General features: G+C 39.4%; 9 protein-coding genes across 10 annotated transcripts; 3 read left to right on the top strand and 6 right to left on the bottom strand.

Moving 5' to 3' along the window:
• Window positions 1-11,874: 11,874 nt before the first annotated feature.
• LOC130846042 (olfactory receptor 1N1-like) lies at window positions 11,875-12,809 on the bottom strand. Its single transcript, XM_057724003.1, is given in 2 exon segments — window positions 11,875-11,909; window positions 11,912-12,809. Coding segments are annotated over 2 exon segments (933 nt in total).
• Window positions 12,810-29,825: 17,016 nt separating this feature from the next.
• Window positions 29,826-68,904, bottom strand: LOC130846038 (olfactory receptor 1J4-like). The gene is made up of 2 exons (XM_057724000.1): window positions 68,416-68,904; window positions 29,826-30,776 (listed from the first exon to the last, which is right to left on the bottom strand). The coding sequence occupies exons 1-2, from the start codon at window positions 68,902-68,904 to the stop codon at window positions 29,826-29,828; spliced, it is 1,440 nt and encodes a 479-aa protein (XP_057579983.1).
• On the top strand, window positions 52,169-53,159 carry LOC130846040 (olfactory receptor 1N2). The gene has a single exon (XM_057724001.1). It carries the CDS (start codon window positions 52,209-52,211, stop codon window positions 53,157-53,159), a length of 951 nt encoding a protein of 316 aa, XP_057579984.1. The 5' UTR covers window positions 52,169-52,208.
• A 6,890-nt stretch (window positions 68,905-75,794) lies between the features above and the next one.
• On the bottom strand, window positions 75,795-93,673 carry LOC130845802 (olfactory receptor 1J2-like). Its single transcript, XM_057723553.1, is given in 2 exon segments — window positions 75,795-76,744; window positions 93,169-93,673. Coding segments are annotated over 2 exon segments (1,455 nt in total).
• LOC130845803 (olfactory receptor 1J1-like) lies at window positions 81,721-85,177 on the top strand. 2 transcript variants are annotated; one of them, XM_057723554.1, is made up of 2 exons: window positions 81,721-81,732; window positions 84,248-85,177. In XM_057723554.1, the coding sequence occupies exons 1-2, from the start codon at window positions 81,721-81,723 to the stop codon at window positions 85,175-85,177; spliced, it is 942 nt and encodes a 313-aa protein (XP_057579537.1). The 2 variants fall into 2 exon arrangements, with proteins under 2 accessions (XP_057579537.1, XP_057579538.1); XM_057723555.1 differs by lacking the exon at window positions 81,721-81,732 and having other exon boundaries at window positions 84,245-85,177.
• A 7,371-nt stretch (window positions 93,674-101,044) lies between the features above and the next one.
• On the bottom strand, window positions 101,045-101,986 carry LOC130844276 (olfactory receptor 1J2-like). Its single transcript, XM_057720597.1, has one exon. It carries the CDS (start codon window positions 101,984-101,986, stop codon window positions 101,045-101,047), a length of 942 nt encoding a protein of 313 aa, XP_057576580.1.
• A 12,842-nt stretch (window positions 101,987-114,828) lies between these two features.
• Window positions 114,829-115,770, bottom strand: LOC130845804 (olfactory receptor 1J2-like). The gene has a single exon (XM_057723556.1). It carries the CDS (start codon window positions 115,768-115,770, stop codon window positions 114,829-114,831), a length of 942 nt encoding a protein of 313 aa, XP_057579539.1.
• Window positions 115,771-126,536: 10,766 nt separating this feature from the next.
• On the top strand, window positions 126,537-130,283 carry LOC130844275 (olfactory receptor 1Q1-like). Its single transcript, XM_057720596.1, has 2 exons — window positions 126,537-126,572; window positions 129,339-130,283. The coding sequence occupies exons 1-2, from the start codon at window positions 126,537-126,539 to the stop codon at window positions 130,281-130,283; spliced, it is 981 nt and encodes a 326-aa protein (XP_057576579.1).
• A 6,927-nt stretch (window positions 130,284-137,210) lies between these two features.
• Window positions 137,211-138,194, bottom strand: LOC130844274 (olfactory receptor 1361-like). The gene has a single exon (XM_057720595.1). It carries the CDS (start codon window positions 138,192-138,194, stop codon window positions 137,211-137,213), a length of 984 nt encoding a protein of 327 aa, XP_057576578.1.
• Between the last annotated feature and the right edge of the window lie 5,985 nt (window positions 138,195-144,179).

Here is a 144,179-nt window from a genome sequence, read left to right as displayed (position 1 = left end):
CATTTAGGTTGCTTCCATGTCCTGGCTATTGTAAATAGTGCTGCAATAAACATTATGGTACAAGTTTCTTTTGGGATTATGGTTTTCTTTGGGTATATGCCCAGGAGTGGGATGACTGGATCATATGGTAGTTCTATTTGTAGTTTTTTAAGGAACCTCCAAATTGTTTTCCATAGTGGCTGTACCAACTTACAGTCCCACCAACAGTGCAGGAGAGTTCCCTTTTCTCCACACCCTCTCCAACATTTGTGGTTTCCAGATTTTGTGATGATGGCCATTCTGATCGGAGTGAGGTGATACCTCATTGTGGCTTTGACTTGCATTTCTCTGATGATGAGTGATGTTGAGCATCTTTTCATGTGTTTGTTGGCCATCTGTATGTCTTCTTTGGAGAAATGTCTATTTAGGTCTGCCCATTTGTGGATTGGGTTATTGGCTTTTTTGGTATGAAGCTTCATGAGCTGCTTGTATATTTTGGAGGTTAATCCTTTGTCCATTGTTTCATAGGCAATTATTTTTTCCCATTCTGAGGGTTGCCTTTTAGTCTTGTTTATGGTTTATTTGTTGTGCAAAAGCTTTTAAGTTTCATGAGGTCCCATTTGTTGATTCTTGATTTGATTTTCCTGATTCTAGGAGGTGGGTCAAAAAGGATCTTGCTTTGATGTATGTCATCGAGTGTTCTGCTTTGGTTTTCCTCTAGGAGTTTTATAGTGTCTGGCCTCACATGTAGGTCTTTAATCCATTTGGAGTTTCTTTTTGTGTATGGTGTTAGGACGTGTTCTAATTTCATTCTTTTACATGTAACTGTCCAATTTTCCCAGCACCACTTATTGAAGAGGCTGTCTTTTTTTCCATTGTATACTCGTGCCTCCTTTGTGAAAGATAAGGTGCCCATATGTGTTTGGGCTTACTTCTGAGTTCTCTATTCTATTCCATTGATCTTCCTTTCTATTTTTGTGCCAGTACCATACTGTCTTGATCACTATGGCCTTGTAGTATAGTTTGAAGTCAGGAAGCCTGATTCCACCAACTCCATTGTTCCTTCTCAAGATTGCCTTGGCTATTTGGGGTCTTTTGTGTTTCCATACAAATCATAAGATTTCTTGCTCTAGTTCTGTGAAAAATGCCATTGGTAATTTGATCGGGATTGCATTGAATCTGTAAATTGCTTTGGGTAGTACAGTCATTTTCACGATGTGGATTCTTCCAATCCAGGAACATGGTATGTCCCTCCATCTGTTTGTGTCGTCTTTGATTTCTTTCAGCAGTGTCTTAAAGTTTTCTGCATACAGGTCTTTTGCCTCCTTAGGCAGGTTTATTCCTAGGTATTTTATTCTTTTGGTTGCAATGGTGAATGGGAGAGTTTCCTTCATTTCTCTTTCTGCTCTTGCATTGTTAGTGTATAGGAATGTAAGAGATTTCTGTGCATTAATTTTGTATCCTGCTACTTTACTAAACTCATCAATTAGTGCTAGCAGTTTTCTGGTAGAGTCTGTAGGGTTTTCTATATATAATATCATGTCATCTGCAAAGAGTGACAATTTTACTTCTTTTCCAATTTGTATTCCTTTGATTTCTTTTTCTTCTCTGATTGCTGTGGCTAAAACTTCCAAAACTATGTTGAATAATAGTGGCGAGAGTGGACACCCTTGTCTTGTTCCTGTTCTTAGAGGGAATTCTTCCCGTTTTTCCCCATTGAGAACGATGTTGGCTTTTGGTTTTTCATATATGGCTTTTATTATGTTGAGGCAATTTCCTTCTATGCCCATTTTCTGGAGAGCTTTTATCATAAATGGATGTTGAACTTTGTCAAAAGCTTTTTCTGCATCTATTGAGATGATCATATGGTTTTTATCCTTCAATTTGTTGATATGATGTATCACGTTGATTGATTTGTGTATATTGAAGAATCCTTGCATCCCAGGGAGAAACCCCACTTGATCATGGTGTATGATTTTTTTAATGTGCTGTTGGAGTCTATTAGCTAGTATTTTGTTGAGGATTTTTGCATCTATATTCATCAGTGATATTGGTCTGTAGTTTTCTTTTTTTGTGACATCTTTGCCTGATTTTGGTATCAGGGTGATGGTAGCCTCGTAGAATGAGTTTGGGAGTGTGCCGCATTCTGCAATATTTTGGAAGAGTTTGAGAAGGATAGGTGTTAGCTCTTCTCAAAATGTTTGAAAGAATTCATCCGTGAAGCCATCTGGTCCTGGGCTTTTGTTTGTTGGGAGATTTTTAATGACTGCCTCAATTTCCGTACTTGTGATTGGTCTGTTCATGGTTTCTGTTTCTTCCTGGTTCAGTCTTGGAAGATTGTATTTTTCTAAGAATTTATCCATTTCTTCCAGGTTATCCAATGTATTGGCATATAGTTGCTTGTAGGAGTCTCTCATGATCTTTTGTATTTCTGAGGTGTCCGTTGTGACTTCTCCTTTTTCATTTCTAATTCTGTTGATTTGCATCTTCTCCCTTTTTCTCTTGATGATTCTGGCTAATGGTTTATCAATTTTGTTAATCTTCTCAAAGAACCAGCTTTTAGTTTTTTTTTTAATTTTTGCTGTGGTTTCCTTCCTTTCTCTTTCATTTATTTCAGCTCTGATTTTTATGATTTCTTTCCTTCTGCTCACTTTGGGGTTTCTTTGTTCTTCTTTCTCTAGTTGTTTTAGGTGTAAGGTTAGGTTGTTTATTCGATAATTTTCTTGTTTCTTAAGGTAGGACTGTATTGCTATAAACTTCCCTCTTAGAACTGCTTTTACTGCATCCCATAGGAATTGGGTTGTTGTGTTTTCATTGTCATTTGTTTTTAGATATTTTTTGATTTCCTCTTTGATTTCTGTAGTGATTCCTTGGTTGTTTAATAGTGAATTGTTTAGCCTCCATGTGTTTGTATTTTTTGCAGTTTTTTCCCTGTAATTGATATCTAGTCTCATGGCGTTGTGGTCTGAGAAGATGCTTGTTATGATTTCAATTTTCTTGAATTTGCTGAGGTTTGATTTGTGACCCAAGATGTGATCTATCCTGGAAAATGTTCTGTGTGCACTTGAGAAGAAAGTGTAGTCTGTCGTTTTTGGATGGAATGTCCTATAAATATCAATTAAGTGGAGATGGTCTAATGTGTCATTTAAAGCTTGTGTGTCTTTATTTATTTTCTGTTTGGATGATCTGTCCATTGATGTAAGTGGGGTGTTCAAGTCTCCCACTATTATTGTGTTCCTGTCGATGTCCCCTTTTATAGCTGTTAGCATTTGCCTTATGTATTGAGGTGCTCCTATATTGGGGGCATAGGTATTTACCATTGTGATATGTTCTTCTTGAATGGATCCCTTGATCATTATGTCGTGTCCTTCCTTGTCTCTTGTAATAGTCTTTACTTTCAAGTCTAATTTGTCAGATATGAGTATTGCTACTCCAGCTTTCTTTTGACTTCCATTTGCATCGAATATCTTTTTCCATCCCTTTACTTTCAGTCACTATGTATCCCTTGGTCTGAAGTGGGTTTCTTGTAGGCAGCATATAGAAGGGTCTTGTTTTTGTATCCATTCAGGCAGTCTGTGTCTTTTGGTTGGAGCATTTAATCCATTTACATTTAAAGTGATTATTGCCATGTGTGTTCCAATGACCATTTTCTGAATTGTTTTGGGTTTGTATTTGTAGGTGTTTTCCTTTTCTTGTGTTTCCTACTTAGAGAAGTTCCTTTCGCACTTGTTGTAAGGCTGGTTTGGTGGTGCTGAATTCTCTTAACTTTTGCTTGTCTGGAAAGCTCTTGATTTCTCTGTTGAATCTGAATGAGATTCTTGCTGGGTAGAGTATTCTTGGCTGTAGGTTTCTCTCTTTCAGGACTTTCAGTATATCCTGCCATTCCCTTATGGCCTGCAGAGTTTCTGTAGAAAGGTCAGCTGTTATCCTTATGGGTTTTCCCTTATATGTTGTTTGTTGCTTTTCTCTTGCTGCTTTTAATATTTTTTCTTTGTGTTTAACTGTCGTTAGTTTGATTAATATGTGTCTTGGTGTATTTCTCCTTGGGTTTATTCTGTATGGGACTCTCTGTGCTTCTTGGACTTGGTTCATTATTTCCTTTCCCATGTTGGGGAAGTTTTCCACTATAACCTCTTCAAATATTTTCTCAGACCCTTTCTTGTTTTCTTCTTCTTCTGGGATGCCTATAGTTCGAATGTTGGTACACTTAATGTTATCACTGAGGTCTCTGAGACTGTCTTCTATTCTTTTTATTCTTTTTCCTATTCCTGCTCTGTGCCATTTATTTCCCCCATTCTATCTTCCAACTTATTCATTCTTCTGCCTCAGTCATTCTGCTGATTATAGCATCTAGAGTATTTTTAATTTCAGTTATTTTGTTATCCATTGCTGTTTGTTTTTCTGAGTTCTTATGAACTGTTTCTTGTACTTTCTCTATTTTGTTATCGAGATTTTCTATCATTTTTACTATCATGACTCTAAATTCTTTTTCAGGCATTTTTCCTCTTTCTTCCTCATTTATTTGGTCTTGTGGGTTTTTTTCCTGCTCCTTTGCCTGCATGGTGTTTCTTTGTTTCCTCATGGTTGTCCAAACTTTTGGGGTTGCTTGTCCTGGTGATAGAGGTGTTTATAGAAGACTGTCCAAACCTCAGACTAATGTCCAAGTATTGGATTAAATGGATATTAAGTCTAGGAAGCACATACATGTATAAGACACACAATTCCTGAATCCATTAGGACATAAGGCTCTGGAAAGACCTGACAGAACCCCAGTGTGCTATCAGATATTCAAAGAGAAACCCAACAGAAATTGACAACTGAAACAGAACAAATCAGAGACAAAAGCAAAAGCAAACAAACAAACAAAGAACACCTTACACATACAAACATTAATCCAGGGAGTCTTTGTAAGCTAGGATCAAATATAGAAAAGAGCCAGAGTACCACCAGAGAGAATGGAGATTCTCAGAATGTAATTAGACAACTGTACTAAGAACTAAGATAAAGACAAAAGCCTAATATTAAATACCAAGGCAGTGCATCATCCGGAGAATAGAGCAAGGAGTCTGAGCAGACCGATAGTGTTGCTTATAAGTATGTTAAGATAAAATAAACTTAAAATGGCTGGAAGAAAGGGGAACTGAAGAGCGTAGTGTGGTTGGAAATATGGAAATAAAAAGAAAGGAATAGAAATGTATAAAAGATAGGGATGAAAGGAAAGTATGAGAGATATATTGTCCATACTACCAAAAACTTAGCTAGATATAGAAGTATATAAAAGGCAAAAAAAAAAGAAAGAATAAAAAGTATCATTAAAAACTTATGTTATAAAAGTTGTAGATCCCTTTGGGCTAAGATCGTATTTAATAAAGAAAAAAAAGAATCCAGAACTGATCCCAGAATGGACCAGTTCAATAGGAATTGATACTAATATTTCTGTTTCCTTAGAGTCTCAGCTGTAAGTGTCCTTCTCCTTGCCTTGGGTTTTTTTTTGCATTATTCTGTGACCAGCAGAGGTTCCTTTATTGCTCATTTGTAAGCCTAGGTGTGTGGGGAGGGAGAGAGTACAATAGTGGCTCTTTCTCCTGGGAGTGAGTGAGCAGTGGTGCACTGTTGTTTTAGTCAGGCTTGGAGGTGCCTGTTGCAGAGGGACACCGGTGGCTCAGGCGTAAACAGAAAGTCTTAGAGTTGGGCCTCTCTCGGGTTTTTTTTTCGTTGTTGCTGTTATTTTTTTTTTTCTCTTGGCAGCCTCCCTGCTGCTGGCGTTGCAAGGGGTTTTAATCTAGCCCTGCCCGAGTGCCTGAGGGTGCTTGTTATCCCTGAGCGCCTTAGGTGGCCCACGGGCATCTCTCCACTGCCTGTTGCAGAAGCACCGAAAAAAAGAGAGAAGCTACGCATGCGGGGCTCATCCCCTGTGCCCGTGAGCCTGCAGCCTCCAGCTGCCATCATGGCCGGGCAGCTCTCAGGGACGGGGACTCCTCTCCGCGGACCTCCTCCCTCCTGTCCTCTCCGTCCATCACCCTACCCGCAACAATGTTTCTCAACCTGAACCAGCTTTCCAGTTCCCACGCTTCTGCTCCCGGACCCTCTGTTCAGCCGCGGATCGATGTCTCGGTCCGGGAACGCTGAGCTGCGCTGTGGACCCTCCGTATGTTTCTCCCTGCCTCCCGTCTGCCACAGCTCCACCGCTTCACCCTCTTTGAGCCTTCGTAGATGCCTCCCTACCGGCTATGTCGGGCTCCCCGCAGTCCTTTCTGGTGTCCGAGGCCATCTGCTGCTGTTCAGCTGCTTCTCTGTGGGAATTACTGCATCCTTCCGCGCATTCCCAATGCATCTGTGGAGAGGGATGCACTCCACCTCCCTCTACTATGCCGCCATCTTTTTTCTCCTACATATATTATTTTATAAAATATAATTTATGTATATATAATTTCGCCTCTAACATATGTAAATTTTAAAAGTAAAAAAGTTCTATTTTGTCAGAGAAGGAAAGGGAAGAGTAGATCTACTAAAGAATTAGAATCACTTAGCTTTTGAGAATGTATCTTCATATGTATAACTGAATCACTTTGCTGTACACCAGAAATTAAGACAACATTGTAATTCAACAATATTTCAATTACAAATTTTAAAAAATAGAATCATTTAGCCTTTGAAGGAAAAAACCCACAAATATGGGTTGATTATTATTTTTGAATCCAATAAGATTTTTTTGAGGAAGAAGCTATCAAGGAAACCAAAACAGGACTCAAGTATACATAAAATTTCATTTATTTTTCATGAAGGATAAAAAGTTAGAATTAATTTTGGAAAAATAGTGATGCTGTCTTTATCCTATAGATTCTGCCATTCAATAGCCTTTTAGCAAATTACCTCCTCTATGACAGGCAGTGTACCTAGCCCTGGTCATACAGAGCTAAAGAAGGAAACATTCCAGTAGTGTAGAGACAGGTGAACTAAAAAGGATATGTATGGATATTAAAAGTGCTTTAATATAGTAATACTACTAATAGTGCTTATTATGTGTGATTACTGTGTGTCAGGCACTGTATTAAAAGCTTTACATGTATTAACTCTTTTAATCCTCATAATAATTCTATGAAGCCTATACTGTTGTTATCTGTATTTTTTAGTTGAGGAAACTGAGGCTTAGAGACAATGACATAAGTACTATAAATGGTAAGAGCATAAAGGAGGGTATAGTTGATGCTGCCTGGATATCAGTAAGAACTTTACAAGGGTAGTAGTTCTGCAGCTGGGTGCTGAAAGATGTTCAGGATTATAATACATATTGGGAGCAATGGCAGTCTAGGCAGAGGGAACAGAGTGAACCAGGGCATTGAAACAGCACAGTAAGTTCAGGGAAATGTTAAAAAAAAAAAAAAAAGCAAAACAAAACAAAACAATACAAAAACGGTGTTGCCAAAACCCTATGAGTGTATGAGTCAGGTGAGAATCAAGAGATGAGACTGGACCTGCAGACAAGGACTATATGGTGAAGGGCCTAGGATGCCCCGTTAGGGAGTTTACACATTGTCTTGCAAGTGTTAGGATGCCATTGGCTGCGGATGGGTAGGGAGTAAGGATTAAATCTGGGGTAAGTTATGTTTGTATTTTATAAAGATAACTCAGGTAACCAATGGGCGAGGTGGTTTGGAAATGGATCGGAGAGGCTGGAGACAGGGAGCTCACTCAGAAGGTCATTGCACATCCGGGTAACATGATGTGTGCCTGAAGGGAGATAGGGTAAAGGAAGGAAGGTAGACTAGTCAGGACTTGGTTATTGATGGGAAGCAGGTGGTAGAATAAGGATAGCTCTTGATGTCTGGCTCTGTGAACTGATATTTAAGAGCAGAATGGAAGGCTAAGCACTTTGGACAATTCTGAATAGGTGTAACTGTCAAGTAAGAGAGAGAACAAGTTTCTGACCACCTGCTTTTTACAAAAGGGTTCCACAGTGGCAGGGCAAGAATAAAGATGCAGATGTAGAAGGATTAATCTCCAAAATATACAAGCAGCTCATGTAGCTTAATACCAAAAAAGCAGATAACCCAGTCCACAAATGGGTGGAAGACCTAAATAGACATTTCTCTAAAGACATGCAGATGGCTAACAAACACATGAAAAGATGCTCAACATCACTCATCATTAGAGAAATGCAAGTCAAAGCCACAATGAGGTATCACCTCACACCAGTCAGAATGGCCATCATCAAAAAATCTGGAAACAATAAATGCTGTAGAGGGTGTGTAGACAAGGGAACCCTCCTGCACTGCTGGTGGGAATGTAAATTGCTACATCCACTATGGAAAATAGTATGGAGGTTCCTCAAAAAACTAAAAATAGAACTACCATATGACCCAGCAATCCCACTCCTGGGCATATACCCAGAGAAAACCATAATCCATAAAGAAATATGTACCACAATGTTCACTGCAGCACTATTTACAATAGCCAGGACATGGAAACAACTTAAAGGCCATCAGCAGATGAATGGATAAAGAAGATGTGGCACATATATACAATGGAATATTACTCAGCCATAAGAATTAACGAAATTGAGTTATTTCTAGTAAGGTGGATAGACCTAGAGTCTGTCATACAGAGCGAAGTAAGCCAGAAAGAGAAAAAGAAATACTGTATGCTAACTCATATATATGGAATCTAAAAAAAATGGTACTGATGAATCCAGTGACACAGCAAAAATAAAGATGCAGATGTAGAGAACAGACTTGAGGACACAGGGTGCAGGAGCGAAGGGGAAGCTGGGATGAAGTGAGAGAGTAGCATTGACGTGTATACACTACCAAATGTAAAATAGATAGCTAGTGGGAAGCTGCTGCATAACAGGGAGATCAACTCGATGATGGGTGATGACTTAGAGGGCTGGGATAGGGAAGGTGGGAAGGAATTGCGGGAGGGAGGGGATATGGAGATATATGTATAAATACAGCTGATTCACTTTGTTGTACAGCAAAAACTGGCACAACAGTGTAAGGCAGTTATACTCCAATAAAGTGCTTAACTAAATAAATAAAATAAAATAAAGAAGTATACCACTTGACCTAGCAATTCCACATCTAGAACCTATTTTGTACAATATTAGCAAGAATGAATAAAAACTGTATACAGGATATTCACTGCAGCATTATTTGTAGTGACAAATTAAAGAGCTTGCTAGAAAATTTCAAAAAAAAAAAGAGGCAGATGTAAAGAATGAACTTGAGGACACGAGGGGGTGGGGATGGGAAAGGAAGCTGGGCCAAAGTGAGAGAGTAGCACTGACATATATACACTACCAAATGTAAAACAGATGGCTAGTGGGAAGCTGCTGCATAACACATGGAGATCAACTTGATGACTGGTGATGACCTAGAAGGGTAGGATAGGGAGGGAGGTAGGCTCAAGAGGAAGGGGATATCAGGATATATGTATAAGTACAGCTGATTCACTTTGTTGTACAGCAGAAACTGGCACAACAGTTAAAGCAATTATACTCCAATAAAGTGCTGAAAAAAAAATAAAAAAGGGTTCCAAGCAAGAGGAAGGCAAGTACCCTGAATTGTTAAGAGGCACGAGGAAACTCTTCATCACCCCACCTCTGCACAGATCCCAATTAAAATCACATCTTACTCACATCACACTACCAAAGCACAAAGAGTTAGAAATAATTTGTAATTCAGTGCAAATTATCTTAATGTCAACATCATATTAGCCTTATTTGAAATGGGAGACCTAAAATTATTGGTTTGAACTTAGGGATTGGGGGTGGGTATGATGGGATTTGTCAAGTGATGAATAAATTTACAACTTTGAATACAGTTCAACCAATATTCTAGTTGGGTGGGAACCCATCTCACCTACTAGTCTACTTGGGACCTGTAGGAAGAACTTAAATCCAGCCCTGAATAGGGTTCAAACATATACTGTGCTGTCAGTGGATTAAGATATCCTGAGGGTCAGAATGAGTAAAGAAGGTGAGCTGATTAGGCCAGGATATCAGAGGGTTCATGGATGGCAGGGATTGTGGGATGCTGCATACAGTAATCTCACATCTCAGCCTCCCTAGCGTCCCTGTACTCTGTCATCAGGAGCCTTCGAGCTCTGCCACAGATGCCTTTCCTGAAAGAGTTCATCGAAAGCAGTAGAGGAGGGCTTCCTTGGTGGTGCAGTGGTTAAGAATCCACCTGCCAATGCAGGGGACATGAGTTCCATCCTAGGCCCGGCAAGATCCCACATGCCACAGAGCAACTAAGACCGTGCACCACAACTACTGAGCCCACATGCCACAGCTACTGAAGCCTGCACACCTAGAAGAGAAGCGACCACAATGAGAGGCCCACGCACCACAAGGAAGAGTAGCCTCACTTGCCACAACTAGAGAAAGCTCACATGCAGCAATGAAGACCCAACACAGCCAAAAATAAGACAAATAAATAAATTTATTGAAAAAGAAAAGGAGCAGAGGATGTTTTCTTTCCAATCCAAAGGACAGAAAGAGAGCTAGAGGTTAATGGCTCAGTGAGACAGTCAGTTCCCCATAGTCTGTACGACAATAGACCCCTAGAAAGAAAGGAGAGTTGCAGACAAGGAAATGGGAACAGAACGACTCCAGCTCTGATTATATGAGAAAGCCCTGCTCACCTAGTCAAGGATCCCTAGAGAGACAATCCAGAAAGGAGATCTAGAGAGAAAAGAAGTCCCATTCCCGATCATCAAACAAATAGCATCGTCAAGTACTAAGCTGAGGCGTGCTGCTTGAAATGATGCACATGTGTACTTTCCACTGCTGAAGGCTGGAAGAGTTTGATTCCATGAAGGATGCTCAATAATTAAAATTCATTAAAAGTGTAGGAATTATGAAACATTTTAAGACAGGTTGAGACCAAGAAACAAACTACTGTGGGGAGGGGTTTTTGTTAGCCAGTGGACTCTTGGTCACAACAGAGTGATGTGAGCAGTCAAAATTACTTGGTCTTTATTTTTCAACAATAATATTTTTTAACGTTTTTAAGATTCTTAGAGGCAGAAGAAAACTTAGATGTCTATAAACAGGGTTTTTTTCTATCTATGCAATTAATTTAAGCTGCTGGTGCCCCTTCTATATCTGAAGGCAAACCTGAAGGAAAATAAAGAAAGAGGTTGCAGTGTTCACACCTACAGGTCACACAAAGGATGCTGGCACAGAACATTTCCCTCAAGCAGGGAGAAGAGGCAGCCCATGGAGCTCAGCCATCCTTCTTGGTGAAATTTTAACAAACCATGGGACACAGAGAAACCAGAATGGAAATCTAATCACTGGATTTCAATCTTCTGGTGGTGAACTCTTTATGTATTTTCCATCTCCTGGGATGTAACTTCTATCCTTTATTTCTTTTGTCTTAAGCTCCACTTAGTGCTATAAACAAGAGAGGTGACCTCTTCTTTTTTATGATTGACAAATTAACAATCTGGAATGAAAATATCATGAAAGCAGGGTCTATGTCTTGTTCAGTGTTCTATCCCTAGCACTTATTACAGCTCCCACTGCGTAGTAGGTGTCTGGTGTATATTTGCTTAATGAGTGAATCTCAAAGAAAAGATTTCTATACTTTTTGAGTAAAAGAGGGATGAAGATTGAGAATTATATTAATAACGACAGCTACCGTTTATTGAAAACCTACTATCATGAGCCAGTATACTACATGCATTTCATAGATGATCTCAGTTGATCATCCAAGTCACATTATTAGATGGAGATTATATGCTCCATTTTATAGATGAGAAGGCTAAGGCTCAGAGAGGTTAGGTAACGCAATTACATTCTATGACTAGCATGTGGCAGACCCATAACTGAAGCCAAGTTTGTTTGACTCCAAGTCCATGTCTTTTCATTGAAAGTTATTCTCACCATATCTAAGAGGAAAGAATTCTCCTAGGACTGAGGAGCCACTTAAGGCCCCCTTCATGTCCTTGTTCTTTAGGCTGTAGATAAAGGGGTTCAGCATGGGGGTCACCACAGTGTACATTACAGCTGCTGCAATGTCCTTCCCTTCAAAGGCAACAGATGGAGGGCAGAGATAGGCACTGAAGAGGGTCCCATAGAACACACAGACAACACAGAGATGGGAACTGCAGGTGGAAAAGGCCTTGCCACCCCCACCAGGAGTTCGGACCCTGAGGACGGCAGCTGCAATGTGAATGTAGGAGATGACAACGCAAATAAAGGGCACGATGAGCATGGTGCCTCCTAAGGCCAAAACCATCAACTCGTTGATGTGGGTGTCAGAACACGACAGCTTCAGGACAGGAATTATGTCACAGAAGAAGTGAGCTATTTCCCCCACAACACAGAAGGACAGCTGAGCCATGAGGAGGGTGTGAGTCAGGGCAACCATGTGAGTGAGGACCCAGCACAATGCAAGCAGCATGGCACAGACTCGTGGACTCGTGACTGTGGGGTAGCGGGGAGGGTGGCAAATGGCCACGTAGTGGTCATATGCCATCACAGCCAGGAAGAAGCTGTCCAGGTCCCCGAACATCAGAAAGAAGTACATCTGTGTGAGGCAACCAACATAGGAGATGGTATGATGCTGAGTCTGTATGTTTACCAGCATCTTGGTTACTGTGGAGGATGTTAAACCCATGTCAACAAAAGACAGATTGGCCAAAAAGAAGTACATGGGGGTGTGGAGGTGGGGGTCAGAGCCGATGGCCAGGATGATGAGCACATTCCCTGTCAAGGTGACAAGATACAGACACAGGAAAATTCCAAAGAATAATTGCTGTTGCTCTGGTGACTCAGATATTCCTCGGAGGTAAAATTCAGAGGTGCTGGATTGGTTTTCCATGCCACTGTAGCAGCTGGAAGGTAGGAAGGACAGTTAGAATGCTAGATTTCTTCTCGCACTCTGCATGTACTGTCTCCCAAAACTTCAACTCCCAAGTTTCCGTTTTAATACGTTTCATCCCCAATCCTGACTTCACCTTCAATCTGACCCTTCTTGCTTCCTTTCTCTTTTTCTTATGAATATCATAGTTTTCCCCTTTTCTCTCTCTTCCCTCTGGGCAACCTTTTATACAGAGGGGACTCTTTCAAGGTGTCTCTGGGCATGTTCAGCTCCAGAATTACCAAGTCTTGATCTAGGTCTATAGCCCCACATCTGTCTCATCATTTCAGTACCATGGATACATAAGCAGATGGAGGTGAGCTAAATCTTACATCCTCTTGGTAGCCCCCACATTCCATACAAAATTCTTTTAAAACCCTCAATATCTCATTTTAGAGTGAAGGGTGTCATTTCCTTATCTTTTTTTCTAAGATAGGAAACACAGAGTTTTTCCCCCTGCCTTTGAATTTTTGTCATTGGTGTCATGATCATCCTGTAGCTAACATTTACTGGCCTCTGGTTATATGTCAGGCACTCAACTAAGCACTTCACACAGATTGTCTCCTTTAATCCTTAAACAAAACTAGGAAGTAGAGATTATTATGCTTAAGACTGTATAGAGAAGAAAACTGAGGCTAAGGATATTTGACTCATTTGCACCCACAGCTTGTAAATATTTGAGATAGAATTAAAATCCATAGCATTGGAAGCCAGAGATTACATCACCAATCAGTATAGATAGAAAATGTTTACCTACCACCACATTTATATTTAATCCCTCAATATTCCTATTTTAGCATCTTTAACCTCTCTTGCCCTTCCTATCTTGTATTCTTGTCTTTTATAGAAGAACAATGAAGTTTAAGAACTAGATAGAACCTGCAAGATCATATGGTCTAGAGATCCCCAAACCTTGGTCATAGACATAACTGAGTGAGATGCTTGTTAAAAGTGGGACTCCTCACACTTAGATTTACTGAGTTAAATTTTCTATGATACAATCTGGGTACCCAGTTTAAATACTAGGCATTATTTAAAAACTAAAAGTAAATCCTCAAGTATTTTAATGCTCATAGAGACTAAGACTAACTAACTAACTAAATTTAGTTTAGCTCTTCCATTTGATTCACAGATGAATAAGCTAAGGTTCAGAAGTGAAGTGATTGAAGTAATTTACACTGTGCTTTAGAGGAAGATACAGTACGAGAACCAGGGTATCTAGGCTCTCTGACTAGTGCCCTTTCTGTTAAGTCAGTTACCTTTTTTTATTATTTTTTTGTTATCAATATCTTGTGGATCATTTAGGTGTTCTTATTCTTGATTTCTATTCAAACTCCATACCTGAAGAAAAGCTTACCTACAGATGGATAGAAGGTTTACTGAAACATCGTTCATATTTTGAAGTTAATACTTCAACTGTTAACATGAGGACTATCTGAGTGCCATTACATATTTATCTACCCCAGAACCCTACACTAATTGAGGAACATACCTCAGAACTATATAACTTCTTCCAAGAGATGAGAAAATCACAAACTAAATTATTTGCCCCTACTCCTGCTGTCCATGGAGACTGTGAAGCTTCACAAAAATTAGACTCCTCTGACTGGGCACATTCTAATAACCACGTCCTGGAGGGTGACAAACTCTTAAGACACAAATGATTGTGTAGCTCATCAAGAGGAGGGCAATACAGATTGGCAGATGATTTTGTGCTTTCCTGACTCCAAATCCTGCCTTCAGCGAGAAAGTCCACTCATTCCAGTTGAGCCTCTCAAGGGGACTGTAAGTTATATTAGGACAGATTTGCATCTCTTTCATTATCTCTGTCATCATGGAATGCATTGATCAGACTATTCCTACAGTGGTCTCTTCATCTACAGCTGACCAATTAGACATTAGGAAATTTCCCCAAACCTGAAAAGGGGTCTAAAACTCTCCATGTAAATCCTGCTTTTTATCTTTTGTCCTTTTTTTCTCTCTACTCTAAGGCATTGTAGTGTTATCTCTTGCCCTATCCTTTGGTTCTTCTTTCCCTAAAAGAGTTTGTCATCCTTCCTCCTGATTATAGCCTTAAAAAACTCTGTATATCCTTAGAGACAATAATGAGCTGTGCCAGAGCTTTGGGCCAACCTCTGGCTCTGTCATCCCAGGGTGATGAGGTCCCTTTACTTACTTCCACTACTTCTTCACCTACTGTATCTGCCAACAGGTAAGAGCTGGCTTGGACATGACAGAGAGATGTTTCCAAAGGCAGGACCTGCTAGCCTGCAACTGTTTGTCTCGAGTTTCTCTTCTTACCATTACCCCAGTTACTGGGAAGAAGGCACTTTGGATATCCTTAATTTGGGAGGAAGGAGGGAAGAGCTCAGATTCTTCATGACAACCTTTGTGATGGGATTACATGGAATCAGGATTCAGGGTTCAGAATAATAAATACAGACAGCAAATATCTAGAAGCATAAATCAGATTGCTAAACTGATGTTAAAAACAAGTTTAGGGTGGGGAAGGGAGAGAGAGAAAGGGAGACTAGGGTTCCCGACGAGGAGCCCAAGAGATCAGCAAAGGATTGCAAAGCCAAGTCATGGCTAGGTCTGAAGGGGACATGGAAGTAATCATAGTTACCTTTATCACTGGAACAGAGAAGACCAGAAAGAAGAGTATTTAAGACCATCTGGGGCACATGGTACTCTGACCCCATTCAACCCAGGTCTTCGGGAATTTTGGAGTATTTTATATTTGTATTTTGAAATCTGAACAAGAGACTCAGAAACAGGACAGAGGTTCACCAGGCTAATGCCAGGAGGAGGCTGAACAGGGCTCTACTTTGGCCACATACAGACAGGGAGTCATGGGAAAGAGTTCCCTTGAGTCTTGTTAGAGCTAGCAGTCATAACTGCCCAATTTCTCCTCTGTATCTCATGTAACAGACCAAGTTACCACAGTGTTGCCCTCATTAAAATAATTTGGAAGCTTTACTTCTTTCTCTTGTTAAATGGCAGCATTAAGGATTTATGCTATTTGTATTGATTTATAACCACAGTCCATGACAAAAATGTACTTTCTATGTTGATAAATCTCCTTGCTACCCCCTTGCAACAAGATTCCTGTCCCTAAGCTCCTCCTTTAAAGAAATCCAGAAACTGCCAATATTCACATGTACAGTATAGTGGCACATGACATACTTTTCTTGAAGAATTCTTGAACTTCTGGTTAAAGATATTATGTTATAGTCACGCATCCAACTTTACTGTCACCCAAAACTTACTAAAAGTAAAGTGATGTTTTAAAAACATAAAACCCACCAGGGCAGAGAAGAGTGGAAAGCAAACAATAGTAAAATTTTGGAAGTCCATCAGATGGATGAGCAAGTGGTGTCCAGATCCTCTTACTTCCCACAACTTGACTAAATGTTAGACTATAGGCTGCAGACCTCCCTTTTTTTCCAGAACATCTACTTTAGAAAAATTGCATTTTGAAAGTCTTGCTTTGCCCTCTTAGGATATAAACTTTCTCCCAGTCTCTTGTCAGTTAAAGCCCAACCCTTACAACCTAAGAATGTCTTTCTCAAGGACCTGGGAGCCACCTCTTTGAAATGTAATCATCAAGAAAAGTAGCACACCTGTCTCCCAGTCTCTGTGAATGGGTAGGAACCTAACTTCAATAGATGTCATTTAGCAAACGTAGATTGCCCATCCCATTGACCTACCTTCTTTATAACATCCTCCAGTATTTTTTCACTAGCTAATCTCAGCTCTTAGAAATCCCCATGCCTTTCATTTCAGCAGAGTTGACTTCAGTCTCTCTTCTCTATTACAATAGTCTTGAATAAAGTCTTCCTTGCTTCTTTAATTTCATGTGGTATAATTTATCTTTGGCAGTGGTAAGTAGGTTAACAGACATGGAGAAGCTGAATGCCAAACTGGCAGTAGATAAAATAAAACAATCAATTTTGTCAATATTGATGTATCCACTAAAGGCCCAGAAACAGGGAGCTCTGGGATACCTCTGGATCTAAGAGTGAATGGAAAATAAACTAAGAAGTGATAGCTATTTCAGAAGTTGAATCTCTAGATTCTAGTTTTCACTCCTCACTACTGGAATACTGTTCTTCTATCCCAGCAGAAGTTGAAAGTTTTACTTTCTGGAGAATTTGGGACCAGGGATTGCCCCATAAATTTCAGAGTAGTGAATCATATATAAAACAGGGGAATCACGTGACTATATATAACACTAAATGCTGAATCCTGAAACCCACAGCCCTTAATCTGAATTTTGCTCCCAGACCTCTATCATGAATACAGAATAGTATAAGACTATTTTTGGAGTCCAAGTAGCTGAACTGGAAAGAACTAAGGATACTGGCATTGGCCTTCCCCCAGAAAGATTTCCCAGCCAGATCATCCTATGGTGAAACTCAAAGTCAACAGCTCCTTGTATAAGCACAGGGCTTCCAGACAGTTTCCAAAAAGTTTATTGGTTTATGGCTTATACCAATAAAACATATAAATCTGAAGTGCTCAGTAAAATGAATTTTCCATATGTACACATCAGTGTAACCACCTCACAAATCAAGATACAGAACATTTCCATGAAGCCAGAAGCACACACTTTCTTTTCCTTCTGAGACATCTTCCTTTTAGAGAATCACTGTTGTGATTCATATCAACTATGTCAACATAAGGTTAGTTTTGCATGTTCTTAAAGTTCATTTGAAAGAGATCATACAGTAGAGCTCTTGTACCTGGCTTCTTTACTCAACCTTACACCTGTCAGAGTCACCATGTTTTATATTGCAGAAGTTTGCTCTTTTTATTGCTGTATAATATTTCATTATAAATACAACTCATACTTTATTCATTTTTCTGTTGATAGACATATGGATTGCTTCCAAGTTTTGGCTGAGTAAGCTGATGGGAATATCATTAAACATGCCTTTTGTGATCCTTATGTATTTATTTCTCTCAGATATACACCTAGAAGTGATATTTCTGGGCAGTAAGATTAGCAATATTTGGTTTTCATATATGCAGACAAACTATTGGTTGGCCAAATGGTTCATTCGTTTTTTTTTTCTGTAAGATGGCTCCACTAGTATTTAGTTGTCTTCAACTCCATTCAAAACAATTTTGTTAGATTGTATGTGACAGCCATCATATCAGCATGCATTAAAAAAAACTTATCGAAATTGGTGGATTTTTGTGTAGCCATTTTAATGCTGAAGATGGAAGAAAAAAGCAACATTTTGGCATTATGATTTATTATTTCAAGAAATGTGAAAAAGCAACAGAAATGCAAAAGATTTGTGCAGTGTATGGAGAAGGTGCTGTGACTGACTGAATGTGTCAAAAGTGGTTTGTGAAGTTTTGTGCTGGAGATTTCTCACTGGACAATCTCCAGAGTCAGGCAGACCAATTGAAGTTGGTAGTGATCAAATCGAAACATTAATTGGGAACCATCAACAGTATACCACGTAGGAGACAGCCAACATACTCAAAATATCCAAATCAAGCACTGAAGTTCATGTGCACCAGCTTGGTTATGTGAATCGTTTTGGTGTTTGGATTCCACATTAGTGAAAAAAAGTTCTTTACCGTATTTCTGCATGTGATTCTCTACTTAAATGTAGTGAAAATGTTCAATTTTTAAAACAAATTGTGATGGGCAATGAAAAGCAGATACTGTACAATAATGTTGAATGGAAGAGACTGTGGGGCAAGCGAAATGAACCACCACCAACCACACCAAAGTGTGATATTGTGTATGTGGTAGGATTGGAAGGTAGTCCTCTATTATGAGCTCCTTCTGGAAAAGCAAACGATGAATTCCAACAAGTACTGCTCCCAATTAGACCAACTGAAAGCAGCACTTGAAGAAAAGCATCCAGAATTAGTCAACAGAAAACCCATAATCTTCCATTAGGATAATGCAAGACCACATGTTTCTTGATGACCCGGCAAAAAATGTTGCAGCTTGGCTGGGAAGTTCTTATTCACCTGCTGTATTCACCAGACATTGCACCTTCAGATTTCTATTTATTTCAATCTTTACAAAATTCTCTTAATGGAAAAGATTTCGACTCCCTGGAAGACTATGAAAAGCACTTGGAGGGGAGAAAAGATGGCAGCGAAGTAGAGAGACGTGGAGTGCATCCCTCTCCACAGATGCATTGGGAATGCATAGAAGGACGCAGTAATTCCCACAGAGAACCAGCTGAACACCAGCAGACGGCCTCGGACACCAGAAAGGACTGCAGGGAGCCTGACATAGCCGGTAGGGAGGCATCTACGAAGGCTCAAAGAGTGTGAAGTGGTGGAGCTGTGGCAGACAGGAGGGAGAGAGAAACATATGGAGGGTCCGCAGCGCAGCTTAGCGTTCCCGGACGGAGACATCGATCCGCGGCTGAGCGCAGGGTCCGGGAGCGGGAGCCTGGGAACCGGAGAGCTGGTTCAGGCTGAGAAACATTTTGTGGGTAGGGTGATGGACTGAGAGGACAGGAGGGAGGAGGTCCACGGAGAGGAGTGCCCATCCCTGAGAGCTGCCCGGCCATGATGGCAGCTGGAGGCTGCAGGCTCACGGTGGGGGGGGGGGGGCAGCCGCATGCATAGACTCTCTCTCTCTTTTGGCGCCTTTGCAACAGGCAGTGGAGAGACGCCCCTGGGCCACCTAAGGCACTCATGGATAACAAGCACCCTCAGGCGCTTGGGCGGGGCTAGATTAAAACTCCTTGCAATGCCAGCAGCAGGGAGGCTGCCAAGAGAAAAAAAGAAAAAAAAAAAACAACAGCAACAACAACAAAAAACCCGAGAGAGGCCCAACTCTAAGACTTTCTGTTTACGCCTGAGCCACCAGCGACCCTCTGCATCAGGCACGTCCAAGTCTGACTGAAACAACAGTGTGCCACTGCTCACTCACTCCCAGGAGGAGCCACTATTGTACCCTCTCCCTCCCCACACACCGACGCTTACAGACGAACAATAAAGGAACCTCTGCTGGTCACAGAATAATGCAAAAAAACCCAAGGCAAGGAGAAGGACACTTACAGCTGACACGCTAAGGAAACAGAAATAGTAGTCTCAATACCTATTGAACTGGTCCATTCTGGGATCAGTTCTGGATTCTTTATTTTTCTCTTTTTCTCTCTCACTCTCCTTTTTTTTTTTCTTAATTAAATACGATCTTAGCCCTAAGGGATCCACAAGTTTTATAACATAAGTTTTTAATGATATTTTTTCTTCTTTTATTTTTTTTTTTTTTACCTTTTTATATACTTCTACATCTAGCTAAGTTTTTGGTAGTATGGACAATATATCTCTCATACTTTCCTTTCATCCCTATCTTTTATACATTTCTATTCCTTTCTTTTTATTTCCATATTTCCAACCACACTACGCTCTTCAGTTCCCCTTTCTTCCAGCCATTTTAAGTTTATTTTATCTTAACATACTTATAAGCAACACTATCGGTCTGCTCAGACTCCTTGCTCTATTCTCCGGATGATGCACTGCCTTGGTATTTAATATTAGGCTTTTGTCTTTATCTTAGTTCTTAGTACAGTTGTCTAATTACATTCTGAGAATCTCCATTCTCTCTGGTGGTACTCTGGCTCTTTTCTATATTTGATCCTAGCTTACAAAGACTCCCTGGATTAATGTTTGTATGTGTAAGGTGTTCTTTGTTTGTTTGTTTGCTTTTGCTTTTGTCTCTGATTTGTTCTGTTTCAGTTGTCAATTTCTGTTGGGTTTCTCTTTGAATATCTGATAGCACACTGGGGTTCTGTCAGGTCTTTCCAGAGCCTTATGTCCTAATGGATTCAGGAATTGTGTGTCTTATACATGTATGTGCTTCCTAGACTTAATATCCATTTAATCCAATACTTGGACATTAGTCTGAGGTTTGGACAGTCTTCTATAAACACCTCTATCACCAGGACAAGCAACCCCAAAAGTTTGGACAACCATGAGGAAACAAAGAAACACCATGCAGGCAAAGGAGCAGGAAAAAAACCCACAAGACCAAATAAATGAGGAAGAAAGAGGAAAAATGCCTGAAAAAGAATTTAGAGTCATGATAGTAAAAATGATAGAAAATCTCGATAACAAAATAGAGAAAGTACAAGAAACAGTTCATAAGAACTCAGAAAAACAAACAGCAATGGATAACAAAATAACTGAAATTAAAAATACTCTAGATGCTATAATCAGCAGAATGACTGAGGCAGAAGAATGAATAAGTTGGAAGATAGAATGGGGGAAATAAATGGCACAGAGCAGGAATAGGAAAAAGAATAAAAAGAATAGAAGACAGTCTCAGAGACCTCAGTGATAACATTAAGTGTACCAACATTCGAACTATAGGCATCCCAGAAGAAGAAGAAAACAAGAAAGGGTCTGAGAAAATATTTGAAGAGGTTATAGTGGAAAACTTCCCCAACATGGGAAAGGAAATAATGAACCAAGTCCAAGAAGCACAGAGAGTCCCATACAGAATAAACCCAAGGAGAAATACACCAAGACACATATTAATCAAACTAACGACAGTTAAACACAAAGAAAAAATATTAAAAGCAGCAAGAGAAAAGCAACAAACAACATATAAGGGAAAACCCATAAGGATAACAGCTGACCTTTCTACAGAAACTCTGCAGGCCATAAGGGAATGGCAGGATATACTGAAAGTCCTGAAAGAGAGAAACCTACAGCCAAGAATACTCTACCCAGCAAGAATCTCATTCAGATTCAACAGAGAAATCAAGAGCTTTCCAGACAAGCAAAAGTTAAGAGAATTCAGCACCACCAAACCAGCCTTACAACAAGTGCGAAAGGAACTTCTCTAAGTAGGAAACACAAGAAAAGGAAAACACCTACAAATACAAACCCAAAACAATTCAGAAAATGGTCATTGGAACACACATGGCAATAATCACTTTAAATGTAAATGGATTAAATGCTCCAACCAAAAGACACAGACTGCCTGAATGGATACAAAACGAAGACCCTTCTATATGCTGCCTACAAGAAACCCACTTCAGACCAAGGGATACATAGAGACTGAAAGTAAAGGGATGGAAAAAGATATTCCACGCAAATGGAAGTCAAAAGAAAGCTGGAGTAGCTATACTCATATCTGACAAATTAGACTTGAAAGTAAAGACTATTACAAGAGACAAGGAAGGACATGACATAATGATCAAGGGATCCATTCAAGAAGAACATATCACAATGGTAAATACCTATGCCCCCAATATAGGAGCACCTCAATACATAAGGCAAATGCTAACAGCTATAAAAGGGGACATCGACAGGAACACAATAATAGTGGGAGACTTGAACACCCCACTTACATCAATGGACAGATCATCCAAACAGAAAATAAATAAAGACACACAAGCTTTAAATGACACATTAGACCATCTCCACTTAATTGATATTTATAGGACATTCCATCCAAAAACGACAGACTACACTTTCTTCTCAAGTGCACACAGAACATTTTCCAGGATAGATCACATCTTGGGTCACAAATCAAACCTCAGCAAATTCAAGAAAATTGAAATCATATCAAGCATCTTCTCAGACCACAACGCCATGAGACTAGATATCAATTACAGGAAAACAACTGCAAAAAAATACAAACACATGGAGGCTAAACAATTCACTCCTAAACAACCAAGGAATCACTAAAGAAATCAAAGAGGAAATCAAAAAATATCTAAAAACAAATGACAATGAAAACACAACAACCCAATTCCTATGGGATGCAGCAAAAGCAGTTCTAAGAGGGAAGTTTATAGCAATACAGTCCTACCTTAAGAAACAAGAAAATTATCAAATAAAAAACCTAACCTTAAACCTAAAACAACTAGAGAAAGAAGAACAAAGAAACCCCAAAGTGAGCAGAAGGAAAGAAATCATAAAGATCAGAGCTGAAATAAATGAAAGAGAAAGGAAGGAAGCCACAGCAAAAATTAATAAAACTAAAATCTGGTTCTTTGAGGAGATTAACAAAATTGATAAACTATTAGCCAGAATCATCAAGAAAAAAAGGGAGAAGACGCAAATCAACACAATTAGAAATGAAAAAGGAGAAGTAACAATGGACACCACAGAAATACAAAAGGTCATGAGACACTACTACAAGCAACTATATGCCAATACATTGGATAACCTGGAAGAAATGGATAAATTCTTAGAAAAATACAATCTTCCAAGACTGAACCAGGAAGAAATAGAAACCATGAAAAGACCAATCACAAGTACGGAAATTGAGGCAGTCATTAAAAATCTCCCAACACACAAAAGTCCAGGACCAGATGGGTTCACTGGTGAATTCTATCAAACATTTAGAGAAGAGCTAACACCTATCCTTCTCAAACTCTTCCAAAATATTGCAGAATGCGGCACACTCCCAAACTCATTCTATGAGGCCACCATCACCCTGATACCAAAATCAGGCAAAGATGTCACAAAAAAAGAAAACTACAGATCAATATCACTGATGAATATAGATGCAAAAATCCTCAACAAAATACTAGCTAACAGACTCCAACAGCACACTAAAAAAATCATACGGCATGATCAAGTGGGGTTTCTCCCTGGGATGCAAGGATTCTTCAATATACACAAATCAATCAACGTGATACATCATATCAACAAATTGAAGGATAAAAACCATATGATCATCTCAATAGATGCAGAAAAAGCTTTTGACAAAGTTCAACATCCATTTATGATAAAAGCTCTCCAGAAAATGGGCATAGAAGGAAATTACCTCAACATAATAAAAGCCATATATGAAAAACCAAAAGCCAACATCATTCTCAATGGCGAAAAACTGGAAGAATTCCCTCTAAGAACAGGAACAAGACAAGGGTGTCCACTCTCACCACTATTATTCAACATAGTTTTGGAAGTTTTAGCCACAGCAATCAGAGAAGAAAAAGAAATCAAAGGAATCCAAATTGGAAAAGAAGAAGTAAAATTGTCACTCTTTGCAGATGACATGATATTATATATAGAAAACCCTACAGACTCTCTCAGAAAACTGCTAGCACTAATTGATGAGTTTAGTAAAGTAGCAGGATACAAAATTAATGCTCAGAAATCTCTTGCATTCCTATACACTAACAACAGAAGAGCAGAAAGAGAAATGAAGGAAACTCTCCCATTCACCATTGCAACCAAAAGAATAAAATACCTAGGAATAAACCTGCCTAAGGAGGCAAAAGATTTGTATGCAGAAAACTTTAAGACACTGATGAAAGAAATCAAAGACGACAGAAACAGATGGAGGTGCATACCATATTCCTGGATTGCAAGAATCAACATCGTGAAAATGACTGTACTACCCAAAGCAATTTACAGATTCAATGCAATCCTGATCAAATTACCAATGGCATTTTTCACAGAACTAGAGCAAGAAATCTTATGATTTGTATGGAAACACAAAAGACCCCGAATAGCCAAAGCAATCTTGAGAAGGAACAATGGAGTTGGTGGAATCAGGCTTCCTGACTTCAAACTATACTACAAGGCCACAGTGATCAAGACAGTATGATCCTGGCAGAAAAACAGAAATATAGATCAATGGAATAGAATAGAGAACTCAGAAGTAAGCCCAAACACATATGGGCACCTTATCTTTCACAAAGGAGGCACGAATATACAATGGAAAAAAGACAGCCTCTTCAATAAGTGGTGCTGGGAAAATTGGACAGCAACATGTAAAAGAATGAAATTACAACACTTCCTAACACCATACACAAAAAGAAACTCCAAATGGATTAAAGACCTACATGTGAGGCCAGACACTTTAAAACTCCTAGAGGAAAACATAGGCAGAACACTCCATGACATACATCAAAGCAACATCCTTTTTGACCCACCTCCAAAATCATGGAAATAAAATCAAGAATAAACAAATGGGACCTCATGAAACTTAAAAGCTTTTGCACAGTGAAAGAAACCATAAACAAGACTAAAAGGCAACCCTCAGAATGGGAAAAAATAATTGCCTATGAAACAACGGACAAAGGATTAACCTCCAAAATATACAAGCAGCTCATGAAGCTTCATACCAAAAAAGCTAATAACCCAATCCACAAATGGGCAGAAGACCTAAATAGACATTTCTCCAAAGAAGACATACAGATGGCCAACAAACACATGAAAAGTCGCTCAACATCACTACTCATCAGAGAAATGCAAGTCAAAGCCACAATGAGGTATCACCTCACTCCGATCAGAATGGCCATCATCACAAAATCTGGAAACCACAAATGTTGGAGAGGGTGTGGAGAAAAGGGAACTCTCCTGCACTGTTGGTGGGACTGTAAGTTGGTACAGCCACTATGGAAAACAATTTGGAAGTTCCTTAAAAAACTACACATAGAACTACCATATGATCCAGTCATCCCACTCCTGGGCATATACCCAAAGAAAACCATAATCCCAAAAGAAACTTGTACCATAATGTTTATTGCAGCACTATTTACAATAGCCAGGACATGGAAGCAACCTAAATGCCCATCAACAAATGAATAGATAAAGAAGATGTGGCATATATACACAATGGAATATTACTCAGCTATAAAAAGGGATGAGATGGAGCTATATGTAATGAGGTGGATAGAACTACAATCTGTCATACAGAGTGAAGTAAGTCAGAAAGAGAAGGACAAATATTGTATGCTAACGCACATATACGGAATCTAAAAATGGTACTGATGAACTCAGTGACAAGAACAAGGACGCAGATACAGAGAATGGATTGGAGAACTCGAGGTTTAGGAGGGGGCGGGGGGTGAAGGGGAAACTGAGATGAAGCGAGAGAGTAGCACAGACTTATATATACTACCAATTGTAAAATAGATAGTCAGTGGGAAGTTGTTGTATAACAAAGGGAGTCCAACTCGAGGATGGAAGATGCCTTAGAGGACTGGGGCGGGGAGGGTGGGGGGCACTCGAGGAGGAGGGGAGTCAAGGAAGGGAGGGAATACGGGGATATGTGTATAAAAACAGATGATTGAACTTGGTGTACCCCAAAAAATTGTAAATAAATTAAGAAAATAATAATAATATACGTAAATAATATATATTATACACATTATATGTGAAAATAGTATTTTTACTCAAAATTAGCATATGTCAAAGTTGAAATTATACATATAATTATAGTTTATATAATAATGTAATACATATTACATATAATTATATTATTATATAATAATGTAATGTATAGATAACATATACCATATATATCAAAATATTATACATAATGTCCAAAGCTAAATTGTAATCATTGTAGCTCCTGATTCTAGGATGTTCTGATCCTTCTCCTCTGAGAAAGTTCTGTGTATTGTTATACTTTGAAAGAATTAATGTTAACTTTAACTTTTGAGAAGGATATAAACTAGTCAATCAAAGTGTCAATAATGACTGTGTTCCAGAAGTATTTATAAACTGGTGATCATATCACACATTCATGATTTTCAAAAATGTATGAAACTTTGTGTTGAAACCAATGAGATGCTTTACTGTGGAAGATCCTGAGGCAGCCCTGACATGGGGGAGGGGAAATGCTCCAAATAAAGTTCATACTTCCAGAGAGATTTCCAGAAGTTTTATATACATATCCAAATCAATATGGCACTTACCAGTTTGCTTTGGGTTGTCCACAACTAAGGAAAGCCAATCTAGTACAACAGGTGGTTATGAAATACTTCCCAACAAACAAGCGGGTTTGACATTTCTTGAGAAAAATCCATTCCGAGTAGTGTCGTGAGCCCATGACAAAAAATGTAAAGAACAGTGTTGACCTCTTATGGGATGGGCCTGGTAGGACCAGGCAGATGGTCAGGGATTCAAAAACAGAACTCCAGTGCCAGCGGGGAAACTGAGCCAGGCACTCACAGGTGTGGCCCAGCAAAACACGGCATCCTTTTTCTAGACCAGCAAGAAAGCTTCAGCTCTGTTCAGGTTTGGGCTCTGTAACTGGATGAAACTGAGCCTACGGACACAGTGACTCCACCTCTGCAGCTTAATTGAACAGGGGTGGGGGTGGGGGACACCTTTGTCCTTCCACAGAGAAGACTCGGATGTTAAACAGCAGCTGCATCAGCACCAGGTCAAGGGTCACTCTTTGAGTGAATGTTAAACAAGTAGAGAGTAAGATACTCTTCTGATCTCTTTCCTCATCTGCTCACCCGCCAACTTACTCATCCATTGTTCCTTAGTCATTTGGTTCTAACTCAATCAGTTAAGATGTGTTGCTGTATCCTAGGACAGTGGATTACCTTTGAATTGGGAATGTACTCTATTTGCCGTGATCCCATGGTCACCATAATTCAGGAGTGTCAAGTTCTGCTCCAAAATTCATCTCTGATGAACAAGTAGGGAAAGTCAATATTCATTATTCTTGGTCAGTTGTAATGCTAAAATTTAGTATTTCATTTAGTTCAAATCAAAAATATATTAGATGTTTTATAATTTTTTGATTTACACAAGAGAAGAAATTGATATTAGAGGAGTTAAGTGAATTGTCTGAGGCCACACACTTGGACAGTGACAGCTTGCCCCGAAATCTGTCTTTGCCAAATACTCTTCTCTTACAGCTACATGGTACTGAGCCTCAGAAGCCGTTTTGATCATGTTCATCCTTAACTAAGTACAGCCTGAAGAAAAACAACTATGTGGTCCTTCATTGGATGCAAAAGAAAATAGATTACTTCGCTCATAATGTAAACCTTGGGTCACTAAACTGAGTAGAAGTAATTTTCGGGGAGACAGATAATGAAAACATTGAATGAGACAGGTGCCAAATTCAGTGGGGGCAACAGAAGACTCCAGACCACAGATGCTTTCTTTGTCTTTCTCATTCCCAATCTGGACTGTGCAGGTGTCTTCTTGAAACTCACACATGCAGTGAGAAAACTCCATTAACAACTACACTAAGTCTCCTACATACAAATGAGTTCCGTTCTGAGAGCACATTAGTATGTCCAATTTGTTCGTAAGTTCAAGTTAGCCTAGGTACCCAACTAACACAATTGGCTATATAGTTCTGTACTGTAATAGGTGTATAATACTTTTCACACAAATAATATGTAAAAAACAAGCACAAAAAATAAAGGTTTTTAATCTTAAAGTACAGTACCTTGAAAAGCACAGTAGTAGAATACAACAGCTGGTATACAGGGGCTGGCATCGAGTGAACAGGCAAGAAGACTTACTGATGAGGAGGGAGAGGAGGTGGGAGATGGTAGAGCTAAAGGATTATCAGCAATAGGAGACGGAGGGCAGGGTGCAATTTCACTCACGCCTGACGTTGATGGCAGAGGTTCGTTCGGGTTCCTTGCTGGATTCAATTCTATCTACCCTCTTGAAAAAATGATCTAGTGATGTCTGGATAGTAGCCCATTTTTTTTCTCATCATAGATGATAGTGTAGCACTTGATTGTGCTCTGAACAGTTGTTGCAATTTTTGTGTACCATTCTACACTTGGGTCCTATGCCTCAAAAACTAACATTTCCTCCTCAAGTAACGAAAATCCGCTTGCCATTTCCTGCGTCATGAATCTCTTTGTTTCTTCAATTACTTCTTCTTCCTCTTGTCTCTTTCCATCCTTTCTCTGGGCTGCTGCTTTTTTACTCATACCATTGTTTTTACGCTTGCCTCTGGACATCCTGGGCTTGAAATAAAGATACTGTACTTCTGCAGTCTATACAGTACTGTACAGTAAAGTACACAAAAGCACAACCAAACCCCCCCCCCCGCAAAAAAAAAGCACAACCACTTCTAGAGGATGCACGCACGTGACAATGTATGCCAGACACATGAACTAACTTACATGATTGAACACTCCAACACATTTGAATCTCTAAAAGTTCGCAACTTGAAGGTTGGTATGTAGGGGACTTACTGTAGTCTGAGGATGAACTGCTGAATGAAATGCACTGTAGTTTCTTAGAGTGATCAGTAGTTCCAAAATCAAGAAGAAGCTTTGGGTCCTAAAGTGGAGGAGTGGAACTCACATCCTTGGATTGTTTCTTGGAGCAATAAACGTACTATGGAGTTTCTTCTCCTGACCCACCATCATCACCACCAATAACAAAAACTATGAAAAGAACAGTGGATGGGAAGCGAAGAAAGGAAATGAAAGGAATGGAAAGCAAGGGAAAGGAAAGAGAACGAAAGAAAATACTTTACAAATTCCCAGTTCCGCCAGCTTTCTACACCAACGGAGCATTGTTAGCCAATATATTCCAACAGTTCATAAGAACACCCCATTTCCTTCTCCCCTGCCCCTAGTAACCACCATTCTATTCTCTGCTTCCACGAATTTGACCATTTTAGATTCCACATCCTGTAGTATTGGTCTTCTTTGAGTTTGACTTATTTCACTTGGGACAATGTACAAAGGTCTAGTTATGCAAGACAAATAAGTTCTGGGGAGGTTGAACACAGGACATGACTAGAATTAACCATACTGTAGTGTATGCTTGATATTTATGCGTAGAGTGGATGTTAGATTACATCTTCTCAACACCCACACAAATAAATTAAAATGGTAATTGAGCTGATGAATACATTAACATGGCTTTAGTGGTTATTTCACAATGTACACATATCAAAGCATCAAGTTGTACACTTTAAACATATACAATATTTATATGTCATTTTTACCTCAAAAAAGATATTTGAAGGAGAACTAATGAATTCTCAGGAAATAAGATGAGAGACATAAGTATGACCAGCTATGTAATTTCTCAATCTAATAGACGAGATCAATAATCAAGCATATCAACTCAGAGTTCACAGTTTATACTAATGAATTATAAGGAAATAAGAGAGTAACTGTAATGGAATGCAAGTTACCAAATATTTACTGAGTGTTTATTCCATGCTGGGCTCAAGATTAGAGGTGTAGGATCCGGGGTTTTGTGAATACCTGTGTCTGCTATAAAGATGAGCATATGTCATAAAGACAAGAGTTTTGTCCTGTGGAAGAGATTCTCCAGGGACCCCTTCATGTCCCTGTTCCTTAGGCTATAAATAAAAGGGTTCAGCAGTGGTGTGACCACTGTGTACATCATAGAGGCAATTACATTCTGGTCACTTGAGGTGCTGGATGAGGGGAAAAAATACAGTCCAATAATTGTTCCATAATACAGACATACCACAGAGAGGTGGGAGCCACATGTGGACAAGGCTTTGCAGATCCCCTTGGTGGATGGAACCTTCAGGATGGTGACCCCAATGCAGCCATACGAGATCAGGATGCACATTAGTGGGAGAGCAATAACTGCAACTCCTGCTGTGAAAATGGCCAGCTCATTGAGGGAAGTGTCTGAGCAGGAGAGCTTGAGCAGGGCACCAAGGTCACAGAAGAAATGGGGGATGGTGTTGTCAGCACAAAAGGACAGCTGGGTCAGGAGCAGGGTGTGACACAGGGCATTGGCACAGGAGAGAATCCAAGATACAGTTACTAGTAAGTTACACCGTCCCTGTCTCATGAAGGTGGTGTAGTGGAGAGGGTGACAGATGGCCACATACCGATCATAGGCCATTGAGGTGAGCAGGAAATTGTCCAGACCAGCAAAAAATATGAAAAAATACATCTGTGTTACACACCCTGCATGGGGGATGGATTGGTCCTGGGTCTGCATGCTCATCAGCATCTTTGGGACGGTGACAGATGAGAAGGAGACGTCAGTGAGGGCCAGGTGGCTGAGGAAGAAGTACATGGGGGTGTGGAGGCGAGAGTCCAGCCTGATGAGCAGGAGGATGAGCAGGTTGCCCAGCACCGTGGTCAGGTACATGCCCAGGAACAGGGCAAAAAACATGCCCTGCTGCTCTGGCGGGATGGGGAGCCCCAGGAGGAGGAAGTGGGACACGCTGCTCTGGTTCTCCCTCCTCATGTTTCTCTCCTGTCTGCTGGGATGAAAGGACAGTGAAAGAAGCAGAAACCAACATTTTGATTTACAGCAGCAGATAAAAAAAAGTCCTTTCTGCTGATGAACATGCCAATGTCTGACTGCACTGGCCTGTTCCTGCAAAAATCCTTTAAAGTGTATGCTATTATCATGAAAAATGAGAGAATGTGCCAAAAGAGAGTTTGATATAGAAGACAAACTGGCTCAGTGGCATTTTTCTATCATCTAGTGAAGAAGCAATCTCTGAGTGAAAATTTGTAGCTGTGTCTTATCAGAAAAGGGAAAGTGTCACACTGTCTGAGCAGAGGGATATTAAGGCAAAATCTCCCTAATTTCTTTTCTGTTTCTGTACATTTAAGAGAAATCATAAGATTTGATCTTCAGGTTGTGACATATTGAACTTTTGAAATCTGACTTTAAAATCCTTTAATAAGTAAAGTATAGGGAGGAAGTTTCAACAACAAATACTAAAGGAAAGTGAATGCAAAATAAATGGTCAAAATTTCCATTATGTATAAAGGTTGAAGAAAAATGAAACACATCTGTTGAGGGACAGAGTGTCTTAGAGCTCAGTCTTGCAGTATCATGGCTTTACAAAGTAAAAATATGACTGGCAGTTATATATTTTTACTAGTACTCATATGTATCATTCTCCAATCTCCTCATGATTCAACAAGTTCTCATAACCCTTGAAAGTCCTCAATCCACAATACAAAGAGCTGTTTCAAGAGATGTCAAAGAGAGAAGCCGGAGAGGTCCCTTCTCCCACCTTTAGGAACTACTACTGAGAAGTGATTTAAGCAAGAACACAGAGAAGTGTTGAGCAGCTGTGTACACACACACACACACACACACACACACCTGCTGTTGGTGAAGGATACCCAGTTCTGCTCTGACTTTATGCTCAAATGACCTAGCTGCCAAGAGTATGGACTGGTTTCTCAGTTTCTCTGTGGGACATCTGGAGACAAGATTTAGCCCACAACTTCTATGGTACTGAACCTCTCATCAGCATCAGAGAGAAAAGCCAGGAATGAACCTGGAGCTTACTCCTCAATTCACCAGCTTCAGATATGGAGACATGAAGACTGTACTCCACCCACCACGGAGGGGACCCAAGGGGTCAGAACACCAAGCTCTTGGTTAGAGATGGGCATTAAACATGTAATAATTGCTCAGTTGTCTTCTTACGCTCTCCAGGACAGATGCCCTTGGGCAGTGGTCCCTAAACTTTGATGGTCCCCAGAATCACCTGGGGAGCTTGTTAAAGATGCAGATCCCAGCTCCACCTCCAGGGATGCTCATTCATGAGGTCTGGGGTCAGGTAATTCTAAGGCAGATGGTTCTAAGGGCAGAGTTTGAGGAAACAGTGTGCTTAGGAAGAACACCAGGGTGATGCCGTGTGTGTGTGAGCCCAAAAGGAGATGTGGAAAGACCTCCTTACTGACCCTTCCTACCAGATTAATGTTTCCCTGAGTTAAGTCATAGCTTAACATGTGAAGAGGGATTTTTCTCCCAAGTGGAAATTCCTTTTTGATTTGCTGCTTTTAAAATTAATTCTGCTTCCTGATGGAAATTCAAATAACATAGATATAAAAGCAAAGGATTAAGTCACCCTTCCATTATTCATTTTTATCCCTCTAAAATGGTTTTTATTCATAAAGTTGTATGTTTACATAAATGTATTTTATATGGTATTTTATAGCTTTCATTTTTGTAATTTATTGTTATTATGTTATAATATCTGCATTTCTACTTCTATACATATCAATACATAGAAGGACACAACATCAATACATAATCTACTTAAAATTTTTTTACTGCAGTTACTCTCTTGTTGAATTAACACAAAGGTTCACTGTGAAACTTTATTAAAGATTATACTATGCCTTCAAATCTTCTCTTGTGTCAGTTGTCTGATCAAGGTCACTTTAATATCTTCAAAGCATCAATATCAATGGGCTCAATTGTCTTAGTTCCCCAGTGTCTGAGGTTTGCTCCTTTGAAACAAAAGAAGACCCTAACTTTGAATATCCAGGAAAATACATGAAGAATGGACATCCAGGATAAACCCCATGGAAAGAGAGGCAACAAAACCAGATTGTCTGCATTCACCTAAGGGATAGCCTAAGTCAGAGCTGATGGAATGAAATTAATGAACAATAAAGGAAAGTTGCTATCATAATATTCTACACATGTATCAAATATCAAACTGCTTCAAAATATTTTAATTTGATCATCACACCCCAAACAGACTAGAGTTGGGGATGTCACCACAGCCTTAAATGTCACTCCAGATGCTGGTTACATACTATTCAGTTTTATATTTGTGTATAAAGTTGGAAAAAAAACATTGCATTTGCATAGGGCAGACACACACACACACACACACAAAGACACGATGAAAAGACTGGGGTAAAAACCTGATGCTCAAAAAAAGACATAAGGCAATAATAAGACAATAATAGAGACAAAATATCTCTATTAATAAGACAATAATAGAGGTAAAGTGAGTAATACAACTAAATTAATCCAAAAGAAGGCAGAAAAAGAGGGGAAAGAAAAAAAAATCTCTCCTCAAATCTATTTGAACTTAGTTTTGCAAGGTAGCAGTATTACAAAGTTAATGAACAAAAACCAAAAATCAATGTTACTTTATATCATAGCAGTGAGCGTTGAGAATTGAAAATTTTAACAGATTGTTTATAACAGTATAAAAACTAAAAAATACACATGGATGAATTTACTAAAGTATTTGCAATATCAGTACATTAAAAATCATAAAACATTCAAAGGTTAAATTAAAGAGGACACAAATAAATAGAGATATACCTAGCACATAAATTAGATAACTCAATACTATTAAAAAGCCAGTTCTCCCCCAATTGATCTATACAATCAATACAATCAAAGTCAAAATATCAGCAGCCTACTTTTAGAAGCTAATTCTTAATTTTACATAGAAGTGAAAGGGAAACAAGATAGCCAAAACAACTTATAAAAAACAAACTGCCAGACTTACTTTACCTAATTTTAAAACTTTTTATAGGTCCATAGCAATGAAGATAACAATTGCATGAGGATAGGAATATAAATGAATAGAACCAAACAAATAATTTTGAAATAGATCAATACATATAAGGTCAATTAATATTTTACAAATGCACCAAGACAATTTAATGTGGCAAGGATATTGTTTCAATAAATGGTGCCACTATCACCCACCAGGGAGCAGAAATCAGAAGGAAGAAAACTATGATCCAGCAGCCTATAGTCTGCCATCAGGCCAGACACTACCCTGAGGCCACAGGCCCCTGGCACTTGGGTGGCAAGAGAGAAGTGCACTGCTGGGACACACAGGACATCTGCTGGAGAGGGTTACTTCTCCAAAGTCGAGAAATGTAATTAACCCATCACATACATAAAAATACATACGAGAGAGATGGTTGAAGATGGTGGAGTAGAAAGATGTGCTCTCACTCCCTCTTGCAAGAGCAACAGATTCACAACTAACTGCTGAAAAGTCACTGACAGAAAGACACTGGAACTCACCAAAAAAGACACCCCACATCCAGAGACAAAGGAAAAGCTGCAATAAGATGGTAGGAGGGGTGCAATCACCATGAAATAAAATCCCATAACTGCTGGGTGGGTGACTCACAAACTGGAGAACAGTTATATCACACGAGTCCACCTAATGAAGTGAGGATTCTGAACCCCACATCAGGCTTCTCAAACTGGGGGTCTGGCAAAGGGAGGAGGAATCCCCAGAGAATCAGACTTTGAAAGCCAGCAGGATTTGATTGCAGGACCTCCACAGGACTGGGGGAAACAGAGACTCCACTCTTGCAGGGCACACAAAAAAGTAGTGTGCACACCAGGACCCAAGGGGAAGGAGCAGTGACCCCATAGGAGACAGAACAAGACCTACCTACTGGTGTTGGAGTGTTGCCTGAAGAGGTGGGGGCAGCTGTGGCTCATGGCAGGGACAAGGACAATGGCAGCAGGGGTTCTAGGAAGTGCTCATTGGCATCATCCCTCCTGGAGTCTGCAATTAGCCCCACCAAAGAGCCTTTAAGCTCCAGCACTGGGTCGCCTCAGGCCAAACAACCAACAGGGTGGGAGTGCAGCTCCACCCATTGACAGAGAAGTGGATTAAAGTTTTACTGAGCTCTGCCCACCAAAGCAACACCCAGCCCTACCCACCACCAATCCCTCCCATCAGCAAATAGGCACAAGAGGGCAGACAGCAGTATTCCGTTCTGTGGAGCTGAAAACCAAGGCACAGAAAGATAGAGAAAATGAAAAGGCAGAGGACTTTGTACCAGATAAAGGGACAAGATAAAACCCCATAAAAACAACTAAATGAAGTGGACATAGGCAACCTTCCAGAAAAAGAATTGAGAATAATGATGATGAAGATGATCCAGGACTTTGAAAAAAGACTGGATGCAAAGATTGAAAAGATGCAAGGATTTGAAAGACAGAAATAGAGACACAGATGTAGAGAACAAATATATGGACACCAATTGGGATAAGCAGGGCAGATTGGGGGGGGAATGAATTAGTAGATTGGGATTGCCATATATACATTACTAATAAGAAAAAAATTTTACCAAATTGTACACTCTAAATATATGCAGTTTATTGTATGTTAACTGTATCTCAATAAAAGTTCTTAAAAAAAGAAAAGAAAAGAAAAGCTGCAAGAAAAGTTTAACAAAGATGTAGAAGAATTAAAGAACAAACAAACAGAGATAAGGAATGCAATAACTGGAATGAAAAATACACTAGAAGGAACAAATAGCTGATGAACTGAGGCAGAAGAAAGAATAAGTGACCTGGAAGACAGAATGGTGAAAGTCACTGATGTGTCACAGAATAAACAAAAAAGAATGTAAAGAAATCAAGACAGCCTAAGAGACTTCTGGGACAATGTTAAACACAACAACATTTGCATTATAGGAGTCCCAGAAGGAGAAGAGAGAGAGAAAGGACCCAAGAAAATATTGGAAGAGATTATAGTTGAAAACATCCCTAACATGGGAAAGGAAATAGCTACCCAAGTGCAGGAAGTGCAGAGCGTCCCTGGCAGGATAAACCCAAGGAGAAACACACCAAGACATATAGTAGTCAAACTGACAAAAATGAAAGACAAAGAAAAGTTATTAAAAGCAACAAGGGAAAAACAACAAATAACATATAAGGGAACTTCCATTAGATTAACAACTGATTTCTCAGCAGAAATTCTGCAAGCCCAGAAGAGAGTGGCACAATATATTTAAAGTGAGGAAACGGAAGAACCTCCAACCAAGAATACTCTACCCAGCAAGGTCTCCTTCAGATTTGATGGAGAAATCAAAAGCTTTACAGACAAGCAACAGCTAAGAGAATACAACACAACCAAACCAGCCCTACAAAAAATGCCAAAGGAATTTCTCTAAGTGGGAAACACAAGAGGAGAAAAGGACCTACAAAAACAAAAACAAAACAATTAAGAAAATGGTAGTAGGAATATACATATCAATAATTACCTAGAATGTAAATGGACTAAATGCTCTAACCAAAAGACACAGACTAGCTGAATGGATAAGAAAGCAAGACCCTTATATATGATGGCTACAGGAGACCCACTTCAGACCTAGGGACACATACAGACTGAAAGTGAGGGGATGGAAAAAGATATTCCACACAAATGGAAATCAAAAGAAAGCTGGAGTAGTGATACTCATATCAGATAAAATAGATTTTAAAATAAAAAAGGTTGCAAGACATAAGAAAGGACACTACATAATGATCAAGGGATCAATCCAAGAAGAAGAGATAACAATTATAAATATCTATGCACCCAATATAGGAGCACCTCAATACATAAGGCAAATGCTAACAACTATAAAAGAAGAAATCGACAGTAACACAATAATAGTTGGGGACTTTAACTCCCACTTATACCAATGGACAGATCATCCAGACAGAAAATCAATAAGGAAACACAAGCTTTAAAAGATCAGCTAGATTTAATAGATATCTATAGGACATTACATCCTAAAACAACACGTTACACTTTCTTCTCAACTGCACATGGAACATACTCCAGGATAGATCACATCTTGGGTTGCAAATCAAGCCATGGTAAATTTAAGAAAAGTGAAATCATATCAAGTATCTTTTCTGACCACAATGCTATGAGATTAGAAATCAATTACAGGAAAACAACTGTAAAAAACAGAAACACATGTAGGCTAAACAATATGCCACTAAATAACCAAGAGATCACTGAAGAAGTCAAAGAGGAAACCAAAAAATACCTAGAGACAAATGGCAATGAAAACACAACAATCCAGGACTTCCCTGGTCATGCAGTGGTTAGTGATGCACCTGCCAATGCAGGGTATATGGGTTCGAGCCCTAATCTGGGAAGATCCCACATACCGTGGAGCAACTAAGCCTGTGTGCCACAACTACTGACCCCATGCTCTGCAACTACTGAAGGCTGCATGCCTAGATCCCATGCTCCACAGCCTGTGCACCACAACAAAGAATAGCCTCTGCTCTTCACAACTACATAAAGCCTGCATGCAACAACAAAGACCCAACACAGCCAAAAAATAAAAATAAACGAATTAAAAAACACACACACATAACAATTCAAAACCTATGGGATGCGGCAAAAGTAGTTCCAAGAGGGAAGTTTAAAGCAATACAATCCTACCTCAAGAAACAAGAAAAACCACAAATAAACAATCTAACCTTATGCCTAAAGAAACTAGAGAAAGAAGAGCAAACAAAACACAAAGTTAGAAGAAGGAGAGAAATCATAAAGATCAGAGAAGATTCCACATGTAAGTGATAACATACCATAGTTGTTTTCTCTGTATGGCTAAAAAATAAAAAATTGAGTACAACAACAAACAGACTCACAGATATAAACAAACTAGTGGTTACCAGTGGGAAGAGATAAGGGTGGAGGAGCAAGATAGTGGTAGCGGATTTTGAGGTGCAATCCACTATGTATAAAACAAATGTTGCAATGATGTGTTGTATAGCATGGGGAATATAGCCACTATTTCATAATGGCTATAAAAGGAGGATAATATATAAATTTTTAATCACTATGCTGTACCTCTGAAACTGATATAATAATGTAAATTAACTATACATCAATAAATATAAAATAAAAAAATAAAGTGGAGCCAGGTTATTAGCTAGAAAACAATAAACAGAAGTTTTGGAAATCAAGGAATTAAAAAAGAACATATAAGAAATAATACTGGCAATTAATGCGCACGATCCATTTAAGAGAAATCATTTGGGACGTCCCTGGTGTCTCAGTGGTTAAGAATCTGCCTGCCAATGCAGGGTACATGGGTTTGACCCCCAGGCTGGGAAGATCCCACATGCGATGGAGCAACTGAGCCTGTGAGCCACAACTACAGAAGCCCATGCACCTAGAGCCTGTGCTCCACATCAAGAGAATTCACCACAATGAGAAGCCTGCACACAGCAACAAACAGCAGCCCCCACTCACTGAAGCTAGAGAAAGCCTATGTGCAATAATGAAGACCCAATGCAGCCAAAAATAAATAAAAGCAAATTTATTAAAAAAATAAATAATAAAAAAATAAAAGAAAGCATTTAAGTGGTAAGAAAAAATGTTTCCAATTCTCACAACTTTGTACATCTAGGATAAGTTACTATCTATGAAAATGTTACAAATAGTCATTCAGAAAGAAAAAGAGGACTTCCCTGGTGGTGCAGTAGTTAAGAATCTGCCTGCCAATGCAGGGAACATAGGTTCAATCCCTGCCCCAGGAAGATCCCACATGCTGTGGAACAACTAAGCCCATGAGCCATAACTATTGAGCCCATGTGCCACAACTGCTGAAGTCCTCATGCCTAGAGCCCATGCTCCACAACAAGAGAAGCCACCACAATGAAGAGTAGTCCCCACTCTCCACAACTAGAGAAAGACCATGTGCAGCAACAAGACCCAATGCAACCAATAAACAAACAAATAAATAAATTTATAAAAAAAATAGAAATAGAAAGTTGGATTAAGTAATTTTAGTATACAAATAATTAAAGTTTCCATCTAAAATTGATTTAAATTCTGTCAACATGTCAGCCTCTTATAGTTTCTTTGTGATGTAAAATCTTTTTTCTTTTTCAAAAAAAAAGATCAGAGCAGAAATAAATGAAATAGAAACAAAGAAAACAATAGCAAGAATGAATAAAACTAAAAGCTGTTTCTTTGAGAAGATAAACAAAATTGATAAACCTTTAGCAAGACTCATCAAGAAAAAAAGGGAGAGGACTCAAATCAATAAAATTAGAAATGAAACAGGAGAAGTTACAACGGACACCACAGAAATAAAAAGCACCATAAGACACTACTACAAGCAACTATATGCCAATAAAATGGACAACCTGGAAGAAATGGACAGATTCTTAGAAAGGTATCACCTTCCAAGACTGAATCAGGAAGAGAAAGAAAATGTGAACAGACAAATCACAGGTAATGAAACTGAAGCTGTGATTAAATATCTTCCAACAAACAAAAGTCCAGGACCGGATGGCTTCACAGGTGAATTCTATCAAACATTTAGAGAAGAGCTAACACCCATCTTCTCAAACTCTTCCAAAAAATTGCAGAGGAAGGAACACTCCCAAATGCATTCTATGAGACCACCATCACCCTGATACCAAAACCAGATAAAGATACTACAAAAAAAGAAAATTACAGACCAATATCATTGATGAATTTAGATGCAAAATTCCTCAACAAAATACTAGCCAACAGAATCCAACAGCACATTAAAAGGATCACACTCCATGATCAAGTGGGGTTTATTTCTGGAATGCAAGGATTCTTCAATATACGCAAATCAATCAATGTAATACACTATATTAACAAATTGTAGGATAAAAACCACATGATCATCTCAATAGATGCAGAAAAAGCTTTTGAAAAAATTCAACATCCATTTATGATAAAAACTCTCCAGAGGTGGGCATAGAGGGAACCTACCTCAGCATAATTAGGGCCATATACGACAAACATTGTGAAATGTTCAACATTGTGAAAATGACTACACTACCCAAAGCAATCTACAGATTCAATGCAATCCTTATCAAATTACCAATGGCACTTTTTGCAGAACTAGAAGAAAAAATGCTAAAATTTGTATGGAGACACAAAAGACCCCGAATAGCCAAATCAATCTTGAGGTAAACAAATGGAGCTGGAGAAATCAGACTCCCTGACTTTAGACTATATTACAATGCTACAGTTATCAAGACAATATGGTACTGGCACAAAAACAGAAATATACATCAATGGAACAGGATAAAAAGCCCAGAGATAAACTATGGTCAACTAATCTATCACAAAGGAGGCAAGGATATACAATGGAGAAAAGACAGCCTCTTCAATAAGTGGTGCTAGGAAAATTGGACAGCTACATGTACAAGAATGAAATTAGAGCACTCCCTAACACCACACACACAAATAAACTCAAAATGGATTTAAGGCCAGACACCATAAAACTCCTAGAGGAAAACATAGGAAGAACACTCTTTGACATAAATCACAGCAAGATCTTTTTTGACCCACCTCCTATGGTACTGGAAATAAAAACAAAAATAAATAAGTAGGACCTAATGAAACTTACAAGCTCCTGCACAGCAAATGAAACTATAAGCAAGACAAAAAGACAACCTTCAGTATGGGAGATAATATTTGCTAATGAATCAATAAACAAAGGAATTATCTTCAAAATATAAAAACAGTTCATCCAGCTCAATATCAAAAAAACAAACAACTCAATCCAAAAATGGGCAGAAGACCTAAATAGGCATTTCTCCAAAGAAGACATATGGATGGCCAAGAGATGCATGAAAGCTGCTCAGCATCACTAATTATTAGAGAAATGCAAATCAAAACTACAATGAGGTATCACCTCACACCGGTTAGAATGGGCATCATCAGAAAATCTACAAACAGTAAATGCTGGAGAGGGTGTGGAGAAAAGGGAACCCTCTTGCATTGTTGGTGGGAATGTAAACTGATACAGCCACTATGGAGAACAGTGTGGAGGTTCCTTGAAAAGCTAAAAATGCAATAACCATATGAGCCAGCAATCCCACTACTGGGCATATCCCCAGAGAACACCACAATTCAAACAGACACATGCACCCCAAAGTTCATTGCAGCACTATTTACAATAGCCAGGACATGGAAGCAATGTAAATGTCTCTCAGCAGATGAATGCATAAAGAAGATGTGGTACATATATACAATAGACTATTACACAGCCATAAAAAGGAAGAAAATTGGGACGTTTGTAGAGACATGGATGGACCTAGAGACTATCATACAGAATGAAGTGAGTCAGAAAGGGAAAAACAAATATGGCATATTAACACATATATGTGGAATCTAGAAAAATGGTACAGATCAACCGGTTTGCAAGGCAGAAATAGAGGCACAGATGTAGAGAACAAACACATGATCATCAAGTGGGTAAAGCAGGGTGGGGGGAGGGGGATTTGAGGTGGGATGAATTGGGAGATTGGGATTGCCATATATACATTACTAATAAGAAAAAGAATATCTTTAAATATATGCAGTTTGTTGTATGTCAATTGTATCTCAATAAAATTTCTTTAAAAAATATAAATGGTGCCAGCATGATTTAATATCAATATGTCTTAAATGAACATAGATTCTTGTCCTGCATCACATGCAAAATGTTACTTGAAATGGATCAAATGTGTAAGAACTACAACTAAAATACTCCTTTGTAGAGAACATTGGACGAAATCTTTGTAGACATGGGATAGGCAACATTTTATTAAATAGGATACAAGTCGTGAACTATAAAATAGAAATTCATAATTTGGACTTAATAAAAATAAAATGCATCTGCTCTTCACACAAAACTCTTAATATAATACAAAGACAAGCTTCAGAGTGGCAGAAAATATTTGCAAAATGTATTTCTGATAAAGATTTGAATCCAGAACGTATACAGAAGGCAAGCAACTGAATTATTTTTAAAAAAGTATGTGCAAATGATTTGAACAGATATTTCACCAAGAAGATATATAGCAAATCAGGACATATAAAAACGTGCAACACCATTAGTCATTAGATAAATGGAAATGAATACCACAATGAGATATAGCACAACAGACCCACTAGAATGGCTGAAATTCAGATGCCTGTCAATACTTAGTGGTAGTGAGGATGTTAGCAATTAGAATTCTCAGACATTGGTGGCAGTAATCTATAATGTAGAGCCATTTTAGGAAATAGTTTGTCAGTTTCCCATAAAGTTAAATATACCCTTGCCCCAGAAATTCCACTCCTAAGTATTTACACAAAAGAAATACAAACCTCTCACACAAAGATTTGAATGCACAGCTATACACATGTACATATCTAGGTGACAAAGCTGATACTGTAATGCTGTGAAGGCGATGGCTTTTCAACAAATGGTGCTAAGGCAATTGAATATCCAGAGAGAATAAAGATGACATAACTCTCATCACAAACAAAAATTACTTCCAGAAAGATTATAGAGATAAATATGAAAGGTAAAAAACAACAGCTTTTTGGGAAAAAAGTATCATTTCTGGACCTCAAAAAAGATGGCAGAGGAGTAGCACGTGGAGATCACCTTCCTCCACACAGAAACATCAAAAATACGTCTACTTGGGAGTGGCTCCTGGAAAACACTTTCCGAATGCTGATCAGAGACCCCAGATCACCAAAAGGCAAGAGAAATTCCACATAATTGGGTAGTGCAAAGGAAAGACAGGAAAAAGAGAGACAAAGAATCCTGAGGAGAACGGCCCCTCTGGGAGGGAGCTGTGAGGGGTGGAAGGCTCCCACACACTGGGGAGCCCCCTCATGGTGGGGGGAAGAAGAGAGGGAGCCTTGGAGCCCCCAGTAGAGAGAGTAACAGCAGGTATGCTGAGGGCAGAGAGGAGAGATCCCCACATGGAGGAGTCAGACAGCACTCCCCAGCCAGAGAAGCTACTCTGCTCACCCGTGGTCGTAGTGTGGGCTGGGTGCCAAAGCTTGGGCCTCAGAGAACAGATACCAGGGAGAGAGCTGGGACTGACTGCAAGAGAACAGCCTGGGGACCAGGTGTGCCAGCAAGCTAGGAGGGAGTTTGGGGAAAATCCTGGGCCAGACAGAGAGGTAGGGGACTTTTATTTTGGAGTGCTTGGGAGGAATGTCCCACTCTGCACTCACAGGCTGCAAAGCTGTGTGACCCATGGCTGCTGAATCAAAAAGCCCTCCCACTGCCCCATGCACCCTGTGCACCACTGGAGCCCGCTGAATGCCCGCCCACCTACCCGCCACCCCGCTCCCCCTCCCCACCACCGCACTGCCAGGCCCAGCTTCCCACCCACCCACAGCCGCCAAGGGTCCTTTGTGTAAGCCAAGACACTGGCCACACCCTCCTGGCAGTAGGTGAAGCCCACCAACACCAAGGGTCCTGTGATCAGGACCAACTTCCCTGAGAATACGCACAGCACACCTCCAATTCATGCTGACCTCTGCTGCTACAAGCACTCCTGCAGATTTCAGTTAGACTGCCACATCTCTCCCTACCCCACAACCTGAAGTTGCAAGTGAGCCCCAATCACCGCCTTTCACCCCCCTGTTGCCTGGGCGGGGAACTGACTCCTGAGAGCAACCCACACACAAAGCAGGGACCAAAACCAAAACTCCTCCCAGGGGACTGCAGGACCAAAGAAGAGAAAGAGAAACAGCTGCAGGAGGAGCAGATTTAATGCCCATAATAGGCTTGATAGACTGTGCATCTGTGGGTCACCAGAATAGATGAGTGTTTCTACAACAGAGACTGTAGACGTAGGGGGCAACTGGAGACTGTGGGGACAAATACACACAGGACTAATACCAGATCACAGTCTGAGCTCTCCACAGTCCTCTCCACAGCAGGTGCAGAGCCATACCTAGAAGTATTGGAGGACTTCTTGGTATGTTTGTCTTGTTTCTGGTTTTAGGTATTTGTTAGTTAAATCTTTACTGCATATATTTGTATGTGGATTTGCTTGTAATTGGTATGGGTACTCTCTTTCTTTTCGTTGCTCTCACTTTTTCTCTTCTCTTTGGTTTCTTTGCCTCTTCTCTTTTTGCAAGTGCAAGTGTGCACATACATCTCCTTGTGTGATTTTGACTGATTAGAGTTGCTTTTACCACCAGTCTTGGGGATCTGTCTGTCCATTCCCCTTCTTCCCTTTTTTTCTTCTTTTTTTGCTCTGCTTCTACCTCCTTTTTCTCTGTTCCATGCAGCTTCCAGGGTCTTGGTGTCCCGGCTGGGGATCAAACCTGGACTTCTGAGACAGCAGAGCAGAGTCCAGGACATTGGACCACCAGAGAACTCCTGACCCCAAGGAATATTAATCAGCAAGTGCTCCCCAGAGTTCTCATTCTCAATATCAAGCTCCAAATCCAATCAAAGGCCAGCAAGCTCCAGTGCTTGACACCTCAAGCCAAGCAGAACAGAGATAAGAGGAATTTCTTCTAGTCAGCATAGGGAAAGGAGAAAGCAAACACTATAAATGAGAGAAAATGAGAAAACAAAGAAACACCTTACAGGCAAAGTAGCAAGATAAAAACCCACAAGACAAATAAACGAAGAAGAAATTGGCAAATTGCCTGAAAAAGAATTTAGACTAATGATAGTAAAGATGATCCAAAATCTCGAAAACAAAATAGAGATAATACAAGAAACATTTAATAAGGACCTAGAAGAACTAAAGAGCAAACAAACAGTAATGAACAACACAATAACTGAAATTTAAAATACTCTAAATGGTATAAACAGCAGAATAACAGAGGCAGAAGAATGAGTAGGTGAGTTAGAAGACAGAATGGGGGAAATAACTACCACAGAGCAGGAAAAAGAAAAAAAGAATGAAAAGAATGGAATACAATCTCAGAGACCTCAGGGATAACATTAAGCACACCAATATTCAAATCATAGGGGTCCCAGCAGAAGAAGAAAAAAAGAAAGGGCCTGAGAAAATATTTGAGGAGATTATGGTGGAAAACTTCCCCCACATGGGAAATGAAATAGTAAACCAAGTCCAAGAAGTGCAGAGAGTCCCATACAGAATAAACCCAAGGAGAAACACACCAAGGCACATATTAATCAAACTAAAAAAAATTAAACACAAAGAAAAAATGTTAAAAGCAGCTAGAGATAAGCAACAAATAGCATACAAGGGAAATCCCATAAGGATAACAGCTGATCTCTCTGCAGAAACTCTGCAGGCCAGAAGGGAGTAACAGGATATACTTAAAGTCCTGAGAGAGAAAAACTTACAGTGAAGAATACTCTACCCAGCAAGAATCTCATTCAGATTTAATCAAGAAATCAAAAGCTTTACAGACAAGCAAAAGTTAAGAGAATTTAGCAACACCAAACTAGCCTTTACAACTGCTAAAGGAAGACCTCTAGGCAGTAAGCACAAGACAAGGAAAAGACCTACAAAAACACAGCCAAAATAATTAATAAAATGGTAATAGGAACATACATATAAATAATTACCTTAAGTGTAAATGGATTAAATTCTCCCACCAAAGACATAGACTGGCTGAATGGATACAAAAACAAAACCATTATATATGCTGTCTCCAAGAAACCCACTTCAGACCTAGGGACATATACAGACTGAAAGCAAGGAGATGGAAAAAGATATTCCATGCAAATGGAAGTCAGAAAAAGCTGGGGTAGCAATACTCATATCAGACAAATTAGAGCTTAAGTAAAAATTATTACAAGAGACAAGGAAGGACACTACATAATGATCAAGGGATCCATCCAAGAAGAAGATCTAACACTTGTAAATACCTATGCACCCAACATATGAGCACCTCAATACATAAGGCAAATGCTAACAGCCATAAAAGGGGAAATCAACAGTAACACAATAATAGTAGCAGGCTTTAACACCCCACTTACACCAATAGACAGATCATCCAAACAGAAAATAAATAAGCACACACAGGCTTTATTTGAGATATTAGACCATCTGACTTAACTGATATTTCTATCCAAAAACTAGAGAATACATTTTCTTCTCAAGTGCACATGGAACATTCTCCAGGATAGATCACATATTGGGTCACAAATCAAGTCTCAGTAAATTCAAGAAAATTGAAATCTTATAAAGCATCTTCTCTGACCACAATGCCATGAGACTAGATATTAATTACAAGAAAGAAACTGTAAAAAGTAAAAACACATGGACGCTAAACAATACATTACTAAACAACCAGGAAATCACTGAAGATATCAAAGAGGAAATCAAAAATTACCTAGAAACAAATGACAATGAAAACATAATGATCCAAAACCTATGGAATGCAGCAACACAGTTCTAAGAGGGAAGTTTATAGCAATACAATCATACCTCAAAAAACAAGAAAAATCTCAAATAAACCACCTAAACTTACAACTAAAACAATGAGAGAAAGAAGAACAAAAATCCCCAAAGTGAGCAAAGGGAAAGAAATCATAAAGATCAGATCAGAAATAAACGAAAGAGAAATGAAGGAAACAATAGCAAAGATCAGTGAAACTAAATGCTGGTTCTTTGAGAAGATAAACAAAATTGATAAACCATTAACCAGACTCATCAGGAAAAAAAAGGAGAAGATGCAAATCAGCACAATGAGAAATGAAAAAGGAGAAGTAACAACCAACACCACAGAAATACAAAAGGTCGTGAGAGACTACTATAAGCAACTATATGCCAGTAAATTGGATAATCTGGAAGAAATGGATAAATTCTTAGAAAAGTACAATCTTCTAAGACTAAACCAGGAAGAAATAGAAAATATGATCAGAGCAATCACAAGTACTGAAATTCAGACTGTGACTAAAAATCTCCCAACAAACAAAAGCCCAGGGCCAGATGGATTCACAAGTGAATTCTATCAAATATTGAGAGAAGAGCTAACACCCATCCTTCTCAAACTCTTCCAAAATATAGCAGAAGGAGGAAGACTCCCAAACTCGTTCTATGAGGCCACCACCACCCTGATACCAAAACCAGGCAAAAATATCACAAAAAAAGAACATTACAGGTCAATATCACTGATGAATATAGATGCAAAAATCCTCAACAAAATACTAGCTAACAGAATCCAACAGCACATTCCAAAGATCACACACCATGATCAAGTGGTGTTTATCCTTGGAATGCAAGAACTCTTCAATATACACAAATCAATCAACATGATACATCATATTAACAAATCAAATGATAAAAACCATATAATCATCTCAATAGATGCAGAAAAAGCTTTAGACAAAATTCAACATCCATTTATGATAAATGCTCTCCAGAAAATGGGCATAGAAGGAAATTACCTCAACATAATATAAGTCATATGAGACAAACCAACAGCCAACATCATTCTATATTGTGAAAAACTGAAAGCATTCCCTCTAAGAACAGGAACAAGACAAGGGTGCCAACTCTCACCATTTTTATTCAACATAGTTTTGGAAGTTTTAGCCACAGCAATCAGAGAAAAAGATGAAATACAAGGAATCCAAATTAGAAAAGAAGAAGTAAAATTGTCACTCTTTGCAGATGACATGACATCATACATAGAAAACCCTAAAGATTCTACCAGACAACTGTTAGCACTGATCGGTGTATTTAGTAAAGTAGCAGGATACCAAATTAATGCACAGAAATCTCTTGCATTCCTATATACTAACAACAAAAAAGCAGAAAGAGAAATTAAGGAAATACTCCCATTTACCATTGCAAAAAAAGAATAAAATACCTAGGAATAAACCTGCCTAAGAAGGCAAAAGATCTGTATGCAGAAAACTACAAGACACTGATGAAAGAAATCCAAGATGATACAAAGAGATGGAGGGACATACCATGTTCTTGGATTGGAAGAATCAACATTGTGAAAATGACTATACTCTCAAAGCAATTTACAGATTCAATGCAATCCCTATCAAATTCCCATTGGCATTTTTCACAGATCCAGAACAAGAAATCTTGCAATTTCTATGGAAATGTAAAAGACCCTGAATAGCCAAAGCAACCTTGAAAAGGAAAGATGGAATTGGTGGAATTAGGCTTCTTGACTTCAAATTATATTATAAGGCAACAATGATCAAGACAGTATGATCCTGGCAGAAAAACAGAAATATAGATCAATGGAAAAGAATAGAGAACCCAGAGATAAACCCATGCACATATGGGCACCTTATCTTTGACAAAGGAGGCAAGAATACACAAGGGAAAAAAGACAGCCTCTTCAATAAGTGGTGCTGGGAAAATTGGACAGTTACATGCAAAAGAATGAAATTAGAACACTTTCTAACACCATACACAAAAATAAACTCAAAATGGATTAAAGACCTAAATGTAAGGCCAGACACTATAAAAATCTTACAGGAAAACATAGGAAGAACATTCTATGACATAAGCCAAAGAAAGATCCTTTTTGACCCATCTCCTAGAATCATGGAAATAAAATCAAGAATAAACAAATGGGACCTGATGAAACTTAAAAGCTTTTGCACAGTGAAAGAAACCATAAACAAGACAAGAAGACAACCCTCAGAATGTGAGAAAATATTTGCCAACGAAGCAACTGACAAAAGATTAATCTCTAAAATATACTAGCAGCTCATGCAACTTAATACCAAGAAAACAAATAACCCAATCCACAAATGGGCAGAAGACCTAAATAGACATTTCTCCAAAGCAGACATGCAGATGGCTAACAAACAAATGAAAAGATGCTCAACATTACTAATCATTAGAGAAATGCAGTCAAAGCCACAATGAGGTATCACCCCACACCAGTCACAATGGCCATCATCAAAAAATCTAGAAATCATAAATGCTTTAGAGGGTGTGGAGAAAAGGAACCTCCCTGCACTGTTGGTGGGAATGTAAGTTGGTACAGCTACTATGGAAAACAGTTCAGAGTTTCCTTAAAAAACTAAAAATGGGACTACCATATGACCCAGCAATCCCACTACTGGGCATATGCCCAGAAAATACTATAATCCAAAAAGAAACATGTACCATAATGTTCACTGCAGCACTGTTTACAATAGCCAGGACATGGAAGCAATGTAAATACCCATCAACAGATGAATGGATAAAGAAGATGTGACTCATATATACAATGGAATATTATGCAGCCATAAAAAGGAGGGAAATTGAGTTATTTGTAGTCAGGTGGATGGACTTAGATTCTGTCATATAGATCGAAGTAAGCCAGAAAGAGAAAAACAAATATTATTTTGTAACTCATATATATGGAATCCAAAAAAATGGTACTGAAGAGCCCTGTGACAGAGCAAGAATAAAGATGCAGATGTAGAAAATGGACTTGAGTACATGGGGTTGAGGTGTGGCAAAGGGGAAGCTGGGACGAAGTGAGAGAGTAGCATTGACATATGTACACTACCAAATGCAAAATAGATAGCTAACGGGAAGCTGCTGCATAACATAGGGAGATCAACTAGATGATGCGTGATGACTTACAGGGCTGGGATAGGGAAGGTGGGAAGGAGCTGTGGGAGGCGGGGATATGGGGATATATGTATAAATACAGCTGATTCACTTTGCTGTACAGCAAAAATAGGCACAACAGTGCAAAGCAATTATATTCCAGTAAGAGCTTAAATAAAATTGTATACATATTGGAATGGCAAGGACATAAAAAAAATCACCCAAAAAAGAATGTTTTAATTTTGTTTTATTGCCTTTGATATTCATTTTAAAGGGCACAAACAACACAGAAGAAAAAAGACAAATCTATTAACAGCATATTTTGAGGACTAATTACTCATGGTTAAAAATTAGATGAAAAAATATTCAATCTTAAAGGTAACTAAAGGCATTCACACTAGAACAATGAGATTATTCGGTACCTATGAAATTGTTAATGATTAAAACCAACAATGAAAATGTATAAGAGATTCACTTTGCTGTACACCTGAAACTAAAACAACATTGTAAATCAACTAAACCCCAATAAAAATAAAAAAAGAAACAAACAAAAAACAATGATATTAGGACAAAACATGGTGGTTAAGAGCATGGACTCAAGCCACTTCACCCTTTCTTCCTTCTTTCCTTCCCTCCTGCCCACCCTCCATCTCCAAGTCTCCATCCAAGTTCTGATTATCTACTTCTGTCTCCTTTCCAGTCTGCCAGCACTGCACCCTGCCCTAGGTCTCTCTTTAAAAATGCATGGACTCTAGATTCATGGAAACCTAGGTTGGAATTCCATCCCCTCCATTTAGTTGGTCAAGTTTTTATCTTCACTGGGCTTCCGTTTTCTCACCTGTAAAATGGGGGTAATAATCATTCCCTTAACATAAACTTGTTATATTACTGGAGATCATTTAATAAAAGTGTTCGATAAGTACTACTAGTATTAGTAAAAACACTGCAGGTGTAACATTTTTAGCTGCTGTTATATATCAGGCATTGTGGCTGGTGTGTTCTGTATAGGCTGCCTCATTTAACTGAGAGTTCAGGACTTGAGGAAGTTGCTTCATGTAAGGATCACTTTGTTTAGAGAAATCACCAGCAGAAATTGTCATGTTATATTTTAGGCTCCGAATGTCTCCCTCAATCCAGTTTTACCTAGGGCCTGAGACAGGCATTAAATGGTCCAGGGCATAGGCAGGAGTTCCCAGCAGGTCTGCTGGTCAGGCTGAAATGCCCAGCAACACAGCAAGAAGCCTCAGAAAGACACTCCTGAGACCCACATCTGAGAGCTTAACCCCTGGGAAAGAGATGCCCTCTATTTCCCCAGGACCCAGGCAGAGCTGGCTGGAGAATAGGCTGCACAGTGACACTGAGGCTGACTCTAACGAGCACTTTGGGGGCTGGTGTCCTAGGAGTCTTTAAAACCCTACGAAAGACTCCTGTCTTCCTGGGTCTGAAAATGCATTCTACCCTGCAGGTGTTCCTAATGACCCATGGCCTCAATAGCCCCCAGCTTTACAAAGTCAGAAAGGACCTGGGAGTTCCTCATTGTGAATCTCTCATCCAGAGGAGAGAACTGAAGAACCTGAAGATGCTTGAAGTTAATCCACACTCTGATAGATAAGAGATCTGGAAGCATAGGACACACACACACACACGCACCCCTCCCTTCCCAGCCCAAGGACCAGGCAAAAATTTCTGGGGTAGCTAATCTGAGTGTCTGCCTAAGATTCAAAGCCTCTCTATAAACCTAAAACAAATGGAAAAATCTAATAAGTTCAGGGCCAACATGAAATGACCTCTTACACCTGCTTGCTCTAAATCCTAGGAGAGCCGAAGAACAGAGTGGCTATTTTCAAGCCCAGAGAACCAGAGACTGATTCCTTTCACCTTTCTTTCCCTCTGATGAAAAGAAACATTGGAGAGGCAGAGCACAAGGGTAGGGGGAAGGCACAGCTCGTGGAGTCAGACACACCTGCCGCTGAACCTCATTCATCAGCTACCTGCTCTTGAGCACATCAAATATCTCTAAGACTCAGTCTCACCATCTGCAAAATTGTGGAGGAGGATAATACCTACTTCGTAGCCTTGTGAAGAACAAAACAGTGCCATCAAGGTATCTGGAACATAGCAAGCATCTACACAGATGTGCTGATCGTGATTAGGTCCAAGAGACCAGGGGGACGGGAATATCAGTTTTCAAAGGGAATGTAGGTCTAGAGGTGCAATGGGGGAAGAGGGCAGGGATAAAGGAGAGAGAGTGATAGAGGCTCAGGGGTTGGCAGCCCTGTCCTGTTTGTGTCGGGGAGGTCCTACTGTGGATGCAGAGAATGGGACATCACAGACACTCCCTGCCCTCAGCCCATCTATGCTGTGCCCCCAGGGAGGGAAGAGTACAGGGACTGGAGCTAGATGGGTGAGGTCAAGTTCTAGGGCTTGGGAAAGCAAGTAGAAATAGACTCTCTTGTCCTATGGTGTGTGGGGGGAGGGACAATAAGGAAGATTGTGCATCTCCTTTTTACTTGGTAAGCAAAAATGACTTTCCCAATCTTGTCTTTAAGGATATGCTCAAAGGATATGCTCAATTCTAACCTCCTCCAAAGCCTACACCGACTTCTCTGGGCAAACTGATCTCTTTTCTTAGGACCCTATTATATATTGCAAAGAAGGCACAGTTCATATTCGAGTGGATATTGTCTTGCCTGCTCTCTAATGCCCCATGGGAACTTTCTCACATCATAATCCCATCCAGAGTTTCTCATTGGTAAGGTCCACTTATTCTTTTTGTTTTCCCGGTACAGTTTGGGCTACACAGATAATATCTGTGAATTGATCTACTACTTAAATACTGACACATGGAAGGGTTTTATCTGCACATAACAAGAACTACAAGGGATGGGAAAACCAAGCAGAGTGAACCAAACCGCTGTTTCAGACTTCCTCCTCCTGGGACTCTCTGAGCTGCCAGAGGAACAACCTCTCTTTGTCGTCTTCCTGGGCATGTACCTGGTCACTGTCATGGGGAACCTGCTCATCATCCTGGCCATCATCTCTGACCCCCACCTCCACACGCCCATGTACTTCTTTCTGGCCAACCTGTCAATAACGGATGCCTGTTTCATCTCTGCCTCAATCCCCAAAATGCTGGCCAACATCCATACTCAGAGTCAGACCATCTCCTATTCCGGGTGCTTTGCACAGCTCTACTTTCTCCTTGTGTTTGGCGGCCTTGACAACTTGCTTCTGGCTGTGATGGCATATGACCGCTACGTGGCCATCTGCCAGCCACTTCATTACAGCACAGCTATGAGTCCCCCACTCTGTGCCTTAATGTTGAGCATATGCTGGGTGCTAACCAACTGTCCTGCACTGATGCACACACTGCTGCTGACCCGTGTGGCCTTCTGCACCCACAAGGCCATCCCCCACTTCTACTGTGATCCCAGGGCTCTCCTGAAGCTTGCCTGCTCAGATACCCGCCTCAACGAGCTAGCGATCATCACCGCGGGCCTCGTGTTCCTCGCCGCCCCCCTCATGCTCATCGTCCTCTCCTATGTCCGCATCTCCTGGGCGGTGTTTGGCCTCTCGTCTCCTGGAGGGCGGTGGAAGGCCTTCTCGACGTGTGGTTCTCACCTCACAGTGGTCCTGCTCTTCTACGGCTCTATTATGGGTGTGTATTTACTTCCTCCATCAGCTCACTCTGCAGAGAGGGAAAGCAGGGCTGCCGTTCTCTATATGGTGATTACTCCCATGCTAAACCCATTCATCTATAGCTTGAGGAACAAAGATATGAAGGAGGCTTTGAGTAAACTCTTCGGCAGTGGGAAAACCATCTTCTTACCATGACAGTGATGGCTGGTCCTGGCATCATAATCCACCCCTGCTTTCCATCATTTCAAGGATTTTATCACTCTCAGACTGATTTTAAGGGAAAGTTATTAGGTAACCGTGAGTTAGAAGTATTTCCATTCTTTTACTCGGCTGTGGAATGAAATGTTCTGCCTTTGGTCTCTCTCCTGATCACAGTGAAGGAACCATTGTTAAAACCAGGACGCCATTCACCACGTCTCATTTCTAAATGAGATTATTATCCAGAGTGAACTAAGGTGTTCCATGCACGTGCTAGAGCCAAGTAATGCTGCCCTTAGGGCCATGGGACAAGGTGAAGGGATGAGAATACAAGCATTTATTGAGCATCTGCTATGTTCTTCCCTGCTCTTCATACAGGTCTTTGAGGTAGTCTCATAAAAAACTATGACTCAGAATGCAAAATAACTTCCCCAAACCAGCTAAGTTTAATTCCAATACCCCTACTATTCCTATAATACAACATTATGAAGATGGTGACATAATGAATGAAGATGATGATGTACAGGGAATGTCCACAATAATAGAATAAGAATTAAATAAATATATAGTATGGTATTTCTTTAATATTTCATGTCTTTATCTTAAAAACACTACTTGTTACTGTAATGGATAAATGAGACAGAGACAATATTGATGTGTGGCTACTGTGTGCCAATTTTGTACTAAGTACATGATTCATTTTCTGTGATTCTTTCACAAAATAGACCTTAAAATACAAAATAATAAATCAGGTGTGCTGGAACTTTAGGCCAATAATTTGATGAAACATATTCTGGTGGAAATTGGTGTTCTAAGAAGTCTCAAAGCTTCATGGTGGTTCTTTTCCCAGTTTATTACAGGTTATTATTTTCTTTTTATATCTACATGTTTCAAAATGTGTAGATGTTTTAAGAACCCAAGTGAAATTTGGGGATTGGCACAAGAAAGTTCCAATGATTAGCAATCACCTCAGAGTGAGAAGAAACGTCTAAACAGAGCTCTCTGAAGTTTCAAGATCAAGTTCATCCTGGACCCAGTTTTTCAAAAAGGGAAGGTGTGATGTTTTAATGCATTGTGCAGTACATCTTGATGTAAAGGAAGAAGATTGCACCAGCGTGCATTTCCCTTTGCCATCCTCTGTCCCTTCTCCTTGGATAGAGGGATCAGGAGACAACTAGGGAGAGCAGGCTAGACCACCTGGCCTTGAATTGGGTTGCTTGGCCCTGACCTCAGCATCCACTATTGCAATTTCCAGTACAAAAGCAAAGGTCAGAAAAATCAAGTTTTGTGTTTGGCACTAATATCTCTCTTTTTCTGAACCAGTTTCCTACCTCTAATTATCCCACACCTTGCCCTCCAGTCACCCAGATACACCATGATATTATACTGGCCATTCAGTCTGCTCTCTGCCCTGTGTCAGTAGACTCTCCTACTGATCCCTATCAAGACTCTCATTCCTGAGCCATCAGCTAAAGATGATAAATCCCTTAAAAACATGCACTAAATTTGTGAATAAGGTTCATTCTTCCAGAAGACCAATTGCACTTTCAAAGGTGAATTTTTCTGACCAAATGAATCTCAGATGGATAGGATATTCCTGAGTCCAGAAAATTTTAGGTGTGTGGAATACTGCTGAATATTGTATGGTCATATCTCATTCATTTCTCCTTTTCTCATGTTCTCAGCCTCCTCCACAACTTATGGGACATAGAAAATAAAAGGGCTATTGTTTAGACAGGGGTAATGAGTTGAAAGGGGAAAATGTATGTATTCTTAATAAGGTCTGTATAAATAAAAAAGTCACTGGTGCTTTACTTGCTTTCCAGAAATTATATGTGTTTCATTTTACACTTTAAAACCTATGATCAATATTTGGTATGTTTTAATTATGAAAAAGATTTCTTTTATAAATGAAAATTTAGAGACTTTATATAATATCTAAGAATCCCATTATATCCTGTGTGGATATACAAATATTGGGTTGTCCGAAAAGTTTGTTCTGGTTTTCTCTTAAGATGTTATGAAAAAACCCAAATGAACTTTTTTTTTGTAAGAACTTTTATTGAGATATAATTGACATGCAATGAACTGCATATACTTAAAGTGTACAGTTTGTTATTTTTTTTATTAGTAATGTATATATGGCAATCCCCAGTCTCCCAATTTCCCCTCCCACCGGCTTTTCCCCCTTGGTGTTTATATGTTTGTTCTCTACATCTGTGTCTCTTTTTCTGTCTTGCAAACCAGTTGATCTGTACCATTTTCTAGAGTCCCACATATATGCGTTAATACACGATATTTCTTTCTCTCTTTCTGACTTCACTCTGTATGACAGTCTCTAGGGTCTATCCATGTCTCTACAAATGTCCCAATTTCGTTCCTTTTTATGGCTGAGTAATATTCCATTGGTATATATGTGCCACATCTTCTTTATCCATTCATCTGTTGATGGACATTTAGGTTGCTTCCATGACCTGGCTATTGTAAATAGTGCTGCAGTGAACACTGGGCTCCATGTGTCTTTTTGAATTATGGTGTTCTCTGGGTATATGCCCAGTAGTGGGATTGCTGGGTCATATGATAATTCTATTTTTAGTTTTTCAAGGAACCTCCATACTGTTCTCCATAGTGGCTGTATCAAATCACATTCTCACCAACAGTGCAAGAGCATTCCCTTTTCTCCATACCCTCTTCAGCATTTACTGTTTGTAGATTTTCTGATGATGCCCATTCTAACTGTGTGAGGTGATACCTCATTGTAGTTTTGATTTGCATTTCTCTAATAATTAGTGATCCAAATGAACTTATTGGCCAACCCAATATATAAGTTTGTGTGTGTGTGTATAAAACAACTAATTACTTCTGAGATTGGAAATAGTCCTTTATTTACATAGTACAGAATCATAATGTAAAGATTTTGGAAATAATCATCCCAAATTTATATTTTAGAATAATGTTACATATTATAATTGCATTTTTAAGCTCTTTATTGGAATATAATTGCTTTACACTTTTGTACCAGCTTATGAAGTACACCAAAGGGAATCAACGGTATTTATACATATATCCCCATATCCCCTACCCTCCTGCAACTCCCCCCCACCACCCGGCCCAGCCCTCCAAGGCATCACCCATCATCGAGTTGATCTCCCTGTGTTATGCAGCAACTTCCCACTGGCTATCTATTTTACAGTTGGTAGTATATATATGTCTATGCTACTCTCTCAATTCGTCCCAGCTTCCCCTTCGCCCCCTGACCCACTAGCCCCTGTGTTTTCCAATCCATTCTTTGCATCTGCATCCTTATTCTTGTCCTGTCACTAGGTTCATCAGTACCATTTTCTGTTTAGATTCCATACATATGAGTTAGCATACAATATTTGTTTTTCTCTTTCTGGCTTACTTCACTCTGAATGACAGATTCTAGGTCTATCCACCTCATTACGTATAGCTCCATTTCAAAACCTTTTCATAGTGGAGTAATATTCCATTGTATATATATATGCCACATCTTCTTTATCCATTCATTTGTTGAATGGGCATTTAGGTTGCTTCCATGTCCTGGCTATTGTAAATAGTGTTGCAATAAACATTAAGGTACATGTTTCTTTATGGATTATGGTCTTCTCTCGGGTATATGCCCAGGAGTGGGCTTACTGGATCATATAGTAGTTCTATTTTTAGTTTTTTAAGGAACCTCCAAACTGTTTTCCATAGTGGCTGTACCAACTTACATTCTCATGAACAGTGCAGGAAGATTCCCTTTTCTCCACACCCTCTCCAACAATTTATTGTTCCTAGATTTTTTGATCCTGGCCATTCCTGACCAGTGTGAGCTGATACCTCAATGTGGCTTTGGACTTGCATTTCTCTAATGCTTAGTGATGTTGAGCATCTTTTCATGTGTTAGTTGGCTATCTGTATGTCTTCTTTGGGGAAATGTCTATTTAGGTCTTCCGCCCATTCGTGGATTGGGTTATTTGCTTTTTTGCTCTTCAGCTGCATGAGCTGCTTATATATTTTGGAGATTAATCCCTTTGTCCTTTGTTTCATTGGCAAATATTCTCTCCCATTCCTGTGGGTTGCCTTCTTGTCTTGTTTATGGTTTCTTTTGCTGTGCAAAAGTTTTTAAGTTCTGTGAGATCCATTTGTTTATTCTTGATTTTATGTCCAATTATTTTAGGAGGGTGGATCAAAAAGTATCTTGCTTTGGCTTATGTCATAGATTGTTTCTGCTTATGGTTTGTCTCTAGGAGTTTTATAGTGTCTGGCCTTACATTTAGGTCTTTAATCCATTTTGAGTTTATTTTTGTGTGTGGTGCTAGGAAGGGTTCTAATCTCATTCTTTTACATGTAGCAGTCCAATTTTCTCAGCACCCACTTATTGAAGAGGCTGTCTTTTTTCCATTGTATGTTCTTGCCTCCTTTGTCAAAGATAAGGTGCCCATATACGCATGGGTTTATCTCTGGCTTCTCCCTTCTTTTCCATTGATCTTCCTTTCTCTTTTTGTGCCAGTACCATACTGTCTTGATCACTGTGGCCTTGTAGTATAGTTTGAAGGTCAGGAAGCCTAATTCCACCACACTCCATCTTTCTTTCTCAGAATTGCTTTGACTGTTTGGGGTCTTTTGCATTTCCATACAAATCGTAAGATTTCTTGTCCTAGTTCTGTGGAAAATGCTGTTGGTAATTTGATAGGGATTGTGTTGAAATCTGTAAATTGTTTTGGGGTAGTACAGTCATTTTCACGATGGTTGATGCTTCCAATGCAAGAACATGGTATGTCTCTCCATCTGTTTGTATCGTCTTTGATTTCTTTCATCAGTGTCTTATAGTTTTTCTGCATACAGGTATTTTGCCTTCTTAGGCAGGTTCATTCCTAGGTATTTTTATTCTGTTTGTTGCAATGGTAAATGGGAGAGTTTCCTTAATTTCTCTTTCTGCTCCTTTGTCGTTAGTGTATAAGGAATGCAAGAGATTTCTGTGCATTAATTTTGTATCCTGCTACTTCATTAAATTCATCGATTAGTGCTAGCAGTTTCCCAGTAGAGTCTTTAGGGTTTTCTATGTATAATATCACGTCATCTGCAAAGAGTGACAATTTTACTTCTTCTTTTCCAATTTGGATTCCTTTTATTTCTTTTTATTCTCTGATTGCTGTGGCTAAAACTTCCAAAACTATGTTGAATAATAATGGTGATTGTGGGCACCCTTGTCTTGTTCCTGTTCTTAGAGGGAATGCTTTCAGTTTTTCACCATTTAGAGCAATGTTGGCTTTTGGTTTCTCTTATATGGCTTATTCTTATGTTGATGTAATTTCCTTCAATGCCCATTTTCTGGAGAGTTTTTATCATAAATGGATGTTGAATTTTGTTAAAAGCTTTTTCTGCATCTATTGAGAATATCATATGGCTTTTATCCTTCAATTTGTTAATACGGTGTATCACATTAATTGATTTGCTTATATTGAAGAATCCTTGCATTCCAGAGATAAACCCGCTTGATCATGGTGTATGGTCTTTTGAATGTGCTGTTGGATTCTGTTAGCTAGTATTTTGTTGAGGATTTTTTGCATCTATATTCATCAGTGATATTGGCCTGTAATTTTCTTTTTTTGTGACATCTTTGCCTGGTTTTGGTTTCAGGCTGATGGTGGCCTTGTAGAATGCATTTAGGAGTGTTCCTCTTTCTGCTATATTTTGGAAGAGTTTGAGAAGGATGGGTGTTAGCTCTTCTCTCAATATTTTGATAGAATTCATCTGTGAATCCATCTGGCCCTGGGCTTTTGTTTGTTGGGAGATTTTTAATGACAGTCTCAATTTTAGTGCTTGTGATTGGCTCTGTTCATATTTTCTATTTCTTCCTGGTTCAGTCTGGAAGATTGTATTTTTGTAATAATTTATCTGTTTCTTCCAGGTTATCCAATTTATTGGCATATAGTTGCTTGTAGTAGTCTCTCATGACCTTTTGTATTTCTGTGGTGTCCGTTGTTACTTCTCCTTTTTCATTTCTCATTGTGTTGATTTGCATCTTCTCCTTTTTTTTTTCCTGATGAGTCTGGCTAATGGTTTTTCCATTTTGTTTATCTTCTCAAAGAACCAGCATTTAATTTCATTGATCTTTGCTATTGTTTCCTTCATTTCTTTTTCATTTATTTCTGCTCTGATCTTTATGATTTCTTTCCTTCTGCTCACTTTGGGGTTTCTTTGTTCTTCTTTCTCTCATTGTTTTAGTTGGAAGGTTTGGTTGTTTATTTGATATTTTTCTTGTTTTCTTAAGGTAGGACTGTATTGCTATAAACTTCCCGCTTAGAACTACTTTTGCTGTGTCCCATAGGTTTTTGGTTGACGTGTTTTTCATTGTCATTTGTTTCTAGATATTTTTTGATTTCCTCTTTGATTTCTTTAATGATTTCTTGGTTGTTTAAGAGTGTATTGTTTAGCCCTCAATGTGTTTGTATTTTTTATAGTTTTTTTTCCTGTATTTGATATGTAGTCTCATGGCATTGTGGTCAGAGAAGATGCTTGATATGATTTCAATTTTCTTGAATTTGCCGAGGTTTGATTTGTGACCCAAGATGTGATCTATCCTGGAAAATGTTCCATGTGCACTTGAGAAGAAAGTGTAATCTGTAGTTTTGGGGGCAAAATGTCCTATAAATATCAATTAAGTCAAGATGGTCTATTGTGTCATTTAAAGCTTGTGTGTCCTTATTTATTTTCACTTTGAATGACCTGTCCATTGATGTAAGTGGGGTGTTAAAGTCTGCTACTATCATTGTGTTACTGCCGATTTCCCCTTTTATGGCTGTTAGCATTCTCCTTATGTATTGAGATGCCCCTATGTTGGGTGCATAGATATTTACAATTGTTATATCTTCTTCTTGGGTGGATCCCTTGATCGTTATATAGTGTCCTTCCTTGTCTCTTGTAATAGTCTTACTTTAAAGTCTAATTTGTCTGATATGAGTATTGCTACTCCAGCTTTCTTTTGACTTCATTTGCATGGAATATCTTTTTCCATCCCTTTACTTTCAGTCACTATGTATCCCTTGGTCTGAAGTGGGTTTCTTGTAGGCAGCATATAGAAGGGTCTTGTATCCATTCAGCCAGTCTGTGTCTTTTGGTTTGGAGCATTTAATCCTTTTACATGTAAGGTGATTATTGACATGTGTGTTCCTATTACCATTTTCTGAATTGTTTTGGTTTGTAATTTGTAGGTGTTTTCCTTCTCTTATGCTTCCTACTTAGAAAAGTTGCTTTAAGCACTTGTTGTAAGGCTGGTTTGGTGCATGCTGAATTCTCTTAACTTTTGCTTGTCTGGAAAGCTTTGATTTCTCCATCAAATCTGAATGAGATTCTTGCTGGATAGAGTATTCTTGCTGTCAGTTTTTCTCTTTCAGGACTTTCAGTATATCCTGCCATTCCCTTCTTAGCCTGCAGAGTTTCTGCAGAAAGTTCAGCTGTTATCCTTATGGGTTTTCCCTTATATGCTATTAGTTGCTTTTCTCTTGCTGCTTTTAACATTTTTTCTTTGTGTTTAATTTTCATTAATTTGATTAATATGTGCCTTGGTGTATTTCTCCTTGGGTTTATTCTGTATGGGACTCTCTGCACTTCTTGAACTTGATTAATTATTTCTTTTCCCATCTTGGGGAAGTTTTCCACTATAACGTCTTCAAATATTTTCTCAGACCCTTTCTTGTTTTTTCTCTTCTTCTGGGATGCCTATGATTCAAAATGTTGGTGTGCTTAATGTTGTCACCAAGGTTTGTGAGACTGTCCTTCCATTCTTTTTATTCTCTCCTGCTCTATGGCAGTTATTTCCCCCCATTCTATCTTCCAGCTCACTTATTCGTTCTTCTACCTCCGTTTATTCTGCTGTTTATACCATGTAGAGTGGTTTTAATTTCAGTTATTTTGTTGTCCATTGCTGTTTGTTTGCTCTTTAGTTTCTTCTGAGTGCTTATCAACTGTTTCTTGTATTATTGGTATTTTGTTATCGAGATTTTGTATCATCTCCACTATCATTACTCTGAATTCTTTTTCAGGCAATTTTCCCTAATTCCTCTTCATTTATATGATCTTGTGGGGTTTTTTTCCTGCTCCTTTGCCTGCAAGGTGTTTCTTTTTTTCTCATTTTGTCTAATTTACAGGATTTACCATCTTCTTTCCCTATGCTGCCTAGTAGTAATTCCTCTTGTTTCTGCCCTCTGCCCCTCTGTGGTGGGGTTTGTCCAGTGTCTTGAGTAGGCTTCCTGGTGGGAGGGTCTGATGCCTGCTTTCCTGGGTGTGGGCTCTGTGTCTTTTTCTCTCCGATGAGCAGGGCCATGTCAGGAGATGTGTTTTAGGGTATCTGTGAGGTTAATATGGCTTTAGGTAGTCTGTATGCTGTTGGGTGGGTTTGTGCTCCTGTCTTGTTTGTAGTTTAGTGTGAGGTGTCCAGCACTGGCAGTTGCAGACATTCGGACGAAGCTAGTCTTAGACTCTGATATGAGGCTCTGTGAGAATTCTGCAGTTAATCTTCCCTGTGTCTGAGGACCTCCCTACTAGTCTAGCATCCTGGATTCAGTGATCCCTCCCCAGAGCCTCCTACTTGTACTTCTGATGGAGTAGTCCAAACTTCAGAGGTTGCTTGTCCCGGCAATAAAGGGGTTTAAAGAAGACTGTCCAAGCCCCAGACTAATGGCAGAGTGTTGAGTCTAACAAATACTAAGTCAAGGAAACACATACATGTAATAAGACACACAATTACTGAATCCAATAGAACATAAGGCACTAGAAAGACCTGACAGAAGAATCCAGTGTGCTATCAGACAATTAAAGAGAAAACCAACAGAAATTCAAAATCAAAACAGAACAAAACAAAAACACACAAAACAAAACAAAACAATAACAACAGCAGCAAAAACCACACCAGACACACACAAACAGAAATCCAGGGAGATTTTGAAAGCTAGGATCAAATATAGTAAACAATGAGTACCACCAGACTGAAGATTCTCAGAATGAAATCAGACTATTATACTTAGAACTAAGATAAAGACAAAACCTAATAATAAATACCAAAGCAATGTGTCATCTGGAGAATAAAGCAAGGAAACAGAGCAGACTGATAATATTGCTTATAAGTATATTAAGATAAAGAAACTAAAAAAGAATAGAATACAGGGCAACAGAAGAGCATAGTATGACTGGAACTATAAAAAGAAAAAGAAATAGAAATGTATAAAAGATAGAGATTAAAAGAAGGTAGGAGAGATACAATCAGCACTACAAAAAATTTAGCTAGGAATAGAAATATACAAAAAGGCTAAAAATAAAAATAGGGTAAAAAATAGAATAAAAAAATATGTTATAAAATGTGTAGATCCCTTAGGATTAAGATCGTAATTAATTAAAAACAAACAAACAAACAAACAAAAAAACTAGAACTGACCCCAGAATGGACTAGATGAATAGAATTAATATGAATATTTCTGTTTCCTTGGGGTCTCAGCTGCAAGTGTCCTTCTACCCACCTTGGGCTTTTTGTATTATTCTGTGACCAGCAGAGCTTCCTTTATTGTTCGTCTGTAAGCACTGGTTTGTGAGGAGAGAGAGGGTACAACAGTGGCTCCTTCCGCTGGGAGTGAGTGAACAGTGGTGCAACTGTCGTTTCAGGTCGGGCTTGGAGGTGCCTGTTGCAGAGGGACGCTGGTGGCGTCTCCCCTTTGGAGAAGGGGTTTCCCCCATCAGATAAGGGATGTTTCCCCGAATTTGGCAATCTCTCCTCTGTTTCAGATCCCCCCACCCTAGGGTGTGGGACCCACCCCTTTCCTCTCTTCTCCTCCTCTTTCTCCTTTTTTTTCCCCTCTGTCCTACCCAGTTATGTCGGGATCTTTGCAGTCCTTTCTGGTGTCCGAGGTTGTCTGCTGGTGTTCAGCTGGTTCTCTGTGTGAATTATTGCGTCTTTTGGTGTATTTCTGATGCATCTGTGGAGAGGGATGCATTCCACATGCTTCTACTTCGCCGCCATCTTTCTTTTTCCTGCTTTCTGTGCTACCCAAAGAAGGGTCCATACAGCATTGTTCTGGGTTATATCATAACTTAAAGGGAAACTTTCAGAATGTGCAGAGCCCTTGATATTATGCTAATGAAGAAGGAGGAGGTCCACAAATTCCTTGCAGCAAGAACCCACTTAACTGGCACCAACCTTGACTTCCAAGTGGGACAGTACAGCCAGGGAAGTTCTACACATTCGTGGCAACTTCTCCTGTGAACACCCATGGGAGGTCACACCTAATCTCTACTTCTTCAGAGGTCTGAAAGAGACTAGGCTCTTGCAAGTTTCCTCAGTGGGTTTTTTTTACTTTCATCTTTGTACAACGATATTTTCTTCTCTGCACAGCAACTGTAATAATCCTTTTAGGAAGTACTTACCATTTCATGTGCAGTAAAGCCAAGGTCCCTGCCTATAATTGCATTTTAAATGATAATTAATTGGTGCTTCACAGAGGTAGGTGAGGGAGATACTCTCAAATGCTGCTGGTGGGGAGAGCACACACTGGCATAGACTCCCAGGAAACAAGTTCATCATTCATTTTATGAGCATTGAAATTATTTGTACCCTGTGACCCACTCTTTTACTACCAGAAATTTGATCAAGGAAATAGCAGAGAAAATATTATCAAGAAATTCTTTATAATGATATTACTCATAAGAGAAACCGAAAACACCTAAAGTTGAGACACTGGGGCTTGGTTGGTTAAACTATGATATGTTGATGTGATGGACAATCGCATGGGCTTTCCAGTTATTTGATAATGTATTTTGAACACAGAATAATGTTAATAGGACACTCAATATTACAGAATCCATTATGAATTCATTATTCATTACTCATAGTGGATTAAAAAAAAAAACTTGGATTTATAAAAAAACCTTGAATCAAGTACACCAAAACATTGAGTGGCTCTCCCAAGATGACAGAATTGTGCATGATCATTATTTCTTCCTTCAACATCTATTTTCAGCTTGTATTTTCCACATTTTCTGTAATAAAATATTACTGTAATCGTTAAATATTTAAATATGTTTAGACTTTTTATATCAACTTACTTTAGACCATGCCTATGCTTTCCTTATCTGGAGTTTGCTCTGGAGATAGAATCCATCTTTTCCTTCTCTATGAGAGAATTACTGAAAATTCCATGCTGTCAACAAATAGATGCTAAATTAGGTTATTACATGCTCCGCCACAGAGAAAGAGGCAGAGGACTTCTTAAAGAAAATTATTTCAAAAACAAAAGTAATTCCTCCTGTATTAGAAATCAGTTGTGATGGTTTCGTCTGGGACTGAAAGAATTTTCTCTCTGTCAACATGAGCATAACATGCCTGGTGTTGTAATTATTCCAGGATTAAGTCTATATTTCATTTTCTATTGTGTTAATCAAGATTCTGGGTAGGGAAAAAGAAAGCACTGTTGGTATTTTAAGCAGAAATGAAGTCAGCTCAGGGAATTGGGTCCTTACAAAGTCATTGAAAATGTTATAGAATCACAAGCACTAGGATGAGTCTCCAAGAATAACCTTAAGAACAACAATAATCTGACCTACATGGAATGCTTCTGTCTCTTATGCAACTGGGAAGAAAGGGAATCAGAAGCTTGCCATTGGGACTATTGAATTCAAGAGTCTCTCAGTGCAGCTGCAACCCAGGTATCAGGAATCAACATCAAAACTGTGTGTTGACTTCTGCTCACCTGATGACTGGACGCTGAAAAGGGTTCTCCAGCTGCCACTCCCAAATCAACTGCCTCTCAGCATCTGTGTACCCAGTGACTGGACACTGAAATTCTGATGCAGAAAAAATGCTCCATGAATACATCTCACAGTAGAAAAGGCAAAAACAAAAAACATAGAAACAAAACAAAACAACAACAAAAAAAACAAAAAACCAATCATGATGCCTTCCACCTCATTTTCATATTCCACATTTCACATAAATGCATCTATTCTATACAACCCAATTTACATCCAGGACCCAAACTGTAAAGGAGTCTGGGAAAAGTATTCCTTTCTTCTTTCCAGTCTGAAGTACAGGAATGTACCGTATAACAAGATCAGAATGAAATCTGAATGCCAACTGATTATTTCTCTAACATTGATCAGTGAAACTATTGAATGATACTTTTTTATTTCCCTAAGTTGACATGTCTGGTCTACAGTAATTTTTGGCATGGTCAAGGTAGAGGAAGAGAAGTGCTAAGATATTTAGTACAGTTTTTCAAGGCATATGATTTAATGCTGAAGATCATAAAGTGCCAAGAGCACTCAAGGAAAATATAGGAAAGAAGTTGCCAGAAAAAGGGTAAAGCTTCCAATGGCCAAGCAAATGGCCATGCTCTGAGTCTGCTGATAATAAATACATGAAAAGATGCTCAATGTCTGTTAGTCATTAGGGAAATGCAAATCAAAACCCCAATGAGCTACCACTCCACATCCACTAAGATGACTAAAATAAAAAGACAGACAATAACAATGATTGGTGAGAACATGGAGAAATTGGAACCTACATTGCTGGTGGGAATGTGAAATGTGCAGGCACATTTATTCCAAATCAGAAATATATTAGATGTTTTATAATTTTTTCATTTACACAGATGAAGAAATTGATATTCAGAGGAGATTAAGCTGGAGACCACACACTGTGGCAGGTACAGCTTACAGTTGAGATCTGTCTTTCCCAAATGTTCTTCCCTTACAGCTACATGGTGCTGAGTCTCAGAGGCAGTTTTTTTTTAAGCTCTTTATTGGAACATAATTACTTTACATTGTTGTCCCAGTTTTTGCTGTACAACAAAGTGAATCAGCTGTATTTATACATATATCCCCATATCCCCTCCCTCCCATGACTCCTTCCCACCCTCCATATCCCACCCCTCTAATTCATCACCCGTCATCAAGTTGATCTCCATGTGTTATGCAGCAGCTTCCCACTAGCTATTTTACATTTGATAGTGTATACATGTCAATGCTACTCTCTTACTTCGTCCTAGCTTCCTCTTCACCCGCACACCCCCTGTCCCCAACCCCATGTCCTGAAGTCCATTTTCTACATCTGCATCTTTATTCTTGCCCTGTCGCTGGATTCTTCAGTATCACTTTTTTAGATTACATATATAGGAGTTAGTATATGGCATTTGTTTTTCTCTTTCTGGTTTACTTTGATCTGTATGACAGAACCTAGGTCCATCCACCTCACTGCAGATAACCCAATTTCCTTCATTTTTATGGCTAATATTCCATTGTATATATGTGCCGCATCTTCTTTATCCATTCATCTGTTGATGGGCATTTAGGTTGCTCCCATATCCTATCGTAAACAGTGCTGCAATGAACATTGTGGTATATGTTTCTTTTTGGATTATGGTTTTCTCAGGGTATATATCAGAGACAGTTTTGATCCTGTTTATCTTTAACTAAGCACAGCCTGAAGAAAGAGAACTGTGGTCCTTCACTGGATGCCAAAGAAGATAAATTACTTAGTCTCGACAAACCTGTGGTCACTAAGCTGAGTAGAAATGATTTTTGGGGAGACAGATAATGAAGAGACTGAAAGAGACAGGCACCAAATTCAGTTAGGGAACAGAAGACTCCAGATGATGGAAAATTTCTTTGTCTTTCTCATTCCCAGTCTGGACTGAGCAGGTGTCTTCCTGAAGCTCACACATGCAGTCAGAAAACTTCATATACAAACTGGTCTGAGAGTGAACAGCTGAGTGAAGGGCATTGTCATCTGTAAGAGGGATCAGTGTTCCTAAAATCAAGAAGAAGCTTCGAGTCCTTCTCTGCTAAGTGAGGCAGCTGAACTCATTAACAGTGCATACTTTCCTGGAAGTATAAAGGCTATGATACAGTTAATTCTCCTGACCTACCTTGGTTACTACTAACAACAAAGAAATAGGAGAAGAGAACTGAATGAGAAGCAGGAAAAGGAAAGGAGATACGTTGCAAATTCCCGTTCTGCAAATGTTCTATGCCAAGGGAGCCTTGTTAGGCAAGATCTTCAAACAATTCATAAGAACTAATAAATTCCCAACATCATCTCATTTTCTCCTCCCACCAGCCCTGGCAACCACCATTCTACTCTCTGCATCTATAATTTGACGATTTTAGAAAAAACATGTAAGTGGGATCATGCAGTATTTGTCTTATGAGTCTGACTTATTTCACCTAGCATAATGTACAAAGTTTCAGGTATGCAAGCTGAGTAAGTTTTTGAGATCTAATATATAGCACAATGACTACAGTCAACCACAGTATTAAGTACTTGGTATTTGCTATGAAGGTGGATCTTGAATTAAGTCGTCTCAACAAACACACAAAAGTAAAGTGGCAACTATGTGGAGGTGATGAACACATTAATTAACTTGATTGTGGTAACCATTTCACAACATATATGAATCCAAATATCAACTGTACACTTTAAATATATGCAATGTTCATATGTCAACTATACTTCAATAAAGCTATTTTAAAAAGAACTAATAGATTTCCAGGAAATAAGACAAGAGATGTAAGTTTTACCAATGATGTAATTTCTCAATCAACTAGACAAAGCAATAATCATTAATATCAGCTTAGAAATCACAATTTATATAAAGAATTGCTAGGAAAAGAGAGAATAACTGTAATAGAACGCATTTCAAGTTATCAAATATTTACTGAGTATTTATTCCATACTGGGCTCAAGATTAGGGATGTAGAATCTGGAGTTTATGTGAATACATGTGTCTGTTACAAAGATGAACATACGTCATTGAAACAAGACTTTTGCCCTGTGGAAGAGCTTCTCCAGGGCCCCCTTCATGTCCCTGTTCCTTAGGCTATAAATAAAAGGGTTCAGCAGTGGTGTGACCACTGTGTACATCACAGAGGCAATTATGTTCTGGTCACTGGAGGTGCTGGATGAGGGGAAAAAATACAGTCCAATAATTGTTCCATAATACAGAGATACCACAGAGAGGTGGGAGCCACATGTGGATAAGGCTTTGCAGATCCCCTTGGTGGATGGAACCTTCAGGATGGTAGCCCCAATGCAGCCATATGAGATCAGGATGCATGTTAGTGGGAGGATAATGACGGCCACTCCTGCTATGAAAATGGCCAGCTCATTGAGGGATGTATCTGAGCAGGAGAGCTTGAGCAGGGCACCAAGGTCACAGAAGAAATGGGGGATGGTGTTATCAGTGCAAAAGGACAGCTGGGCCAGGAGCAGGGTGTGACACAGGGCATTGGCACAGGAGAGAATCCAAGATACAGCTACTAGTAAGTGACACAGTCCTTGTCTCATGATGGTGGGGTAGTGGAGAGGGTGACAGATGGCCACGTACCGATCATAGGCCATTGAGGTGAGCAGGAAATCATCCAGATCAGTAAAAAATAGGAAAAAATACATCTGTGTCACACACCCTGCATAGGGGATGGATTGATCCTGGGTCTGCATGCTCATTAGCATCTTAGGGACGGTGACAGATGAAAAGGAGACGTCAGTGAGGGCCAGGTGGCTGAGGAAGAAGTACATGGGGGTGTGGAGGCGAGAGTCCAGCCTGATGAGCAGGAGGATGAGCAGGTTGCCCAGCACCGTGGAAAGGTACATGCCCAGGAACAGGGCGAAGAACACGCCCTGCTGCTCTGGCAGGATGGGGAGCCCCAGGAGGAGGAAGTGGGACACGCTGCTCAGGTTCTCCCTCCTCATGTTCCTCTCCTGTCTGCTGGGATGAAAGGACAGTGAAAGAAGCAGAAACCAACACATTTTGATTTACAGCAGCAGAAAAAAAAGAGTCCTTTCTATTGGTGAGTATGTTAATGTCAGACTGCATTGCCATGTCCCTGCAATAAAACCTTAAACATGGTATTACCATGTAAAATGAGAGAATTCGCCAACTGAGAAGAGAGTTTGATACAGAAGAGAAACTGGCTCAGTGGTATTTTCACATTATCTAGGGAGAGGCAGCCTCTAAGTCATAATTTGCAGCTGTGTCTCGTCAGTAAAGAGAAAGTGTTACACTGTCAGCAGAGGGATATTAAGTTAAAAATCTCCCTAATTTCTCTTCTGTTTCCGGCGTTTAAAAATGATCCTAAGCTTTGATCTTCAACTTGTAACATATTGAATCTTTGAAATCTGACTTCAAACTCCATTCATTAGTAAAGTATAGGGAATAATTTCAAAGGAAAGTGGATCAAAAATAAATAGGCACAGTTTCCATTAGGTATAACGGTTCAAGACAAAAGAAACACATCTGTTGATGAACTGAGTGTCTTAGAACTCAGTCTTACAATATCACTGCTTTGCCAACTAAAAATATTACTGGCAGTTATATATTTTTACTAGTACTTACATTTTCATTCTCCAATCTCCTCCTGACTCAATGAGCTCCCATGACTCCTTGAAAATCCACAATGCATAATGGAAGGAGCTGTTATCGAGAGAGGTCAAAGAGAGGGGCCACAATATGCCCCCTGCCCGCTTTTTAGCTTCCTCATTCGGGCTCCTGGCATCTTGAATCACAACAGCTGCTAACCAGCCCCATCAAAATGCCAGCCATATCCAGTCCTCCTGGTCATCAAAGTCTTATATCTTACAGAATTTATTTGTGTCCTCCCCCAACAGCCACTAGCTATCCATTAAAATATCCTAAAGCCCAAATTACCAAATCCTGCAAGAGAGGTAGGAAAAGAAGTTTAGGATCTCCCTGTGTCTGAATTAAGATATTGCCTTTAAGCCAAAAATCAATGTCAAGTGTCTACTTATGCCTACATGTAGTAAGTAAATGCAGGATGTTATTATTTCATTATAACAATTCTTCATCAGAAGTAAAATTCAGAAGAGCTTTATACAGGTTAGGGGTAGGCTTGAAACCCTTTGCTTCTTTCATCTGGTGAGATGAGCACACTCCTATTCCATATGGCTGTAACCATCCTCCTTTTTAAATTTACTGAAGAGCAACCAGCACAACAGAGTTCTGGATGGGTCAGTGAAGAAGATGTGCAAGAAAGCCCAGGTTCCCAGTCTCTGCCTGCTCACACAAGCATTTTGGGGATCCTAGTTATGACCTTAAGGAGAGAACCCTGTATCTGAGGACAGTGTGGTGTATTGGGGAAAGCATTGCAATTAGAAATAGATTCAAAGTTGGGCAATACCACTTCAGATTTGTGAGTTCTGTGCAAGTGACTCAGCTGTCCTGAACCTCAATTATCTCATCTCTTACAGGGGATAAGACTGTGAGCCTAGGTCATGAGCAAATTGTGACTATTAATACGACGGCATTAATGAAGCACTACTGCAGGTAGTTGGCACAAATCAATGTTAGTTGCTTCCCTCCAATTCATGAGACCCTATTGTTTGTCTGTCCTGACTGCCCAGTCCTCTCAACAGACAGATACTGAGCAGCACTCAGGTGCCACAAAGCCACTTCATTGTGGGATTAGGACCTGTCACAGGAAAAGGCCATAGACAGCAGTGATGAAGTTGGGAATATGGGCAGAGTCCAAGCCCATCCTGCCTGGTAGTGAATGAGGACTCCAATATTCCAGTGTCCTGGATTTATCCCTCTTTCTCCATCTCTCTGATTATCCTGATGCTTTATGGAGAGGATTACTCCTTCCTGAACTTGTAAACTTAAGTAGTCTATGGCATTTGGGATTTTAATAAAAACCCCTGCATCCATTTTGATAATACTCTTCTTTTATGCACAAGCCTTACATAAAGATCATATACAGTCTCTCACTGCACTGCATCCAGCCTTCTGGTCAAAATTACTTCAAATACTGCTTACTGATAACTGATATTTCCTTGCCAATGAGGTTGTGGGCTTAAAAAGGCAAGGCATAGGCTTTGGAATCAGACAGAATGGATTCAAATCACCTGTCCATCACCTGTCAGATCTAGAACCATAGGCAAGGTATTATACATCTCGAAGTTTCAGGTTTTCCTCTCTAATACTGGGGTATTATTTCCTGAATCATGGTAAGACAAATATGATAATGTACAATATGCAAAACGCCTCACTCATAGGAGGTGTCCTGTATGAGGTGACAATGCTTCCGCTGGAAACAAAATGCAAAGATCTGAGTGAAGAGATTCAGCGTCTTATCTTCAATCACACCTAGGCCACGGTAACTGAGGTATTAGATCTTTACTGAACCCAAGGTTTTATGCCACTGATGAAATGTGGAACTATACTAGAGATTATAGGCAGGAAATCATCAATCAGATTCTAACAAGAAGCTCCAATATAGGTACTATATAAATGAAGAAAATGGAACCAAAGCTGTCTAGGTAGAAGTTGTCCTTCAAACACACTTTCAGGTGAGAGCAGCAGTGCTGACTAAAGGGGAGGGAATGATGACATATTTTGGAGAAAAGCTTAGTAGAGAGGGCTGGTTAACACTGCAGTCACTAAACAACCACCCATTCTGACATCTAGAACGTGAATGAAGAGATGAGGCCCCCAGCCTGGATTTGGGGATGTGCCCACTAACATACCCAGCCAGCTGGCTCTATTCCTCACCTCCCTCAAGGCTTGGGTATAAAGGTGTAAGAGTTCCTGGATGGTGGTGATTGTTGCATCCTAGTCTTTAGGAATGACAAATAAGAAGTGACTCAAGAACACAGAGAAGTGATGAGCACCTGTACACACACACATACACACACACGTACACACACACGCATCTGCTGTAGGTGAAGGATACCCATTCTGCATTGAGCTTTATGTTCAAGTGACCTAGCTGCCAGGAGTATGGACTAGATTCTCACCTTTTCTGAAGGACACCTGGAGACCAGATTTAGCCCACAACTTCTGTGGTCCTGAACCTCACACCAGCATCAGAGAGAAAAGCCATGAATGAGCCTGGAGCGTACTCCTCAATTCACCAGCTTTAGAAAGGGAGATGTGAAGACTCAGCTCTACCCACCAGGGAGGGGACCCAAGGGGACGGGGCACAAAACTCTAGGTTAGAGACGTGCATTAAACATGTATTAATTGCTTGGTTTTCTTCTTACTCCCTCCAGGACAGATGCCCTTGGGCAGTGGTCCCTAAACTTTGATGGTCCCCAGAATCACCTGGGGAGCTTGTTAAAGATGCAGATCCCAGCTCCACCTCCAGGGATGCTCATTCATGAGGTCTGGGGTCAGGTAATTCTGAGGCAGATGGTTCTAAGGCAGACATTGAGGAAACAGTGTGGTTAGGAAGAACACTAGGGTGATGCTGTGTGTGTGTGAGCCCAAAAAGAGATGTGGAAAGACCTCCTTACTGACACTTCCTACCAGATTAATGTTTCCCCTAGTTAAGTCATAGCTTAACATGTGAAGAGGGATTTTTCTCCCAAGTGGAAATTCCTTTTTGATTTGCTGCTTTTAAAATTAATTCTGCTTCCTGATGGAAATTCAAATAACATAGATATAAAAGCAAAGGATTAAGTCAAAGTACTTCACCTTTCCATTATTCAATTTTTATCCTTCTAAAATGGTTTTTATTCATAAAATTTTATGTTTACATAGTGGGATTCATTTTATATGGTATTTTATAGCTTTCATTTTTTTATAGTAATTTATTGTTATTATGTTATTTGCATTTCTACCTCTATACATATCAATACATAGAATGTATACAATATCAGTACATCAGTCTACTTAAAATTTTTGTTTCAGTTGATCTCATATTGAATTAACACAAAGTTTCACTGTGAAACTTTATTAAAGATTATACTACGCCTTCAAATCTTCTCTTGTGTCAGTTGTCTGATCAAGGTTACTGTAATATCTCCAAAGCATCAATTTTAATGGGCTCCATTGTCTTGGTTCCCCAGTGCCTGAGGTTTGCTCCTTTGAAAAGAGAAAAAACTAACTTTGCAAATGCCCAGGAAAATAGGTGAAGAATGGACGTCCAGGCTGAACCCCATGGAAAGAGAGGCAACAGAGTTAGATTGTCTTCATTCACCTCAGGGATCGCCTAAGTTAGAGCTTACCGAATGAAATAAATGAATAGTAAAGGAAAGTTACTATCATAATACTCTACACACGTATCAAATATCAAACTTCTTTAAGAAATTTTGATTCCATTTTCGCAACCCAAACAGACTAGAGTTGGGGACATCACTACAGCCTTAAATGTCACTTCAGATGCTGGTAACATACTAATTAGTCTTTTTATGTATACAATTGGATAAACATATTACATTTTGCATAGGGCAGACACACACACACAAAAAGAAGAGGCAAAGAAGGGTAAAATAGCCTCAATGCCCATAATAACAATAATATGGATTGGATTCAAGGCAAATCTATGGGCTGTGTCAAGAAACACTGCAAGTTAAATGAGGGCTTTTAGACATGAATAACATGTAACAAAACCTTTTTAATGTCTTGTCAAGAACTCAAGTGTCCCTTTGTGGAGGTACAGATGCTTTATAACAAATGCATGGTTTTGGGCAGGGTGTGTGAAATAAATGTTAGTTTAAAAATAGTAAAATATTTTGAATAACATTAGCAAAGTTACAAGTCACACTGAAATTCCACGTAGCTTAATATAAAGAAGAAGCCACCAATGGACATAAGAGTCAATCTTTTTCAAAGCTATGTGGTTTTTTCACTGAACATATACAGTCTGGTGTGATGGCATGAAGCATGACAAACAGGGTCTGATGTATGTATTGTATATGAAAGAGAAAAGAAAATCTGATAGATCAGGAAAGATCCTCTTATACTAAAGATTGAAAAAAGGAATTTTCTGCAGCCAGAATTAATCTGAAATATCAACATGAACCACTGATTTCTCTATTCCTAAAATAATTTAAGCGTTCTCTTGTTTCACTCTACCCACTCTCAGAATTCATGGAAGGTGTTATAAACCTGCATCCCACCACTTCCATGATTTAATTTTTCACCCCAGTGCTCTTCAACTCACAGTTCACACATCTGCTGTGTCAGCATCATGTGGGAGCTTGTTAAAAATGCAAATTCTCAGGTCTTATCCAGAACTAAGGAATTGGAATTTGTGGAGGTAGATTCCAGGAATCTCTGCTTTAACAAGCTCTCCAGGAATTCTTATGCATGCAAAAGTTTGAAAAGCTTTGCTTTTGTATTTCATTTGGGAAAGCAGGAAGTCCATGAAGGATAGCCAGTGCAGAATCTGCAGTGGCATTTGTAAGAAAGCAATGATGTTTTCAGATCGTGCACTGTAATTTTACTGCATGTGCAAGGAGGCCAGCATGAAGTGCTCTGGATTTGGGGGCTAATCAGTATCAACCGCATCGTGTTGGCAAAGGGGGATCCCTGGTGAGTCTCCATCTCCTCCAGGATCCCCCATCATCAGAGTTGTTTTTGTAACCTTTTATACCACAGGCAGAGAGTAATAAACTTCCTATTATTTAAGTGACAGCTACTTTGGATTTTCTGGTTATATAGACCCATAATGACGACAAGAAAATCCTGCAATGTCTGCATAGGAGATAGGGTAGTAATATAGCTAATTCTGTAGATTCTGGGGCGTGTTAAAGGGTGAGATTATGAGTCCAAAATATACGGGTTTCCAAAATTCTCCTCAAATAAAAGATAACTAACCTGTATATTTTTGTATTATTTATGCCCCTCAAGTGGCAGAAATAAGTAATAAATTAATTTAGCATTTTCTGATCAAAAGTTGTTTGTGAAGGAAAGCTCTGGTTTTTAAATTTTTTTATTGAAGTATAGTTGATTTACAATGTTGTATTAATTTCTGCTGTACTGCAAAGTGATTCAGCTATACATATATATATGTATATATACACTTTTTTGTTAAATATTCTTTTCCATTATGCTTTATCATAGGAAAATGAATATACTTCTCTGTGCTATACAGTAGGACCTTGTTGTTTATCTATTCTATACATAATGGCTTACATCTACTAACCCCAACCTCCCACTCCATCATCCTCCCCTAGAAGTCTGTTCTCTATGTCTGTGAAGCTGTTTCTGTTTCATGAATAAGTTCACTTGTATCATATTTTAGATTCCACATATAAGTGATACCACATGAGTTTTTGTGTCTTTCTGTCAGACTTACTTCACTTAGTATGATAATCTCTAGGTCCGTCCACGTTGCTGCAAATGGCATTATTTCATTCTTTTTTATGCCTGAGTAGTATTCTGTTGTGTATATGTACATCTTCCTTATCCATTCATCTGTTGATGGACATTTAGATTGTTTCCATGTCTTGCCTATTGTGAGTAGTGCTGCTATGAACATAGGGGTGCATGTATCTTTTTGAACTATAGTTTTGTCTGGATATATGTCCAGGAGTGGAATTGCTGGATCATATGATAATTCTATTTTTAGTTCTCCGAGGAGCTTCCATACTGTTTTCCATAATGATGGTACCAACTTACAGTCTCACCAACAGCGCAGGGGGTTCCCCTTTCTCCACACTAGGAGAGCACTATTAATAAGGGAATGAAAATCTGGTCAACAAACATTTACCAGGTACATTCAACACGCCATCATTTGTCTTAGGGCTTGGAGACCTAAAATCTTGAGATATATTCAAATGGAAAATCAAATACAAAAGGTGAACCAAAATGAGGTTCTGATTTAGATAAAAGTTGGGTGTCACTGTGAGAAAAATGTTGCTCTACTGAAGAGTTTCCCAAGGGCTCCTTTTATGTCCCAGTTCCTAAGGCTGTAGATAAAGGGGTTCAACATGGGTGTAACCATGGTGTACATGACAGCCACAATGATGTCCTTGTCAATGAAATTGCTTAATGTGGGGAAAAGGTACTGTCCAAATATTGACCCATAATACAGAGACACTACAGAGAGATGGGAGCCACACGTGGACAAGGCTTTGCAGATCCCCTTGGTTGAAGGGACCCTCAGGATGGCAGCCCCGATATACCCATAAGATACCAGGATACATATGAACGGCAGAGTAATGACCACCATCCCTACTGTGAACATGAGCAACTCATTCAGGAAGGTGTCTGAGCAGGACAATTTGAGCAGAGCACCAAGGTCACAGAAGAAATGGGGGATAGTGTTAGCACAGAAGGATAACTGGGTCAGGAGGAGGGTGTGGGAAAGAGAGCTGGCACCAGACAGGATGCAGGATACAGCCACTAGGAAGGCACACAGCTCCTCCCTCATGATGGTGGTGTAGTGAAGGGGGTGACATACAGCAACATAGCGATCATAGGCCATTGAGGTAATAAGGAAGCTGTCCAGGTCAGTAAAAAATATGAAAAAATACATCTGTGTCACACATCCTGCATAGGGGATGGATGGATCCTGAGTGCGCATGCTCATCAGCATCTTAGGGACGGTGACAGATGAGAAGGAGACGTCAGTGAGGGCCAGGTGGCTGAGGAAGAGGTACATGGGGGTGTGGAGGCGAGAGTCCAGCCTGATGAGCAGGAGGATGAGCAGGTTGCCCAGCACCGTGGTCAGGTACATGCCCAGGAACAGGGCGAAGAAGCCGCCCTGCTGCTCTGGTGGGATGGGGAGCCCCAGGAGGAGGAAGTGCGACACGCTGCTCTGGTTCTCCCACCTCATGCTCCTCTTTCCTCTGCTGGGGATGAAGAATGGTTGAGAATATTAAGGTCTCTGAAATAATCAATTTTAACCGTCATATGAAAAATGTATATGTTTTATTTTGGAAAGTGGGAACCTTAACCTGTCTCTCACATATTCCTTAAACATTGACACATAAGGGAATTAGAAAAATTATCAATGAGGGGATGTTAAGGAGACCCACCTTTTCCTGTTTCACTGAAAAATACCATTTGTGCATCTGTGTCTCTGAGGACAAGTTCATGGAAAATGATGTCTCAGCCATGTTATTGTCCCATGAATCCCCTGTGGGGAGAATTCCAGATCATCAACCATAGCACAGCAACCTTTAGAAGATTTGACCTCAACAACCACTGTTAAATTTCAGGTGGGAGGAAGACTTTTCAAATAAAAGGATGCAAAGAATAGTGTTGCATTTGTTAAAGAACACTCATCTATATGCACATATTTTGGTATTTTTTTCATTTCAGAAAGGGTCCATAAGAAACTCTGCGTTATGTTAATCCATTCTTCCTACTGCAGCCAAAGAGAGATTTTTTTTCAAAAAGCATTTATTTTTTTAAAACCTAAATGACTTCCCCTGTTTAAAAACTCTCAAAGGATTCCCGTTGATCTTAAGATGAAATGTAAGAACCATAGTATGGCTTAAAGATCCTAAGAAATCTGTGTGTCTCCTACATTTCCAATCTCTTCTTCCTCACCCCCACCTCCCTCAGCCTCACTGACTTCTCTGTTCCAACTTTCCTGGAAAGACATGTTTCCATTTGATGTCATTTGGACTCCCTCCCTTTGGTGGTTGTGGGTTCCCTGGGATCCCGTTATGTTGAGAAAGCAAAGACCAATCTGATTCCCAGGAAATATTTCATGCAAACTTATTTATGGTTTATTTTCTACTGTCAACACATAGAAGGGTAAGTGATGATGAAACAACATCTTAAGTGATAGCTACAAAGTATATCTTTTTTAATACATTTCCTTTCTTCCCTACGCAACATGACACCTCATTAGAAGCATTTGCCATTTATCACAAAGGGGACTCAAAAATATCCCTTCTCCTACATTCAGTAACTGGACTATGTCAGCATGTAAAGCAAGTGGAAATTCTTCCTGAAAGACTCTGCTTCCCTGTATCTCTGTTTTATCTCTTGCTTCACTTTTCTCTCTTTTTGCTTTTTTCTCTCTTCCTGTCTAATCCCTTCACTGTATTTTTCTTCCATTTTCTCCTTCCTTCTCTCTCAGTTCTCATTCTCTCTGTCTCTGCACCTGCATTCTTTGTCACTCCAAGTCTCTATTCCATCTCCCTACCCTCTCTTATTTTCTTTCTTTTTTATTCTCTCTTCTCTTCCATGCCAAATTCAGCTTTCTGATTTTTCCTCTTCTATACCCATATGTGAACCCATATTATTGCTGAGGGAAAAAATATCCATTCCATCCTTAATACAGACCTGGCATGTGTTTATGATCCAGTGTGTAGTGGGTAAATATGTCCTGAGATTCTCTTTAGGGATCCTGAATATCAGCTTCCAAGATCCTCAACATTTCTTGAGCTTCAAAAAGAAAAACTACAAGCTCAGACTCTCAGTCCTGTCTTACCAGCCCCAGATTTATGAATTGAGCTGTATAACTAGCAGAGGAGAGAGCCCTAGGGGGTAGGGGGAAGACCTTGTAATTTCCAGTTAAAGACGTCCATCAGACTTGGGTTAATTGCCCAATTCCTCACCGCACCCCCCCCTTAATTCCTGTAGGAAAGATGTCCCATGGGAGGGATGTTTGTGCTAGGAACCATGTAGAATGAGCCCATGGAGGAAGGATCTTAGGAACACTCCATCTCCTTTCTGTTCCAGGTTCTGTTTCCCAGCCTTAATCACATTTTGGCATAGGATAAACTCCAGAGAGTTTAAAAAAAGAAAAGAAAAGAATTACTGGCTCCAACGAGGTTCAAATAGCCAAATGACTAAATGGCCTCTGAAAATTTAGGTAGAACAGCATCCCACTGAAAAGGCTCTTATTGGACCATAAGCACCAGGTAACCCAAAGGAAATGATTTTGTGTTTTTTTCTTTGCTGGTGATGATTATGAAATGCAAAGTGGCAAGAGGCAAGGATAACCACTTTTTTCTTTAGAGAGGTTATTGTTTTCTTGACAAATTTAGGTTGGGTTACATCAAATAAAAATAGTTCTCAAGGAAGGAAGAAAAGAGGGAAGAATGAAGGAAGGAAAGAAGGAAGGAAAAAGAGATGAAAAATAACCCACAAAGAAAACAAACTCGCAAATGGGAAAAAAAATTTCTGATGACATGCAATCCAGAAAAGTTGACTCAAAATTTAAAAGCTTCAGGTTCTTTAAAACTGATGAAAATGATCATTTTTTGTGGCACTAGTGGTTCCTAGGTGTGTGGTGCACAGGACAAACAGGGAAGTGTTTAAAGCTTGAGATAATCTCTGAAGGTTTCTTTTGCCCTGCCTTCCTCTTCTTAAAGTTTGTCAACCCATGGACTTTTCTTCCTGGACCATCTCTTTCCCGTGAGACTCAGCAACCATTCACAAAACTATTTAATATTGTCATTACTTATGAAATAAAGTCATGATTATATAAATATTACGGCCAGGAAATATTTTTAAAATATATAAATGTCTCTAAACAACAAAATATTTTCTTTAACATTTTGGAACTCATCCTTCTACATTTTAAGAAAACAATAATCTTCATTTTTGCAAATAGTTGTAGATATGCCTATATACAAATTTTCTATGTTCTTTCAAAAATTATATCATAAGCTTTTCATAAGCATCATTTTCATGGTTCTGTAATATCCCAGTGGGTGTGTACCACAGTTGCCTTAACCCCTCCCTCATTGATGGAAACTAAGTTGTAACTACTTATTATCTTTTAAAATTATACTGCAGTTAGACATCTTCCTAATTATGAGTTTTTAAAAAACCCTTTTATCGGTGCAGGGCAAATGGTTCAACATGACTTCCAAGGTTCTGCACCATTCATTCCTGCTAATTTCTCTGGCTTTGTCCTGAACCTCTTCCCATGTTGAAGTGTACATTTCAGCCATTCAAATTTTCCTGAATACTTTCTTGAATTTGTCACCTTTTCTTTTCTCCATGTCTTTTCCTATTGCTCTGGTTGTCTCCCCTCCAAATGCTCTGTCTCTAATGACTGTCCACGTCATCTTTTACTTGTTTTTGTCTTAGTCTCTGCTTACCTATAACTTCCTGAAGCCTACCTCGCTTGACTCCTTCAGTTTGGATTTGACACCCCTCCTCTGTGCTCCCATAGCTCTGAGCACTTGCCTTTATACAGGGCTTGACACACACTGTTTTGTCTCTCTTGCTCACTAGATTGGGAGCTTTTTTAGGGCAAAGAAATGTGTTTTGGACTTCCCAAGTGGCACAGTGGTTAAGAATCCGCCTGCCAATGTAGGGAACATGGGTTTCATCCCTGGTCCGGGAAGATCCCACATGCCGCAGAGCAACTAAGCCCATGTGCCACAACTACGGAGCCTTCACTCTAGAGCCCGCAAGACACAACTACTGAAGCCCATGTGCCTAGAGCCTCTGCTCTGCAGCAAGAGAAGTCACTGCAAGGAGAAGTCTGCACACCATAAGGAAGAGTAGCCCCTGCTCTCTGCAACTAGAGAAAGCCTGTATGCAGCAATAAAGACACAATGCAGCCAAAAATAAAAATAAAAAAAAGAAAGAAATGTTTTCATGTCTTTACTCAGAGACCCTCACAAAATTCTTGCCCCATAGTAGTTACACAATATTTTTATGAATGAGTAAATAAATGATATTGAAAAAATAATGAATCAAATGCTATCTCTTCCACTTGATTCTGTGTCTCTTCTTTATTTTTGGTGATCTGAAAGGAGTAGATTTCTTTTTTTGTTGTTGTTAATTTTTATTGAAGTGTGGTTGCTTTACAGTGTTGCATTTGCCTCCACTGCACAGCAAAATGAATCAGCCATACACATACAGATATCCCTCCCTTTGGGACTTCCCTCTCATTCAGGTCACCAGAGTGCATTAGGCAGAGTTCCCTGTGCTATGCAGTATGTTCCCATCGGTTGTATTTTATACATAGTATCAATAATGTATATGTGTCAATCCCAGTCTCCCAATTCCTCCCACCCCACCCCTTCCCCCTTTGGTAGCCATACATTTGTACTCTATGTCTGTGTCTCTATCTCTGCTTTGCAAATAAGATCATCTCTACCTAAATGGACTAGATTTCTGAAGGATTCTCACACTCATTCTTATGGTTAAAGAATATATTTTGAGCCCTGATTATGTGCCAACTATTGTTATATGTCACAACTGACCTCCCCCCCAAAAAACAATCCCTGAATGCATTCAATTATTTCTAAGAGAAGAAAGAAAAATCTCTATTTGTGAGAAACAGACGCCAAATTATTCTTTGGTAAATGTCTTTATTGTTGTGGCTCGAGCAAGGGTTGGAAAAGAATTTCCAGACACAAGGCAGATAGGAAAATAGAGTTTATAAGAGAGAGAAGGGATGCTGCAAAGACAGCATGACAACCTCCTGGCAGACCAGGGAGAGCCAACCCCTTTGCGGGCTAGCAGCCAACTTTTATAACCCCTAGACAAAGAAAACTCCTGCTAGGAGAATGGCATTAATCGATTGATCAGTGGGCCATTAGGCAAAGGGTGTCATTAGGTGATAGGCCAGGATCCTATATGTTGACGACCTTCCCAAATGTGAGGTCGTATTATCAGCTAGCCTAAGTCAAGAAATATAGCCTAAGTTAGGATACAAATCTTGCTGGGGATGGGGTGGGAGGGAGGGGTCAAGCTAACTCCGGAATTGAGTTGCTAGGCGATAAAATAACTCTGACTTTGGTTTAGGGCTCCACATTTATTCCCCAGGGACAAGTAGAAACTCTCCTCCTAGTTCCAGACTGAATGTGCAAGGAAGAAATCCACAAGATACAGAGCTCACTATGACAAGACAGGCATCATGGTGCCATGGAACTGGGCTTTAGACGTGAAGTTAACATGTTTGAGTTTGAATCCTCATTTGGCCATTTTCTTTTAAGCCACTCTCGTTGCAATAAAATGGGAAAACTACTATCTACCTCAAGAATGATTGGGAGGGTTAAATGAGCTCCTAGATATGAACATTCTTTAAATGAATCTGCAAATAATGAGTCCTCATTTGCATTCCCAAAGGAATTGGCTCTCTTTAGCATCTGATGAAGGCACATCTCCACTGGGAATGGTTAAGGGAAGTGCACTTATCCCTCCCACATTGTCCCTCACCAGAAATTTGTGGCGTTGGTCTCCTGGGTCCCAAACCTGGCTGGTAAAAAAAATACCTTTGTCATTGCTTTGGATCTGGTGAAAAAGAGACTGTACCTATTCCCCACTTCAGGGTTGAGCTTGTGACTTTGTTCCAGATCTAAATCTTTTGGAGAGAAGATGAAAAACTAATTCATACCTTGGGGGTGAGAGTATTTGAATTTATCACTCCAGAGCTAGGTAAGGGCAGTGCTTTTAGACTTCAATCAGCAGTAAATGTGGTGTATGTGTGTGAGAGAGAGAGAGAGAGAATGGTCTGCTACAAAATCTTGCAGATGATTATACGTGTGCCAACCACTTTCATAATTTTGTTGTATCATCTCAAATAACTGAGGTAGACATAATAATTATAATTCCTTGGGGTTGGTACTTTTCCTTGTAAGAAATTTTTCTTTCTTTCACAGTTTTGCTGAATATCTGGCATGAATGTGAGCTGTGAGCAAAACCTTCCAGGTTTAAGATAATAATAGTATAACCTGCATTGTCTCTGCAAATTTGTAAAAGATGCCTATGTACAATTTTCTATTATGTTCCCTCAAAAATTATATCATAAGCTTCATGAATTCATTCTATTGGCTTCATGGTGTTACTTCCAATCGATGTGTACCACAGTTGCCTTAACATTTCACCTATTGATAGAAATTAAGTAGTCTATGAAAAACATTAACCAGACTTTTGTCTTGGAGCTCTGAGAAATTTGATTTATGAGCAGCTGTCTTTTTAAATCCAGTAGCTTGTCTCCTAGTCTCTCTATTCATTTCTGATCATCTGATTAAGGACTGAGGCAGCAATCCACCCAAAGGCTTTGGGGAAATTACAGATCTGATCTTCTGCTCTAGAAAGAGGAGCACGTATCCAGACATCTCTTTTCTGTCAAACCATACTCCACAGGAGTCAGTAGAGCATGGTGGCTAGAAACATGGGTTTGAAATCAGATAAATACAGGACTGAATGACCTATGCATCATTTTCATACACATAAGTATATGTATCCATCATATACACGAATTTTCAGCTACTGGATTAAGTTGGCTGATAATTATATTCTTCCTTTCATTCAGTTGGGGGTGGGGAACTGGTGGTACATGGTTGCCTTTGGAATCCAGTTGACAACGTATTGGTGAGGCCAAGTCCTTCATTATAATCATGTCTGTTTCTTTGCTGTTTACTTCCCTCTACTATCTTATTGGTTTGTGTTTGTAAAAATACATTATTTGTTATAATTGGTATAGCTTTATGATGTTTTGCCAGGTTACAGTGAATCTCTGCCTTCTCTTTTAAAAAATATATAGAAATTTTTATAAATATTGATTGGGGTTGGAAAATAAATCCCTTTTAGGCTATTTTAGAGACTCTGAAAAGATTAGAATTCCTTTTAAAAATTACATTTGGCTTTTAGATAGTACTTCTTTGAACATCATGCCGTGTAGCAAATAAGTAACATGGGACCCCAGGATTATTAGGATTAAACCTGAGTCTTGAACAAGACCTGATGTAAGTTTATTAAAGAGGCTGCAATGATGAATTTAATTGGATGTGACATCTTTTATCTGATCAACAGCTTTTTACTGTGCATGTTTTAATCATCTTTGATAGATTGTGGGTCTACAACCAAGGAACTAATTAGAAACAACCATGGAATGTGAAGAGAAGCAGAGGATGCTGAATGAAACAGATGGTTACACACAAAATTATGAAGGGCAAAGAGATTTCTGATGTCAAATAATTTGTTTTGCTTTCAGAGGACAAGCTTTGGAGTCAAAATGCTTGGGTCCAAATCCCAGCTTACTGTCTTACCTCAATGACTGTGAGACTGTCTGCCTCAGGTATCCCATCTGGAAAGTGGAAATAATAACTGTACCTACCTAGCTCCTGTTCTGAAGACTATAGTCAGTTACTACAGTTACTATATATAAGCTATTAGAACAGTGCATAAGGACAGGATTTAATAAACATTAACTGTTAGTATTGTCATTCACAGAGTCTGGCAGATTGAGAAAGAAACCTACACTTTTGCTGCATTTATCTAACAAAATATGGTACAAATGTCAGACTACATGGTTGAAGACCTTCCCGAAATCAAAAGAACATCTCTATTATGCTCTGCCACGATGATCACTTTTTGAATGCCAAGACACTCCACCTTTCCCCTTCAGCTGACGGTGGGGAGAACCAGAGCAGCATGTCCCACTTCCTCCTCCTGGGGCTCCCCATCCCGCCAGAGCAGCAGGGCGTGTTCTTCGCCCTGTTCCTGGGCATGTACCTGACCACGGTGCTAGGCAACCTGCTCATCCTCCTGCTCATCAGGCTGGACTCTCGCCTTCACACCCCCATGTACTTCTTCCTCAGCCACCTGGCCCTCATTGACGTCTCCTTCTCATCTGTCACTGTCCCTAAGACGCTGATGGACATGCACACTCAGGATCAATCTATCCCTAAAGCCGAGTGCATTTCACAGACTTATTTTTTCATACACTTTGCTGATTTGGACAGTTTCCTGATCACTTTGATGGCCTATGACAGGTATGTGGCCATCTGTCACCCTCTGCATTATACCACCATCATGAGTCAGAGTGTTTGTGTCATGTTGGTTGCTGGGTCCTGGGTCATAGCTTGTGCTTGTGCTCTTTTGCACACCCTTCTCCTGGCCAGGCTGTCCTTCTGTGCTGACAACATCATCCCCCACTTCTTCTGTGACCTTGCTGCCCTGCTCAAATTGTCCTGCTCAGACACTTCCCTCAACCAATGGGTAATCTTCACTGCAGGATTAACAGCCATTATGCTTCCATTCTTATGCATCCTGGTTTCTTATGGCTGTATTGGAGCCACCATCCTCCGGGTTCCCTCTACCAAGAGCATCTGCAAAGCCTTGTCCACTTGTGGCTCACATCTCTCAGTAGTGACTCTCTACTATGGGGCAATTATTGGTCTATATTTTCTTCCGTCATCCAACAACACCAATGACAATAACATAATTGCTTCATTGATGTACACAGTGGTCACTCCCATGTTGAACCCCTTCATTTACAGTCTGAGAAATAAAGACATGAAAGGGGCCTTGAGAAAACTCTTGAGTAAGAAAACATATTCTTCCAACTGATATTTACCTTTCTTTTAAAACATCCAGTACATCTGAAACTAACACAGCATTGTAAATCAAATATACTCCAATATGAAAAAAAAACTGGAACATGAAAAAAAGTAAACAAAAATAAATAAAACATCCATATGATTTTATTTCTTTAATTATATGTAAATACAAACTATTAAAAATATAGCTGACTCATCTGCCTTTCTTAGCTGTCACTCAGAAATATTTGCTGACATTATTCTTGAACCTGTTAGAGGAAATAGTAAGGTGGATATGCTTTATAGGACTTAATTTGCTCTTTTCTTGGATAATAGACATTGTAAAATACTTTGAGATGCTATGTCACTTTGGCTGGTATCATTAAATAGAAGCTGTCGGGGCTGGCCCTTCTCCAAATTTTAAAGTTTTATAAAACTTTCATATCTCCATTTCTAAAGTATTTTCCATTTTGGTGAGAATATAACTCTTCCTGTACCCAGGTACCCAGGCATCCAGAGATCCTGAGTCCTGCTAGAACTTGCAGGAAAACATATTAACTTTTTCTATCATCACATAATAAATGCACTGCTTTCTCATCGTTCAGAAATACAGTCCTCACTTCCTTTCTCCCCAAACCCTTGAGGACTTTCAACAACTAAATAAATGCCACCTCCATTGTTTTGGGTACCAGTCAAAGAGCTTATTATATGTTAAAATGATCAAATTTAATCCTGACAATAATCCTCAGAGATACGTTGAGAAACTCAGGCTCAGAGAGGTGGAGAACACTTTAGGGTCACAGTTAGTGAAAGCAAGAATTGAATCTTGGCTGTCTGACTACAGAGTTTTTCAGCCAAGGAGTAAAATCACTTATACACAACACTGTGTCCTGAGAAGGAATAATTAGTTCAGCCTAGTGGCAGAGGATACATGAAAAACTTCCTAGAGAAGATGTTGCTTTACTTGAGACTTGACAAAATCAGAATTATCTAGACCTACCACATTCTATCTTGTCCTGATGATCGCAGGCAGAGGGAGCAGTGTGTTTCAGGATGTCAAACTGAAAGGTCCAACTGAGCCACCAAGATATGATAGACACCAGATACCAAAGTGAGTAGTAAGACATAAAGTGAAGATATTTATAGGAAATGCCCAGTAATCGATTTCATAACTCTTGAGGCTCCCAACCTAGATGTGGATCTAAAAGAATGCTAAGAGCTAGAGATGAGAAGTTCCTGTAAAGATGTTTCTTTTGGAGAAAATACTTGTGTTACTTATGAATCTTGTTGAAGCTTGGCTGATCCAGCTTGGGATGGTGGTTTTTCTGGACTCAGCTGGTCTCACTCATGCTTCTGTGGCCAGCTGCAGGTTAGTTGACCTAAAATGGGCTCATTTGGGTGGTTCTTTCTGACGCATCCTTTATCTTGTTCCTAGAACTCGCAGCCTCCTACCCAACCCGCCTTTCTTGTCCTTACAGACTACTAGATTGTCTGCTGTTAACTTACTATCACCATTGCCCGCTTCTAAGGCTTCCCCTGGCTTGTAGCAGTGAGGCTGGAAACTACATTTTCTAGATTTTTCGTTTCTGCATTGTTCATGTTTAATGCTTTCCAGTGAGAGGAACTCATGAGAGATTTAGAGAGTGGAAGAGGAGAAGCCATTACTCTCTGGAGGTAATTGCATTACAGGCAGAAATATAGGCAGAAGTGAGGTTCACAGAAGTTTCCCAATGAGCTTCTAAGAGCTACCTGCATTATGGCAACAGACTGAGACATTTGGTGGAGTTTTTCAGTGATTCTCGAGATGTGCAGCTACCACCTATTAATCTTTTACCACTTCAGGCTGAAATATTTAGTTTTAGCTCTTTTAATCTTCAAGGACAGCTTCCCTGACCTCTGTTCTCAAGCTTTTGCAACAGTTGGCTAAGCAAGCACATTTGTTCTACTCTTCTGAACAAATCCTTTCCAATATACTTCCACTAAAAAATTACCCATCATTTATCTGCATCTATTTTTTGGAATACAGGTGAAATTGCCTAATTGATACTTTCATTTTCAGTTGGAGACATCTATTGCTGAGTACTGGAGAAATAATGAACTCTTTAAAATTTAATTAATTTTTAAAACTTCATTATTCATATAAAGAAACATTAAAATAAATCTCTACCTTGTACTGAATTAAAAACAACTCCAAGTAAACTCAAAATGGATGAAAGGCATAAATGTAAGACCAAATACTATACAATTCTTAGAGGAAAACATAGGCAGAACACTCTTTGACATAAATTGCAGCAATATCTTTTTTGATTCACTTCCTACAGTAATGAAAATAAAAACAAAAATAAACAACTAGGACCTAATTAAACTTAAAAGCTTTTGCACAGCAAAGGAAACCATACACCAAATGACAAGACAGCCCACAGAATGGGGGAAAATATTTGCCAATGAAGCAACCGACAAGGGATTAATCTCCAAAATATACAAAGAGCTCATGCAGCTCAATGTCAAAAACACCCAACAACCCAATCAAAAAATGAGCAGAAGATCTAAGCAGACATTCCTCCAAAGAAGAGATACAGATGGCCAAAAAACACATGAAAAGATGCTCAATATCACTAATTATTAGAGAAATGCAAGTCAAAACTAGAATGAGGTGTCACCTCACACCTGCCAGAATGACCATCATCAAAAAAAATCTACAAACAATAAATGCTGGAGAGGGTGTGGGAAAAAGGGAACCCCCCTCCACGCTGTTGGTGGAAATGTAAATTGGTACAGCCACTGTGGAGAACAGTATGGAGGTTCCTTAAGAAATTAGATATAGATTGAAGTAAGTCAGAAAGAGAAATATAAATATCATATATTAACGCATATATGCAGAATATAGAAAAAGGGTAGAGACCAACCAGTTTGGAAGGCAGAAACAGAGACACAGTTGTAGAGAACAAACATATGGACACCAAGGGGGGAAAGTAGGGGGGGTTGGGGTGGGATAAATTGGGAGATTGGGGTTGCTATATATACATTACTAAGAAAAAAAAATCAAATTGTACACTTTAAATATATGCAGTTTATTGTATGTCAATTATATCTCAATAAAAGTTCTTAAAAAAAATCCTAAATATAGAACTACTATATGAGCCAGCAGTTCCACTCTTGGGCATATGTCTGGAGTAAACCATAATTCGAAAAGATACATGCACCCCAATGTTCATTGCAGCACTACATACAACAGCCAAGACATAGACGCAACCTAAATGTCCACCAACAGTGGAGTGGATAAAGAAGATAAGGTACATATACACAATGGAATATTACTCAGCCATAAATAAGAACGAAATAGTGCCATTTGCAGCAGCATGGATGGATCTAGAGATTGTCATACTGAGTGAGGTAAGTTAGACAGAGAAAGACAAATATCATAGGATATTGCTTAGATATGGAATCTAAAAAAAAGGTACAAATGATATTATTTACAAAACAGACATAGAGTCACAGATGTAGAAAACAAACTGGTTACTGGGGTACAACAAGGGGAGGGATAAATTGGGAGATTGGGATTAACATATACATACTATGAGATCTTATGGAAAAACCCAAATGAACCTTTTGGCCAACCCAAGATATATAAAATAGATAACTAATAAGCACCTACTATACAGCACAGGGAACTCTACTCAATATTCTGTAATGACCTCTATGGAAAAGAATCTGAAAAAGAGTGGACATATGTATATGTATAGCTGATTCACTTTACTGTACAGCAGAAACTACCATGACTTTGTAAATCAACTATACTCCAATAAAAAATTTTTTAAAACTCCATATATTCAAGAACTAAAGGCAAAGTTTTAAAATTTTATATAAGAATATAGCATACTATCTTTATGTACGTGAGACAGGGAAGTCCTTTTTTAAAAAAAATTCAATATATTTGGTTTAAACCACACTGAAAATCACACAATTTACGAGCCAATGCTAGTACAAAATCCTATAGGGGGATGGAAATGTCCAAAATGTTATAAAAACTGGATTCTGTTGAATTGTTAGAACTGCATATACTACTGATATTCTATTATTCTATTCTGATGACACCTAGCTCAGGTTCTTATGCTGTATTAACTAGGGCAGGGACACTGGTTTTTCTATAAAGACTAAACTCGCTTCTATTTTCCAAGATCACAAACCTCCACTGGACTATGGACAATGCCTTGCTCATATGAGGTCATAAGATGTTTGTGTGTGTTCAACTGATATTAACATCTCTGAGTTTGAAAGACATGTACTCTGACGCTGACACCGCAGTGCCACGTCGGTCTTGCTGTAGGTTATTTTGCTAAACAGCTCTATCCTTTGAACAAGAGTACAAGGTGGACCCACCTAATGTTGAACCCACCTATAGCAAATTGTATTGGAGGAGATTGCACCTGGGTATTCCTACTAGTTATGCAAATTCCAGATACTCCCTCTGACAAGAAACCTTTCACCCTTCCTCAGATCCTGCACTTTTTCTGCTGTCACGTCCCTTTCTTGTTGTCTGTAAAATAGAATGATTGCCATTTGCGAGGTGACTTTCTCAAAGGAGCACTTTAAATTCAAGAATTTAAATCATGAAATGAAGCATTAATAACTTTAATCACATTAAAATTAAGACATGGATAGGCGGTAAAAAACGAAAGTAATAAGCTTCCAATAGTGGACAGCATTTACAGTGTATATACAAATATGACAAAGAATTAATTTCCAGAGTATATGAAGTCTATCTATAATGCAATAAGTAAAAGTGAAACAGCTCAATATAAAGGAGGGAAAAGACATATTTATTTCACAGAAGATAATTTTGTACCAATAAGAGTAATGATGGCTGCTCTAATGGTCCAGTGTGGATTTTCTAGTCAGTAGATGGCATTTCACTATGTGGTAATTCAGGGACCAAGTTCTGTGATCTCTCAGGACAGCAGGTAATCTGCTTCCAGACAATAGAGGAGAAGACACACATGCTTCTTTAAAATTCTGGCCAGGAAATAACACACATTCTTTTCCACTGGGGAGAACATGCCATGTAACCACACTGAGTTTAGTAGGAAACATGGCGGCTGCCTCCCAGGAACAGCTTTACACTTGGGAAGGCGATCACGAAATTCTGGTGGACAGCCAGCCATCTCTGCCACAAATATCCAGTAAGCGTAGGCTAAGATGCTCTATGTCATCAATTACCGGGGAAATAGAAAGTAAAACTATAATGAGATATAATTTTTTATTCACAAGAATTGTAAACATTTAGAAATTTGTTAGTACCAAGTGTTGTTGAAGAAGTAAAGTAGTAGGAACTCTCATACTCAGGTGACGGAGATTTAAACTAGCGTAGCTTTTAAAAAATTAATAGACTACTTCGTAGAGCAGTTTTAAGTTTAAGAAAAATAGAGCAGGGGCTTCCCTGGTTGCCTAGGGGTTAAGAATCTGCCTGCCAATGCAGGGGATGCGGGTTTGAGTCTTGGTTCGGGAAGATCCCACATGCCACAGAGCAACTAAGCCTGGAGCCACAGCTGCTGAGCCCACATGCTGCAACTACTAAAGCCCACATGCCTAAAGCCCATGCTCCACAGCAAGAGGAGCCACCACAATAAGAAGTCCATGCACTGCAGTGAAGAGTTGCCCCCCACCCCCTGCAATGTAGAGTAGCCCCCGCTCTCTGCAACTAGAGAAAACCGGTACACAGCAACAAAGACCCAAAGCAGCCAATAAAAAAAAAAGTGTACTTAAAAGAAAGAAAGAAAGAAACATAGAGCAGAAAATGTCCATGACATTTTCCCTATATAGTTTCCCCTATTATCAACATCTTGCATCCCTCTGGAACATTTGTTACAAGTGAACTATTATTGATATATTTTATTAACTAAAGTTCATAATTAACATTAGAAATCACTCTTTGTGTTGTACAGATTTTTAAAATTTTTGACAAATACATAATGACATGTATCCACTGTTACAGTAACATACAGAATAGTTTCACTGCCCTAAAAATCCCCTCTGCTCTGCTATACTTATTTATCTTTCTTCCCCTCAAACCCTGGAACCCTGGTAACCACTGAGCTTTTTGCCTTCTTTATAGTTTGCCTTTTCCAGAATGTTATATAGTTAGAATCATATAGTATGTAGCCTTTCAAAATGGCTTCTTGGTACACCTATTTCAGAAGATTTAGCAGTGATAGTTAGGTGGAACATACACACCTACAACCCAGTAATTCTTCTTCTGGGCATGTAATTTACATAATCTCTTGCTTATACACAACAGGTAATGTACAAAAATGTTTGTTGTAACATTGTTCATAATAGCATAATGCTGAAAATAAAATAACCATAGAGAATAGAACAGATAAATGTTTCTTTTATAGAAATTATAAACAAAAGTGTACAATGTGGTGATTTGATGTGCATATACATTGTGAAATGATTACCAAGATCAAGACAATTAACACAGCCATCATCTCCCTTAGTTAACTTTTTGGTGCATGTGGTGATAATACTTGTGATCTACCCTCAGCAACTTTCAAGTATGCAATACCATGTTATTAACTATAATCACCACACTACAATAGATCCTTAGAACTTATTCTTCTTAAAACTAAAATTTTGAACCATTTGATCTAAACCACGCACTTTCCCCTACCCCCAACCCCTGGTAACCACCATTCTATTCTCTGTTTCTATGAAATCAGCATTTTTTAAGATTCCACATATGAATGATATCATATAGCATTTATCATTGCCTGGCTTATCAAATTAACACATTGTACACTTTAAATATATACAATTATATTTGTCAAAAAAAGATAATCACAGAAAAAGAGATGTTTCACTTAAAGCCTAAAAGAAAAGGATTTTTAAAAATGTATAAAAACAGATGATTGAACTTGGTGTATCCCCCCAAAAAATAATAAAGAAAAAAAAAAGAAAAAAAAATACCCATCCACATGAATGCAATGTTATAGGTAACTATGGAACGGTTGAAGTGAGCTGCAATTAAGCAACTAAAATAAAGCTATATTATGCAATATAATTTTAAAAAAATGTAACAGGAAGTTGCTTTAAAAGTAAAAGTATAGTAATATTTTTAAAAAGAAATTACAAATAGAATTAATACTAGATTTCTAATTAAGTTCACTCAAAAGATAAATTTTAAATATATGATGGAAATAAACACAAAAATAAAATCGTGAGCCAATGAGAAGAAATATTTTTGTTATCTTGAGAAGGGAAAATGCTTTGTTACATAAAGTCTGTAAATTATTCCCTTCCCCCTGCCAAAATAGTGAAAGTTATGACTACAAAACATTTTTAAATGTTTGTAGGACAAGGGATGCCATAACAAAGGGCGTGGGGGAGGAAATGGTAGTTGTGTGGGTATGTTTGTAAAAAATTTTCGTCTCTATAATGAACAAAAAATTAAACAGAGGAGAAAACTATGTCCAAGCTGACACAGAGAGTGAAGAAAGAGGGTCACTAATCAGAGATGAAAGGATGCTCACATTGTATGTGTGGGATGGAACAGATCTTTATATTCAATCAATAGAGAAAACAATGCAGATCACTATGAAAATATTCCTCTACTGAGTATATTTCCCAGAGCTCCTTTCATTTCCTGGTTTCTCAGACTGTATATGAAAGGATTTAGCATGGGCGTGACCAGAGTGTACAATATGGCCACAATAACATCCTTATCATTGGAGTTATGGGATGAGGGGAAAAAGTACAATCCAATAATTGTTCCATAGTACAAAGACACCACAGAGAGGTGAGAGCCACATGTGGACAAGGCTTTGTAGATTCCCTTGGTGGAGGGGACCCTAAGAATGGTGGCCCCAATGCGACCATAAGAAACCAAGATGCATGTGAATGGCAGGGTAATGACCACCACTCCCACGGTGAGGATAAACAGCTCATTGACTGTGGTATCTGAGCTGGACAGCTTAAGTAAGGCAGAGAGGTCACAGAAGAAGTGGGGGAGAATGTTGTCCCCACAGAAAGAGAGATGGGCCAGGAGGAGGGTGTGCAAAATGGCACTGGCAGAGGATAGGACCCAGGACACAATTACTAGCAGGAAACATAGGTACTGACTCATCATTGTGATGTAGTGGAGGGGGTGACAGATGGCCACGTACCTGTCATAAGCCATTGAGGTGAGAAGAAAGCTGTCAAGACACCCAAGCATTAGGAAAAAATACACCTGGGAAATGCACCCAGCATATGAGATGGAGTAACTCTGTGTCCGCATATTCATGAGCAACTTTGGAGCCGTGACTGATGAAAAAGTGATGTCAGTGAAGGCCAAGTGGCTGAGGAAGAAGTACATGGGGGTGTGGAGGCGAGAGTCTAGCCTGATGAGCAGGAGGATAAGCAGGTTGCCCAGAACTGTAGTCAGGTACATGCCCAAGAAAAGAGTGTAGTATATGCTTTGCTTGTCTGGCTGGATGGGGAGTCCCAGGAGGAGGAACTCAGACACACTACTCTGATTATCCCTCCTCATGATCTTCTCTTTCGCTGGAGATGAAAAAAATGTAGAAGAATGACTATCATTATGACTATCACATGATGGAACATAGTTTTGAACAAGCCAGTACATGAATCCTAACCTGGATAGCTCATCCCTTTTTCTCCATTACTGGACTAGTGATGGCCTGACTTCAGGATAAAAGATGTCCACCTAGAAACCAATAGAATCTTTTTTAGAGAAAGCATGTAACATCAGAATGATTATTAGATCAGATCAGGTTCAACCTTGAGGAGTCCAGGAGTTTATAACAGATATCTGTGATTAGAATATTAGGGTGTATGGCTAGGTCAGTAACTAGTTATTAGAAATACAAGTAGAGGCTCTCCAATTGGTCTGTTGGCCTTTCTTAATCTTTCCCATGCCTCTCACACATGCTTTAGCTTATACTTTATTTCCATGGATTGAATCAACATGAGACAACCCAATGGGCTACTCTGTATCTCCCAGAAATCAGGACTTGGAGACTTGGTGAAAACGTTATGTGTAACTGGTCAAACAAAAGCACTAAGGACAAGAATCTATGTCAATAACGTAAACAATCTAGCGACGTAGCTTGAAATATAGTCATCAGTTCTTCCTTTAAGAAAATTCCTTCCCATTCCTCAACATTTTCAGTCTACCATCACTATTTGTAAAGGGAAATTCACGGAACATGGAGAAAAAAAAATCAGTTTCTCTTCCAAATTCCAACCTCATTCCCTCAATTCTAACCAGATCACTTTTATTCAGCTTTTCAAAACACCAGGAAATACTTTGACTTTTTCCAGTCATATCCTGGATCTGCCAAAGAATAAGCTCCTTGTAAGTATCTGTCAGGCATAGTTTATCAAATAGCTTTCACAGTTCCCAACCTAGGTATTATGCCAGTGATTCATAACTGATATTTCCTTGTTGTATTCTAACTTTTTTTATACTTTGGTAACACTATCATTTCTCTTTCTTCTTCCGGTTAATTAGTCTTAGACTTGCTCATGTGAATGCTCACAAAATAATAGAGGAAGAGAACATGATGGTCTATTTACTAAAAAATAGTATCCACACACTATATAAACACATTTACTTTAAAAGTCTTTCTCTTTGAGAGCTGAGAAAGTATCTCACGATAGAACTCATTCATCTTGGGGATTAACTAAAATTTACATTATCTACCAGTTCTCCCATTCAACTGAAGTTATCTCTACAATTTCAACATTCTTCAGTCTATGACATTAAAAATCCTATTCTCTTAATATTGTTACCTGAGATGATTACATATTCAGCATTGCTAGTCATTACCATGCTGATAATAATCAGTTTATCACAATGAAAGTGCTAACTAGCTGTCTAATGGACATTTAGATTGCTTCTAATATTTTACTATTTCCAATGATATTAATAATATTGTTCATATGCCATTTTCACATTAGCATATGTATCTGTAGGATAAATTCCTAGAAATGGAATTGGGGGATACATACATTCATGATATTGATAGATATTATTAAATTACAGCAGGTTAAGGTGGTGAGGAAGCCTCTTCTTATGGGCTCTTTAAAATGAGTCCTAGAGGACTTCCTAGGTGGTGCAGTGGATAAGAATCTGCTTGCTAATGCAGGGGACACAGGTTCAAGCCCTGCTCTGGGAAGATGCCACGGAGCAACTAAGCCTGTGTGCCACAACTATTGAGCCTGTGCTCCAGAGCTCATGTGCCACAACTATTGAAGCCCACTTGCCTAGAGCTTGTGCTTCACAACAAGAGAAGCCACTGCAATAAGGAGCCTGTGCACCACAATGAAGAATAACCCCTGCTCTCAGCAACTAGAGAAAGCCTGTGTGCAGAAACGAAGACCCAACACAGCCAATAAATAAATAAAATAAATAAATAAAGTTATTAAAATGAGTCCTGGATAATAAGACTCTGTTGAGTAAAGATTATAAAAATGGGCATTTTAGTTAAATCGGAGAGTACAGGACTCTGGTGTTTGATGAACAGATAAAATTCAGGAGCAATGTCAGCATGGGAAAGTTATGGGTTAGAGGATTATCTAGGAGCCAGATTATGTAAGCTTTTTCTGCTGTAATTGAAAGTTTTGATTCTATTCTCAGAGCAATAGACACTCAAGAAAACATTTAAGTAAATGAATGAATGAAGAATTCTAAGTAGTATGTTGGCTACTGGATAGAGAACAGATTATAGCAAGGCAAAAATTTTAATGGAAGGCTATTGCAGTAGTTCAGGTACAAAATAGTACCTGCTTACATCAGGATCATAACAGCAGAGATGAGGGTCACTACAGATTTGGGATAAAATTGGAGGAAAAACCAACAAGACAACAATGGGGAAGAAACAACAAGACAGCAAGGGGGAAGAAAGATAAGCAAGAAGAGATATGTTTTTCCCTATCCTCTCAAAAATTCGATAGAGAATCAGTTGGACATAAATTATTCTACTTGGAGCTCTCTATCATACTCTAGTGTGAAAAGTGGTAGAGCCATAACAGGGATGAGTGATACACACTGGACACACACACACACACATACAAACACACAACCACCCTACTGAATATAAATTCTACTCCTGCTCTGACATTGTCTCTTAGGTGCTGAGCACATATACCTTCAGCTACAAGGCATGGGAAGTTTCTTCCATTTCTCTCTAGAAGACACAGAGTACGCTGAAGCAGGTGGAGTTTCTAAGAATCTCAAGGATATATTGCAACAGGGAGAAGAAGTATCTGTTCAAAACCAAATAAAATAGATATATTGACACACGCTTGTTTACAACTCCCAAGCAATGGGTATGGGTTCTAACTTTACAAATAATGGAGAGAACCAGGGTGGGGTGAAAAATCCCCACCCTCAGCTCTAAGACACAAATGGGAAATAATTGCTTCATTGCCTTTGGTTCCCTTGAGGGAAGAACTGTTTGTTGAGAGCAGGCAGTAGGAGAGTTCACCCCCAGAGGAATAATGGTAATAACTGCAAAACAGCTACTAGGAACTTGGTGGTTCATAAAGCTTTTTGCCTTCTCAGCTGACATTGAGGAAAATATGATTCAGAGCCTATAACAAACCAAACTGGAGCTTGAGTGTGTCAAAAAAAAAGTCTCTTGTTTCTGGATCCCATGTTATTTCAAGAAACATGTTAATACTCTCACTCTTGGAACAGAAGATTAAGGGACTTTGTATCCCATCGCCACAACTGGACCCTGGGGAATGGACTACAGTTTGTTTATACACATGATTTTTTTTTTTAATTTTTTGGCTGCATTGGGTCTTTGTTGTGGTGCATGGGCTTCTCATTGCGGTGGCTTCTCTTGTTGCAGAACATGGGCTCTAGCGCACACAGGCTTCAGTAGTTGTGGCTCTCTGGCTCTAGAGTGCAGACTCAGTAGTTGTGGCTCATGGGCTTAGTTGCTCCCCAGCATGTGGGATCTTCCTAGACCAGGGATTGAACCCATGTCCCCTGCACTGGCAGGTGGATTCTTAACCACTGCGCCACCAGGGAAGTAAGTCCCTATATATATGATTATTCTAAGTTGATGATCTCTTGAGTTTGAATGCACTCTAACACCCTGCATTTTTACTTCTTCCCCCATCTACACATAGTTTTTTTGGCATCGTATTTTACATCTTTCTATTTTGTGCATCCCTTAACTACCTACTGTGAACGTAGATGATTCTACTGCTTCTGTCTTTTAATCTTCCTACCAGCTTTACAACTGATTGATTTATTATTTTTACTTTATGTTTGCCTTTACCAATGAGATTTTTCCTATTGTAATTTTTGTTTTTCTAGTTGTGGTCTTTTCTGCTTAGAAAAGTCCCTTTGCCAGTTTGAGGAATTTTTTTTTTTAACTTGTAGGTTTCTGAGATATTTTTAATGTCAAGAATGGACATTGAATTTTATTAAATGCCTTTTTTTCTTCATATATTGAGATGATAATTGGATTTTCTTTGGTAGTCTATTAAAATGGTGAATTTCAATGATTGATTTTTTTTAATATTAAACCAAATGCATTCCTGCAATGAAATCTAGCTGGTCATGGTGTTTTAGTCTTTTATATACACTTGGATTTGGTTTGATGAAATTTTGGTAATGATTTTTGCACCAACATAAATGGGAAATATTGATCTGTGGTTTTCTTTTCTTGTGTTATTGTTTTATGACTTTGGTGTGAGGTTTTTTTAAGGCAATTATAAGATCTTTGGTTTAATTATGAAGGATCTGAGAAATCAATAGAAACCCATCAGCAGGGGAGGAGTGACATGAACTGTCTTAAATTTTAAAAGCATCCTTCTGAATCTTCTGTTGAGAATAGACTGAAAGAAGGCAAATGGGAAAGTATGGACACCAGTTATGAGGTCATTGGAATGATATAGACAAGAGTTGAAGTCCCTTGTGTCAGCCTGGTAGTGTTAGAGGCCATGATAAATTAATGAATGGTGAGCAATCTCACAAGTCTCAATGAATTTAAAAGGATTTAAATCACACAAAGTTTGCTCCCCCACCACAATTTAATTAAATTCAAAATCAGTAACAAAAAGATAGCTGAAAACTCTCCAGATGTGTGGAGACTCAGTAACGCATTTCAAAATAACCCATGGATTGAAGAAGAAATAAAAGGAGAAACTATAAGGCATTTTAGGATGGAAAAATAAACGATATCAAACATGTGAGATGCTGCTAATACAGTAGACAAGGAGAAATTTACAGCAGTAAACACTTGTGTTAGAGAAAAAGAATAACCTCGATACCCACCTTAAAAAATGATAAAATTAAATGCAAAGTAAGCAGGAACAACAAATAATAAAGAAAATGACAAAATTAATAAAGTACAAAACAGAAAAATATAATTAAATCTAAAATTGTTCTTTAGAACAATAAAATCAATATGCTTTTAACCAGACTAATTGAGAAAGATAAGGGAGAAGATATAAATTACTGATATTAAAAAATAGCATCACTACAGATTATACAGCTATTAAAAAGGAAAATAAGAGAATAAATAAATTTGACAACTTTGAGGAAACAGAAAAAATTCTTTGAATAACAAAAAGTCCCAGAGCTTCATTCAGGAAAAATACATAAAAAATTATGTATTAAAGAAGTTGAATTTGTAGTTTAAAAATCATCTCATAAAGAAAACTACAGTTATAGATGGCTGCATGTGTGAATTGTACCAAATATTTAAGGAAGAAATAATACTAATTACCCATAAGCTCTGGTGGAGTACTGAAAAGGAAGGATTTTCTGAATCCATTCTCTGAAGCCAACATTATCCTGATACCAAATTCATAAAAGCATAACACAAGAAAAGAAAACCACAGATCAATATTTCCCACATACATTGGTGCAATGTATATAAATTTCTCCTTCTCATGGAAACCTATGAGACCACTGGACCACTTAAACTTGCCGTGCCACCTGCAGCCCTCCTTCCCCCCTACCCTACTTGTGTTGTTGTCCATAATATAACACTCATTATCTCACAGCATACCATATACTTTACATATTTTTAATGACAGCATCTCCCCTCTATATTGCAAATTCATCAAAGCAAAAAATTTTGACTCATTTGTAAAGAAGAGGGCCTGCGCATAGTAGTTCTAGCGTACAGATTTATTTAAGGAGTGAGATTCCATGCATGTGTTTATTTTTTCTTCAACTAGAAAAGCGATTCTCTCAGTTTGGGCAGAAAGAAATAATCCTTATTTTTTCCAAACTAGAAGGAGGAAGAATATAGACCATCCCACCAAGAAAAGTCCTGTAGAGGGAAAAAGACTTAGAATCACTGTGTTAATAGTACTGATTTCCCTAGGCATCCCTGTGGTCTGGGGGTCTTTGCACCATGCACATAGTAAAATTAACTATCAAGGTCAAAAGCATTTTGTTTGGCTTTTAAGTGCAAAAAAGAAAAAAGAAAAGAAAACAAAAACACTTTATTAATCAGCTACCTTGTTAGGAAGATAAGCATTTTGACCTTCCTTGCTTTGAAAACTAGAAAATGGACTACGTTTTTATAGTTCTGGGGGAAAAAATAGAGAAACTAAACTATAGATTATCATTAATTTTCATGCAACTATTTTATGTTGCCTAAATTTCTAAAGCAACTTAAATTTATTTTAAAAAATTGACTCAAACAAGGGGTCAAATGTACATTTCATTCTGTATTTTAAAAGTAGTCTCACAACGTATTTCACAGTTCCATTGTCTTCAACATGGGAGTCAAGAGTGTAAAGAGTGACAAAAAACTAAAAATAGAACTACCATATGACCCAGCAACTTCACTCCTGGGTATGTATTCAACAAAAAAACCAAAAACACTAATTCAGAAAGATACATGCACCCCAATGTTCATAGCAGCATAACTTACAATTGCCAAGATGCAGAAGCAACCTAAGTGTCCATCAACAGATGAATGGATAAAGAAGATGTGAAATACACACACACACACACACACACACAGTGGAATATTACTTGGCCATAAGAAAGTGGGATATTACTTGGCCATAAGAAAGAACGAAATTTTGCCATTTGAATGAACTTGGAGGGAAGTATATTAAGTAAAATAATTCAGAGAGAGTGGCCAATACTGTATGATATCACTTATATGTGTAATCTAAAAAATACAACAAACTAGTTAATATAACAAAAAAGAAGCAGACTTGCTGATATAGAGAACAAACTAGTGGGTTACCAGTGGGGAGAGGGAAGGGGGCAGGGCAACACGGGGGGAGGGTAGCACAGACATATATATACTACCAACTGTAAAATAGTCAGTGGGAAGTTGTTGTATAACAAAGGGAGTCCAACTCGAGGATGGAAGATGACTTAGAGGACTGGGGCAGGGAGGGTGGGGGGGACTCGAGGGGGGGGAGTCAAGGAAGGGAGGGAATACGGGGATATGTGTATAAAAACAGATGATTGAACCTGGTGTACCCCCCAAAAAAATAAAAAACTAAAAAAATAAAAAAATAAAAAAGGTACAAACTATTAGGTTATAACAAGCTACAAGAATATATTCTACAACACAGGGAATAAAAGCCAGTATTTTATAATAACTATAAGTGGAGTATAACTTTTAAATATTGTGAAACATTATATTATACATCTTTAACTTATGTAACATTGTATATCAACTCTACTTCAACTGAAAAAGAATTTAAAGAGTGAGAAGCTACCTTCTGCAATTATATTTCACACTTCTAATCCCAAGGACTATAGGGGCCAAAACTAGGAGGGACAATTAAAAGCAGATTATGTGGGGAGCAAGAAACAAGACTGGTCATCTAACTACACATTTTTCAAGGAGATCTCTCCGATAGGCCCAGTGGATGAGATGAGAATAAGAGTAGGGGACTGTCACTTGGAGAAATAGATCTCCCTTCTGAGAAGTTTCCCCTTGGTCCCTTTCATGTCTCTGTTTCCCAGGCTGTATATAAAGGGGTTCAGCATGGAGGTGACCACTGTATACATCACTGAAGCAATCATGTCTTTGTCATTGGAGGTGCTTGATGGTGGGAAAAAATACAATATCATAATTGTCCCATAGAATAAAAATACCACAGAGAGATGGGAGCCACAGGTGGACAGGGCTTTGCAGATCCCCTTGACTGATGGAAACCTCAGGATGGTGGCCCCACTGCGGCCATAAGAGATTAGAATACCAGTAAATGACAGGGTAATGATCAATCCTCCAATGGTGAAGATGAAAATATCATTGAGAGAGGTGTCTGAGCAGGAGAGCTTCAGCAGGGCAGCAAGGTCACAGAAGAAGTGGGGGATGATGTTGTCAGCACAGAAGGACAGGCGAGCCAGGAGGAGGGTGTGGGACAGGGCACTGGCACAAGACAGGAGCCGGGATCCAGCCAACAGAGATACACACAGCTCCTCCCTCATGATGGTGGTGTAGTGGAGAGGGTGACAGATGGCCACATACCTGTCATAGGCCATTGAAATGATCAGGAAACTGTCTAAATCAGCAAAGAATATGAAAAAATAAGTCCGTGAAATGCACTCGGCTTTGGGGATGGATTGGTCCTGAGTGTGCATGTTCATCAGCATCTTTGGGACGGTGACAGATGAGAAGGAGACGTCAGCGAGGGCCAGGTGGCTGAGGAAGAAATACATGGGGGTGTGGAGGCGAGAGTCCAGCCTGATGAGCAGGAGGATGAGCAGGTTGCCCAGCACCGTGGTCAGGTACATGCCCAGGAACAGGGCGAAGAACACGCCCTGCTGCTCTGGTGGGATGGGGAGCCCCAGGAGGAGGAAGTGGGACACGCTGCTCTGGTTCTCCCTCCTCATGCTCCTCTCCTGTCTGCTGGGATGAAAGGGAGCAGGAACCGTCAGAGGCTTTGCAATCGTGATTATGGCCGCCACACTAGGGTCTCTTACTTTCTCATGGAGAAAAAAAAAAATAACTGTCTCAATTTCTTTCCTCACCTAGAGCTGCCAAAGCAAGCAACACCCTCAATGCTCAACAGGTTTCCTTTCCATAGAAACCAGAGCAAATTCATTCTTCTCTTTTCTTTTTAATTAACCATGTTTCTGGCATTAAGCTACTAATTGGAGATATCAGAATAAATAGGACATATGGGACCTCTTTCCTCAAGATACTGACCCTCTAGGGCAGCGATCCCTAAACTTTCTGGTGCCAGGGACCGGATTCGTGGAAGACAATTTTTCCATGGGCAGGAGGGATGGTTCAGGCAGTAATGCCAATGATGGGGAGCAGCAGATGAAGCTTCGCTTGCTCCCCTGCCTCTCACCTCCTGTTGTGTGGCCAGGTTCCCAACAGGCCACAGATGGGTACCAGTCTGCAGCCTGGGGATTGGGGGCCCCTGCTCTAGGGAACACCTGACAAAGGAGTGTTATTGATCTGAAGCCAGATTCTTTGTGTTACAATTCTGGACCCACCACTTTCTACCTGTATGACTTGGGATGCTAAATCTCAGCCACTAGTGGTGCCTTTGTAATGTGAGGATACCAATATCACACATTCATAGGATTAATAGGAGGATTCTAATTCAATGCACATTAATATCTAAGAACAGTGATCTACATAAAATACACATAAAATTTTATCAATTATTTTTATGACAGGACAAGTATTCAAAAAAACCTAGTATAAAATTAGGAATTTAATAAAACAGTACTATGACATGCTCAGCACAAAGGACCAAGGAACTGGTCTAAAGTGTGTGTGTCTCTGAGCTCTCACATTCTGAAGGCGAGGTTCTGGGCTCAGATCCTATCACTGGGGTAAATTCCCAGGTGGAACTTGCCTTAATGCACATTTATCTTCTTGCCAAGAAATAACCCGTATTCTGGGCATGAGCTTCCTCTATCTCCACCCATATCTGGTGCTTCATGTTGGCTTACATCTGGATACTCACTGGGAGGGAGACGCCTGAGCGCCTGAGATCTGAGATCTGGGGTCTGAGAGCTGGATGATACTGAAGGATTGGGGGTGTCTATTAGAATTCACTTACCTGATTGACCATTACTATTTCCCAATATTGTCTTCACACTGATAATAACTGACATTTAATGAACACTATGTCAGACTCATACATTTTTGGATTATAGGCTTACTAAATTTTTTCCACAGTCCTGAGAGGTAGGTGTTATTAAATTTTATTGTCAACATACTCAGAAGGAGTAGGAAACTAGCATGGTCATGCAGTTAGTAACTTCTATAGTCACAATTATTTCATGTGTTTTTATTTTTTTTTAATTTATTGGAATCTTTGCCCCCATGGCCCTACTATTTCTCTCTCTCTCTTTAGCTAGACAGAATAGGTAGGACCTTAATGGTGGTTATTTCGGGATTTGAAGGAGTCCTCCTTAATAGATAACTGTCAACACTCATACTCCGGCAGCCCTTTACGTTGCAAATGGCTCTCATTTGGCTTCAATTTCTTTCAATCCATGTCAATGTGTATTTGTGACTGAAAAGCAGAGACGACAGTGATTTTTTTCCTTCATTTTACTAACGGGAGCAGTGAAACTACTTAAACAATCTCACATAGATATTTCGTAGTGGAATCTGGCTTCAAAGGTTGATGTTCTGCACCCACTTCTTTTTATGGTGGGTAGAGAGGCTGAAATCAAATGTGAAGTGTGGAAAGTTAAAAGTTAACATATGTTTGGGAGAGGAACTTGACATTAACATTGTGTAAGACTCTGTCAGTAGATGCTTGTTCCAGACCAGGGCGTTGCTCAGGGTCATTAACTGACTCAGCTCATGGGGCACAAGCAGGGACCAGGTACTTGATCCTGCTGCCAAGGGCTGCTGCTCCCTGAAAGTTGCTAGGTCACACTTAACCCAGGCTCTCAAATCTCCTGGAGGAGAACCAGAGCATGTAATGACACCAAGGAGCTGCAATTTAAAGGGAAGAAAAAAGTACAGAAGTGGTGCTTAGATTCCATCAGCACCGTGTGTGAAAGAGGGGGCTAGGAAGTTGCTCAGTAATGAAGAGGAGACGCTCAGACCTCGGGGGTGGGGGGTGGGGTGCGAGAGAGCCTGTGGATGGGAATAATTTTTCCGTCTTCATACCAAATTTTCTCTCCTAAGCAGTCGGGAGAGTCAGGTGTCTCTGCCTCCACGAGGCTACAATTTACTAAGTGCTCATGATGTGCCTAGAACTGGTGAAGCCCCTTACAGACAAGATCTTTCCACAGTGATCAGGATCCCATTTGACAGTACGTAACGCTGAGCATCACCAAGGCCAAAGTCGAGGCCACAAAGCTATTAAGTGGGAAAAAGGCAGAGATTTGAGTGTTGATATATGTGACACCAGAAATGAGTGTTTATTAATAAATTAGATTACCAAAATTGAAGAAGAGTGTCAAGAATATCGGGTTTCCAAGGGTCCTGCTGGAATCTTCAAATCACTGAAAAATGAATGCCAGTTGTGCTTTAGAGTGGGCTTCCTTTGGAGCTGCCTGTGTGGATTCTGCTCTCAGGCAAGTGGAGAGTCAAAATGTGAGACTGTTACACACACACACAAAGACACAAATATTTGTATCTTCTGCATGGAGGAAGTCAAGGTGTGAGTATGTTACACAAAAGCACTCACACACTATCACAGACACACACTTGCCGAATGGATACTGATAGATTTCTGTAGCTTATACTCCAAGTAGGTAAATACAGTCAGGGTGTGAGTCACCTTCACACAAATCTATGCAAAACTCACAAAAAAAATATGCATGTACAACACAGCTACACACACAGAACTCTCAGGCGTCCTCTACCACAGGCACGATAGTCACAGGAAGTCATGCATATTCCAGTCACAAGCAGTGCCCAAGGTCACACACACAGCACACAAGCAACACATGTGAGTAAAATAGGCACAACTGAGAGGACATTTCCAGCGTCTCTGACCTATATATATCCCAGTGTGCTTGTCGTGCAGTGTGTTTGTCAGTTACACATGCATGCATAAACCATACAACACAATACACCTGCGGAAATCCACATAAACTCTTTGATGGTCACACATGCACACCTTTACACACAGACACACATTCACGACTGTGGATATTGCTTGGCTCCTGCAGAGCTATACCAATGCTATGAGTTCAGATACCTTCTGCCTCATTCTGTTACCTGAATCCTCACTTTCTGTCCAGAAGACCCAGGATCCAATGGAGAGCAAACCTCAATGGCCTGAGGACTTAACAGACTGTCATGTCTGTTCACCAGCTTCAAAACAATGGGCAAGATCTCCTTTTTGTCATCAGAAAAAGACTCCATGGGGAAACAGCTCCAAATCCCTGGCTAGAAAAGCAGTCGGCAAGGGCTAATTGCCCAAATTCCTCCTGGCCCCTTGGGAAGGAATATATTTAGCGTCCAGAGGGACTGGGCTCTACCTGAAATCACAGTAGAACTTGTCCCGAATGTCAGTGGTACCTTGGGCTTCTGGTCCAGTCTCTGGGTGGGAAGTAGTAGTTCCCCCATTGCCCGTGGCCTCTGCACCATGAGTTCAGCTTCTCTGTACAGCAGTGTGTGGCACAGGCAGTGTAAGGACCTCAGAGGGCTTCTGCAGGTTCATTACCAACAGCTACACAGGCTTCCATGAGAACACAGAGCCCCTTAAAATGTTCAGGTTTCCCCACTCTTCTCTGAGGTTCTCTAGGGTATGGTCTGTGCCTTGTTCAGGAGTAGCAGGACTGTATCTATAACTCTGGAAAAAAGACTCTGGACTCTCCCCATACTCAGACAGCATACCTGAGCAATCTATCAAAGATCTCAGATTCAGTTTCTTCAAAGGAGAAATAATAATCATTCTCTTCTTGTGAGTTTGAAGGATGGTTAAATGCGCACATAATGAAAGTTTAATTGATGTTCAGGTTTATTGTCCATGTCTTTGGATCACTAGGGATCGGCTATGGCTTACAATAGACAAGTGTGATTGGTAATTGTTGGATGAATTCATGTGTTCATTTGTTCACTCCTTCACGTAAATAATCATTAAGGCTTTCATAAAGGTAAACACTGATATATGCTCTGGAGACATAAAGGTGAATAATATAAACAGAAATCCCTCTTGTGGAACACACACAATTGGCGGGGGGAGGGGGTGCAGAAACAATTTATTAATGCAAAACAAATGGTGAGTAAATGGTGTAAAGTGCTGGGGTAGGATAAAAAGCAGGGGTGCAGCTAGGCAGAATCAAGAAGTTCAAAAAATACCCATTGTTACAGGATTCTTTAAGACATCCAGACACCCCTCCAATCAAGTGGCTGCAGGTCTGTAAACTAGTTTACACCACTACACACCTGTTAGAATGGCTAAAACTGAAAGACCACGGCTATTAAGTCTTGCTGACGCTGTGATGGAACTGAAACTCATGTACACTGCTAGTGGGAGTATAAAACAGCCTGAAAATTTCTTTAAATGTTAAACATATACCAAAATAGATAACTAATAAGGACCTACTTTATAGCACAGGGAACTCTCTTAATACTCTCTAATAACCTACATGGGAAAAGAATCTAAAAAAAGAGTGGAAATATGTGTGTGTGTGTATATATATATATATATAACTCATTTGCTGTATAGCAGAAACTAACATGATAATGTAAATCAACTATACTCCAATAAAAATTTAAAAAAATAAAAGTAATGAAATGGGAAAAAATTTAAACATATACCTAGCATGTGACCAGAGGAAAAAAATGTATCTATCTATCGATAGACTTATACAGGAATGTTCATAACAGCTTTATTTAATAGCTGGAAACTGGAAACAGCCCACATGCCCATCAAAAAGCTGTGGTATTTCCATGCAATGGAATGCTACACACCGATTTTGAAAAATGAACTACTGATACACAGTATGACATGAATGAATCTCAAAATGCTTACGCTGAGTGAAAGAAGGCAGCAAGGAGAGAACACACACTGTGTGATTCCACTGAAATAAACATGCAGACTAATCCATGTGACAGACAGATTAGTGGTTCCCCTGGGTAGGATAGGCATCAGGAAAATTCCTGATCACGGTGGCTTGTGGTGATAGTTTCACGGGTGTATACAAATGTCAAAACTAGTCAAATTCTGTACTTTAGGTATATGAAGTTGATTTTATGTCATTTACACCTCAAAAAATTGGGTGTTTTTAAAGAAAGAATAAAAAAATCAAGTATGACCATGTTATTCCTCTATTGAATCCCTTCTGATGGGTTCCCAAATCACTCACACTGAAAACCAAAAATTTTACTATAATTGTTCATTTTACATGTCAAATTAACTAGCCTGCAGGACCCAAACTGCAATATTTGGCCAAACACAATTCTAGATGTTTCCATGAAGGTATTTTTTGAGTGAGATTAACATTGCAATCAGCAGACTCTGAATAAAGCAGACTGTCCCCCGTAATGTAGGTGGGCTTCATCCAATCAGTTGAAGACCTTAAGAGAATGACTACCCTCCCCCAAAGAAAAGGCAATTCTGATAATTCAAAAAGATACATGCACCCCAATGTTTATTGCAGCACTATTTAAAAGAGCCAGGACATGTGACAAACCTAAATGTCCCTAGTACCATTTTCTTAATTGTTTTGTTGTTGTTTTTGTAGGTCCTTTTCTTCTCTTATGCTTCCCGCTTAGAGAAGTTCCTTTAGCATTTGCTGTAGGGTTGGTTTGGTGGTGCTGAATTCTCTTAGTTTTTGCTTGTCTGTAGAGCTTTTGATTTCTCTATCGAATCTCAATGAGATCCTTGATGGGGAGAGTATTCTTGGTTGGAGGTTCTTCCCTTTCCTCACTTTAAATATATCATGCCACTCCCTTCTGGCTTGCAGAGTTTCTGCTGAGAAATCAGCTGTTAATCCTATGGGAATTCCCTTGTATGTTATTTGTTTCTTCAATATATGCAAATCAATCAATGTGATACATCATATCAATAACTTGAAGTATAAAAACCATATGATCATCTCAATAGATGCAGAAAAAGCTTTTGACAAAGTTCAACATCCATTTATGATAAAAGCTCTCCAGAAAATGGGTATAGAAGGAAATTACCTCAATATAATAAAAGCCATATATGAAAAACCAAAAGCCAACATTGTTCTCAATGGGGAAAAACTGGAAGAATTCCCTCTAGGAACAGGAACAAGACCAGGGTGTCCATTCTCACCATTATTATTCAACATAGTTTTGGAAGTTTTAGCCACAGCAATCAGAGAAGAAAAAGAAATCAAAGGAATACAAACTGGAAAAGAAGAAGTAAAATTGTCACTCTTTGCAGATGACATGATATTATATATAGAAAACCCGAAAGACTCTACCAGAAAACTGCTAGCACTCATTGATGAGTTTAGTAAAGTAGCAGGATACAAAATTAATGCACAGAAATCTCTTGCATTCCTATACACTAACAACGGAAGAGCAGAAAGAGAAATGAAGGAAACTCTCCCATTCACCATTGCAACCAAAAGAATAAAATACCTAGGAATAAACCTGCCTAAGGAGGCAAAAGATCTGTATGCAGAAAACTTCTTAAAGTTTTTGATGAAAGAAATCAAAGACGACACAAACAGATGGAGGGACATACCGTGTTCCTGGATTGGAAGAATCCACATCGTGAAAATGACTGTACTATCCAAAGCAATTTACAGATTCAATGCAATCCCAATCAAATTACCAATGGCATTTTCCACAGAACTAGAACAAGAAATCTTACGATTTGTATGGAAACGCAAAAGACCCCGAATAGCCAAAGCAATCTTGAGAAGGAAAAATGGAGTTGGTGGAATCAAGCTTCCTGACATCAAACTATACTACAAGGCCATAGTGATCAAGACAGTATGGTACTGGCACAAAAATAGAAAGGAAGATCAATGGAATAGAATAGAGAACTCAGAAGTAAGCCCAAACACATATGGGCACCTTATCTTTGACAAAGGAGGCACGAATATACAATGGAAAAAAGACAGCCTCTTCAATAAGTGGTGCTAGGAAAATTGGACAGCAACATGGAAAAGAATGAAATTAGAACACTTCCTAACACCATACACAAAAAGAAACTCCAAATGGATTCAAGACCTACATGTAAGGCCAGACACTATAAAACTCCTAGAGGAAAACATAGGCAGAACACTCGATGACATACATCAAAGCAACATCCTTTTTGACCCACCTCCTAGTATCATGGAAATCAAATCAACAATAAACAAATGGGACCTAATGAAACAAAAGCTTTTGCACAGCAAAAGAAACCATAAACAAGACTAAAAGGCAACCCTCAGAATGGGAAAAAATAATTGCCTATGAAACAACGGACAAAGGATTAACCTCCAAAATATGCAAGCAGCTCATGAAGCTTCATACCAAAAAAGCAAATAACCCAATCCACAAATGGGCAGAAGACCTAAATAGACATTTCTCCAAAGAAGACATACAGATGGCCAACACACACATGAAAAGATGCTCAACATCACTAATCATCAGAGAAATGCAAGTCAAAGCCACAATGAGGGATCACCTCACACCGATCAGAAGGGCCATCATCACAAAGTCTGGAAACAACAAATGTTGGAGAGGGTGTGGAGAAAAGGGAACTCTCCTGCACTGTTGGTGGGACTGTAAGTTGGTACAGCCACTATGGAAAACAATTTGGAGGTTCCTTAAAAAACTACAAATATAATTACCGTATGATCCAGTAATCCCACTATTGGGCATATATCCAAAGAAAACCATAATCCCAAAAGAAACTTGTACCATAAGGTTTATTGCAGCACTATTTACAATAGCCAGGACATGGAAGCAACCTAAATGCCCATCAACAAATGAATGGATAAAGATGTGGCATATATATACAATGGAATATTACTCGGCTATAAAAAGGGATGAGATGGAGCTATATGTCATGAGGTGGATAGACCTAGAGTCTGTCATACAGAGTGAAGTAAGTCCGAAAGAGAAAGACAAATATTGTATGCTAACTCACATATATGGAATCTAAAAATGGTACTGATGAACTCAGTGACAAGAACAAGGATGCAGATGCAGAGAATGGACTGGAGAACTCAAGGTTTGGGAGGGGGCGGGGGGTGAAGGGGAAGCTGAGATGAAGTGAGAGAGTAGCACAGACATATATATACTACCAACTTTAAAATAGATAGCCAGTGGGAAGTTGTTGTATAACAAAGGGAGTTCAACTCGAGGATGGAAGATGCCTTAGAGGACTGGGATGGGGAGGGTGGGGGGGACTCGAGGGATGGTGGGGGGGACTCAAGGGAGGGAGGGAATATGGGGATATGTGTGTAGAAACAGATGATTGAACTTGGTGTACCCCCCCAAAAAAATAATAAATAAATAAATAAAATTTTTAAAAAATCTGAATGAGATTCTTTCTGGGCAGGGTATTCTTGGCTATAGGTTTTTCTCTTTCAAGACCTTAATTATCTCCTGCCACTCTCTTCTGGCCTGCAGAGTGTCTGCAGAACAATCAGCTATTATCCTTATGGGATTTTCCTTATAAATTATTTGTTGCTTTTCTCTTGCTGTTTTTAGTATTTTTTCTTTGTACTTAATTTTTGTTAGCTTGATTAATATGTGCCACAGTATGTTTTTCCTTGGGTTTATTCTGTATGGGACTCTCTGCACTTCTTGGACTTGATTATTTCCTTTCCCTTGTTGTTAAGTTTTCCAGCATAACCTCTTCAAATATTTTCTCAGACCCTTTCATTTTTTCTTCTTCTTTTGGGATGCCTATGATTCGAATGTCGATGCACTTAATGTTGTCACCGAGGTCTCTGAGACTGTCTTCCACTGTTTTCATTCTTTTTTCTTTTTCCTGCTCTGTGGCAGTTATTTCTACCATTCTATCTTCCAACTCACTTATTCTTCTGCCTCAGTTATTCTGCTGTTTATACCATCTAGAGCATTTTTAACTTCAGTTATTGTGTTGTTCATTACTGTTTGTTTGCTCTTTAGTTCTTCTAGGTATTTATTAAATCTTTCTTGTATTTTCTCTATTTTGTTTTCAAGGTATTGGATCATCTTTACTATCATTACTCTGAATTCTTTTTCAGGCAATTTGCCAATTTCTTCTTCATTTATTTGGTCTTGTGGGTTTTTATCTTGCTCCTTTGCCTACAAGGTATTTCTTTGTTTCCTCATTTTGTCTAATTTATACTATTTGCTGTCTCCTTTCCCTATGCTGCCTAGTAGTAATTCCTTTGTTTCTGTTCTCTGCCCCCTGTGGTGGCATTGGTCCAGTGTCTTGAGTAGGCTTCCTGGTGGGAGGGTCTGGTGCCTGCTTGCTGGTGTGTGGATCTAAGTCTTTTTCCTCTGATGAGCAGGGCAATGTCAGGTGGTGCGTTTTAGCATATCTGTGAGCTTAATATGACTTTAGGTAGTCTGTGTGCTGATGAGTGAGTTTGTGTTCCTGTCTTGTTTGTAGTTTGGTGTGAGGTATCCAGCACTGGCTGTTGCAGGCAGTCGGGCAAAGCTGGCTTAGACTCTGTTAGAGGCCTCTGTGAGAATTCTCTGTGGTTAATCTTCCCTGTGTCTGAGGACTCTCTAATGGTATCGTGTCCTGGACTCTATGCTCCCTCCCCAGAGCCTCCAACTTGACTTCTGGTTGAGGAATCCAGACTCCAGAGGTCACTCATCCCAGCAATAAAGGGGATTAAAAAAGACGATCCAAGCCCCAGACTAATGGTAAAAGTTTAAGTCAAACAAACAAATACTGAAGCAAGGAAACACATACATGTATAGGAAACATAAAAACAACCCCATATAACATAAAACACAAGAACAACCGGACGGAAGAACCCAGAATGCAATCAGACAATTAAAGAGAAAACCAACAAAAATTCAAAAAAAAAAAAAAAAAAAAAACCAGGGAAATTTTGAAAACGAGGACCAAATATAATAGGTACCAAATAGAAATGGGAGCCAATATAACAAAGAGCAAGAGGACAATCAGATAGACTGAAGATCCCCAAAACAAAATCAAATAATTATAATTAGAAGTGAGATAAAGACAAAACCTAATAACAAAAACCAAACCAGGGGGTCTTTTGAAGAATAAAGCAAGGAAACAGAACAGACCAATAATATTGATTGAAAGTATAATAGGATTAAATAAATTAAAAAGGGATAGAACACAGAGCAACAGAAGAGTGTAGTATGACTGGAAATATAAAGAGAAAAAGAAAGAAAAAATAAAATAGAAATGTATTAAAGATAAAGAATCAAAGAAGATAGAGGAGATAAACTCAGCACTACAAAAAAGCTAGCTAGAAACAGAAATATATAAAAAGGCTAAAAATAAAAACTAGAATAAAAAATATGTTATAAAACATGAATATCCCTTAGGACAAAGATGGTAAAAAAGAAAAAAGGGAAAAAAAGGCTAGAACTGACCACAGAATGGATCAGATCAGTAGAATTATAATAATTCTGTTTCCTTGGGGTCTCAGCTGTAAGTGTCCTTGTACACGCCTGGAGCCTCAGGCCACCTTCACCTCCCCAAGGGACCCTCTTCTGCCTCTGGGTTGGACTCTGGATTTGCTGTGTGTCCAATTGGGTCCACTTAGGCTCTGATCTGGCCCAATTCCTGTGTGTGCTTGCTCCCTCAGTCTTCAGCTGCCAGAGCTAGACCTTTTTCATTTGTGGGAACATTAATTGTTTACTCTGATATTCCAAAGACATAGGATCTACCTAGCTGATCACGGAGCTTTAGTGTGCAGGGTGTATATCTGATGGAAAGATTTTAGAACCTCTTCCTGAGTCCCACTGTTCTTGGTGTTCAGCTTTGATTTTGTCCCCGCTTCTGCGTGAGGTCTAACTGCCAGAGTCTGGTCCTGAGGCTGCCTTGGAGCTCTTTGGGTCTGCCTCAGTGAGGCTTTCCTTTGTTGTTCATCTGCAGATGCAAGTGTGTGGAGTCTTCTCCCCCTTTCATGCCTCCTTTATTTATAGAAGATTTTACCAACAAACAAAGCTTAGAATTTGTTTACTTCAGACAAAAACTCAGCTTCCATAGAGCTTGCATTCCAGTAAAGAAACAATGACAATTAAAAAAAATAAATAAAGCTTATGGTGTGTTAGAAGGTTCAAAACTGCTATGGAGCGACTTCACTGGTGGCGCAATTGTTAAGAATCCACCTTCTAATGCAGGGCACATGGGTTCCATCCCTGGTCCAGGAAGATCTCACATGCAAGTAAACCCATGCACCCCAAATGCTGAGTCTGTGCCTTATAACCCATGCTCTGAAACAAGAGAAGCCACCCCTAAGGAGAAGCCCACACATCGCACAAAGATTAGCCCACTCTCTCTCTGCTACTAGAGAAAGTTCACGTGCAAGAATGAAAATCCAACACAGCCAAAAAAAAGAAAAAAGAAAAATAAAAAGGAAGAAAGAAAAAGAAAAAGAAAAAAAAAAACCAAACGGCTATGGAAAAAAAGGAGCATGATAAGCAGGATCAGGAGTGCTGGAATGTAAATTTTACAAGGGCATTAATTTTTTTTTAACTTGTATTCCCAGAATGTAGAAAATTGCCTGGCACATAGCAGTCATCCAGTAAATATTTTTGTGTGCCTGAACTGTAAATTCATGCATTCACTTTTTGCTATTACAAGTGAGATCTCTAGGAAAAAGACAACAGTTGTTTTCCCAGAATAAAATTAATCAGATAGAGGTATGCTGTTCTCCACACAAAAATCCAATTTAGAGGGAAAAATCATAGTCTTCCATGAAAGGGGAAATTTGGTAATTGGATTGACTACTCTGTGGTCCCCTACTGTCACAGGCACAATCGAGTTAAAGTTTATTTTGGTTTTAGCAAACAATCAAAAGATCTTTAGTAACTAGATACTGCATTCAGAAGGTATGCATTCTGGACTTTACTAAAACTAAACTTTAGAAACGTAATTGAATATTTGTGGCTCTGGAACACTAGACGAAAAAGAGGAAATAAGGAGCTGGTTTATATCGCATTTATTTTGACAGATAGAAACTATGAGTTATAATGAAAAGTTATATAACCTATTACTAAGGAGGGTTCTTTAACCTATCAAAAGAATATTACATGAAACTTAAACTGCCTCTAATTGAGAGTCCTGGTATTCATTTCATTATAGAAAAGTGAAGTGCTGAAAAACATTTGAGAATCCTGACCATCTACCACCTGCGGACTGGAAACTCAGGGTATGAGAAGGTACAGCTTGGTCCAAAATACAATCGTATTTCATACATCTAATCAGAGCCTAAAACAAATCCGGCTTCATTGTAAGAAAAGGAAGCATAAAATGCCAGTCTCAGATTTTCCTTTTGAGACAGGTGGTTGGTGTGTGTTATCTTAGCAAGTCTTTCTCTCTTTAGGAAGAAAAAACAATAGTACAATGCGTTCAAATTGATCAATCACATATCTAACTAATAAAGAGTTTGGTGCTTAGAAGACCACAAGCCTCATGTGTGTTGTGGGCAACGACATATTTAGGATTATGGAAGAATACATGAGCAACAGACATGACTAATGTGAAAGGAATTGGGCCAAATAACACAGTGACCATTTAAAGGAGAGTTGGGAAGGTGTTGGAGACATGGTGGGTCAACAGACAGCTTTTCAAGAGAACATTTCTGACGAAGTCAGCGGGGGAAATAAGAATATGGTTGGCAGATTCTCACTTGGCGAAAAGGTTAGTGTTTCTGAAAAGAATCCCCAGAGCCAATTTCATGTCTCTGTTCCTTAGGCTGTAGATGAAGGGGTTCAGCATGGGGGTCACCACGGTGTACATCAGTGAGGCAATCATGTCTTTGCCATTGGACTTGCCCGATGAGGGGGAAAGGTACAGTGTCAGAATTGTTCCATAGAAGAGAGACACCACAGACAGGTGGGAGCCACAAGTGGACAGGGCTTTGCAGATCCTTTTGGTAGAAGGGACCCTCAGGATGGAGACCCCAATGCGACCATAAGAGAGCAGGATGCCACTCAATGGAATAATGAGGACTGCACCCCCTACAGTGAGTATGACCAGCTCATTGAGAGAGGTGTCTGAGCAGGAGAGCTTCAGCAGGGCAGCAAGGTCACAGAAGAAGTGGGGGATGATGTTGTCAGCACAGAAGGACAGTCGAGCCAGGAGGAGGGTGTGGGACAGGGCACTGGCACAAGACAGGAGCCAGGCTCCAGCCACCAGAGATACACACAGCTCCTCCCTCATGATGGCGGTGTAGTGGAGAGGGTGACAGACGGCCACATACCTGTCATAGGCCATCGAAGTGATCAGGAAACTGTCTAAATCAGCAAAGAATATGAAAAAATAAGTCTGTGAAATGCACTCGGCTTTGGGGATGGATGGATCCTGAGTGTGCATGTTCATCAGCATCTTAGGGACGGTGACAGATGAGAAGGAGATGTCAGTGAGGGCCAGGTGGCTGAGGAAGAAGTACATGGGGGTGTGGAGGCGAGAGTCCAGCCTGATGAGCAGGAGGATGAGCAGGTTGCCCAGCACCGTGGTCAGGTACATGCCCAGGAACAGGGCGAAGAACACGTCCTGCTGCTCTGGCGGGATGGGGAGCCCCAGGAGGAGGAAGTGGGACATGCTGCTCTGGTTCTCCCTATTCATGTTTCTCTCCTGTCTGCTGGGATGAAAGGACAGTGAAAGAAGCAGAAACCAACACATTTTGATTTACAGCAGGCAGATAAAAAGGAGTGCTTTCTATTGGTGAATATGCCATCGTCAGACTGCATTACCCTGTCCCTGCAAAAATCCTTTAAAGTGTATGGTGTTATCATGGAAAATGAGAGAATTTGTCAACAGAGAGTTTGATACAGAAGAGAAACTGATTCAGTGGCATTTTTCCATCATCTAGGGGAGGGCAACATCTGAATCATAATTTGCAGCTGTCTTGTCAGTAAAGACAGAGTCACACTGCCTTAGCCAAGAGATAAAATCTCCCTAATTTCCATTCTGTTTCTGTATATACAGTTACAAACAAGCATAACCTTCAACCTTCAATTCGTAACATATTGAACTTTCAAAATCTGACTTCAAAATCCATTCATTGGTAAACTGTAGGGAAGAAGTTTCAACAACATATACTCAAAGGAAAGTCAATCAAAAATAAATAGCCAGTTTTCATTATGTATAAAGGTTGAAGAGAAAAGAAACACTTTTGTTGATAGAACTCAGAGTGTCTTAGAGCTCAGTCTTGCAATATTACTGCTTTACAAAGTAAAAATATTACTGCCTAATTATATACTTTTTACTAGTACTTACATTATCATTCTCCAATCTCCTCCTGACTCAACCAGCTCCGATGACTCCTTGAAAATCCACAATCCATAATGGAAAGAGCTGTTATCAAGAGAGGTCAAAGAGAGGGGCCACGATATGCCCCCTGCCCACCCTTTAGCTTCCTCACTGGGGCTCCTGGCATCTTGAACTACAACATCTGCTAACCAGTCCCATCAAAATCCAGCCATGGGACTTCTTGGGTGGCGCAGTGGATAAGAATCTGTCTGCCAATGCAGGGGACATGGGTTCGATCTCAGCTCCAGGATAATCCCACATGCCACACACCAACTAAGCCCGTGCTCCACAACTGCTGAAGCCCACGTGCCTAGAGCCCGTGCTCCGCAACAAGAGAAGCCATGGCACTGAGAAGCCCATGCACCAAAACGAAGAGTAGCCTCTGCTCTCTGCAACTAGAGAAAGCCTACGTGCAGCAAAGAAGACCCAACGCAGCCAATAAATTAATTAATTTTAAAAAATGCCAGCCATATCCGGTCCTCCTGGTCATCAAAGTTTTGTATCTTACAGAATCTATTTGTGTCCTCCCCCAGCAGCCACTATCTACCCATTAAAATATCCTAAAGCCCAAATTACCAAATCCTGCAAGAGAGGTAGGAAAAGAAGTTTAGGATCTCCCTGTGTCTTAACTAAGATGTTGCTTTTAAGCCAAAAATCAACGTCAAATGCCTGCCTATGCCAAGTAAATGCAGGATGTTATCGCTTCATCATAGTAGCTCTTAATCAGAAGTAAGTTCAGAAGCGCTTTATACAGGTTCAGGGTAGGCCTGAAACCCTTTGCTTCTTTCATCTGGTGAGATGAGCGCACTCCTATTCCACATGGCTGTAACCATCCTCCTTATTAAACTTACTGAACAGCAGCCAGCACAACAGAGTTCTGGATGGACCAGTGAAGAAGATGTGCAAGAAAGCCCAGGTTCCCAGTCTCTGCCTGCTCACGCAAGCATTTTGGGAATCCTTAAGGAGAGAACCCTGTATCTGAAGACAGAGTGGTATATTGGGGAAAGCATTGCAATTAGAAATAGATTCAAAGTCGGGCAATAACCACTTCAGATTTGTGAGTTCTGTGCAAGTGACTCAGCTGTCCTGAACCTCAATTATCTCATCTCTAAACTGGAGATAAGACCCTGAGCCTGGGTCACGAGCAAACTGCGAATATTAATACGATAGTATTAATGAAGCACTACTGCAGGTAGTTGGCACAAATCAATGTTAGTTTCTTCCCTCCAATTCATGAGACCTCATTGTTTGTCTCTCCTGACTGCCCACTCCTCTCAACAGACAGATACTGAGCAGCACTCAGGTGCCACAAAGCCCCTTCATTGTGGGATTAGGACCTGTCACAGGAAAAGGCCATAGACAGCAGTGATGAAGTTGGGAATATGGGCAGAGTCAAAGCCCATCCTGCCTGGTAGCGAATGAGGACTCCAATAGCCCACAGTCCTGGATTTCTCCCTCCTTTTTCCATCTCTCTGGTTATCTTCATGCTTTATAGATAGGATTACTCCCTCCTGAACTTGTAAACTTAAGTAGTCTATGGCATTTGGGATTTTAAGAGAAAACCTTGAATTCTTTCTGACAATACCTCTTTTTTTTGCACAAGCCTTACATAAAGACCATATACAAGGACTTTCCTGCTGGTCCAGTGGCTAAGACTCTGCATTCCCAATGTAGGGGGCCCGAGTTCCATCCCTGGTCATGGAACTAGATCACACATGCCGCAACTAAGAACCCACATGCTGCAACTAAAAAATAAATTAATTAATAAATAATAAAAAAAAATATACCATCTCTCACTCTACCACATCCAGCCTTCTGGTCAAAAATACTTCAACTACTGCTTACTGATAACTGATATTTCCTTGACAATGAGGCTATGGGTTGAAAAAGGCAAAGCCTAGGCTTTGGAGTCAGACAGTGGGATTCAAATTGCCTTGCCATCATTTGTCATATCTAGGCTTTTCAGCAAGGTATTACACCTCTCAGAGTTTCAGGATTTCCTCTCTAATATTGGGTTATTAGTTCCTGAATCAGAGCAATAATTAAATAAGGTAATGTATGTAAAATGCCTCACTCACGGGAGGTGTCCTCTATGAGGTGACATTGCTTCCATTAAAAACAAAATGCAAAGATCTTTAGTGAAGAAACTCAGTGTCTTATCTTTAATCAAACCTAGGCCAACATAATTGATGTAGCAGATTTTTCTGGACCCACGGTTTGGTGTCTTTGTTGAAGGTATGGGACTATACTAGAGACTATAGGCAGGAAATCTTCAATCAGATTCTAACAAGGTGTTCCAATATAGGTGCTACATAAAGGGAAAAATTGGCACCACAGCTGTCTAGGTAGAAGTTGTCCTTCAAACACACTTTCAGGTGAGAGCAGCAGTGCTGACTAAAGGGGAGGGAATGATGACATATTTTGGAGAAAAGCATTAGAGAGGGCTGGTTAACACTGCATTCACTAAACAACCACCCACTCTGACATCTAGAACATGAATGAAGAGATGAGGCCCCCAGCCTGGACTTGGGATGTGCCCACTAATATATACAGCCAGCTGGCTCTATTCCTCACTTCCCCCAAGGCTTTGGTTTAAAGATATTAAGATTCCCTGGCTGGTGGTGATTGATGCATCCTAGTCTTTAGGAAAAAGAAATAAGTGACAAAAGCAAGAGCATAGAGAACTGATGAGCACCTGTGCGCACACACACCCACACACACCCCGCTTCTGGTGAAGGATACCCATTCTGCTCTGAACTTTATGCTCAAGTGATCTAGCTGTTGAGAGAATGTAGTAGATTCTCGCCTTTTCTGTAGGACATCTGGAGACCAGATTTAGCCGACAACTTCTATGGTCCTGAACGTCTCGCCAGCATCAGATAGAAAACTCACGATCCTGGCAATTGATAACTCCTCAGTTCGCCAGCTTCAAAAATGAAGACATGAAGACTACACTCCACCCACCAGGGAAGGGACCCAGGGGACAGGGCACCAAGTTCTTGTTTAGAGACATCCATTAAACATGTATTAATTGTTCAGTTTTCTTCTTACTCCCTCCAGGACAGATGCCCTCAGGCAATGCTCCCTAAACTTTGATGGTCCCCAGAATCACCTGGGGAGCTTGTTAAAGATGCAGATCCCAGCTCCACCACCGAGGAGGCTCATTTATGAGGTCAGGGGTCAGGTAATTCTGAGGCAGATGGTTCTAAAGCAGACTTTGAGGAAAGAGTGTGCTTAGGAAGAACACCAGGGTGATGCCCTGTGTGTGTGAGCCCAAAAACAGATGTGGAAAGACCTCCTTACTGACCCTTCCTACCAGATTAATGTTTCCCCGAGTTAAGTCATAGCTTAACATATGAAGAGGGATTTTTCTCCCAAGTGGAAATTCCTTTTTGATTTGTTGCTTTTAAAATTAATTCTGTTTCATGATGGAAATTCAAATAACACAGATATGAAAGCAAAGGATTAAGTCACAGTACTTCACCCTTCCATTATTCAATTTTTATCCTTCTAAAATGGCTTTTATTCATAAAATTTTATGTTTACATAAATGGAATTTATTTTATATGATATTTTCTTCCTTTCCTTTTCATTAATAGTTCATTATTATATTTGCATTTTTGCTTCTATACATATCAATACATAGAATGTACACAACAATACATCAATCCACTTAAAATTTTTAAGTTTCAGTTGATGTCTTATTGGATTAACAAACAGATTCACTGTGAAACTTTATTACAGATTATACCACACCTTGAAATCTTCTCTTGTGTCAGTTGTCTGATCAAGGTTACTGTAATATCTCCAAAGCATCAGTTTTAATGGGCTCCATTGTCTTAGTTCCCCAGTGCCTGAGGTTTGCTCCTTTGAAAAGAGAACTTAACTTTGAGAATATCCAGGAAAATACATGAAGAATGGACGTCCAGGCTGAACCTCACAGAAGGAGAGGTAACAGAGCCAGACTGTCTTCATTCACCTGAGGGATCACCTAAGTCAGAGCTTATGGAATGAAATACATGAATAGTAAAGGAAAGTTGCTACCGTAATATTCTACACATGTATCAAATATCAAACTTCAAGAAATTTTGTATTCCATCTTCACACCCCAAACAGACTATAAAGTTGAGGATAGCTTTAAATGTCACTCCAGATGCTGGTTACATACTAATTAGTCTTATATTTATGTATAAAATTGGGTAAACATATTGCATTTTGCATAGGTCAGACACACACATACACACACACACACACAAAAAGAGAAGAGAGAAAGACGGGTAAAGTAGCCTCAATGCCCATAATAACAATAATATGGATTAGATTCAAGACAAATGCGATCTTATGAGCTGTGTCCAGAAACACAGCAAGTTAAATGAGGGCTTTTAGATATGAATAACATCATGTAACAAAACCCTTTTAATGTCCTGTCAAGAACTCAAGTGTCCCTTTATAGAGGTACAGATGCTTTATAACAAATGTATGGTTTTTGGTAGCATGTGTGAACTAATTGTTAGTTTAAAAATATTGAAATGTTTTTGAGTGACATTAGCAAAGTTACAAGTCACATTGAAATCCCACATGGCTTAATGTAAACAAGAAGCCACCAATGGACATAGGATGCAATCTTTTTCAAAGCTTTGTTGTCTTTTCATTGAACATACAGTCTGGTGTGATGGCCTGAAGCATGACAAGCAGGATCTGATGTATCTATTGTATATGTGAAAGAGAAAAGCAAATCTGATAGATCAGGAAAGATCCTCTTATATTAGAGATTGAGGAAAGGAATTTTCTGCAGCCAGATTTAATCTGAAAATATCAACATGAACCACTGATTTCTCTATTCCTAAAATAATTTAAGCGTTCTCTTGTTTCACTCTACCCACTCTCAGAATTCACGGAAGGTGTTATAAACCGTGAATGGCATCCCACCACTTCCATGATTTAATTTTTCACTTCAGTGCTCTTCAACTCACAGTTCACACATCTGCAGCATCAGCATCCTGTGGGAGCTTGTTAGAAATGCAAATTCTTGGGTCTTATCCCAGAACTAAGGACTTGGAATTCCTGAAGGTAGATTCCAGGAATCTCTGTTTTAACAAGCTCTCCAGGAATTCTTATGCATGCAAAAGTTTGAGAAGCTTTGCTTTCATTCTTCATTTGGGAAGGCAGGAAGTCCATGAAGGATAGCCAGTGCTGAATCTGCAGTGGCATTTGTAAGAAAGCAATGATGTTTTTAGAGATCATGCAGTGTGATTTTACTGCATGTGCAAGGAGGCCAGCATGAAGTGCTCTGGGTGTGGGGGCTAATCAGTATCAATCGCATCGTGTTGGCAAAGGGGGATGCCTGGTGAGTCTCCATCTCCTCCAGGACCCCCATCATCAGAGTTGTTTTCTGTAACCTTTTATACCACAGGCAGAGAGTAATAAATTTCCTCTTCTTTAAGTGACAACTAGTTTGGATTCTGTGATTCAATAGACCCATAAGGACAAAAAGAAAACCATGCATTTTCTGTATAGTGTAATAATATGGCTAATTCTTTGGATTCTGAGGTGTGTTAAAGGCTGAGATTATGGGCCCAAAACATATGGGTTTCCAAAACTCTCCTCAAATAAAGGATAACCAACCTGTGTATTATTGCATTATTCATGCCCCCAAGTTGCAGAAATAAGTAGTAAAATTAATTTAGTATCTCTGATGAAAAGTTATTTATGAAGGAGAGCACTGGTTTTTAAAAAATTTTTATTGAAGTATAGTTGATTTACAATGTTGTATTAACTTCTGCTCTATAGCAAAGCAAAGAATGTATATATGTATACATATATATGTATGTTCTTTTTTTCAATATTCTTATCCAGTATGGTTTATCATAGGCTATTGAATATAACTCTCTGTGCTATACAGTAGGACCTTGTTGTTTATCCATTCTATGTATAATAGCTTACATCTGCTAACCCCAACTCCCACTCCAAAAGGGAACCCTTCTACACGGTTGATGGGGATGTAAGTTGTTAAGTCACTACGGAAAACAGGCTGGAGGTTCCTCAGAAAACTAAAAGTAGAATTACCATATGATACAGCCATCCTACTCCTGGGCATATATCCAGACAAAACTATCATTCAAAAAGATACATGCACCCCTATGTTCATAGCAGCACTACTCACAATAGCCAAGACATGGAAACAACCTAAACATCCACTGACAGATGAATGGATAATGAAGATGTGGTACATATAGACAATGGACACAGGTCTGTCCTCTACGTCCATAAGTCTGTTTCTGTTTCATAAATAAGTTCATTTGTGTCATATTTTAGATTCCACGTATAAGTGATAGCATATGATGTTTGTCTTTTTCTTTCTGACTTCACTTCATTTAGTAGTCAGATGGCTGCAGATGGCATTATTTCATTCCTTTTTATGGCTGAGTAGTATTCCATTGTATACATGTACCACATCTTCTCTATCCATACAGTCATCATGCTGTTCATTATATCCCTGGAACTTAGTCATCTTATAACTGGAAATGTGTACCTTTTGACCAAACTCTCCCCATTTCACCCCCTCCCCCACCCCAGAAACCACTAATCTACTCTCTGTTTCTATGAGCTTGGCATTTTCAGATTCCACATATAAGTGAGATCATACGGTATTTGTCTTTGTCTGTCGGATTTATTTCACTTAGCATAGTGCCCTCAAGGTCCATCCACATTATCACAAATGGCAGGATTTCCTTCTTTTGTATGATTGGGTAATAGTCCATTGTTTACATATAGCACATTTTCTTTTCTTTTTTTTTTATAAATTTACTTATTCATTCATTTATTGGCTGCATTGGGTCTTTGTTGCTGCGCACAGGCTTTCTCTAGTTGTGGCGAGTTGGGGCTACTCTTCATTGTGGTGCACGGGTTCCTCATTTTGATGGCTTCTCTTGTTGCGGAGCATGGGCTCTAGGTGCACGAGCTCCAGTAGTTACAGCACTTGGGCTCAATAGTTGTGGCTCACAGACTCTAGAACGCAGGCTCAATAGTTGTGGCTCATGGGCTTGGCTGCTCCTGGAGCAGGGATCAAACCCGTGTCCCCTGCATTGGCAGGCGGGTTCTTAACCACTACACCACCTAGGAAGTCCCATAGCACATTTTCTTTATTGACAGACACTTAGGTTGTTTCCATAGCTTGGCTATTGTGAACAACACTGCAGTGAATATGAAAGTAATTCATGTGGCTACTGCAAGGACTGAATGATATAAAAGCACTTGAGCACTTAAAACAGAATGTCTGGCACATAGTAAACACTCAAAATATGTAACCTATTATACTTGCCAACTATATGCATTCAGTGATGTCTGTGTCCATGTGAGTTTCAGATTTTCAAGAGCCAACTGATATGAGAGATGATAAGAAATGTCCTCTTTCACATTCTGGGAAAACTAATGATTCATGTTCCAAGAATGAACAAAGCATAAGTCAAAGAGAAAATGTCCATTTGAGCTGGATAATGAAAATAGAGAGTTAGAAGTCAGATCAAGAAGGAGAACCTAAGAGAATACTTCTTAATCACACCATAACCCCTATAAATCAATAATAAAAACACAGAGACCATATAGGAAAAAATGGGCAAGAATGTAGTTGGAAAATTCAAGGGAGAAAAAACTAAAATGGTCAAAAAATAGAAAAAATTCCCCTAGCAGTACTTCTATCTAGCATTTTCACTTCTAGAAAAATACACATAGACAAAGATGCCTCTAAAGAATATTCAGGTAGCAATACTTTTGTAATAGTTCCCACCCCTCAATACAAAGAAAGGAGGTCAGTGGCATAAATAGAGAAGTATGTATTACTTGTGGTACATCTAATACTTTATGAAATACTTTAAGAATAATGACGTAGGTCTCATGGTGGCATAGGAAATCCCATGATCAATTGATGAGAGAAACAAAGAAAGCACAAGAACAAATGATCCCATCTTTGAAAAAGAGTTGTACATATACATACGTGTGTAGAAAAGTGTCTGAATGGGTACATGTGAAAACTCTAACAGTGAGACCCTTGTAGAGGAATGGGGAAGATGAGAAACAGACTCTTGCTTTTCATTTGATACATTTCACTGCTAAATATTTTTTTAAAATGTGTGCATTACTTGAAAGAAATGTAAAACAAGAGGCTACATCTTCAAGGGCTCAGGGCAAGGAGACACCCCATCCATGCCTTGACCCTATTTAGATTTTTCTGGGATTCCTCCAGAGTCAAATTTTGGAGCACACATCAGAGAGTCTTATGTCCAAGCTGGTCCCCCAGGTCCTGGTTTCCCCTCTGGGGATCAGCCAACCTGTGGAGCCACAGTCACTAATACTAATATTCACGCTAATATTGGAAGTGCTGCTCCGTGGGCCCCAGTCCCCGGAGATGGCAGTGAGTTTGGACAATGACACACTTGGGACTATGTGGTGGTGAGAACCATGGAAGTCATGCAAAAGCTTGTAATCAAAAACCTCCCAGCGCCTTTCCCAGACATGCCTTCTTGCCCCTGCCAAGCAGAAGCACCCCCAGGAGTCTGGCTGCCCTACCTCTTCAGCCCCTCCCTTATGCCTTTCTTCCTTCTGTGCTGGGCAACCTGCTCTGTCTTCCCTGAGTGGACAGTTCGGAGCTGCTGTCAAAATAGGCTGGCACGTGCTGCCTGAGGGATGATGGAAGTGCCAAGCCCAGCCCATTCCAGCCCAGCAGGGGTCCACAATAAGGTAAATATTTGCTCAGGACCCCACACTCACACAGCATCTCAGACAATTCCTACATGGGCTTTCTGTAATTTCTGGAGGGAGGACCATCTTTCTCAAATTTGATCCTTTGCACAATATTGTGCGTATTGTGAAGTTTGCCTTTGACTCCCCAAGTCATCTTTTTCTTTTTCTTTCCTTCGTAGTGTCTCTTCCCTATGCCATCCTCAGAAATTCTGTGTCTTTGTGGACCCTGTCCCCTCCCCTAATTACAATGGAGCCACAAAAAAGAATGAATGATTTGCGTAGTCAAAAGTGTTCCCTCTCAGGGAAATTTTCCTGAGTCAAAAAAGAAACTATCGAATGGAATTCCAGAGAGTTCAATCAGTTAGGGAGGTACTGTGGCTAATCAGGTTTGAATGATCCAAAAATCAGCCCCTGGACAGGGCTGTCTACTTTGCCTTGTTTAACAACTGACTCGGACTTTCCTTTCCATGTCTAGGAATTAATGTTCAAACAGAGAAACGCAGAGAATAGACTAAGACATGTTATCCAAGTACCTAGTTGTCTTTGGAATGAGAGGCAACTCTATTGTCAGAAAAGTCTATGGATCAGACTGTAAGAAGTTATGGAATCGATTCTAGATTGAAACCCAAGTTCCAAAAGAAATTTAAAACAAATAACTTCTCATTATTTCATAACACTTGTTAAAGGGCTCTTGTGTCCATAGTCTCTTCTGTTTTTTTACAAATGCACTGTGGGTCAGGCAGGATGATCTCTGCCAACTACAAGGAAGATGGGGACTCCAAGTTTCCAGGAAGCCCACCCTCCCCCACCTCTGGGGCTCTCTATAGCGTCTAAGCAGCTGTAATAGGAGCTATATGTACATTACCCCTGGTAGCAGCCATGGTCCACTGACTCTCAAGTACAGCTCAGTTCCTTCCCAGGCCTTCCCTAAGAACTGAGGCAAGTCATTCTAAGTTTCCTAAACCATAAACTCAGGATCACCTGATTCTATTTGGAGCGTTCAATTCCAATGACAGACTAACAAAGGGGACCCAAGTGCAGGAAGCATTAAATGGGTGAGTGGGGTAGAAAGAGCACTGCTTCTGAGAGACGGATCTATGATCAACCTGAGTCCAATCCTATGCTCTGTGTCCTTGGGAAAGTTAATTTATCCTCTGGCCCTTAATTTCATGATCTGAAAATGGGGACAGTAATACCTACTCTCAAGCTCAATAATGAGATTGAACTAGAAAAAATTATGATAGACTTTTATCACTGGCCAAGTGCACAAGTTAGCACAATGGAAAAGGAAGAAACGAAGAGAAAAGCAGGAACCAGAATGGTCAGGGGACACTTAAGACATGGCACAGCCCCCTGTGAAGTGCATGGAAGTTAAGGTCAGATGGAAATGAATTCAAATATCAGTTCTACTACTTACTAAATCTGTGGTTTTGAGCATGTCACAGAACTCCTCTGAGCTTCAATTTTCTCATCTATAAAATGGAGATAATAATACCTATATCATAGACTTGCTGCGATCACCAAATTAAAAACACACACATAAAGCTCTCAGAACAATTCCTGGTTTATCGTTAGTGCTCAGTAAATGTGGCTACAACTTGCAGCTCTCATTCGTCATCATATCATATTAAAATCAATTCAGGATAGTTCAATAGTGTACTACGAATTTCCACATTTTTGTCATTGAAAAATCTAAAGCACTCTCTTGAGTGCTTCCATGACGACATCCTTTAATTTGGGATATGAAAGGAGATAGATTAGGAGTGGTGAATAAATCCACTTCCATGGAACAGATGCTAAGGAAATGAAAGGGCGGTGTGGCGTAGCCAGACATGTGTGAGCGTTCAAGGTGACCAGGCGCAAATGTGAAGTCCAGCCAGACCACTTAACACTGAGTTATCCTGAGCAACTCACTTCACTGCCCTAAGGCTTGGTTTACTCGTCTGTGGAATGAGAATAAGAAATGATTGCTGTGTCTAGAAGTATGTCGGGATTGCTGTACAGGTTATATGAGATAAAACGTGTGAAAGTGCCTTACACAGGGGTGGCTTGTGGACTGCCAACTCTGATCCCCACCCAAAAGGCTGTGAATGATGACAGACCAAATCATTATGATTTCCCTGTGATGACAGAACAGACTCATAGAACTTGGCTCAGTTCTGGGATCTGCATTTTAAAGACAATGAAAAAGTGAAGCAGGTTCACAGTAGAGAGACCTGGTTGGCAGCAACACTGTTCTCCTAGAAAATTCTATTGACTCTGTGCAGAACAAGTCTGGAAAACTGATCAGAACAATTGCCAGCATTTACTGAACACTTGCCAAGGACCAGGAAATGTCATTTAATCCTCATAACAACTTTATGAGTAACATGCTATTAATAGTCCCCCATTTTACAGCTGAGAAAGGCTAGGCTCATAGAGGGTAAGTGACTTCCTCAAGGTCATACGACTATTAAATGAAAGAGCCAGTGTTCCAGCCCAGTGTCTGGGCTTTTAACCACTGCACAGTGTTTCCTTTGTTAATTGATGTTTAGATTTATTAAAGACTTTTTGTGTCAAAGAATAATAGACTTGTTATCTGGTTAGAAAAATCATTCATTTTCTTAATATTTCTGATTGTCCCTGCATTTGACTCCTTTGAGGTTTTTACGTCCTGAGCCAATACATCTAGTGAAATTTGGGATGGGTGAAAGTAAGTCTTTCATTTGTTAAGTGGGAGATAGGATAATGCATGATGTGACATCTGGAAGACAAAATGATTTCAGAAAAGAGACTATAAAAGTTGAGAATCTGGAAACTGTCTTCAAACCACATCTGTGTACTCTGAGGAGTCTGTGGGTACCACCAAGGGTATGTATTCCCCGAAATGGAAACCGTTAAACCAAAAGGCTTCTGAAATCCCTTTTAACAAGGAGATTCCTTGGTTATGTGGCCCATCAACAAGTCTTATTACCATGAATAAGATGCCTTGGTTTTAATTTGGGAAGTCGGGTTGTATTGTGTCACTAGCATAGCCTTTAGAGTCAGAAAAATATGACTTTAAGTTCAGATTTTGCCCTTTATGGGTTTAAACTTTCTATGCCTCTGTTTTCTAATGTGTAAAACTGCAATAATAATATATTGTTAATAATAATGATATTTGCATCATCGGGTTATTGTAAAAATTAAATAAGATGATATAACAAAGTCTTTGGTTCAAAGTAAACACTCTTTGTAAATGTTACCTATGATGTTAATGATAATGAAAAATCCATACCTCATTATTTTGGAAAATAATTAAGCACTTGATTCATTTTACCAACACCAAGTTATCCCACGTGTAGTTTACACTGGAGCACAAAAGTAAAAGTAACTAAACAGCTGGCTCAATATCCAAGTCTATAAAAATAATCCTTTCTGGAAAATAGTATGGAGGAGAAAAAGTTAAAAATAAAAATATCATATCATCCAGCAACTCCACTACTGTGTATTTATCCAAAGAAAACAAAAACACCAATTCTATATGCACCCCCAAGTTCATTGCAGCGTTATCTGCAATAGCCAAAATGTGGAAAGAGCTTGGTGTCCATTAATAGGTGAGTGGATAAAGAAGATGTGGCACATGTATATACATAAAAAAAGAAAGAAATCCTACCATTTGCAACAACATGGATGAAACTTGGCATTATGCTAAGTGAAATGGGTCAGACAGAGAAAGACAAATACCGCATGATCTCACTTGCACATGGAATTAAAGAAGAAAACAAGCTCATAGATACAGAGAACAGATTGCTGGTTGCCAGAAGTGGGGGATGAGGGGGTGGGAAAAATGCGTGAAAGGGGCTCAATGATTCAAACTTTCAGTTATAAAATAAATAAATCATGGGCATGTAATATACAGCATGGTGACTATAGTTAATAAAATTGTATTGCATATTTGGGAGTTGCTAAGAGAGTAAACCTTGAAAGTCCTCATCACAAGAAAAAACAAATTTTGCAATTATGTATAGGGATGGATCTTAACTAGACTTATTGTGGTGATCATTTCACAATACATACACATAATGAATCCCTGTGTTGTACACCTGAAACTAATATAATGTTATATGCCAAATATACCTCAATACAAAATAATAATAATCCTTTTTGTTTAATGGCAACAGGTGGACAATACCAGCCAGGCCAGTGTATCGCATTTTGTTCTCTTGGGCATTTCTACCCACCAGGAAGAGCAGATCCCACTCTTTCTTCTTTTTCTGCTCATGTACACAATCAACATTTCTGGCAATTTTGCCATCATCATACTGATCATCTCTACTCCACACCTCCAAACCCCCATGTATATCTTCCTCAGCAACTTGGCCTTGGCAGACATCTGCTTCACCTCCACCACGGTCCCCAAGATGCTACAGAACATTTTCTCTCCTACCAAGGCCATTTCCTACACGGGCTGCTTAGCCCAGACTTATTTCTTCATTTGCTTTGCAGCCCTGGAGAACTTCCTTCTGGCTGTGATGGCCTATGACAGATACCTCGCCGTCTGCCACCCTTTCCGCTACCCTATGATTCTGACCAGGATGCTGTGTTTGCAGATGGTGGCCGTGTGCCATATCCTCTCCCATCTTCATGCCCTGCTGCACACTTTTCTCATGGGCCGATTGATCTTCTGTGCAGATAACAGGATCCCCCACTTCTTCTGTGACCTCTACCCTCTGATGAAGCTCTCCTGCTCCAGCACCCACCTCAACACCTTGATGATTCACACAGAAGGAGTTATTGTCATCAACGGAGCTCTGGCCTTCATCATGGCCTCCTATGCCTGCATCATCTCAGCAGTCCTCCAGAGCCCTTCAGCCAAGGGCAAGTGGAAGGCCTTTTCTACCTGTGGCTCCCACCTCACTGTGGTGGCTATATTCTATGGTACCCTCACATGGGTCTACTTCCAGCCCCTTGCCAGTTACTCAGCGGCCAAGGGTCACATCCTGACAGTCATGTACACAGTGGTGACTCCCATGCTGAACCCCTTCATTTACAGCCTAAGAAACAGGGATGTCAAGGGAGCCTTCAGGAGATGGATGAATAGGATATGGACTTCTTTATTTAGATAAAACCCCAAAATGCAGTTACAATTTTTATCTTTGATTCTGGGAAAACAGTTCTGTCCCTCAAATATCCATTTCCTTTCAGACTTCCCAGAAATATCTAAATTAGGTACGTATCACGGTTTTCTCATTGGATATTGTCCAGAGATATTTCTTTTAAACCCAAAGTACATGGAACTATGCACTTAGCGTAAAACAGTAGCATGGTTTTAGTTATATCTGAGGGTGTTCTGTGGGCCTGCCATCTAACACCAGGATTACAGAGTTCTTAGATGCAGGCAACAGAAACTAATTCTGGTTATTCATGGAGGAAATAAGTTTTTTGAAAGTGTATGTGGACCTCATGAATTTCCAAGCAGACTAAGCCAACAGGTTCAATAAAATATACAAGAATAAGAAAGATCATATAGGCAGAACCACCGTCGAAATCGTATCCCAGAATTGGTCTGATGACCACTGTTACCATCAAACTCTTTCACTGCCACTGGTACCCCCACCAACACTACTTGCAATAGTTCACTGGGCATAGCTCTGGGAGGCCTGAAAACCAGATGTGACCACCTCCAGAAAGAGCTGCTCACTTCTTCTCTGTACCAATATCTCTAGATTCAAAATAAAGTACTGCCTCTCATTGGCCAAGTCTTGGTCACTTGCCCAAGCTCTAGTTCCCAAGGAAACTGGAAGAGCAACACAGTTGATTTATTTTCTATAAGTTGGAGGGAGGTTCTGCCTCCCACCAAGACAAAGGAAGTGGAGGAACTACTCCAGAATGGGAATAGGGACATAATGACAGTGTCCACTGTGGGGTTTAGAGTTATCTATGTTCCAGAATTAAGCACGTATCACAGCTCTCCAACTTGCAGTTTCTTAACCTTCATGAGCTGCATTACTCTGGGATTACTTAAACTCCTTTTGTCTCAGGAGTCTCCTAATCATTTCTATAGTTAGTATGTGGAACTTGTCTATTACTATGTATTTTTCCACAGACCAATCAATGCTGGACATAGGGAACAGGTGCAGCCAAGATGTCTATCAAAGTGTTGATTCTTCAGTTTTGTGGGTATAAGATCAAAAGGAAAAGGTGAAAGGAGCCTCCCAGAACATGGGACAGATGTCACAAATGCAGGTCAATTTAGCCCATCTGTCTGGATAAAGTTTCTGTTATACGATGTGAGTTGTTTCAGGTACTAAGTCGAGAAGAAGATAGTTGTGGTAATTTTTTGTGCAATGAGCTAGAAGAAAGGTTTCTTGTAACCTATATATATAAGGCTTGCTCAAAATTTACACCATTGAAATGAGTTTGAGAAGCTATAACTCCTAAGTCTTTGACTACACCAGGATAATAAATTCTTCCAAGGTAAAGGGGGCCATGGCACTTATAAAATGATAATAACAAGAGAATAAAGCCAACTTTTGGTTAGTTAACTCTGGTCCTTCACATTTGCCAGACAGTATTTTATACACCAAATACTTTTCTTTTGGATTCCATTGTTTTCTCATACTTCAACTTTCCTGTCTCCCAGGTCCATCTTCCTGCTTCTCGTCTGTAGGTGGCAGTTCGATTACTGATCTTTATTCTTTACCAATGGATCAGCCTCACCTCTTAGCACTGTAGCCTCTTCTAAGAATCCTCCCTGCTCCCACAGGAAGAATTTTCTTAAGGTGAAGAAATGGTCAGGAGAGTAAATTAATACAACATTTTTGAAGAGCAATTGGGCAATTCCTTCAAAAATTTTGTATTTAAGTATCTTCCTCTTCTAGGAGTTTATCACACAGAATGAATATATGTAATGAATGACTATGTATTATATATGTGAATACACACATATATTTTAGGTTCAATATACTATTGTCTATGAGAGTAAAAAATTAGAAATAACCTTCTTGCATACTAATGGAATTTTGGTTCATTGTGTTTAGTAGTTAGATAGATAGCATTATCTGTTCACAATTTTTCCTTCCTTTCCTGTCCTTGCCATGGCTTCACTTAGGACAGAATACACCTCCATCCCATTGACTGTGGGCTTGCTTTAGCCAGCAGTTTACAAACAGAGATAACAAATGCTGCTTCCAATAAAGAGCTTTGAATGTGTTTGGAAAATCTGGTTTGCCCTCTTGAACTCTGGCCTTCACCATGAGAAGAAAAGCTCATCCCATGTAGTTAGGGCCCCTTAGCTTGGATCTCAGAATAAGAAATAAATAGAACAGACCTGAACTTGACCTGGAGTCTGAAGCACAGTTGCCTCTTTCAGCCTGCCGACTTTTTGTTTTTTTTCTTTTCTTTTTAATATTTTTAAGCTCTTTATTGGAATATAATTGCTTTAAATGTTGTGCCAGTTTTTTCTGTACACCAAAGTGAATCAGCTGTTATTTATACCTATATCCCCATATGCCCTCCCTCCCATGACTCCCTGCCACCCTCCCTATTCCAGCCCTCTAAGTCATCACCCATCATTGAGTTGATCTCCCTATGTTATGTAGCAACTTCCCTCTAGCTATCTATTTTACATTTGGTACAGTATATACGTCAGTGCTACTCTCTCACTTCATGACAGCTTCCCCTTCGCCCCATGCCCACCCCGTGTCCTCGAGTCCATTCTCTACATCTCCATCTTTATTCTTGCCCTGTCACTGGGTTCATCAGTACCATGCTTTTTAGATTCCATATATATGAGTTAGCATACAGTATTTGTTTTTCTCTTTCTGGCTTACTTAGCTCTGTATGACAGTCTCTAGATCCATCCACCTCACTACAAATAACTCAATTTCATTCTTTTTTATGGCTGAGTAATATTCCATTATATACATGTGCCACATCTTCTTTGTCCATTCATCTGTTAATGGGCATTTAGGTTGTTTCCATGTCCTGGTTATTGTAAATAGTGCTGCAGTGAACATTGTGGTACATATTTCTTTATGGATTATGGTTTTCTCTGGGTATATGCCCAGTAGTGGGATTGCTGGGTCATATGGTAGTTCCATTTTTAGTTTTTTAAGGAACCTCCATACTGTTTTCCATAGTCAGCCTGCAGAATTTTGACTGAGAAATAAAAGTCTGTTGTTATAAGTCTGTTGGGATTGTTTCTTAATCAGGACTTTGAAGGAAATCCCAACCAATTCAATACACGTATTATGAATTGCTGTGCAGTCGATAAAAAGAATGAGGCAGATTAATTCCTGGCCTTACTCTCATTTCATCAGTAACCTTTATGTACATGTAGATATCCAAACCCTTACCTGGCCACTCTTTGTCCTTTTCTCCCATTATTTCTTCATGTGTATGCTTTCAATAATAAGAGCAATAATAATAGTAATAGAATACCCATATATGGTACTTACTGTGAACTGGTCACTGCTAGGGTGCTTTTACATATATTATACTCATCAAATCCTTACCAATCTTAAACCTTAATTATAGATACTATTTTTGTCTCCTTTATAAATGGATAGCTGTGGCAGAGAGTTACTGAATAATTGTCAAAGGTCATAATAGTTTAAGCCCTGGCAGTGTGTTTTTCTTTTCATAATGCAAGTGCCTGACTTAAGATTTGATTGAGGAAGCACCCATTTCAAAGGCAACCTGACACATTGCCAGCCAAGTGAGATAAAGAGACAGCTCCCACCCACCCCTCCCCCTTCCTTGGTTTAGAGATCTTGGTTGATTTAGATTAACTATTCATTGAGGCCACATGATTTTATTCTTCCTGCACTTTAAACTCCCACTCATATGTTTTAAATCCATCCACAAGAGTGAACTTGCTCTCCAACATTTGACCTCAACAAAAACAGAACCCCAAGCCCACACTCTCTGCATCTGCAACTTCATTGTGTGGCCCCAGGTGTCCCTTGTGCTTTCTAGGAACTATGAGTAATAAACCTTTTCCCCCCCTAAATTCCCCAAAGAACTTCAGAGGGCATCTTGCAATCATAATAAGAATTAAGGGCCCATTCAGCCCACTGGTTATTGATAGGTCCAAAACAATCCCACAGCAAGTAATGGCAAAGCTGGGATTCTAATTCACTGTATCTGTCTCCAGAGTCCATCCCCTTAACCACTACCCTATGCCATCTTCAACCAATCCCTTTAGCATTTTCCCTTGGGCTTCTGAACTCTTTCATTCTTATCTCTTTAAGGAAAATAATTTCTTGGAGATCACATGTTTGCACAAAAGAGCTGCTTATCTTTATTGTTTGAGTGTAATTATAAATATTACTTCCTTTATCTCTCAAAGGGGTGTGTTTCCTTAAACCACCAACAATCTATCTGGAAAGGATATCAAGAAAACAATCCCATTTATAATAGCATCAAGAAGAATATATTTAGGAATAAATTTAACCAAGGAGGTGAAATATCTTCACACTAAAAACTATAAAACATTGATGAAAGAAATTAAAGCAGGCACAAATAAATGGAAAGATATCACATGTGCATTGATTGGAAGAATTAATACTGTCAAAGTACCCATGCTACTCAAAGTGATATATAGATCCAACACAATCCCTATCAAAATTCCAAAGACATTTTTCACATACACACAAAAAAAATCATAAAATATGTGTGGAACGAAAGATTCCACACAACCAACATAATTTGGAGAAATAACAAAGCTGGGAACAACACACATCCTGATTTTAAACTATATTACAAAGCTAGAGTAATAAAAACAGTATGGTCCTAGCATAAAAATAGACACATAGACCAATGGAACAGAATAGAGAGTCCAGAAATAAACCCAAGGATATATGGTTAACTAATCTTTGACAAAGGTGATGACACATGATGGGGAAAGGATAATCTCTTGAATGACTGGTGTTGGAAAACTGGATATCCACATGCAAAGAATGAAACTGGCCTCCTAGCTTACACCAGTCACAAAAATTAACTTGAAAGGAATGAAATACTTGAAACATAAGACATGAAATCATAAAATTCCTGGAAGAAAACATAGGTTAAAAATGTCTTTACATTGATCTTGGCAATGTTTTTTTGGCTATGTCATCAAACCATAAGCAAAAAGCAAAAACAGACAAGTGAGACTATATCAAACTAAAACATTTCTGCACAGCAAAAGAAGCAATCAACAAATTGTAAAGTTAACCTATGGAATGGGAGGTGATGATTTGACTAATTTTAAGCTTGTGAACAAATTACCCAAATGGGTACTCAATACTGGCAGTGTTGGGACATACCATAACATTTCCTAGTACTTCACTTTTCCAAACTTTAGCATATTTCATATGTCTTTCTACAAATCTCTAAAACAACCCTGTTCCCACTACTCTCAGTTGAAATCTCTTCAAGTATATGTCATGTTCCCATCATCAAATCCACCAGCCCATCTACATCTGAATCCACATGCTCTGACATTTTATTACAGGGGAAGAAGTCTCTCAGTTCCTAGATAAAATTATCCCCTTAATAGATGTTCATCCTCTTTCAAGGACTTTATTCTTGCAATTAACTACTTTTCCTCTTGAAAAATTAATTTTAAATTACATACTGCATCATGTCTATTAGCAAACATACATGCTTAATGTTACTAGTCTTTGCAAATATTAGGAGAAATTCTTCCTGGACTCATGTCCTTCTCAAGGTACACATCACTTTTGTCTACCTCCTGAAAAAAACTATACTGAAGAAGTATCTCTCATCACAGCATTCACTCACTCTCTTGCAATGTTATCAAAAAATGACTGTAATTGTAATTCTTCCCCAACACTTCACAGAACTGCCCTTATCAAAGTTTTCAAAAATCTATATCTTGCCAAATCTAATAAACAATTATCTGTTCTTAATGACCTCTCAACTCCGTTTGAGAGAGTGATCACTCCTATATTCTGGAAATACTCTTTTCTAGGATTCTGACATACCAAATTTACCTGCTTTCTTCCTAGCAATAGCCACTTCTCAGTTTCCTCTTCCAGACCTCCAAATTTTGGAGTGCACCCCCATCTCAAGGCTCTGTTCATAGTTCTCTTCTCTCCTATATTCTCTTATTAGGCGATTTTATCCACTCTCATGCCTTCGAATATCATCTCCATTTTGTTGTGAAATTTCTATCTTAAGACAAGTTCTCTCTATGATCCTTAATAATTATGTATTCAACTACCTATGAAATGTTCCACTTGGATAGATATCACAAAACTATCATGGCCAAAACAGTTATTGATTTTGCACACTCCCCAACCAAATCCACGTGTCTGCCACATCTGTAGAGCCTTCCACAAATAAATACATGACATAATAATTCCACCTATTTTCACAGTCCATCCTTGAGTCTTCTTTTTCCACTACATATTACATATAGTCTATCAGCATGTCTAAACAGCTCTGCTTACCATATGTTCCAGATCTGACCACCTATTCCTAGTATTAGAGCCACTATGAAGACTCTTTCCTCCAGCCTCTACACTGCCTTTTATGGAGTGACACAAAAGTTCAGATGAAATAATTCAGTCACTATACATATTGAACTGTGAGTTGAGAATGACAAGAGATCACAAAATTGTTACAGTTTTAAGAGAGGCTTGGCTACTCTATGGTTTACTCAAAAATCACTCTTCTGTATGATATTGTAACCCACTTTGACTTCTTGCTGGAAAACAGCACATGCCATGCCATCACTCAAATGATCAACTTCTGCAGACTATACTGATTTGTAATAATTTGGCTTAGTAATCTCCCATGCCCCAGATTAGATCTGAAAGATGAGTTTGGTGATTTTAAAATATCTTTTCAGTTGCAATGTGATGAGATTCTGGGTCAGTCAATGGAGACCAGAACTATTTATTCATGAACTCATTTCTTCCCATATCTAACCAAGAGGGAGTCAGCAGGAAATATTGTTCCAAAGGAACGTGAAACATATCAGTTATTAGGAATATAATCCATCTATTTGTGGCATTTTCCAGTTAGATCTTAGCTCCTTGGCTTCAGAAGATGCGCTGCCATTCCCCATTTCCTTGGGAACGAGGTTGGAAGTTGCCTGAAATACAGAGTTTCCTGAAAAGCCTTCGAAGAGCACCCTTCACTTCCTGGTTCCTCAGGCTGTAAATCAGTGGGTTTAGCATAGGGGTAACTACTGTGTAAAAGATGGCAACCTGGCGGTCCTGGTCCAAGTCATAGCTGGAAGATGGCCGGAGGTACATGCGGATCACAGAGCCATACAAGAGCAGCACAACCAGGATGTGGGAGCTACAGGTGGACAGGGCTTTACACAGGGCAGCAACTGAGTGCATGTGGGCTATGGCAACACCGATGCAAGCATAGGAACCTAAAATAAAGAAGAAGGGGCTGACCACCACCGCTACACCCTCAGTAAATATTAGCATTTCATTGACCACTGGTCGGGTGCAGGAGAGCTTCAGCAAGGGTGTGATGTCACAAAAGAAATGGGTGACCTGGTTGCCACAGAAACTTAAGCAGGTGACCAACACACTATAAAGGAGGCTATTGAGGCTGACGACCACCCACGAGGTCAACATTATGCATAGACAGAGGTGACGGCTGACGATGGCAGAGTATCTTAAGGGGTTGCAGATAGCCACGTAGCGGTCATAGGCCATGGCAGCCAACAAGTGGCCTTCCATGCTGCCCACAGCCATAAAAAAGAAGAGCTGGGTCATGCAGCAGCTAAAGGAGATGGTTCTATTCACAGACAGTGTGTGCACCAGCATCTGGGGAACAGTGATGGTTGTCAGAAATATGTCAATAAAGGAAAGCTGGCTGAGCAGGAAATACATGGGAGTCTGAAGCTTGGGGTCTGAGAGGGCAACGATCACTAATAGGGCATTACCCATAAATGCCACCAGGTACATGGGAAGGACAATCCCAAAAATAACTGGTTGCATCTCTGGCCAGCTGGATAGGCCCAATAAAACAAATTCAGTTACTTCTGTCCTGTTTCTAGTGGCCATAAGACTCAATCCACATCACCTGAAAAGAGCAAGTGTTAGGATCAAATAATGCTGAAATTTACTCCGGGATAGCTTTTAGAAAACATCTTTTCTTGCACAGATGTCCTTAGTTTTCCAAAAAGGTTCTTTTTCCTTTAATTTCTTTCCCTGGCCCTTATTTTTGTATTCATCCACTCACCCACCCGCTCTTTAGTATATTCCAGGTTCATGTACTGACCACTTGCAATCTCTCAATTTGATCAATACTAATGACAATAGGATAAATCACACATGGTCCCGGCTTTTTTGAAATTCACTGTATGACAAGGAAGCCATCACTAAACATGTAATTTCTTTGGTGCATGCTCTGCATGCTAAATATCGTGCATTTGATCCTCACAACAGTCGTGCATGGTAGAAACTACTTTCAATCTCGTACAACAGATGGGAAAATTAACCCATAGAGAACACTCTAGTGAAGGTCTCATGGGATCTGAGCAACCACACGTGGACTTAACCCTGTATAGTTTTATCTGCCTTAAACATCACACTTCATCAGCTGTCAGAGTTGGAAAGAGAAGGGAAAGATGCCAAGATTCCAGCCAGATGTCTGAGTCTCTGCATCTTCGATGGGGCACTGAAGTGAAGATCTGGTCCTAGTTTTGCATGTCCAGAAACTCAACTTTGTTCTTTTGGTAGGGGAGCTCTTGTTCTCTTAAGGTAATTGAACTTACCTGGGATGAGAGTAGCAATGATTAATATAATCATTGATTTTATTAATGATTCATTTTGAGGAATAATGTAATCTGCCAGTAGATGAGATTCTTATGACTTTTCAGCTCAGGTTTTCCCTATGGGCAGACTGACATGGTACGCCAAAGAGGTAACATTTTGGGATTGCTGTATGGGTAAGGATATGTTTCTTCATGAATGTGAGAAAAATAATTTTAAAATGCTAGCGTGTAAAAGAACATATAATAAAAAGCAGAAGTCTCTTACCCAAAGTTTACACATCTCCATGTTTAGTTTTACCTCTTCTGGTGATGCACACCTCTCTACCTCTAAATAATATGCTAATTACTTATACATTTATGTACCAGTTTTATCAGTTTGAGATTATCTTTTAGCTCTCTATCATGAAAGATAAAGTTTTATCTTGCTTACATTATTCCCACTCTTCTTCCTTCTTTCCCCAACTTTTTGATGATGTTTTAGCTCTTCAAATAGTTGCTTTTCTGCTCTTAAATGGCTTGCTTCAATCTATAATCCATCAACTTCAGACTCTACTTATCTTCCTCACCCCTGCATCCTCCCAAACTTTGGAAAATTGTACCTTGATTTGTGTATTGTCAAGATTGAAAACATACAAATTTTGAGTTGTAGCCATAGTTAAGCCTTCCAAGTAAATGTTGAAAATCAGTAGACAACATTGACAGTAGTATAAATATGTAAATATTTCTCACGGCAGTGCCAAAGGATGTGCTGTGGTTGCATTTACTGGTTAATGAGTCCAGTGTTCTGCCCCACTAAAAGAGAATATTCCTAACATTCAGATAAAGAATCAAAACCATTTTAAGGACATCTCTCTCAGTGCTTTCTTTAAAGATCGTATATTGAGCAGGAGCTTAAAAGATAAAGAAAACCTGTTTTCCAGTGTCTGTTCTTTTGTCTTTATTTCTTCCTGTATTCTTCTCTGTGTCAATGGATATGGCTCAGTCTATACACTCTTGTGATCTTGTTATGCATTCAAGCCAGTGGCCACACACAGACATCTACATGGAGGTGTAGATGGAGGTGAAAGAGAAAAAAAGATGGGAAGGAAGAGAGATTGAATAAGTCCTTTCATGGAGGAAAGGGGAGAGAAAATCATCTTTAAGAAGGAAAGAGTGTCAAAGAGTATAGATTTATCCATTATGAGGTTAAGAATGTAATAACCTAGAGTCCATTTTCTTCCAAGCAAAGCAAAACCACATTTTAAAACCAATTATATGCAAAGCAAACAAACTAACAAACAAAAAACAGTAATAAGCAGTGGTAGTGCTCTTGTTGGCTGACTTCTTCAATACTCATCTCTGTATCTTAGTTATTATCCAGTATCTTAATGTTATTCTCATCAGAATCTGAGCTTGGTGGATCCTGTTCAGACAACTTTGAGGGATCAAGGATGCTGATGCTAGGAGAAGACAGAGAGAGGAGTAGTTCATTTAGGAGAGATATGAAGATATATACATATATAGATTTGAACACCTCAAAACACTGAACTAAACTGAAATTTGGGAGAGGAACAAAACAAAAAAGAAGAAACGCTGGAATGAGACAGAAAAATATCTCAGGTTTCCCAGTTCCGACCTGGTACATTAGGCACATACAGATTTATGAATGGAGAGAGCTAGAGTGTTAATCCCTAATCGTGCTTATTCTTATCTTTCTTCTTTGATGAAAGCACCAACAGACAGATGAGTCTTCACTGTTTTATCAATATCTAAATGTTAGGAATACGCTCTATATAATACCTTCTTGATCTAAACTCTATTTCTAGTCTGTTCCCCTGTGTTGATAAATCACAAAGGTTGAATCTGAGATGTATAAACCTGAACCTCTTTTTCTCTGTCTCAAGAATGTATCTTCAATGTTCTCACAAAATAAATTAGGTCCTCTGACCCATATTTCTTGCACCTGGGAACTGAAATGTCTCTCCATGCCCTCTCTGATTGCATGACTATATTCTCCATCTAAGCCTTCATATTTTCACTCAAAAACATCTCTTTCTGTGTCACAAAGGACAATTCCTCCATCCCATTGCTTTCTTTGACTATAATATTTGTACCTCACTCTATTCTTTGGTATTTTTGGTACCAATATCACACTATTTTCTATAAGAAGATTACAATTTCTTACTTTCTATTCCCTTTCTATTTACTATTAGGGTACAGGGTAACCTTAATCTCACCTTTTCTCTGTGTCTAACTTCACACACTTAAGTTAGAAAATCTGGGGAGAGCTATGTTCCTTCTCCACATTCTCACAAAATTAAAGATTCCCTTTTTGTCATTTTTCATAAAAGCTTTTGTATAGAAGAGCCCATCCCAATGGGGCAGCCTCACTTACGTGTACTCACTCTGGGACTCTGCCAACTCCAGGAGGCTCCAATTTTGTTCAGATGAAATATTCATTAGAATGGGCTGAGCCCTCGTACCTTCCCTTATCAACTGGGATTGTAGTACGGGAGTCTGCTCCTCTTCCTTCCTTATATCTAAATCTCACTGAGGCAAAAACCGTAAAGCTTCTGAAAGCAACTGCATCTGTAGGGAAGGTCTACCCTTTAAGGGATACAGTAGCCTTGCATGATGTCAACAGTTAGGCAAGAAAAAACCTTAAAGGGAACTTGATTCCCATTTCGGCATCTCAAGAAGCCATCTCTCCTAACCTATCCATTCTATAATTATTGAGTGTTTGTTATTAATTCAAACATCTTAACTCAGTTGAATTAATTGTAAGGCATGAGGCTTTATGATATAGCAGTGGGACAATTCTGCCATTATGTTTCCATTCTGCTTGTCAATGACTTTCTCATTTCCTGTCCTCACCCAGTTGCATTCTTTTGATGGGTTTCATTTAGCCATTTTGCTTCTCTGTTCTAGAACTCTCATCCTCAGAATACTTGATTTAAACAAATCTTTGAGTATAAAATAAGCAGCAGGAGATAGAGCACCATATTGAAAAATCTGAGATTATACAAAGATTGGAGAGATTCTTGGGATTGCAAACTGGTTTTTTTTGTTTGTTTGTTTGGTTTTTCATTTGTTTATTTGTTTTATAAATTTATTTATTTATTTATTTATTTATTGGCTGCATTGGGTCTTCATTGCTGCACACGGGCTTTCTCTAGTTGTGGCGAGTGGGGACTACTCATTGTAGTGGCTTCTCTTGTTGCGGAGCACAGGCCCTAGGCATGAGGGCTTCAGTAGTTGCAGCATGCAGGCTCAGTAATTGAGGCCTATGGGCTCTAAAGCACAGGCTCTGTGGTGCACAGGCTTAATTATTCTGTGGCATGTGGGATCTTCCCAGCCCAGGAATCGAATCTGTGTCCCCTGCATTGGCAGGCAGATTCTTAACCACTGTGCCACAAGGGAAGTCCCAGGAACACAGACTGTTGTGACCAAGACCAACCAGAGATTGGGCTGGGAAATGTAAAATTCCACAAAGATATTCTATCCTGTTTCAGTACTTTTCTCCTGGCGATGTGTTCTTGTTGATGATGAAGTTTTACCTATTTTTAGAGCTCCAATAAGGTTGATTCTGATGGTATTTGCCATTTTGGGGGTGTTTTGAAAGAGGAGCTACCCCTGGAGATTCCTTCTCTTCCATTTTTTGCTCCAAATGGCTCTGTTGGCATTCAAAGTCTCCCGCCTTACAATGCTTGTCCTTCATTGCAACCTGACCCATCCCCCACTGAGTTATATAATTTTATTCACATTTTCACAAATTGGCCTAGAGATTCAATGATCAATATCTCAATGGACTATTTTGTAGGAATGAAAAAAAGCAAGCCTAATATTTATATAGACTTCCAAGGAACCATGAGTACCTAAAACAATCTTAAAAAAACAAAAGAACAAAGTCAGAAGACTCATGTGTCTCTATTTTAAAACTTATTACAAAACTACAGCAATCAAAAGAATATGACACTTGCAAAAGGACAGACATATAGATCAATGGAACGTAATTGAGAGTCCAGAAATAAGCCCATTTATCTTTGTCAATTGATTTTTGACAAGGGAATGAAGAACACTCAGTAGATAAAAGATAAACTCTTCAATAAATGGTGTTGGGGAAACTGAACAAACACATACATAAATATAAAACTGAACCCCTGTCTTACACCATACACAAAAATTAGCTCAAAATCAATTAAAGACTTAAACATGAGACCTGATGCCATAAAACTCCTAGAGGAAAATAGGGAAGAATTTTCTTCATATTGAACCTGGGCAATGATTTTCTGTATATGACACCAAAAGCACAAACAACAAAAACAAAAATCAAGTGTGACTACATCAAACTTAAAAGCTTCTGCACAGCAAAAGAAACAATGAAAAGGCAACCTACGGAATGGGAGAAAATACCTGCAAACCATATATCTGAAAGGGGTTAATATCCAAAATATAGAAAGAACTGACCCAACTCAATAACAATAATAACCAAAAATCTGATTAAAAAATAAGCCGAAGATCTGAGTAGACACTTTTTAAATGACATCCAAATGGCCAAGTACATGAAAAGGTGCTCAACATCACTAATCATCAAGGAAATGCACATCAAAACCACAATGAGAACTTCCCTGGTGACACAGTGGTTAAGAATCTGCCTGCCAATGCAGGGGTTATGGGTTCAATCTCTGCTCCAGGAAGATCTCACGTGCCATGGAGCAACTAAGCCCATGCACCACAACTACTGAGCCTGCACTCTAGAGCCTGTGAGCCACAACTATTGAGCCCAAGTGCTGCAACTACGGAAGCCCACGTGCCTAGAGCCTGTGCTCCGCAACAAGAGAAGCCACTGCAATGAGGAGCCTGCGCACCACAGCAAAGAGTAGCCACTCACCACAGCTAGAGAAAGCCCATGTGCAGCAATGAAGACACAACACAGCCAATAAAAAAAAAACCCACAATGAAACAGCACTGCACACATGTTCGATTGGCTATCGTCAAAAAGGTAAGCTTTGGCAAAGATGTGGAGAAAAAGGAACTCTTGGGCACTGATGGTGGAAATGTAAATTGGTATAGCCACTATGGAAAACAAAAATTTAAAAATATAACTACCATGTAATCCAGCAATCCCACTTCTGGGTATATAGCCAAAGGAAATAAAAACAGGATATCCAAAAGATATCTGCACTCCCATGTTTATTACAGCATTAGTCACAACATTATTCACAGTAGCCAAGATATGGAAACAATCTAAGTGTCAATCAACGGATGAACAGATATAGAAAATGTGGTACAT

This window comes from Hippopotamus amphibius, chromosome 2 (assembly GCF_030028045.1).
Source record: "Hippopotamus amphibius kiboko isolate mHipAmp2 chromosome 2, mHipAmp2.hap2, whole genome shotgun sequence".
Classification (NCBI taxonomy): domain Eukaryota; kingdom Metazoa; phylum Chordata; class Mammalia; order Artiodactyla; family Hippopotamidae; genus Hippopotamus; species Hippopotamus amphibius.
This window is presented reverse-complemented; position numbering and strand designations above follow the sequence as displayed.

Coding starts and splice junctions, on each gene's coding strand:
- LOC130844275 (XM_057720596.1), top strand. CDS start 126,537: ATGGCACAGCCCCCTGTGAAGTGCATGGAAGTTAAG. Junction 126,573..129,338: donor TGAAGTGCATGGAAGTTAAG/GTCAGATGGAAA, acceptor TAATGGCAACAG/GTGGACAATACCAGCCAGGC.
- LOC130844274 (XM_057720595.1), bottom strand. CDS start 138,194: ATGGCCACTAGAAACAGGACAGAAGTAACTGAATTTGTTTTATTGGGC.
- LOC130846040 (XM_057724001.1), top strand. CDS start 52,209: ATGGGAAAACCAAGCAGAGTGAACCAAACCGCTGTTTCAGACTTCCTC.
- LOC130845804 (XM_057723556.1), bottom strand. CDS start 115,770: ATGAATAGGGAGAACCAGAGCAGCATGTCCCACTTCCTCCTCCTGGGG.
- LOC130844276 (XM_057720597.1), bottom strand. CDS start 101,986: ATGAGGAGGGAGAACCAGAGCAGCGTGTCCCACTTCCTCCTCCTGGGG.
- LOC130846038 (XM_057724000.1), bottom strand. CDS start 68,904: ATGAGGAGGGAGAACCTGAGCAGCGTGTCCCACTTCCTCCTCCTGGGG. Junction 30,777..68,415: donor TGTGTCACACCCTGCTCCTG/GCCCAGCTGTCC, acceptor CCCAGCAGACAG/GAGAGAAACATGAGGAGGGA.